This window comes from Leuresthes tenuis, unplaced genomic scaffold, assembly GCF_036924035.1.
Source record: "Leuresthes tenuis unplaced genomic scaffold, fLeuTen1.0.hap1 SCAF_11, whole genome shotgun sequence".
In the NCBI taxonomy this organism is placed as follows: domain Eukaryota; kingdom Metazoa; phylum Chordata; class Actinopteri; order Atheriniformes; family Atherinopsidae; genus Leuresthes; species Leuresthes tenuis.
The window spans coordinates 22,882,678-23,023,299 of record NW_027325365.1 but is presented as its reverse complement, the minus strand read 5'-3'; the positions used below and the strand labels follow the sequence as shown (position 1 = coordinate 23,023,299).

At 41.8% G+C, this 140,622-nt stretch overlaps 10 protein-coding genes across 19 annotated transcripts in view; 5 read left to right on the top strand and 5 right to left on the bottom strand.

The window, feature by feature from the left end:
* Window positions 1-9,818, top strand: part of LOC140318356 (calcium uptake protein 3, mitochondrial-like) — a 19,352-nt gene extending 9,534 nt beyond the window's left edge. The window contains exons 9-15 of the mRNA XM_072396146.1: window positions 1,804-1,899; window positions 2,486-2,574; window positions 2,778-2,949; window positions 4,926-5,034; window positions 6,816-6,973; window positions 7,502-7,570; window positions 8,618-9,818. Coding sequence (XP_072252247.1) covers window positions 1,804-1,899; window positions 2,486-2,574; window positions 2,778-2,949; window positions 4,926-5,034; window positions 6,816-6,973; window positions 7,502-7,570 — 693 coding nt within the window. The 3' untranslated portion in view covers window positions 8,618-9,818. The remainder of the gene's footprint in view (window positions 1-1,803; window positions 1,900-2,485; window positions 2,575-2,777; window positions 2,950-4,925; window positions 5,035-6,815; window positions 6,974-7,501; window positions 7,571-8,617) is intronic.
* Window positions 9,819-12,367: 2,549 nt separating this feature from the next.
* Window positions 12,368-26,375, top strand: zdhhc2 (zinc finger DHHC-type palmitoyltransferase 2). Of its 2 annotated transcripts, none has more exons than XM_072396148.1 (13): window positions 12,368-12,904; window positions 15,008-15,034; window positions 17,329-17,423; window positions 18,026-18,146; window positions 18,286-18,355; window positions 18,466-18,498; window positions 19,863-19,983; window positions 20,890-21,022; window positions 21,611-21,737; window positions 23,514-23,606; window positions 23,806-23,897; window positions 24,976-25,050; window positions 25,138-26,375. In XM_072396148.1, the coding sequence occupies exons 1-12, from the start codon at window positions 12,778-12,780 to the stop codon at window positions 25,014-25,016; spliced, it is 1,080 nt and encodes a 359-aa protein (XP_072252249.1). In that variant the 5' UTR covers window positions 12,368-12,777; the 3' UTR covers window positions 25,017-25,050; window positions 25,138-26,375. The 2 variants fall into 2 exon arrangements, with proteins under 2 accessions (XP_072252249.1, XP_072252248.1); XM_072396147.1 differs by having other exon boundaries at window positions 23,806-23,921.
* Window positions 26,376-26,434: 59 nt separating this feature from the next.
* cnot7 (CCR4-NOT transcription complex, subunit 7) lies at window positions 26,435-33,461 on the bottom strand. Of its 3 annotated transcripts, none has more exons than XM_072396143.1 (7): window positions 33,293-33,461; window positions 32,493-32,616; window positions 32,220-32,413; window positions 31,478-31,639; window positions 30,219-30,363; window positions 29,294-29,404; window positions 26,435-28,067 (listed from the first exon to the last, which is right to left on the bottom strand). In XM_072396143.1, exons 2-7 carry the CDS (start codon window positions 32,607-32,609, stop codon window positions 27,936-27,938), a joined length of 861 nt encoding a protein of 286 aa, XP_072252244.1. In that variant the 5' UTR covers window positions 32,610-32,616; window positions 33,293-33,461; the 3' UTR covers window positions 26,435-27,935. The 3 variants fall into 3 exon arrangements, with proteins under 3 accessions (XP_072252244.1, XP_072252245.1, XP_072252246.1); XM_072396144.1 differs by lacking the exon at window positions 33,293-33,461 and adding an exon at window positions 33,054-33,268; XM_072396145.1 differs by lacking the exons at window positions 32,220-32,413; window positions 33,293-33,461 and having other exon boundaries at window positions 32,493-32,562.
* A 725-nt stretch (window positions 33,462-34,186) lies between these two features.
* On the bottom strand, window positions 34,187-44,319 carry mtmr7a (myotubularin related protein 7a). Its single transcript, XM_072396142.1, has 14 exons — window positions 44,093-44,319; window positions 43,678-43,800; window positions 43,413-43,575; window positions 43,044-43,201; window positions 42,831-42,959; window positions 40,146-40,280; window positions 39,825-39,957; window positions 38,143-38,252; window positions 37,026-37,151; window positions 36,721-36,770; window positions 36,437-36,637; window positions 36,058-36,192; window positions 35,817-35,943; window positions 34,187-35,708 (listed from the first exon to the last, which is right to left on the bottom strand). Exons 1-14 carry the CDS (start codon window positions 44,114-44,116, stop codon window positions 35,379-35,381), a joined length of 1,944 nt encoding a protein of 647 aa, XP_072252243.1. The 5' UTR covers window positions 44,117-44,319; the 3' UTR covers window positions 34,187-35,378.
* Window positions 44,320-58,124: 13,805 nt separating this feature from the next.
* On the top strand, window positions 58,125-70,410 carry slc7a2 (solute carrier family 7 member 2). 3 transcript variants are annotated; one of them, XM_072396140.1, is made up of 12 exons: window positions 58,125-58,315; window positions 59,341-59,721; window positions 59,801-59,956; window positions 61,816-61,981; window positions 62,103-62,239; window positions 62,327-62,549; window positions 63,380-63,519; window positions 66,402-66,504; window positions 67,072-67,283; window positions 67,372-67,538; window positions 67,640-67,748; window positions 68,879-70,410. In XM_072396140.1, exons 2-12 carry the CDS (start codon window positions 59,352-59,354, stop codon window positions 69,064-69,066), a joined length of 1,971 nt encoding a protein of 656 aa, XP_072252241.1. In that variant the 5' UTR covers window positions 58,125-58,315; window positions 59,341-59,351; the 3' UTR covers window positions 69,067-70,410. The 3 variants fall into 3 exon arrangements, with proteins under 3 accessions (XP_072252241.1, XP_072252240.1, XP_072252242.1); XM_072396139.1 differs by having other exon boundaries at window positions 58,126-58,315; window positions 59,344-59,721; XM_072396141.1 differs by lacking the exon at window positions 63,380-63,519 and adding an exon at window positions 63,785-63,921 and having other exon boundaries at window positions 58,127-58,315; window positions 59,344-59,721.
* Window positions 70,411-73,022: 2,612 nt separating this feature from the next.
* On the top strand, window positions 73,023-77,864 carry pdgfrl (platelet-derived growth factor receptor-like). The gene is made up of 6 exons (XM_072396138.1): window positions 73,023-73,242; window positions 73,891-74,164; window positions 74,245-74,396; window positions 75,844-76,137; window positions 76,654-76,790; window positions 77,522-77,864. Exons 1-6 carry the CDS (start codon window positions 73,188-73,190, stop codon window positions 77,708-77,710), a joined length of 1,101 nt encoding a protein of 366 aa, XP_072252239.1. The 5' UTR covers window positions 73,023-73,187; the 3' UTR covers window positions 77,711-77,864.
* Window positions 77,865-78,464: 600 nt separating this feature from the next.
* mtus1a (microtubule associated tumor suppressor 1a) lies at window positions 78,465-101,191 on the bottom strand. Of its 5 annotated transcripts, none has more exons than XM_072396131.1 (15): window positions 100,710-101,191; window positions 97,364-99,364; window positions 96,968-97,196; window positions 95,676-95,879; window positions 94,460-94,540; window positions 93,941-94,060; window positions 88,994-89,181; window positions 83,723-83,789; window positions 81,775-81,989; window positions 81,455-81,560; window positions 81,207-81,280; window positions 81,000-81,095; window positions 80,217-80,333; window positions 80,024-80,121; window positions 78,465-79,526 (listed from the first exon to the last, which is right to left on the bottom strand). In XM_072396131.1, the coding sequence occupies exons 2-15, from the start codon at window positions 99,266-99,268 to the stop codon at window positions 79,301-79,303; spliced, it is 3,726 nt and encodes a 1,241-aa protein (XP_072252232.1). In that variant the 5' UTR covers window positions 99,269-99,364; window positions 100,710-101,191; the 3' UTR covers window positions 78,465-79,300. The 5 variants fall into 5 exon arrangements, with proteins under 5 accessions (XP_072252232.1, XP_072252233.1, XP_072252234.1 ...); XM_072396132.1 differs by having other exon boundaries at window positions 80,217-80,330; XM_072396133.1 differs by lacking the exons at window positions 93,941-94,060; window positions 94,460-94,540; window positions 95,676-95,879; ... (1 more) ...; window positions 97,364-99,364; window positions 100,710-101,191 and adding an exon at window positions 92,572-93,536.
* A 3,598-nt stretch (window positions 101,192-104,789) lies between these two features.
* Window positions 104,790-108,757, bottom strand: sybl1 (synaptobrevin-like 1). The gene is made up of 8 exons (XM_072396129.1): window positions 108,599-108,757; window positions 108,057-108,234; window positions 107,861-107,918; window positions 107,563-107,700; window positions 106,534-106,624; window positions 106,217-106,284; window positions 105,971-106,063; window positions 104,790-105,824 (listed from the first exon to the last, which is right to left on the bottom strand). The coding sequence occupies exons 2-8, from the start codon at window positions 108,200-108,202 to the stop codon at window positions 105,756-105,758; spliced, it is 663 nt and encodes a 220-aa protein (XP_072252230.1). The 5' UTR covers window positions 108,203-108,234; window positions 108,599-108,757; the 3' UTR covers window positions 104,790-105,755.
* Window positions 108,758-109,646: 889 nt separating this feature from the next.
* On the top strand, window positions 109,647-113,719 carry polr1d (RNA polymerase I and III subunit D). The gene is made up of 5 exons (XM_072396130.1): window positions 109,647-109,741; window positions 111,720-111,817; window positions 112,202-112,278; window positions 113,020-113,108; window positions 113,489-113,719. The coding sequence occupies exons 1-5, from the start codon at window positions 109,703-109,705 to the stop codon at window positions 113,534-113,536; spliced, it is 351 nt and encodes a 116-aa protein (XP_072252231.1). The 5' UTR covers window positions 109,647-109,702; the 3' UTR covers window positions 113,537-113,719.
* Window positions 113,720-117,164: 3,445 nt separating this feature from the next.
* Window positions 117,165-128,683, bottom strand: LOC140318344 (endothelin receptor type B-like). Its single transcript, XM_072396128.1, has 8 exons — window positions 128,328-128,683; window positions 124,175-124,705; window positions 123,062-123,174; window positions 122,748-122,952; window positions 119,906-120,055; window positions 119,679-119,812; window positions 119,454-119,562; window positions 117,165-119,365 (listed from the first exon to the last, which is right to left on the bottom strand). The coding sequence occupies exons 2-8, from the start codon at window positions 124,559-124,561 to the stop codon at window positions 119,225-119,227; spliced, it is 1,239 nt and encodes a 412-aa protein (XP_072252229.1). The 5' UTR covers window positions 124,562-124,705; window positions 128,328-128,683; the 3' UTR covers window positions 117,165-119,224.
* Window positions 128,684-140,622: the final 11,939 nt, after the last annotated feature.

Below are 140,622 nucleotides of genomic sequence, written 5' to 3'. Positions count from 1 at the left end.
ACATGAGTTAGCATATAAAACAGACTTGTATGTCAGGGGCTGACACCACCCGCATTTGTTACCGTTAGCACCAGATATCCTCCTTAATGTTCGCTGAAACTGAAATACATCACTTTGTACTTTGACATTATCACATTGTGTGTGTGTGTTGGGATGGGGGGTAATGCACATGGTACAATGCAGATGATTTATGTTCTCTCTTTTTGACAATGTTGGGCAAGAGATTCTACTTCAAAAAGCTCTTACCTGAAGACTGACAATGTTTTTGCCTGGACCCACATGTTTTATTTTTACAGTTTCTCTGGGAGTGGTATTTGGGCTCAAGTTACCTTTTCAGATGGGTTTGACCATGAAGATGCCAGTCAGACAGGAGAAGCAGCTCCATGAAAGCCACTCAACACACACACACACATATGGAAGAGCCTACGACCAACAGAGCGACTGGCCCATCGTCTCTGTATACCGTTTGAAGATTTTTACCTTTAGGTGCTTTTGTTTCGAGTCCCTCTATTTTAAATGTAGGCATCTTTCCAGCAGAAAGTTCAAAAGTCTAATCTTTTCAAGCACACATAATGTGGCAGGCATGCCTTGAGCGCTGTGGTTGGGCTTTCCCCAGAATATTCTAATTACAAGTGTATCAGGATCTTTTCATGGGAAAAGACGGGAGCAGCGAAAGGCATTGAAGAGTTGTTCCGTAATTAGCTGCGGGATTGTGCCGTAAATCTTACATTAGTAAAAAGTGATGAGGCGCAGTGAGGGGGGCAGTTTAATCAGCTGTCACACGTTGCTTCCCAGGCTTCAGACATGAGAATGTAAATCAGGTAAATAAATAGAATTAATTATAAAATTAAGCAAGCGATGAAGTGTCAGTGGCAACCGGCTGTTTCTGGTTTGCCCGTGTGCCCATGTTGCAAATGAATGCTGCGACGTCGAGCCTTGAGAGAAGCAGAAGCTGAAGAAATGATGAGGTTGAAAACAAAGAGGCACCAACACAGTTTGGTACATGGCTGGGTTTTAAAATCATAGCCTTCTTCACAGCTCAGTAGGCAGATTTCCTGTGATCTTCCTACTGAACATGACTCCTTTACAAGCAAACTGTTTTTGAATGTTGTGTTTCAGTGTGGCTGTTGTGCCTTTACAGCTGCTGGGTGAGTGAAAAGAGTAAACTGTAATAAACCTAATGACTGGTTAGTTTTCTATAAGGAGCGTGACTTCATTGAGAAAAATAGTGGCTTCCAGCTTCCAGACGGCATCAAGAAGCAGCTGTGTCACAGAGAAAAGGCCAGACGTGTTCCAGGAAATGTATTAAATAGAAATCGGAGGCTTTTTCTCAACAGAAATGTAGATGGACGGTGTTTGAGAGCCTGCATTTACTTTGCAGCTTAGCATCAAATGATGACATATAGCTGGATTCTGTTACAGAACTGACCTGACATGAATCCTCCTTCAGGTCTTACGCCCTGCATGCTTTGGACATGTGTTAACCATGTTAACACAATGTTGTGCCAAGAGTTTGCATGCATCGCTGCAGAGCAGGCTCATGTCAGGGCTACACTGGTGTCAGCCCCGTTCTGTTCCTGTCTCTGTGGGCACACAGCTAATCTCTCCTTGTCATTTCTGTCTTTCTGTACGCCTGTCTAATTCTCCAGCTCTTCCTTTTTTTTCTGCTCTGTGTGTCTGAGTCCTCCTGCCTGTCATCGTGTACTGTCAGAGTTAGTCCATCTGTCCTCCTTTCCCTATTAATGGTTACATGTACAAGGTGTTTTTTGTCATCTAACCAGTGTGCTTCAACTGCTGCCGCAGGTTCTTAAAAAAGACGGTCAGCATGTGGAGGCCCCAGGCATGTGGGACGTTCTCAGACGTGGCACAAGTCAAGTTCTGTTTTCTGATCTGACTGAGGTAGCGAGGCACCCTTTAAGATGCTCCATAAAATGATCTGACGACAGACTGCTGTATCATTTGAGTGCTGCTATGTTTCTGAAAAAAACAAAAATTCCCATGTAGGTTCTTAGCGAGCACTCTGGAACTTATTCTTGGTTTATGCATCTGTCTTGTTTATAGAGGTGAATATTCAACGTGTGCTAATGTCTCTTTGAACCGGATTTGTAGCATGTTTAATGATTGCGTTGCACGGCACGTGTGTTGGATCGTGCAGTAATCAAGAATGTCAGCCCTGTTATTGGTCTCTGAAGAATGAACCATGAACTCTGATTAATGATTAAGTGGCATCTTGAACTGGACTTAGCTGTTAACTAATAATTTTACTGCACTCCGTGGAAATAGATGTTATATATTCCTCAATGAGAGTCTTGTGTGTGACAGAATGCTGGATTGGAGATTTGGCCTAAACTTTAACAGGGTTTAGTTTTATCATTGCAGAGCGCTCACTATGTTTTTCTGCACTCATGAGAATCCATCACTTTTGTGCTGGATATTTAACGCTGTGAGAAGTCACGACTTACTCAGTTTTCGTTCCCCCTCACAGCACGTGGATGAGAAAACGGAGACGACACTGTTAGTGCATTTCTTTGGGAAAAGAGGCAAAGCCGAGTTGAAATTTGAAGATTTCTACAAGTAAGTTTGAATCTTTTTTTCGTCTGTTCTATGATTATTTACTGTCTGAGAAAATTCTGTTCTCCTTCGGCACGTGTAATATTTTTTTCCCTAACACACTGACCCTCCAAAACTACGACTTTTAATGGTTTTGTGAGTGACAACGTTAAGTGCGTGCAAGCTTCTAGTGGTGGCTCTTACTGCTGCCTGTCTCACTCCTCCAGGTTCATGGACAACCTGCAGACGGAGGTGCTTGAGATAGAGTTCCTCTCTTACTCCAAAGGCATGCCTACCATCAGCGAGGAGGACTTTGCTCGCATTCTTCTTCGCTACACAAATGTGGACGACGTCAATGCGTATTTGGAGAACGTGCGTCACGGCTTGCCGGATGAAAAGGTATCCCTATGAGATGTTATCTCTGATTGCTTCTATTTGTTGTGCTGAAGTTGAATTTTGTGTGAGCAGCTCATTGGAAAAGACACAACAAAAAACTGAAAATAAGTATTTAATCCTTGGAAAACCTCCTGGTGGAACATCTTAAAACCCACTGGATTAATTCAACATTTCTTCTTCTCTTTTTTTAAGTGGGACTTGTGAAGTACTTATTAGCAGTCAGTGTCTTACCAGCAGGAAACATTTGACTGTGCACTCTCAGGGAGGAACAGCTGCTTAGAATTGGGACAGGAGAGGAGGCAATTTTTAAAACAGCTTAACCTTAAAAACAAATGTACAGCAGTTCAAGCAAGCACTATATAGTGGATTTTTACACCTTTACGACCAACAGTTATTTTACTGTCACTGCATTTTTTCAATCGAACGACGTCTGTGTTGCTGCGTTTCAGAATCCTGACACTAATCCCATATCAAGTACAAAACAGGACACAAGTAATTAAGCAGGTGACAATGACGAGCCTGTGGTTGAAAAGACAAGGGAATAGAAAACAGAGAAGGACAACTATTGATAAGGATATATGTTGTGCAGCCATTGTGCAAAGATGCTTAGCAACACGAATGTTCTTCAGTTGAGAAAATACATTGAAAAAGTCAACAATTGTCCAATATAGAAATGGTTTGAAAAGCTCCAATATGGTGTTCATCGGAAGCACTCTGAAAATCTAGAGGTTTGAGTAGTTTTAGTTTTGAAAGACGACTCAGAAGCACGGCGCACACTCATACACACAAAAAAAGAATATCCCTTTTTGGGAATTGTTAGGATTTTATTTTCCAATTGTAGCTGTTTACCCCTTTTTCCCGACTTTATGCTAAGCTAATAGCTGCTGGGTTTGCTGCAGATTTAGGCTGCGGACATAGTACAGGATGAAGGTGTCTGATCCAAAATTTGGAAATACCACAGAACAAACAACACAGCCACAAAGCTCAGAACTGGAAAATTCCACCATTGTTGCGTTGACTGACAGCTGCTCAAACATCACAATCACAATACATACTGAAAATGTGGGGCAGCTCTCTCAAAATCAGGGGGTTTCCAAAGCATTTGACCTTTTGTTTGGATCTCCTGAAGAAGCTCAATGGCAACATAAAGTTCACATTCTGTCATTGCTACATGTGGTTTCAGTTGAAAATAGTCTGTGATGATTTTATGTTGGCGCATTTACTTTGGTGCCTTCTGATAACGTTCAGTGAATTAGCTGTTGAGTGAGGCAGCCTCATTTGGGCTTTAATTTGTTTGTCCTCTGGCACGCTGACCCGCATGAAAAGGTGCCAGCAGCTCCTCAGCCGCCTCGAGTAGCCTGTTGCTAGATCTCCATTGATAATCAAGTGGGTCTCATCATTGCGCTAAGCGATATTTTATGGCTCCCACATTGTTAAAACAGCAAAGCGTCACAGATTAGTCATTACTCCATTTGTTAGGCTGTGTGTGTTGTCTGTTCGGCTGGGCCCCCGGCAAGAGAAACAGCTAGTAGCCGCAGGATGGTTGAGTGGACTTCAATGGGCTCAGTGTTTGAGTCATCAGCCAAGCCTGAGATGTTTGGGGATTCATCACTTTTGTTTTTGTTTATTCAAGTATCAGGTTAATCTGCTTTAGAAAAGTCTGCAAGCGACCTGACCTCTCCCCAAAAGCTACAATCCTCCCCCCACTGCTGACAGCTCAGCATGTCCATACTGCACAGGGAAAATCCAGCAATGTATACTTTGTCTGTATGGGTGTGTTATCTATCTGATGGCTTCAAGCTCCCACACATACTAAAGGATTCCTTCCAAGATGAAAGGAGCCAGATTATGTATTGTGTGAATTTTAGCACCATCCTTTGCCGGAGTGTTGACTCATGCGGCGTGCGTGCTTTACATGGCTGTTGTATTATCCAGTTCATGAGTAAAAACATTGTTTTATTTCCGTTATTTCTTCTCAGGGAATCACCTTTGAGGAGTTCAGGTCCTTCTTTCAGTTCCTTAACAACCTGGAGGATTTTACCATCGCCATGCAAATGTACAACTTTGCAAACCGCTCCGTTGGTCAAGGTAAACCATTACAGTTTGGAACCACAATAAAATGGGACAACACTTTTGTGTGAGTTACAGGATACTTTAAATGGTTTTGCCATTTGTTTTTCCTGGTGACTTTGTGGTTTCTGTTGGGATTTAGCAAATTGCCTGCTCAGTTTAGTTAGGAACATGTACATTATATTGTATCTAAAATGCAGAAACCCAAGTTAGAAAAACACTTAAAAGACATTTAAAGAGCGTTTTAGGTGTTATTTTGTCAACAGACGATATCGTGATTTTTTACGAATGTAGCATCAATGAGAGGCTGTGACTTCGAGGAGCGAAGATGGGCAGAGGATCGCCTGTTTTTCAACAAAATAATTCAAATGTTTAGAGAGAAAATAAACAGTTTCCTAAAGAAACATTGATGAACTGATATAACCACACGGGCAAAGGATTACTTCAGGCTCTGTGATGGCGTGGGGCTGTATCAGTGCTCCCCAAAAGAGAATGTGTTGAGGCGTCGATGACGACCCTGCACTGTTACACACCTCACATAAGACGCGTGTGAGGGCAGAATGCGACAGAAATAACACCCCAAATGCTTCTTCGCTCGATATCCTCAATGCCGAACCATCTTTTAAGCGTTGTGAGTTTTACGCTTCCAATTCTTTTTGGGATGTGCTCCAGGTCTGGAATGCATGGATGGAAGTTGACAAGAGATGGCAAGATTTTAGTGGAGGGATAACTGTTTTACAAAAACCAAGGTGCAAAGTATCAACAAAAGGGAATTGTTGATGCTCATCGGGCAGGAGAAGGTTAAAAAAATCATCTCTAAAGAGTTTGGACTTCACCAATGAACAGTCAGACAGGTTGTGTCCAAGTGGAGGAAATTCAAGAGCAGTGTTGCCCTCCTCTAGAGTTATGAAGATCCCTCCATGAACAAGGTGTAGAATAGTCTGTGAGGTCACAAAGGAAGAAGATAATTCCAAAACAGCTCCGGGCCTCCTTCACATTGGCTGATTTTAATGTCCACTGTCTGGAAAACGCTGCGCAGCAGTGGGTGCAGGGAGAAGGCAACATCTCTCAGTAAAGAATGTTGCTGCCAGTCTGCAGATTGTGTAAGATCACAGGAACAAACCACGTAGTGGTTGGGAAAGACATTTGTAGACAGTCGAGATCAAAATGAAGCTTGCTTTTAATGAGAAGAGATCTGCTTTGAGAAAGAGAAACACACGGTGGCGGTAGTGTCATGATATGGTGTATAGATATTCTGTATAGACCAATCGGGTTGTTGTGTGTTAAACTTGGGAAGCTTTTTTTCTTTTTTTTAATCTTCACAGAAGATTTTACCCCCAATCATAAATTCTAGTGGGGACGCAATTGTCTGTAATACATTAATTTAATAACTGTGTAGTTTAAAGAAAAATCTCTTTACATCATGACCTTTGGAGGGCTCCTCGATACATTATACAGCTGTTTTCACAGTCTGACTAAACTAAGCTCCCTGATATCTTCTAATGATAATATTTGATAAAGTTCCTTTAACATCCAAGCAGCTGTGATTCAACCAGAAACGAACACCTTTTCCACCTGTGCTCACACCCCCTACCTCCCGTCAGTAACTCCTACTGTTTCCTGCTCCTGTTTCCTTGTTTTAAGTCCTTCTGTTGTTTATGGTGGTTTGAAAAAGGCAGAGTAGTTCATTCTGATTAAAATGTTGCTTTATTTTTTTAATTGAAATCCATGAAATAAGTAAAAGTTGGCTGCTCACTCGTGGTGTCGCTTTATTGTTCACTTTTCCCCTTCCTTCTCAGCTGAGTTTACGCGGGCGGTCTACGTGGCCACGGGAATCAAGCTGACCAACCACCTGGTCAACACTGTCTTCAAGATTTTCGATGAGGATCACGACGGCAAACTCAGTCACAAGGAGTTTGTTGGTGTCATGAAGGACCGGCTGCATCGTGGCGAGGGGGTGAGATGTCCTTTTACGTGCAACTAAACATAAGGGTGGAGACGTCACCACCTGGCCCGCTCTGGAGCGAAGCAGTGCAGATGTGTCGGTGTCAGAGGTCTGGCTCATGTGACAGATCCCAGCATTTTTTTTAGGGCTTTTCAGAACACATGGATGGAGAAATGAAAGGCTTCACTCTGAGCTCAGATGCACGCTCACCTTCAAAACAGTACTTTGAAACAATTTGGGTTGCTTAAGCAGCCGTTAGCAACAAAACATCATGTGTCTGGTTTAATTATGACTTCTACTGAGGACTTATTATGTATCCTTTTTATTTAGGAAGTAGTACACTGAAATAACTCCATATCATCATGTCTAAATTACACTCCTGGCACTTTTTGTCAGGGAGGCCCGGCTCACCGCTGAGGTGTTGATGTGGCGTTTAAGGTGCGACGTTGTACTGCCATCTAGTGGAACATAATGCCTTTGGTTTTCTTGTATGATTCATTTTCCTTTCTCTTCCTCTCTTACTGTCTCCCACATTGTCAGGGTGTCAGAGCGGAGGAGAAGTTCATCTCTTTCAAATTCTGCATGAAGAGGGAGCTTTCAGGCAAATAGGTAACAGTCTCTTCTTACACTGGCAGAATTTACTGAGAAATGTTTTAGAAAGTGAAATAGTTTTTAATAAAGAAATGTTTAGGTATGTCCCAAAAATGTCTCGGTGGCACTCGGCAGCACCACGTAGTCGGTCTTTTGAGATGTGTTTGAGGCCCTCACCCCGCTGCCCGAAGCATTAAGTTACACTGTAATATTAACGCCTGAGCAACTGCCACCGGATACCGGCTTAGATCTGCATACATGAGCAGAGACCAGGGCAGTTTAAAGCTGTATAAATGTTTCAAAGGAAATGCACCCTCTCAGAGGAGAGTTTGATAATAATCCCTGATTAAAAAAAGGGCGGGGGGGTAGAAAAAAATCTGGTGGGCAACTTGATTTGTGTGTCCTTGCAAAAAAAGGTTCTTCAAAATGGGAAGAAAATCATCTTGGGGACAAAAGGAAAAAAAACTCATTTAGCTTCTTCGTTGTTTGCTTTGATCAGGATTAAAGTGCAGAGAAGAGTTCAGATTTCACTGAGCTCCTGCTGTCGCATTAGCAGTGAAAAGAGTAATTGGAGTTTTTACGTGACACATTAGAGGAAGAAAACAAACAAAAAACCCACATCATGTGCTTATTTAATGTTTTGAGGTGATATGCAGTATTTTTTTAATTAAAAGTGTTACCGCTTGGTTTCAAAGGAAAATACCTCAAAGTTTACTATCCTTATCTTTTAATCCTGTTTTTAATCACATGCTTAAGTAGTAATCTCCACTTCAGTAGCACTTATACAAACAAAACCTTTTTCTATAGTATTCTGAGAGTTTTTCACAGTCTCTTTATATGATTATATGTTGTATTTTATTTCTAAAATTAAATGAAATACACACATGCAGACCTACTGCTGAGCTGTGGCACTTCACAGCAGGGAGCAACATAAGACCCAAGACACGAGGGACTGCCTTAAACTGGAATGCAGAAAAGATGGCGATCATTTTCATGATGACAGCGCAGCTTACACGGTGTCACGCCGGTTTCAATACGATCCTTTTCTCTTTGTCTCCCCACCAGATGAAGACCCCGACACCAGTGCACGTCTTACAGTCTGGACCAGCTGTGCCTTCTCTTGTCAGCACAGAGGGGTCAACGCATGCTGCAGCAACTTAGAACACCGCCTGAGGACACAAGAAAATCAGGACGTGGCTCAGACGGGAAGGAGTCGGCCTGATGAAAGGCAAATGGTCAAAGAAACACGAGTGACCCATCGTGAACCAACCAAGTCAACTTGCTCATTGTTACTAGACTCTAAATTGCGCTAATTAGCTTGTGTAAATGCTCTTAAGACAGATGTCTAATTATGTGTCGCTGTTAACTTTATTTATTTGTCTAAAAATACTTTTAACTTATTTAAGAAGATATGAAATCATTTATTGTTGACTCTCTTTCAGATTTTGTCTCATTCAGACATTGTGTCCTGATTCTGTCCAGTAGCAGAGCGCTCTCCTGCTTTCCTCTTGTTGTCAGCTCTGCAGCCCCCTGCACAACTTAGGCCTGAAGCTCCCCTCCTCCTCCCCTTTTTCAGTCCAAAGCGCTGCAGCTAAAATCCTCCTGAGCTAGCAGGAGCACACACACACGCACGCACACACACACACGCACACACTCAGTCTGTGGCTTTTTCACTGTTTAACCACAGGCAGCTAACGGTGTTAATCATTTCATGGCTGATGGAAAGAAGTGCCACTAAGCCACTAGCAGGGACGACCTCTGTAAAGATGGATATGCAGAATATTGAAGCCATACGTTTGTTTCCCTCCTGAGTCACTCAGCTTTGATGATGATTGGTTTTAAAGGAGCAATATGTCAGAACGACCTTTAAAACGTTGGAGGAAGAACTTAGACTTGCTGTGTGTTACTGAGGAAGTCTTGATGACTGATGACTACCTGGGATAATGTTTGCTTTGTCTAAAATGTTATAACTCTAAAGATACCAACATGCTATATGCGTTATCATATCAACCAGAATAATGAACTGTATCTCAGTCTACTTTTTGTTCATTTGTTAGATGTTTGGATTTGTTTGTCTACCTCTATCAGGCTTTGACTGTTACACTGAAATCAGAGTACAATGATACGGTGCAATAAATATTAAAGCATTTGGATTCTTGGTCATTTTGTGTGCTGTGGCTTCCTCTTCCACTTTCACACACACATCAGTAGTTTCTTGCTTTGTTGCAGTTCTCATCTCTGTTTTCACGCATGTCAGCTAATAAATTGTGAACCGCTGCCGTCTCTTCTCAACCAGCCACTGGTTCCTTATTTTTTTCCCTTCTTGTGTTTACACTGGATTGAAGGCAGAACCACAGCAGAATAAATGAGCTGTTCCAGCCTCAACCTGAAGGCAAATCATTAACGTTATTAATCATGAGGAACCTGCGGCTGCGTGGGTGTTCAAGACTGATCGGGGACTTTTTATCTTTAAATGATTAATTCAGCGGGGTAATAATTTGCTCACTCTCTAATCCTACACTTAGTTAAAGAACACAAAGAGGGTCCTTTAAGGATTCTGCAGCAGCTCCCTGACAGTGCTCATCCATTCTAAGCCCTTCATCTGTACCTGATGCTACAGATGGAGATTTCTCCAGTCCTGCTCAAAATCATTGGCATAGCTGAATTGTACACATAGTCTGTAATGTCTTTAGAATGCTCTGTGCCCACTTTGACCTGTAGATGGTTGAAGAGGGGTGGAGAATGCAAAGAGCGTTCACGTCATCACGCCACACAAGACAGCTAGACCTTGAAGCTGACCTAGAGCAATCCATGGGGGCGGTTCAGCCTGCTCCATTCACTGTACTCTGAGCCATGTCAGGCACAGATATATAAGAAATAACTAATCTGTTGGCAGAGGAAACCACAGAGGAGCTCTTTGGGAATGTGGTGCATCAGTTTGCAGGGAAAGAAATGGAAGCCATAAGGAAAAGAACATCCTCCCTGCAGTAAAACATGGTAGGGGTTGTATCATCCTGTGTATTTGCGTGACTCCACATACATCAAGTCCTGTCTCGCAACTTTAATCTTCTCGTAGGTCACAGCAAGAGGCTAAGAAAAAAACAAAAGGGGTAAAAAAGCCCAAACTTTCTTACCTATAATATCCGTTCAATATTGATCACATGGACGACAGATATGTGCGACTGGTTACACACAGTATTTCCCACTTCTTGTCTAATGTGAACTTTGGCGTCACTCTGCCTCTCATGTTCTCATAACTAACCTTCAAGCTCATTTGGACACAAAGTAGACACAGCTGTTAGGGTGCTCCAGCATTTTAGAGCTGCAGTTGCAGAAAGGTGGCGAAAGGAGACGTTAATAAAATTCTGTTTTAGCTAAGATTTCCGTAGGCTATTATTGGTTGAAGTTCAAACGTCACTCCATCCCACCAACCGTACACAGCCTCTGCGATTATACCCTCAGAGCCTTCTGATGCCTGAAAGTTTCAAACTCAAACCATCAGGTTTTCAAGTCACTCTTTTATTGAAATTTTAAAGCCTCCGTCTTTATCTGAAATAACTCTGATGAGTTATTTTCCCAGAAACTGAAAAGCTTTAACAGCTCCATCAGGGATGTTACAAGACTATTTCCACAGGCTGTGCAGCACTCCTCTTGTCAAGCGAATCTGTCTGTATGGTGTTCTGTGAAATCAGTGGCGATAAGTACGGATGTTTGGCGCTTGTGTTGAAGGAAAGCCACAATAAAAGCTTATATAATCTCACTGAGCTCCCAGCACTCTCCCCACGGTGCACTGAATTCAATTCCATCAAGACAGATTTTATATTGTGCCTCTCAGTGATAACCCAGATAGTGATACTGTGATACAGTGTGCCATGGTGTCAGACCTCTTTTCTTTCGCTGCATTCTCTGCTGGTTTTGATGACTCTGCGAACAATGTTGCTGGACATAACCTGTGTACTTTATGCATTTATTTGTGTATGCATACATTACTGTGCAAAGTCCTGAACCAACACTCATTTCTTTATATTTTGCCTCCAAGGATCCATTCTTTTGTGTTATTATTTGGACATTGGCTGCTTTCTCACGCTCTCCATCTAGTACTGACCAGTTTCAGAGGAATGTCTTTTGTTGTTTGTTAAGCAACTTAACGCGGAATCATTCAGGTCCATCTACGGTGTTATTTCAAGACTTTTCTCAGTACTGTATGCCATTCCCTCTCTCACACGGTTTTAGAAAAGCATCATAGCTAGTGGAGTTCGCATATGTTACAGTGATCTCAGCTTTTAATGAGACTAAGATGTGCAGATTGTGGTGCATATTTTCAGTTTGCTGCAGCCTGTCACCCACTCACAAAATTGGCAACGGGGGCCTAAGTGCCATGAAACAGCATTTAAAGGAGAAATAAATAAATAAAAACATATAGAGCTTTGCAACCTTATATTAGAAATGATTGTGGTTCACCGATGGAGAAGTGCAGTCAGGCCGAAACGGGTGGGGGTGGGGGACTTTCATGCAGGACCGCAAAATATTTTGCAAGTTCAGATACTGAGGATGTGCAGCAGGGGAATCATGGATATCTCCACCTACACAGCTTGGTAATTAGGTGCAAGGAATCGTGTAAAGGAATGTTAAACAGACAAATCGCTGAGCATGATGGGAGCTAACATCTCTCATAGTGAGAACACTGACCACTGCAGTGACCCCATATGTGTAGGCTTATGCTCATAACACACGCGTGTATGTGTGCGTGTGTGCGTATTCAGCATAAGCGAATTCGAACTTATTGAACCCATCTCCTGCGCGCGCAGACAAAAAACGTGCCAGGCTTGCAGCATCTCGCGGACGTCATGGCAACCTGTGGGGAGGCAGCAGGGGCGCCGCTGACTCTGGGTCTTATCTCTGAGCGTGTGTGCTTTCGTTTACGTGTGTGTACGTGTGCGCGAGCTGTCTGATAGTGTGTTGTGGTCTGTGCCAGCGGCGGAGCAGGACGATCAGAGGGGAGCGCGGTGCAGCAACAGCGACTGAAGAGGCAGCATCAGAGTCGGGGGTGGGAGGCTAGATGGGATGTTGCGTCTGAGCTCCCGACGAGGCTGATCAGACTCGGAGCTACGATGCAGTGACAGACTACTAGAAAACACGCGCGCACATACGTGAGCACACTCGGGGAGAGGAAGGGAGGAGGAACAGCACACGAATGCGCACGGGAAATGATCCGCTTCTAGACTATGGCACCGTCGGGCTCGCGTAGTGTTAAGTGGGGCTGTTGGAGAGTTTTGTACTGGATCCCGGTCCTGTTCATCGCTCTCATAGTGGCTTGGTCCTACTACGCCTATGTTTTCCAGCTTTGCATAGGTAAGAACCGGCTGCGTACTATATATTAGAAGAGGCGTGTGTGAGTGTGTGAGAGATAAGAAAGAGAGGGGGAAACGCAAGTGACCAGTCAGTGTGGAGATTTTTTTCATTACTGCTTACTGACCAGGCTGATTGTTTTTCTTTCTCTCTTGAATGCAGAGTAATGGCTTGTTGTTTACGCAATGTGTGGACAGTCACATGACAAAAACACAAGAGCAGTTTTTCATTATGTTGCTTAAAAGAAGTGACAGTTTTGCATTTATATAGCTGCAAAACCGTTGTCGGGTGTTTTCAAAGCATAACCCATCCAACAATGGAAGGGTTGGGAAGGCTGCGGTTATTATGGGGGAGCTTTAAGTGAATTTTCATGACATATGCAATATCAAAGGATGTAAGATAGGGATTAGACCATCTGATTCCACCACTGCCACTCAATCAGCAGTAGCTTAAAGTCTTACTGTAATAGCTCATGTGCTTGCCCAGATTCGATATTTGTGAATTCATATCCACTACCACCAAAACACAAACAGCATTATCTGTTGCTCCTGACTGCTCAGCATTGGATGGTGTCACAGCCAGCAGGCCCCCACTCAGTGAACAGAGTTGACCTGGATAGTAATGGTTTCTAGGATATCTCAGAGGAGTCTCGGCTGCCTGCTCTTGCGCTCCATTTGGCAGCATGTCAGACCACTTGAAAGGAAAGTCTCCTCTGACAAAAAAGGGGGCTGAAATGTAGAAGCTTTAATGGGACCAAACGGAGTCGAACGGGGGAGAGAGAGGTTTTGATGTTCTGGTGGTTTGCTCCCTAAATCCGATCTTCTACAAATATAGCCAGACGTGCAATCCAGCTCCACCTGAAAGTGCCTGCACTGGCACTGTGTGTGCTGATTGGGGAGGAATCAGAGTGTCATGTCATGTCACAGCGGGGCCAGCCAGCATCTGTCCCAGGGTGAACCCCTTCTAGAATTACAGGTCACCTGCCATCCATGAGATGTTATTGCAGAATAATGATAGTTGCAGGGTAACAGAAAATAGAAATCACTGTTTGTTTGCGGCTTGTTTTGCCCTACAGTGGGGTAGAACAAGAGGGAAATTGTGGTGCACTCAGGTCACATGGGACGGTTGGACAAAAGCAGCGGCGGCCGAGCAGGATGGCAGCAGCTTGGGCCCCCAGCAGAAGCAGACAGACACAGAGTCTGTGTGAAAGTATCATCAGCTGATACTTCTCAGCTCAGTTAATCCCATTGTCTGCCTTACATAATTCACCCCTAGCAATCTGAAGTTGACCCACTTCCTTTTAAAGCACCAAACAGCAGCCGCCCTTCAACAACTGGTCCTCTTTTCACAAGTGTTAAACGTGTTTGGTGTCAAAGAGTTGGTGGAAATAGCACGCTGAGGATGCAGAGAGGAAAAGGTAGTGCTGGTGTTCAATGCTTTTTGCAAACACATTAATATACATCCCTGCACATGCCCTTAATCTCTGTCTCTGTCACACACCAGACTCTGGGGCTTTTTATGCTGGCAAAGCAGCATGCACACGATTTTTGGCTGCATGCCTTGACTCAGCTCCTCGGCTCACCTTTTCTCATTTCCACGTGTGTTTGCTTCTTTTTTACAGGGTAATTGCTGAAGACGGATGATATGAGCATCTGATCATTGCTTAGATATTGGAACAAATATGAAAAGAGAGTCAGCCAATCTAAAAGCAGATCTCCACTAATCTTAGGGGAAGGCCCTTAGTGTATATTTAAACAGGTTTTTTTAACAGTACAAAGATTCAGCGTATCCCCCTCAAACACACACACGAATTTTGTCAATATACAGCAAAAGAACCAAACTGACTAGCAAACTGCATTGATTTTGTGAGTAGAGTGGTATTGGAATCAGGAATAAATGGTCTACCAAGTCAGTATTTTTCAGTTCTAAAGTCAGTCAAAACAAATTTAGTGTATTTGTATGTGACTTATGGCATTAAGTCACATACAAATACACTAAATTTGTTTTGTTGTCAAAGAAAGGATTTGGCGGGAAAATAAACTCTATGTGTGTTGCATTCTGTTATTGAACACATGCCTGACTGTTTTTTAATACTTCATTTTTCAGAGTCCATTGAAGACACCGGAGAAAAGGGTAAGTGTTTTATAATGCTGTTGAGCAACAAGAGGAATCGTTAGCATCTTTAACTGCTTTGTATCTGTTAGATGTTGAGTCTGTAGGCCAGAGGAGACTCAGCAGCTCAGCAGCCTTCAGCCCCCATCAACACACTCTAATCAGCTTGTATCAGCTAGAAGTGTGTCATGTGATTTTGACTTTAACTCTGAATTATGGGCAAGGTTTTTGCTCAGTGTGGAGACGAGTAGAAAATTAAGAGAAGCATCTTTCCCTTTTAGCCATGCTGGTTTTAAAGATGCTGATGAGATTTGTTGGCTCAAACCTACACAAATACTGGATGGATTACCATGAAATTTTGTATCTGCATTCATAATCCTCAGAGGCTAGATCCCTCTTGCTTTAACGATCTCTTAGCTTTTCCTATAAGAATCTACAAAGGGATCATATTCTTGCTAAACTAATGAAGGGCCGTTAGCCTGAGCTGTGTGTAACGCAAATAAGCAAACGTTAGTATGCTAACACTGAATGGATTACTGAGTAAGACTAAAAGGTACAAGCCCAAAGAGTAAAAACACCACAACGCTGTGGACTGTGTGAAATAGCATTCAAGATATTCTTCAGTTTTTAACTTTCTCTGTGGGAGATAAATGTACGACATTGTCTTAAAGTGACTTGAATGGTTATAGGGCTGCCTGATGACACTGTAGATATAATATCAGAATTTTAATAGAGCGGAGCGACACTCTTGACAATCTTTCAGCGACTGTGAGTTGACATGTAGTCTTAACAGTCACAATTTCTGACGCCTGTAGCTGTCTGACAAAAGAAAAATAGGAAATTTAGGAATTCGGCTGTATTAGAATGCAGTAACGCAAGTCTTTTTACAGAAAAAATGCAAAAAGATGGAAATTTGCAGTGTACCGAAGTGTATTAGCATATACACTCGGGAGTGATTCAGATCCCAGTTGAATTATCTTGGTGTCTTCGTCCAGTTTTGAGAGCTTCTATTTAGTATAATTTTCGATCACATTAACATGTCACTTAAACATGTCACTTAAACATGCTCAGTGTCTTACTTGCTTAAGACAGCGGGAGGATGTCCACACAACATTGCACAGCCATGTAATAATGTGCAGCAACATAGATGTTCTTCGGTGAAGAAAATAGTGAATATCCATCTGATGCATAAGCGTTTGCTTGAAACGCTATGAAAAGTTTGAGGTCTGAGTTGTTTTAGATGGAGAAGGTTTGCTGTTTTCTGGCCTCTAATCTTCCCTGATTCTTCTAACTGAGAGTACTCTGACCACTGTCTACTGCAGGTAAGACTCTGACTGAGGAGGTGCTTCATGTCACCCCACTTTAAAAAATTAGATGTCCCTTTAATATTTTTGCATTAGTTAATCAAATCACCAGAAGTAGGCTCAACACAATGCAAAATTACAGCTACAAAGTACAGACAACTACAGACAACTATAAAGAAACATAGAATGACACCAAACAGTAATTAGACTGAATATGATTTAAGGAGATTAAGAAAATGACCAGTGAAAGATGCAAACCAGCAAAAATTAGGTAAGAAAAAAAGAAAGAAGACAGAAATAAACAATAAACTGTCTAAAACAAACCTTACAAAATGCAGCATCTGTTACAGAGACATAAAACATGCAGCCACAAAAAGACTAGAGACACATCTGTTTTATTTGTACTTACTTGCCTTCTCTTTTCAGTCTGGGTGCCTTTTGTTTGATTAGGGGGCCCTTTTACAAGGTTGTACCTGGGGCTCCATTGGATTATAATCCGTCTATGGCAACAAAATCAAGATGTTAGCATTTTCATTGCGAGAGTGTCACTATTCTGGGGAAATACAGTTAACTAGAATCATTACTATATTGTTAGGCAAAGAATTACGAGAATTAGAATGAAAGATGTGAACTTCTTTGTCATGGTCAGAAACGTGTGCATTGACAAAAACTGTGTATGAATCCATAAAATGTTTCACTGTCGTACTACTAAAGTTTATTTACTGTAATAGATTAAAATCAACCTCAGCAGAAAACTTGAGGCCTTTTTAAAGTTTGAATATTCTGTAGTCATGTTTTATATCAATGCTGAATTTGTCCAGCTAGTGCATTTGGTTTGATTTGTTTTTTAGTGCTGATTTCAATCTATTATTAATTTTCTTTTGGAAAGAAAAGGAGTAACAATCAATCGCACTAACATTATTGATATTCAGTCAAGCTGCAAACTGTGAAGAAGCGCTCAGTCACTGCTGACAACTGACAACGATGCTGTGTGTGCTGTTTTGCTTGCAGCCGTGTACTTGCTGGTGTACCATGTCATTTTCATCATGTTTGTGTGGGCGTACTGGCAAACCATCTTCACCAAGCCTATGAACCCCCTGAAGGAGGTGAGTGTGTCTGACTCTGACCAGTGATGACCGACCGGGATGATGAAGCACAGCGGGAAGCAAAGATATAGGTTACAGCTTCCCCATGTGATTGAATGCTGCATTTAGACTAATAACACTCAAGTGGAAGTGCCTGAAGCTGCACTTTAATGGGCTTGATCCTGACCACAGCGCTTCCGCTCTGCAGGCCGAACACATGCATGCATCTTAGAGAGGATTCCTCTGCAGTTCAGTAACCTCTGAGATGAAGCCCACATGCGGGCACTGATAACCTCATATGAGAGGCCTCCTTTATGAGATGTTATCCATGGATCACTGGAGGTTTTGGTGATTGTAATAAATTCTGTTTGTGCTGTGCTGTTTGGTATCATCTCAGTTATTTGTTTTCAGCCTTCAATCATAAACTGCCTCACGGCTGAAAGTAATATCGCAGCTCTATGCTGCTTTGCAATGCTGAGCAATTGCTAGTAACAGGCTGCATCACTGACTCGCACGCAGCACTTAGCTTATCTAGCAGAATAATTGAATTTCTTCTGACAATTGCAAAGATACAGTCCTGCTAAATCACAGCTGTTGTTTGCCTTTGCCTCTGCCCTACTTAGTTTCATCTGTCCCACTCTGACAAAGAGCTGCTGGAGCGTGAAGATCGGGGAGAGTCCCAGCAGGAGATCCTGAGGAGGATAGCCAAGGATCTGCCCATCTACACCCGCACCAACTCTGGAGGTACAGCACAGCACTGTACATAATGCAGAGCAGCTGAAACAGTCTAGACCGGCTCATTTGAGCCTCCGTCTGGCTTGTTATTCTGTGGTCAAGAGTTAGGAGAGGCTGCTGTGTGATTGAAATGGCTGTGTCTCCTCAGCAATTCGTTTCTGTGACCGCTGCCAGCTGCTGAAGCCTGATCGATGTCACCATTGTTCAGCCTGCGATAAGTATGGCTCCTTGCTCCTGCACCCACAGAGAACAGACCACACAATATATTGCATACTGACAGACAAAATCAAATCTAATTACACTCATGTCTGACCCTGCTGTGTTCCAGGTGCATCCTGAAGATGGATCACCACTGCCCCTGGTATGTAGAGATGCTCTTTTGTTAAACACACTATACAATTCTTTTCCACCGGTGACGCTGTATCAGTGAGTCATTGCACTCACATAATGTCGGTATGTTTTTATGGTTATATGATCTGCTGTTCATAAACCTCAAACAGATTCAAGTTTATTGTTCTGTAATTCAACAAGCCCAAGATTGCACCACACTGCCCAGTTCCATTCAATTTAACAAGGTTCTGCCGTCACATAGATACACAGATGGCTTCTTCAGTGGGCAGAATCTGATACTCTAATCTGTCAGGGGACAGGTTTTGGCAGCAGAGGGAGACAAAACAAATCAGATTTTAAGTAAACATGATCTGTTTGTCGGCTCTCTTTGAACCATGAATTTTGTTCACAGGAGGAATACTCGATTTGAATCACTGATAATTTTTCATAGGATCATAAAGTAATATTATTCAGGACGCTGCTTTTGTATTTGTAGAGCCTTTCAACAACAATTAAACGCGGCCTTATCAGAGAACATGCTATAAGTTAGCCTGTCCACTTAATTAAGTTATAGAGTCAAAATCCATGGCGGTAAATTGTGAGATGGTAATATATCCCCAGGCTGCTGTTTGTGGACACATGACATGACACGAATTGGGGCCTAACAAGATTTCTGACTTTTTGGAAACTGTTTAGGCTGTTTTATAACATGGGGAGCTAACCATGCACATTAAACCTAACCCTAACCATGTACTTTTTATTCCTAATCTTAATTATTTGCTGATTTGCTGAGGATGTAGAAAAGTTTGATTACTGTGGCAAAACTTGAGGCTTTAATTGGCAATCTCTTGCACCAATGTGTTCAGAGGGTCATATGGGTCTGTTGATTAGAGTATGTCTCCTCTTTCCTTTTTATAGGTATTTGTGGCTAATTCATAACATGTTGTGGAGCTGTAGGACGTTAGCTGAATGAGAAATTTAAACTTAAGACGTTACTGTGTAGGAATAAGAAACAAACCTAAAGACTAAAGAGTCTGTAAATCTGTTCCATTGTATAGGAACAGTAACAATGGAACAGAAAAAGATGTATGTGAACACAGTGAGAAGTACCTGCAAAATCAAGTCCGGACAAAATTACACAAGGGAGGCAAGTGTTGGGTCACTTTCCTGATGACCATCAAAAAAATCAGAAGAATGAGCAGAAATATTGGCTGAGTGAAAAAAGTATGCTTCAATGACGACATGCTGATATAAAAGCTACCGACCAACTAATTTACTGTCCTTCTGTTTATCTGCTTCACTATGTTATCTAGAAAATCTGCATCTTTAGAACATGAAAACAAACGTTGAAGGGTCCATTTTCCACCGCCAACCTGCTTGTCATTGTTTTTGCAGGGTGAACAACTGTGTGGGATTCTCAAACTACAAGTTTTTCATGCTGTTCCTGACATACTCACTACTTTACTGCCTTTTTATAACTGCAACAGATCTCCAGTATTTCATTAAGTTTTGGACAGTAAGTACTGCTAATCAAGCATGTGGCAAAACATTTGGTTGTAATTGTGACATTGCAATTTTCACAACCCGCACAACTGAATAAGTCTGTTTTACAAATGTGGTGTTGTTTGATCTTTTCACAAGGCTGGAGGTAGAGCACATTTCCGACTGAGAGAATACCTGGTATGAGCCAACCAGATAGTTAGTGGCACTAAAGTAGACACTATTTACAGTGGCATGCAAAAGTCCGGGTACCCATTGCCACATAATGCTGTCGTTGTCATCTTAAAACTAGAAGGTTACCAGCTAGAATCTCGGGTTTCTGGGTGCTTTAGCTCCCACAGTCCAGAAACACACATGACATCCTAAATGGGGATTTACAACAGAGTTGTGAGCATGCAGGTGACAGACTGGTAACTTGTCCAGGGAGTATCCTGCTTTTAGCCTGGTCACAGGAGGGAGGATCTCCAGCCCCCCCACAGCCCTGTACAGGTTGAAATGGGTTTAGAAAATGGATAAATGGAATAAAAGTGTTTGATTTTTGTCTATGAATGCCCCCCAAGAAATTACATTTTTGTCTGTTGGACTGCAGAACAGTCATGGACTTCAAGAGATATACTGATTTTCAAGATGCTGTGCTTATACCCTATCAGAATACAGCTGGAGCAACAAAAAACACCTTTACGGTCTAAACTACTGCTTCAGCTCCTTTTCCCTTTTTGCTTTTTCGATACCGTGAAGCTGGAGAAACGTCACAGAAAAATCAGAAATCATACAGGGTGCCTGAATTTTTGCATTCCAATCTACTGAGCATCCCCTATGATCTAGTTAGTTGTTATAGATAGTTATAGATGATCGCGCCAAGCCCCCAGCAGCTTACATCTGTATCAGTGTAGCTGTGGTAATGCGCTGTTTTTCCCCTCAGAAAGGCCTCCCAGACACTCAGGCGAAGTTCCACATCCTGTTCCTCTTCTTCTCAGCCTCCATGTTTTCCGTTAGCCTGGCGGCACTGTTCATCTACCACTGCTGGCTCGTCTGCAAGAACCGATCCACTCTCGGTAGGAGTCTGTGTGCGTGTATGTGTAAGCTGTATGTGAACATCGAACGTCTCTGGTTGCTTCCAGTCTGCTCACAGTCGTCTCTGCACCAAAGACGAGTGATGTTTCAGTGCTTTTTTTTTCTTCTTTTCTTTTTCGCCCCACCGCCGGTCACCGTCCTCCTTGGCACAGAGATTTGATGAGCCTCTCTGGACCGCCATCAGTCCGAGCGGTTTCTCGTTATGAGCGCACAGTGGCACACTTTGTCTGTGTGCGTTGAGGAGAGTGGATTATCCAGAGGAGTATGTTACAGTGTAATGCAAAGACACAAAGCTCGGAGCAGTAAGCTGCTTAGAAACAGACACTGATATGCTGTTCAGAGGGAGAAGTCACACCTGGTGGAACAGTGTGAGATGCGCACAACAAAGACACTTTGATTCAGAGTTATTTCATTGATGCCATGGTGCAGAAGGAAGGGCTCTTGTCGGATCTGTTGTCTGAATGAGCTCCTGTTATCAGTTTGAGTAACAGATTATTTAATGTCTGAGCAGGGAGTGCCATGTTTATTCATCAGCAGACTGACTCCTCTCTCCGTGTCTGTTATTTCAGAGGCAGTGCGTGCTCCGGTGTTTCGTCACGGCCCAGACAAGAACGGTTTCAGTCTGGGCTTCAGTAAGAACTTCCGCCAGGTCTTCGGTGATGAAGTGAAATACTGGCCTCTTCCTGTTTTCTCTAGGTAAAATGAGCCATAAAAGATAACAGGTGTGAATGAGTAAATACAAGATTGTTATCATATAATCATTAGAAGCAGCATTTAACTCTTTTAGAGCCCTATAAAGTCTTTCTCTGCGGCGACCTGACTGTGTGATCTGTGACATCAACCCCTAAATATCAGATAAAACAAGACCACGTTTAAGAGTAGTACTGAAGATTCTGTTTTCAGCTTAAAATGAAGTTTGTGCTTTAGGTCTGCGAGGAGGCACGCAACAAGCCACCACAGCCACTGACACTTTGAATTCTTGCTGAAAATGACCTGCGCTGTCTTAAAATGACGTCAGGCTCATTTTTTCTGTCGTCTAAATATGAACTCGATGCATTTTATTTCACAAATCATCATCATCATATCGACAGTAATGTGATAAAGACAACAAAAGGTGAACAACAGTATGTTACACTGTGTCATTATCTATTCAACTAAAACCGAACCTAAAGTACGTCTTTACCGTTTAGAGAGGAATTAGGAGGGTGAATAGCAGCCAGGTGCTGTGTATTAAATGGACTTGATAGATTGCTCACCAACAAGTGTAAGCACTTCTATAAAAGCAGAAGTTTTGGCAGACAGTCAAAAACCTCAATCGGAATGAAATACTGTGGTGGAGATTTCCCGCAAACCTCAATTAACTGAAGTAACATAAAGAAAAGTTGTGGGCTTTTGTTGGTTCAAAAGTAACTTAAATTGCTGCTGCTAAAAGTGGTTCTACAAGCTGCTGAATCACGTGATCTACTTAGTTCTGGAAAGCACTTCACGGAGCCAAATGAAAATTCAGACAGAACAGACAATCATCAGGTAGGAACCTGGTGTTTTTATTTTTCTGATATGTAATATCCTAAAATTGAAAGAGGGGGTGATTTTTTTCTCTCTCACGTGATTCGCAGTCTCTTGCATCGATAGCAACATCTGTATACATAAAAACAATCAGTGTCTAAGAGGAAACGACACACTGTGTGCTGTTATTTGCTGCCCACAGGTTTTAAAGCACGTTAAGTAGTCACCCAAAATCAAGTGAGGCAGCATCGGAGTTAATCAATGTTCAAACAAAGCAATTTAGTCCTTTTCTAATATAATTGAGCTCAGCCTGCCAAAGCAGTTTTTTAGTGAATGGAGTCAGTGTTCGGCTCAGGGGATTAGTGAGCTCTGCCACTTACTTCGAAACAAAGTGGAATCAAAAGACCGAAAGTCTCAGAGGAGCACATGAGCGCTGCTGCTTAACAGCAGCATCACCACTGTGAACCAACGCAGAAGCTCCAGCTCTACATTATCACCGATTCCTGCTGACAGAATGAATAACATTATATAGAGAGGCTTTTTTTCAGTTAGAGCTAAGTAATTAAAGCAAAAACTCCACTTAATTTTTCGTTTGTACAGGTTTGATGGATAGGACAGCTGATGCCAATTCTGCTCCACTGTCTGAAAAGCAGCAGCCTACAGTGAAATGTTTGCTGAATGCAAGAGTTTCCTCTTTATGAAAGTGTCATTAAAGCAGGAGTAAATTACTTTTTGACGATGCAACATTTGTCATTTGTGTCATAAATGAAATATTAAATACAAATGTTAGGAATCACACTCTTCCACACTCAGGGGCTCCGCTGCTGACATAACCCGGAGCTTTCTGGTGATAAATGTTACTTAATACAAAGAGCATTTTGCTGACTTGATGACTTGTCTCTACCGCTGTGCTACTACATGTTGTTCATCTTCCTGCCTTTCCTTTCTTTCCTGCTGGCTCCTCAGTTTAGGTGATGGCTGCTCGTTCCCAACCTGCCTGGTGAATCTGGACCCCGAGCAGCCCTCCTCACCCACCGGCTCCAGCTCTGCCAGCAAGATGTGAGCAATGACAAGCACATGCGTGTTCATTAAAAAGAAATGCAAACATAAGCACTGCACAGAAAAATAAAGTGTTACGGGAAGTCACTTTACAGCAATGAAATCATGGGCTGACAGTTTTAGGCAACATTACTTGGGATGGTTTTATTTGAAAAGGAATGTGTGGGTAAAATCTCTGGTTATGTTTGTGTACTTCTAGTGCCGCAGAGAGCCGCCAGTTCCCCTCCAAACCGCTGAGAGAGAGTCAGAGTCGACTGCTGACCAGCACGCCCTCCTGGTCAGAGAATGAAGGTGCAACAGAAAAGGACAAGAAGGGCAAGATCCTTTAATGCCTCCCTGCTTAGGATGCATATACAGTGCTGTGAAAAAGTCTTGAGCCACCCCACTTTTCTTAATACATTTCCAGAAAAACAAGACGTAGGTGCATCAGTGGAAACATGTGACAACATAAATAGTTATAGATATATATAAATAGAGTATAGGTCAAAACTAGAGTTTGTGCAATTCTAACAAGCTTGAAAGTCAATGTTTGGTCTGAGCTCCTTTATTCTTCAACACAGTCTGAGCCCTCTTAAGACAAGCTTTGTGTCACTTTTTTAAGACAGGAATAGTTCTCCAGGCTTCTTGAAGGACATCCCAAAGCTCTTCTTTGGATGTCAGCTGCTTTTTGTTCCGTTCTCTGTCAGATGATCCCACACTGCTTCAATAATGTTGAGGTCCGGGCTCTGGGAAGGATTCATCCCTCCATAAGACCTGTTGCTACTGATTTTCAGTCCACTTCTTGTGTCATTTAGCATAGCTCAGCCTTTTCTCCCTGTTTCCCTTCCTTAAGAATGGCTTCTTGACAGCCACCCTTCCATGGAGACCATTTCTGATGAGGCCTCAGGGAACAGCATAAACTAATCTGTTGTTTTTTCCTCTTTCTTAAGGACATCACTTTCAGATACTGTTCATCTGCTGTAGATAGTTTTGCAGGCCTGTCACTTCCTCTTTTGTCCTCCACTTGTCCAGTTTCCTCCAATTTTAAGGACATACTGCACACCATGTTGACATATGTTTTCAGCTAATAGCTTTTTGGGAATGACCTTGTCAGTCTAAAAATACTATTTTGTGTTTGTCAAATTGTGTTAATTTTGGCATTTGCCGCTGATGGTTAACTCTCAGAATTAGACATATATATATATCTATATATCTATATATATATCTATATATATATAGATATATATCTATATATATATATATAGATATATATATAGATATATATATATAGATATATATATAGATATATATATATAGATATATATATATATGTGTGCGTGTGTTTCTGGTACTTAAATGGTGAATCTTATTCCATCTGTGGGTTTCTTAGGTGCCAATAACCCCGTGTTGACCATAGAGAATGAGGCGTAACCGTCGTTACATTTGACAACTTCAAACCAGAAAAGTAAGTTTACAGTCACAGGAACTATCCTCACAACCAAATTCTGAATCAGCAAATCAACATTCCTGTATTCTTGGTTCCATCCTGCAGGTCTGTGCTGCCCCCTCCTCTGTGTTTGTGCCTATCAGAACGTGATGTGGTGGTGACATCCTCGTCGTTTCCCATGATGCATCCTGGTACCGAGAGCTTTCCATGCCTCACATTACAAAGAGACCAGAGAGACCGAAATGATTGCTGGTGTCAGTTGTTACTGCTATTGTTATACGCTTTTGTCTGAAAGTCAAATGGACTGAAATGAAATGAAAATTGCATTCCAACGATCTGCTTTTTATTTGAATGTAAATAAGCACAGAGCTATAGCGGAGCAGTCGACCTTTTGGACATTTTCTAAATTGTTCTGAGCTGCTTTCATGTGTTACAGTTCACGTTTCAGTATCATTCAATCTGCAGGTTTTTTCTTCTTGGCTTGGAACATCAGTAAATGCTGTTGGCCAAGTGTGTGCACACTGAGTATGTATAGTTAGAGGTGTTCAATTGCTGTAACTGACATTCCTTTGGCCCTTTTTATTTCCTTTTTTTAATGGGGTGTGTGTGTGTGTGTGTTGGGGGAGGGGGGGGGGGGGCAGGTTTTCCCACTCATCGTGTTGAGTATTGTGGAAGTTTAAGTGATGCATGCTCTCGTCTCAGGATGTCATCACAAACGCACTTTGTTGTAATGAAAGAAAAAGACAACAAGTAGTTATTAGTAATTACATTTAACAAGGGCTCTTCTGACTCTTCATGGCACGAGTGAGGCTGTGACTGTCACACTCCCACACCTGGTGGTGCTGTGACAGCGTGCATCACCCTCCTGCCAAACATGTGAGCTGCTGTCTGGTGGCCTCCAGTCCACGTCACACTGCTGGCCAGAGGTTTACTGACTGTTTCTCCCCGGAGGGTCGGCACGCTGGCTGCCTGCGAAAACAAGCCTCAGTGTTGCTGCTACAGATCTGTCGGCCATCCAAAAAGGCAGATACTGTCGGATGTTTTCCTATCTCACAACTGGATGTTGTGGCTGTACCACTGAGGTTACAAATCAATGGAAAGGAAACAGAAGCGTCTGCCACTGCTGCTCTGTACAGCCTATTTTCTCCCTCCAAGGATTCTGTGTTGATCTGGAAATGATCCAACCATTACAGGACGTTACTTGTGTGCTCCTCTAAAGTAAGCTTCATGTCGACATATATTTTTCTATCCTGTCTCTGACTCAAGAGACGACATATTGTTGTGAGGCCACGTATCGTACAGCTGTGATGCCTTATGAGAATAAAATGAGTTCATCTTCCGTCTCATTCAATTCTGTCCTCACTGCTTTGGAGTCGTTACAAAGATGCCACGATCAAAAGCGTTTGATGGTAGAAAAATTTCAAGCCTTTATTTACAAAAGAAATCTAAAAACATTCCTCTTTTATATTGCATATTCTTTTTACTCCATTACAGCGTGGGAGATGAGCTGCAGAGAGAGGTGCTTCAGCTGTCAAGTTTATGACACAGAGGGAGGTTAATATAAGTTGCGAACCTACACTTCAACACACACTCATGTGAGTTCTGGCTACTACTCAACAACACAGTATTTATTTGGATGTTTTAGTACATGCGGCTGTTCTACGGAGCCCAAATCAAGAAAATGGGGCGGGGGGATCATGATGTCCATGGAAAGGGGGGGCGCAAAAAAAAAAAGATGTGTTGATGAGAATTGGTGTTGTTCCAATAAGTAAAATGTTCTTCATCTCTTATTACAACACTAAAACTTTACAAAACCTTGATTTCAATTAAAATGAAAATTACTCCCAACAGAGTAGCTCAGTTTTTAATGGTTTCCGACTGGTGCATCCGTTATTTTGCCACATAGAGAGCTGATGCATCTGCCCGTGTGTGCGCTTGTGTCAGTGAGGGTGTTTACACGCACAAACAATCCACTTTCCTCCCAATAGAACCAAAAAAAACCCCAAAACATCTGTATGCAGCTGGGTACATACTAGTAATAACCTTGCGTGCGACTTATCTGAGCAAAACAGCAACTTACAGTAAAGGAAAAAAAAACAACTTGTTTCTTCATCTGCATTTTAGAACATGAATGCAGGTCGGTGGTTCTCACAGAGAGATCAGCTTATTCAGGCCATTACAAACATTCTTGTCATAGGAACAAAAGAGCAAAACTTAAAGAGCCAAGTGCAGGTAAACACGCTCAGTGACAGCTCCCGTTCTCGAGATCCTTCTGGAAGCCTGGGGGGGGGGGGGTCTTAGTGTTGAATGGGGCAATTGCTCAATGTTACAACCGGCACAATAAATTAAAAGGTTAAAAGAGAAGGGTGCCGCTATTAAGGCTAAGCGTGGTGAGAGCTGCTGTCGTGATGGTAAAGATTCACATGTTCGCAATGTAAAAAAAAAATAAATATAGGAACACAGAAGGCAACGAAGAGGAGAAAGACACACACCGGAAACATGTTCAGCTTCCTTATAAAATCAGGTTAGAGCTTTAAAGTGCAAAAACATTTCTACAGAACACTTTAGGAAAACTAAAATCCCATCTTTTCAAGCGTGTTAAATTGAACTGAACCAACCGCACTGTCTACGCTGCCTCGTAGGAATAAAAGACTAAACTCACACACATGCAGCTGCGGCATGAGTGAGGACAGTTGGGATTCTTCTGACCGTCATGTTCACTGGTCTAAAGTGAGCAGAGCCTATAAGAAACAGCTTGCTAAATGATGCAAATGTAAGTCGGTTTTTTTGTTGTTTTTTTGTTGTTCTTCCATAATTTTTGTCATCCGGTTCGTGGAGCTTGGCCTCGGGCGCCGCGCTGATTGTGGATGCGAGCTGCAGGATGGGAAAGACGGGGAGCGGTGTCACGACTGCTGCTTGTTGGCCTCCTCTTCATAAGCATTTCCCGTTCCGTTCTGGACGTAGGCGGAGCCCGAGCCGAGCCCGTACAAGTGACCGCAGTACTTCGCATCGTCAATGTGATCCTCGAAGAACATCTGTGAGAAGAAATGCAGGAAAGACGCAGAGAACAGACACGTGCTCATGTAAAACACTTGTTCACGGCATCGCGTTCGAAACAGAGCAGAGCAGAGTTGTTCTGCTCAACAGGAAATTATTCTGAAACTACAGGAAAAAAAACAAAACAGTGACACTTTTTGTTTGTGACATAACGTCTACTCTTACAAAACCCAAGGGTTCTCAAGGGGGCTTATGGTCTGGACTGGCTAATGTCGGGTTTTCTTAAGCGGAAATGCTCTTACTTTCATTTCTCATCATGATCACTGCAGAGTCTCTTTCAAATGCATTTCTTCGATGATGATGGTTCACCTCTGTTCTTCCAGCTTGTAAGAACGCGTTGGGACCCAGTTGTATGAGTCTAAACAGTCTTGTCAGTTGTTTTTGTTTGCTTGATGCAGACATTTCCTCGACCACACGATGCAGTTTAATAATTGTCCCTCTCTTTCATAGCTGACTGTAAACTGGATATCTTTAGATTTGAGGATGCTGGCTGCATCAAACAAACGAGCTTATACTAAAAATAACTTTTGCTCTCCAAATGGAAGCGAAGCCTTTTCAAAGTGATCGGTTCATCTGTGCTCACAGACACCGGCATTTTGACAAATACAGATTTTTCGGCAAATTTGCACCAACAAACACATTTTTTGGCCCCTGAATCTGAACAAATTGAAAAACAGTACCATAAAATCTGGGTTTTCGGCAGGCGATGTCAGATTGCGTGCAGTTATCTTTTAAATCTCTAAAGTCTTTGCTAAGATGCGATAACCTGTCGGTGCTGTGAGAATGGCTGCACACTGAACAGTTCTGAAGGTGAGGGGGGACAATGTGACACCTTAGGATGGCCATTAGAAGTGGTTTGGACAATAACAAGGCGAGTATTACCACTTATTTTACCGTATTTTCCTTAAAAAGGGAACAGAGGAGGGAAAACTCACTTGAGTGCTTAGCCTTGGACTACAAATGGAAACCAGGAAGAAGTTCACACCTTACAAACACTAACCTTTACTACAGTTATAAATGAATTACCTTAAACTTACAAAGTGCCAACTTTAAAGCTAGCCACTAAATCAGCCATGGCATTCATTTCAGAGTTAAGTCACATTGACTAAAATGTGACTGGGTTCATGAAGGACTGTCATCAAGATCTTTATGCAAAAGTGACCAAGATCCTTATTCAACCTACTGTCTACCTTGAGGCTCCTACCTCTCTCATTTTGAAGAAAGCCATGCCTGTGAGTAAAGAGTCAGAGCCGGCCTGATGCTGTGGTCCAATCCTCTCCAGCTCCAGCTGCTCAGCTACTTCCTGGAGCCCGCCCTGAACACAAAACACTGTGAGGAACTCCAGATTTATGCTTGCAGTCAAAGTAAAACCTGAAGGCTGCACTTATTGAAAGTTCTCAATACATGAGAATGTCTCACAAACTAAGTGAGGACGTTCCCTGCAGTTTTCTGTTCAAACCAGCGCCTCAAAGAAGGAGAGTCTGCTTTGAAACACATTCTCAAACCTGGAAATACTCCAAAGTTGAGCCTGGGTAAAGCACACAGCAGGCCGGGCATGGTGCCAAAAGTCTGCAGCCTATCTGTAATGACGGCAGTTCTTTTTTTGTGTTGCTGTCAAAGATATTTGCATTTGGACACATTAGGTCAACACACGCAGACCAGCAGAAACTGCTATCAACACGTGCAACTTCATTTCCCCGAATTCCCTGCAGAATTTGTTGCACAGGGACGCCTAAAAGCAGTTTTCTGAGACTGTTGCCGTTATGGCCGGGTCCAGGATAGCAGGTAGAAACATGGACCACCAAAAACAAATCAGTCACCATTGTTTAAGTTTAAAATGCAACTGTGGGGTGTTAGTGGCTCAGCTGCGTGAGCAAACACCCCCGTAGCAGTGGGGCCTTGCTTTCTTATCGCATAGCTTCACTCAGTCAGGCTTGTTACTTTCTAGCTGGCTGGATAAATCTGGAAGACCAAATGTTGTGGACACCTGCATCGTGACGTGCAGCCCCTCGAGAAAGAAGCGTCTCGAACACTCAGGGCGGCAGTGAAAACAGCCAGAAATCAATGCGAGACCCTTTTAATAAAACAAGACGTACGCGTGCTTCCTGCTGCGATATTTATAAAAGTACCTTCAGGTTTTTACAGCTCTTCATGAGGTACTTGACATCGTAAATGACTGGGAAGTACAAGCGGAGAATCTCAAAGAAGTCCACCTCCTCCTCGGGCAGATTGGCGTTGGACAGAATCTTAATCAGGTATCCAAAGTCATAGCCACTGTAAGAAAGACATATGCACACAGTTGTGGAAGTTTTACAGCGTTTGCAGGGCAAAAAAATGGCTTTACCAGTCCACTAAGATCCAGAGTTTAAATATTAAGTATAAATAAATAATCAAAGACTTCTGTGGCTGCACCCTGGCCCGTCATGATCATGTGATCAGCCACTCGTAAAGCATTAAACATCCCAGCAGAGCAGTGAAGTTTGGTCTGTGCAGACATGAAAATACTGGATGTCAAATACAAAAGTCTCCACACTGCTCTCGCTCAGTGTCCTCATTCATTAATCAAACTAACATATGCAACCCCCATGGGCTTTCAACAAAGTGCTCACAGCACTTCAGGAAGACTTTCCAATACACCTGCAGCAGAAAAAAAAACCTCCATTAAAAAGTGTGTCACAGACCTAAAAACCCCCAACTCCAAAAAAAAAAAAAAAAAAAAAAAGCTCAGAGGCTGAGAACACAATGCAAAGATTTAAAGATTTAAAAGTGTTGAATTTAAAGCTGCGACATGTCTTTAAAAAGTTGGGGATGGGGGGCTGGAAAAGAAACAGCTGGAGGAACATGCTGCAACTAATCAGGTTAACTGGCAACTGAGTAGCACCTGAGAGCGGTAGAGTCTGTCAGAAGTAAAGATAAGCAGACGTTGTGAAGCAGTTTCAGAACAATGTTGCTCAATCTAAAATTGTGAAGACTTGATACTGAATATTTGATCATCTACAGTACGTAATATCAACAGATTCAGAGAATCTGTAGACATCTCTGAGTGCAGCTGAAAAACTATTCTGGATGTTCGTGATCCTCGGGCAGCACTGCATTAAAATAAACCCAAAGAAACAGACACGATTCTGTCATGAGGTCACTGCACGGGCTCAGGAACACTTCCAGACATCACTGCGCCATCCATAAATGCTGGTTAGAGTGCCATTGTGCAAAGAACGAGCCATTAGAGTCATTTATGTTGACAGTATTGAAACACTGCGTTTATCAAATCCTCGCACATTAACTGACATCAAAGCAAAGGTACAAATGGGGCAGTCATCTCTGCGAGTGTTGCAATGCGCAGATATTCAAGTAGAATTGACAGCACCTGATTAACAAAGCCGTATACCTGTGAAAAGAAAGCCACTTGACGCCGTCACAGAGTACCACTCCCGATGTCATCAGCAGCTCTGCAAAGTAAAGTGTCTCAATGCCTTCGTCCTCGTGTTTCTTGAACTGAATCCCTGAAGTGGTCAGGAGCTCAATGGAGTCCTGTGCATACATATCTTCTCTGATGTGGAAAACAAACACAAATCACACGATTACTATGGACCACACAGAGAAACCAAGCAGATAAGACAGCAGTAACTGACAGTAAAAAAAGATATATATATATATATATATAAAACTGTGTTATACATTATGTCGGTTATTCTTTAATTTCAACCTAAAATATGCAAACACAGAGAGCCAGTCGGCACATTGCTGGGAGAGTGACTGTTTCATAGAGCTTTTTTTTTTTTAAAAACAGAGGATGTATGAATTTCTCTGATAATTCAGCATTTCTGATGCTTTGACATTATTTCTATCTCACTCTCTACAATAAGGGGCCTTTAAAGCTCAAAACTGGCACTTAGATGTAGAAACAATAAATAAGTTTCAAAAAGAATTAGCTGAAAGAGTATGAAGGTAAAGAAAGAAAATAAAATCCCCAAACCTTCTAAATAATTACAGTCGGACTTGTACCGCCAATACAGTGCGTGTTCCATTAACGGCTGTATAGCTAAAACCATTGATTTAATGTTAGCTGTATAACTAATTATTTAGTTATGTAGATGTCACGTATGAAAATGACAGGACAGCCGTCTTACGTGAGGTTAAACTTAAAATTGAACTGCCATGTTGAAGTTCCTGGAGGGTATTCTCCTTGCTCATTCATAAATGTCAGGCCCAGCTGTATTATCTTCAGCAAATCCACATTGCAGCGCAGTAACTGGTACTGATAGTCAGCGTTGCTTCTGAACTCTCCGATCGGTCTGGCTACAACACCTGGAAACTCTGTGTCCTGCAAGAGGGCAAGTCATTGTGAAACCTGGAAACCTGCAGGTGTCCACATGTTCAGGGCGTCTCTGGACATCACTCACCATCGCAATGTAGTTGTATTTTCGGATGACCTGTCTGATCCTCTTCAGCTCTTCCTCCAGGTTGTTGGCCCACACCTCACATATTCTTTGGCTGTGATCCACAGTAGCTGCGGGCATAGTGCCACTTTGCCACCAAACCAGGAGACAAAAAGGAACACATAAAAAGAAGAAGGACAGTAGGGCAAATGTTTCAGAGAACATCTCCATCCCACTACAGAAATGAGTGGATAACTGTCCTGCCATTTAAATGGGGGGATTTGAAATCCTGACACCCAAGAATTTCTGAAAGAGCATTTAGCTGGCAACATAAAGCTCAGAAAGTGAATTCAACTTCCTTCCTCATCAAGTCACAGAAACACTGTGGAAAGCTAACCAATTCCCTGAGCAGTTTGTGCTTCCTTTCAGCTGGAGCAAATCACATTAACTGCTGAATAACAAGTTGCACAAGACGCAAGACACACTGGGAAAATAAGCCATCTAATCATGACATGCAGGACGTGTTTCACCGCCTGCTCTGAACATTAGCTCAGGTTTTCTGCAGCACTTTGCTAGCTAGGTTACCTGTTAACGGTTAGCAGGTGACAGTTGTAGCACTGGCTAACACGAGTAGGTGGAGTGGAGTGGAGGCTGTCTACAGGGCTCGTACACTTTTCCGATGAACAGCTAGCGCGACAAACTAACAGAAGTGTGTGCAGAACGTGGAACAGACGAGTAAGAAGCAGCAAATGCTGAGACACACACTCCCTCTCTCACACACACACTCTGGTATCGCAAAGGTGAATACTGCTTCGGTAACTTACCGTTCCCCTAACCGGGCGGGTGTGTGTTAAAGTGTGTGCTATCTGAAAACTGTTAGTGTGTTCTGTGTTATTGTGCCGGGGCTTTTCCGCTAACTTTTAAATAGTTTATATTCAGTATCGTTTTGATGTCAACCTACGGCTGCCATGATAGCAGAGCCTACGACACGACGTCATCACGTAAGGCGGATGCGTGCGTGCGTATGTACATTTAAACGTCCCATTCATTGAGCTGCAGTAACGTCAAAATGAAACACATTTCGTAGAATTAGACTGAAATTATTCTGTCTAGATACTATGGCACTATTTAAAAAACAACAACAACAAAGAAAATTACCTGCTAGGCTCCCGTTCAATTAAATCATCATGAATTTGAATTTATTATTTATTTTTTGATTAAGTGTCCAACTTTACACATTTTGGTAAAACTACAACGACAGAAAACACAGATAATAAAATAATGGGTCTTTGCTTGCCAATAGTGAAGGAGAACAGACAGCTGGATGTGTCCACAGAGCAGAGGTAACAGGACTGGCAGGGTTTTAAAGTCTGGCTCGTGGCCAGTGCAGCTGGGCAGATGTTCAGCTCCAACAGAGCCTGGAGATTTGATCCATTAAATGAGGGACAGTCTAAGGTTACTCTGATTGAAGCGGACTGATGGGGTAATAAAATTCATGTACATGGATAAAAGAATTACTAGTGTTTGCAGATTAAGGAGTTCTGAGTTTCTGGGAACATACACTGAAAACCGTCCCAACTCTTCTTCGATTTGGGGTTGTAGACTGGGTGAAGAAATGAAACATTAACAGTGCATTTTCAGTTGATGGTTCATTTTAATATCTCTTTGCTAGTTGAATTCACTTTTTTTTATTTGGAAATATGTAACATATCCATGAATGTCTGCATACAACCATGTTGGTAGTGTATTTGTAATCTGGACGAGAAAAACATTTAGGTCATGCATCCACACCATCAACAATTATGACAACAGGCTGACAGACAAATAATGTGTGTATCTATTTCACGAGAACGGGCCATTTTCATAACTTTACGTTTATATCAGTTTGACAAATGGGAATATCAGTCAATCATTACAAATCTGTAAACAAGGGCAACATTCATTCTGACATTTTAAAACCTCAGACAGAAATAAAAGCACACATTTAAAGCACAATTACTGGAGAAGGAAAGAAAAAATAGGTCATAGTACAAAAATATTTCACCATGCTTTGCTTGATAATCTCTGTGTTGTTCCCTTGCAGGTATGCATCGGTACACAATTAAAATGAGCAGCTTTAAAACGAATTCTACCTTAGCACAAGTATACGAAGAATAAAAAATTTAAAAAAAGTAAAAATAAATCAGCTGGGAATCTGATTCCCGAAGCAGCAACATCTTCGTATGTTCACATGCTCAAATCTACTGGCTCAGCAGTCTAATCATTTACCACATGCACTACAGCTGATCCACTCCTGAAATATTGTGGGCAACATGTACCGTGTAAAGTCCCCATGTCTCCAAGCTCCGATCCAGCAAAGATTAATGCCCTAAAAACTCAGCTCTTTTCCTCAAACGTGTACATTTCAGATTTTCTGCTAATCCCTTTTTTTCCCCATCATTTTACTGTTTTCAGGATCGATGTACTTCCAGTGATTTAATAACTCCCAAACTCAAGTACTTTTTTCTTCAGATCTTATGGAGCTAACGATAGCTTCAAGTTAGGATAAACCAGCTGTAATCCACCTGTGTGGCTACAAACTGCAGCTATAAAGCAAATTGGCCAATGAATGAATCAACTATGTGGAAGAGCACAATTCAATGGAGGCACACGCTATTATATGGCTTATTAAAAATGGCTACAAGTTGTTCCTAATTCTTATGTCCTAAAGGAATATTAGCTGCTGAATTTCTTTCACTGACATAAGAAGTAAAATGTGGTCAGCTAAACACCATAACACACAAAGGTGAAAGGTCAAACACGCAATCTGAATAAGTCTTTTGCAGAAAAAACAAACAAACAATAATCAGGATACCAGTGAGTGTGACGATAGTTTTTGTTCAGTGTTGTTAAGTGGACAGCTAAATCTGCTCAGGCAGCAGAGTAGGCAGCCTCATCGGAATCCGGATCTCTGGTGCTGTCCTCACTGAGAGGCGAACGGCAGCTCAGGTCTGCAATCCCAGACTCCTGGTCGCTGCTGTTGGAGAAGCTGGAGTCAGCCGCCTGCTTCGAGTCCTGCGGCAGGAGGATCAGGCCGCCGTCCGGTGCTTTGGGTGTGTGGGGGCTGCTGGCGATGAATCCGCTGGTGTAGTCCTGAGGAGTGTTGGCCAGAGCGAGGTCGTTACCGAGAGCCCACACCGTGGGGCTCTTGTCGAAGGTGGTACCATTCCATCTCTGCTCCTGCTCCAGCTGAGTAATTTTCTATCAGTCAGATAGCACACAAAGCTGTAGTCGTCTTCAGCAACCACAGGGTGAGGTCCCCCCCCATAAGAAATGACGTTCAGTATGAATGTGAGGGCCCCGTCGTACCTGTTTGTGTGAAGTCAGCTGCCCCTCCAGCTGCTGCGTCTCCTCTTGGATGGCCCTCAGGTAATCCTCCACAGATTGTCGAGGATGCATCCCACGGTCAAACCGATTGTACAGCCCTCTCCAAAACCTGTAGAAAGAATGAAAATTAATCAGTGAAGTAATACCCCTCTCAGCCTGTAAGAGACACTGAGGACAGAATTGAAATTTTACCACACTGCACATGCACCAACCGAAAACCTACTTAAAGCAGTAGGGGGCAGTAGATGGTCGGAGGAGCCCTTGAGTCTGGCTGTGGTCTGGCCTGTACAGAGGGTTTGTGTAGTCTGCACGGTTCGTCCAGAGATAACTCCACAAAGAGTGAGTCTTGTCACACACTCTGCAAGAAAGCCACATCGTGGTTAGTCAAATAAAAACAACGGAGGAAAGACAGTATTTGTTAATATTTCAATTTAAAAAAAGAACATGCTATTTTTGACTCTAGCAATGAGTCATCTCAATGAGCGCGTGCCCAGAGATGTAATATATAACAGGTCTGTCACCTCGGTTTATTTGTTCATCTTATTTAAGACCACACTGTGTGTGAAAAGGAAAAAAACGACAGCAGCAGGTTTAAATCTCACCCCTTCTCTATCCTCTCCCGCTGGCTGTTGCCAATAAAGTTGCCATACTGGCAGGAGTAGATGTGGCTGTGAATGGTGATGAGGAACCGCTCATTGTATTCGAAGGCACAGGGGAACTGCTCCATAAGCTGCCACAGACACTCCAGGAACTGATCGATGATGGGAGACACCTCTTTAGGGTCTCCGACCAAGTGGTTGCATCTGGAGAAGAGGTGGACACAATCAGATCCAAACGCTGCATCCGAATCATAGACGCTGTCAAAAGTAATGATTCACGGTCAAACCTGTGAGAGAACTTGTGTCCAAATAAGATCCAGTCTTTTTCAATAAGGACCTAAGTTTAGAAAAAAGAACACAAGGAGTATTCTGTATGTTGTGATTAAAAGTGATCCTCCTCACATTATCTTCTGAATTTAGGGCCGCACTTTAAAATCTTACAATGAGTGAAACATGTAGCAAAGAATGAAACTGGATACATTAACACCACCGAGAGTGTAGCAGAGGCTTATCTGGCATCAACAGTAGCACTTCTGAGAAATAAACCCACAAAGTAACTGACATTAAAAAGGAGAGGGTTCGGTGTATCTACCATGAGTCCTCTGAGGGTCCTGTAGTAGGGGTCCAGCAGCACAGAGGCCACTGAGCACACCTGGGCAGTCCGGTCCCAACCGTCTGAACAGTGAACCAGGACACTGACTCCTTCTTCTGCAATGGCCTGCTCCCACAAACACACCCACATGTTACAACATCTCCAAACTGGTAACATCTGAAGTTGAGCTATCCGTGACATATCTCCTGCCGACTTTTAGGGAATTCAACTCTATAACTGTATTGTGATTGTGTCATATCACTCTGAAACTGCAATCTGTATACATAACGGCAGAAAATGTGCATCAGCATTATTTTCGACAGATTCATAGGAGTGTGTAAGTATGCTCTACGTTAAAAATATCAGTCAAATTCTAAGTATGTCAACAAATCAGCAAATCTGATTTCCACTTGCAACTTTAGCCACGGGTGGCTGTCGACCCTCCCCTAATCAATCACATGTCGATTTCACAATCACATAAACAAGGAATGTCTGCACTCTAGTTAGGCATCTGTTTTCCACTTAGGTGGTGAAGAAATGCATGATTAAACTAACGTAAATCTTAATTACTTCCATCCCTCATAAAACGCTGCCGCTATCAATATCAAACTTTCTCTTGAAGCTCCCCACTAAAGGTTTTGGGCTGAAGAAGAGCATACAAGGAGCAGCGCGGCCGCACGTGCTCACGTGCACTGAGTGGTAGAGCTTAGGGACTCCTCCTGGCTCTGATTGGTTGTTTTGGTTGTTTTCATTCAGGTGGATTCTTACAAACTGGAACCAGAAGAACCTGATTTTTCCAAACACTTTCCATGTTGTGTATCAGTTTTCGGGTATGCAGACACTTCAGTAAAGACGCTTGTCAAAATGACTCGCTCTAAAGCATTTCTATAACATACACTGTCAAAACAGAAGCTGAAATTTGCATAACGGTACACTGACATTTCTAATATTGTGACAACCCTATTTAGAACTGAAGGACAGGACTGACTGCGGGGCTGCAGCTTCCAATATTGTCCCCGCATAGACACACATATGCACAAGTATAAAAGGCCGAACATCTGAAATAATATTGAGTGCAGTGGTGAGGCAGACAGTGGGGATTAGCCTCCAGACTGACCTTGGCGATGAAGATGCCTGCGTCCAAAACAGCTTTGATGTGCTTCAGCCAGCCTGAGTTCTCGAGACCCTCCAGGAAGTCGGACATGGAGGGCGAACGCAGCTCGCACACTGCAACCACAACACAGCTGTCTCACCGGCAGGAAACATGGAGCCTACCTGATCGCTGGACTTTATTAAACATCACATTCACTCTGGCGGCACCGGCATATGGCATCTGCGCACGGTGCTTTTATTTAGTTATTTCTTCAGAACAGATTTCTTTTAGCTTGATGTATGATGGTTCACTGTGTTCTCTATTCCACAAACTGGCTTTGAGTAAAGAAACCAGGTAGTTTAGTTGTGAACAAGCAGCTGTGTTGTATTACGAAGGAGACAAATGGCTGTAGAAAACAGCACAGAAACACACAGAACCAGTTATCCTGAATCATCAAAGAAATACAAAACCACATGCACCATAGGATAAAGAATTACTTTCCAATTGGAAACGTTAATATTCTTTCATGTTAGTGACTGCTAATAGCTGATTGCTCATGTGATAAGTAAATCCCCAGATTCTCCATGTTTTTTCCTCCTTCTCCTACGCACACCATCTCTCCTTCTCAAAAAAGGCCAAAATGACCTTGGTCACTGCTGATGTGATATTTTAAAATGCTTATAAACCCCCCCCCCCCCCGAGCAGCAGAATAAATCCTGCTGCTCCCTGTTTTTTGCCTAATTTGTCCTCCAGCAGAGAGATACACTTTTATTACATACCCATTTAAGATCAATTTAATCTTTCCATCCTCAGGGTTCAGTATAAATATTTGCTATTGAACTCAGTGGCAGAGTGACACGAACATATTTCATTGGCCATATCCCAAAAAAAACCTTCTTAGTTCACTTCAGGTGGATGAAAACATCAGCTCACTCCTCCCACATTAAGACTCAGACAGAGGTAACAGAGGTTGTTTCTCACCTGTAACAAAACTCTGCAGCCTCTGCCAGCAGAGGAGCAGGTGAACGGGTTCATTCAGCCTTCGGTTTTATAACACGTAGGTGAGCTGACCTCGGACTCGAGAAAAATGTTTGATTTAATGCTGCCAGGCAGGGGGTCCTCTAAATCTTATTAAGTGTGCAATTGGGTAGAGAGAAGCCAACAGACTCTGAAGGGCTGGCGCTGTCTCCTTGCATTTAAAGACTTCCCTTGTGCTGCCAGGGGGCAAAGGAGTTATCACAACTAAGAACAGCTATAACTTTTCAGACTTAAAATCACATCATTCTCACGCCCTCTGTCTCTCTTTGGGGGATAATGTCCGGGACCATCCGCTCCAGGAAACCAAAATAGCCCTGAAATAAAATCCAGATGGATACAAAGTCTTCCCGAGGAGCAGCCCGGCACAATACCCAGAAATTCTCCTGTGGGCTCATTTGAGGCCCGATTGCGGCACGGTTCAGTCTGCATGACTGCGTATGAGAAACCACAGGGGGAAGCAAAGGGTCCTGTTCTGTACTGTGAAGACCTGATTAAAGAAAAAAAAAAAAGGAACGCTGCCATATATTTCACGCTTTGTTCAGTGAGCACTGAGGTGATTAAGAATCTCTGACAGAAAAGAATGTGACGGCGTGGCCTCCAAACGGTTCCTGTGGTAAATTCATTAAAAATTTGTGAGAGAAATCATCAACAGGGGACAAGATAATTACCTTCTAGCATTTTTTGGTGGCTGTTTCTCATGACATGGATGTTCTCAATGCCCATAAACTGGAATTTTATGTTGGAGTAGTTGTCTTCGTTTTCATAGCCTTTCCCTGCAGCTCGGTTCGCGATCGCGTTCAGCTTGAAAGGTGTGAAACACAGTTAATTTGGTTAATCTCCTGGTGTAACAGATGCAGATTTTACGGCTAGCACAGAGTCAGAATGTTTTTAAAGCCGTTGCTGTGAGGACATGCAGCTGGCAAAACGCAGCATGGAAAATAAGGCCATCTGAACATACAGCACTGTACTCTGTTCCACAAAGGGCTCACCTTAGGCCTGGTGTCCACCACATACATGAAGTCGCTGCAGGGATTGGACCTCAGTATGGCCTCAAGCATCTGCTCATCCTCCAGGCAGCGAGCACTGAAACCTGACAGCGGCTGACTGCTGCGGCAGATGGCAGCCTGGAGGGAGGCAAGAGGGACTTGAGCTTCATACAGGCTGTTTGATCGTCAGCTGACTTAAAGCTACTTTTACATTTAGACAGAAAAAAAAAGAAAGAGAGAGAGCTAATATGTGAAAACTGGGGTGAACGCAAACTCACAGTTCTTTTCCCTTCCTGCACATTCTATTTGAATTAATCAACCAAACAGTTTCTCAAATATCCATTTAGTGGTCACAAGGGAGAGGGCCAGAAAACTTTTTGTGATTCCTCCTCTCTGGCATATGAGCCAGAGCGGAGCTCAAAAGCAGGACCCTCAACCCTGGGAAGCTGACCTCACACACATAAAGCTGTCCCGACTGTCGAACCGAGGCTCAAGACACGTTATGAATGTTCAGGTCTACACTAGCTTGGCTGAAGAGTATTATCCCAACAGCTATGATTGATGTCCCAGAGCACAGTTTGTTTCCGTCTGGATCAGAAAAAGGAGGGGAGAATCCTTATTTATGTCACACAAAGACTCGGGTGTGTTGAAATTAACTGAACATGCCAGGTTTAGAATGTTTAGTTTTAAATATGGTTTCATCAACGACGATGAATTTTAACATCATCATTCTGTATGATCCTCCATCATTTAACAAGTCTTTTTAATCATGACTTTTCGATGAATTGTTGCATCAGTTAACCAGTTCTCAAAAATGACTGAAAATTTAGTAGCAGTTTCAAAGCAATCAGCTTCTACATCCAAAACAGTTTGGATTCCGCCCAAGATATCCAACTGAAATGGCTCTTTGTTATCTCACTGAAAATCTCAAAAGGTCATTAACGACGGTAAGGTCGTGGGAGCAGTTTTCTTCGACCTGAAAAAGGCCTTGAATATTGTGAATGATGAAAACCCTTAATGTAAACTTTTAGCAAAATATGAATGATGAAAACCCTTAATGTAAACTTTCAGCAAAATATGAATGATGAAAACCCTTAATGTAAACTTTCAGCAAAATGTTAACATGTTTTGCAACATGTTCTTAAAAGGTTTAAGTTAGAATTTGAATTTTGGGAACAATGAGCTTAAGTTAAAGGTATGATGTCAACCTTTCAAAACTACAGAATGGGCACAAGGTTGTCTGCATCTGCACAAGGTTCCATCTTAGTACCACTGCTCTTTTGCTCATCTATCAAGACATTTGTGAAGACATTTAATTCCAAATGCTCAAGGTTGGTGCTATCATGAGTGTATTAACAAAGACTCCACAACAGGCAGCAGAGTTACTCAGCAGGAAAAATGTCTGGAGTCTCACAGTGGCTCAAGAATTGTTTTCTGTCTTTGAATCGTACCAAAACCGTTTCAAAGTGTTTTAGGGTCAGATGGAAGGTATGTGATGACTTTACAGTTCCATCTGATCAACGGGTACAGGATTCTCATTTCAAATGTGAAGCATATTCTGGGAAAGTGGCCAGAATGATTGAAACTACAGTAATCTCATTTGTTTCTGTCTGATCGGATCATGTTTGCCTGTAAAAGCTGTTCAGTTACACATGCACACTATTGCACTTTTTACTCTCTGTAACTGTTTCAGACCAAGCAACTCAATGAGCTCCGTCACTTCTTATGCCATTATGAAAACAAGCTTAGATAGATGTAGCCTTCTGAGCGCCTTTTGCCCATAGCATTATACCGCCACCTCCGTGCTTTGCTGTCAGGATTGTGCACTGGATAGGACGTCTGGAATGTCATCTGAACAAACTGAACAATTTTTTCCTTCGGCTAAACAGACAAAAAAATCTGCTATTAACATCCATGAAGTTTCTTTTTATGTTCGTTAGCCACGTTTGATCTTTCAGTTTTATGCGAAAGTTCACACAAAGGGTTTTTTTTCTTTTAAAATATGTGTTCTTCATACTGTCTGAAGTGTCAAGGCAACAGTGATTTCCATTAATAACCCCAGCCTGGAGTCGAGAGCGCTTGCTTACAACGTCTTTTAGAGCTAGACTGTAGACGCAGTGCATTAATAGCTTCATTTTTCAGCTCCTCTGGCAACTCTTCCACGCGAGTCCGTGATGCTGACATGCAGACAGATACAGCCCGGCGGTCCAAAACTGAAAAAGTTTGCACGGTTTTGTTTCAGTTATCACCTGCTCTCTAACTTTTTCCAATAATTGAAAGATATATTCACCTTTGCTGTACTGAGTTTCCATTTTGGTGCCAGCATGTCATCTGCAACCTTTTTAAAGCATGGCATTTTTTTGTGAAGTAAAGGCAAACTCTGGCTACTTGATGACGGAGGTTGCCACAAACCATGCAGTCTCATCACTCAACTCTGCTACAAAAACAAGCCAAGCTAAGCAATAAAAATGTTTATAAATCAATACATGAGTTCTTATCTACTTTATTTGTGGTATAAAAGGAACAAAAATGTCATGCTATTCCTGTGCTGGGAAGGAGTTGGAGAGATTAATTCTGTGATTGTTGTCGCAATCCCCTTTTCTGGCAGAGTCTGAGAGATACCACAGCTGCGTCAGGTCAATTAAACTGATGAAAATAAAACAGAGAGAAGACATGCAGTTGACTTACATGATTTTCTTTGGAGTAGTATGACAGGGCAGGAAATCTGCCTCTGCTTCGGAACTTGGAGCTGCCAACAATGACTGGAGGTGTGGCAGACTCGGGTACAAACAAGTCAGCGGGGTAAGTGTCGCTCACCTTTTATGAAAATGGTACAAGACTTTAAGAAACTTCAATGGCCATATTAGGATAAAACTGCTCAACTGAAGTCAGCTTACTGACCTTGTAATGTTGGTTGACAGAGGAGAGTTTCCACAGAGAGTTTGGAAGTCCCATCCTGCTATAATCAGCTCTGAGGTCCATGAAGGCCCATTCCTGTCGTCTCTCCTCCTCCTCAATGTTAGGCTTATAGGAAAAGCAGTACAGCTCCTCATATCTCTCTGGAGGGCACAGCATTGGTTGACAGCTTAATTTTGACATGAGAAACCTTGACTTCGTTTCAGTTTAAGAGGTCAAAGTGATGCAGAAGCAGAGGAGACTAAACTGGAATCATTCTGAATGTTAAGGCTGTCTCATAAGGCAAAACTACGGCCCTTTTTTTGCAACTGTGTCACCAAATCAAGCCTTTGTTGACATCATGTCACAACTGACCTGGCTGGGAGAGACGTTGCAGAGACAGGTGAACATCTTGGCATTCCGACTCTCGAGGAATGTTGAAATTAAGAAGTTGGAAGTTTTTACAGCGAATGAGCAGAGGGCATCCTGAGGTGGTGGCAGCCTGTTTCTCCACACTGCACACCAAACTGTGAAGCACCTGAGGAAAACACGTGTGTATACATATAATCTCTTATTTATGTTTCCTATTTGTCCAGATGAACTGACTTCTGGTCCCTTCGCTAGATGAGCTGACGCTTACCCAGGTTTCATTGCGTTCCCCTCCCTCATTTTCTACAAAGATGCTGTGTGTGGCGGTCAGGTACAGGGTGCCCACTCTGCTCCTTCTGGGAGAGACTCTGTCAAGCAGCCTGACATTTTCCACCTGGAGGGGGGAGAGGGAGAATGGCATCAGCCGGCCTCATCCTCAGCAGCACATCAACAACCACAGCTGTGCACATGTGTCAGCTGCTGCTCGGATAGTCAAACACACCCAGCAGGAAGCTTCCATTGCCTACGTGGCCGACACAGCACACGCCTTTTAAATGAACATGTATGTTTAATAATGTCGCTAAAACGAGTCTGTTATTGTTGGTGGACGGGGCATTTTTCTGCTCGTTTAAGTGGAGGCTCAATGCGGAAATGTAGCTTATCATTGCCGTCAAATCCTCGGTTACCTTTGGTAGTCGAATGTGCTCCATTAGCAGCTGAGCTTCCTACTACTGCTGAAGGTGTCACAACAAAATTACCGACGGTACAGCATGTATACAATAGTATTACAATATGCTACTGTTTAACTTAAATGGTTAACATTGTTCGCCAGTAGCTCCCCGGTGAAACCAGTCATAATATTGTCAGAGCTCTCTTCATTTGAACTGCTCCGCAGGGTCCTAAAGTCCGCACCCCGATGAGCTTTAATTTCTATATAGTGTCAGGACAAGAGGAACCATCTGCTGCCAACCTGCTGAATATCAAATTACACGCACTCCAGGCCACGCCCACTTCAGGTTGCGCCTTATCGATGTTTTCCACCTACAAGGAAAATCTTACTTGCATATAACAGTTTCAAAATAGGAGTTTAAACAGCCGAGCTTGGTTTGAAGATAATTTATTTCGTAAAATGTCACATATCGGCATTGCTAACAACAATGTAACTAATGCAAAATGTATAAAAGCAATATTTACAACAATTTCGTGACACATTAAATGTGCTGATGCTACATCTCTGTGAAGATCTCATTTCGCCAATCTGTTAAAAACAGAAGAAAAAAAGTTCTTGTATTGAGAGAAAAAGAAGTCAATGATTATCCTGCAATCTTTAAATCAGGCAATACATTTTTAAATCAGTGACTTATAGCTATCAAATTGTCCACACTCGTTTAAAGGAGAGGCTGGGTACACTCTGGGCACACATATGTCTCACTGTGATTTAGCAGAAATAAACCTCTACTACATTCAGTTTTATTCAGTTCAGTCCAATATCATATGATTGATTAAACCCCAAAGGGAAATTATATTGCTGCAATGTAAATATTTGTCACAGGTATGTCATTGTTATTGATTCAAGTGCGATGATTTTCTTTTGCCAGTGATCTCACATTTCTCATGATGATCAAGGGAAGAAATGGTTTAAACCTGAGAAGGACTGACAGAGGTGAATATACACTTAGACTCCTTGATTCAAATGGACGGGTGACAGGGAGGCGAACTCTAAAACTGTCTGTTGAATGTAAACGACTTTTTTCCACCCAGTAAATTTTCTCTGTAAGGTAAGGTTAAATTTGGCAATTTTGTAAGGTTAACAGCCACAATAAAACTATACTGTCTACGGACAAACCACAAAAGTGTTGCTGGCTATGCAACATGTCTTTGTTGAGTTAAAAAAATCCACAAAGGAGGATGTAGTACGGTATTGTTTGAGCTCACACAGCAATCTTTGATGATGTACAATAATATTGAAACTATACATTTTTTGTCTCTCTAAACTTCAAAGCAGATTGAACCTATACATATTTTACTCTGCATAGTGAGCCTGTAAGAAAAACTCATTATGTGGTTGAGACTGCAGATAGCGTGCATAAGCTGCTTAGCAACATTATTCAGTGATTACATTTGATCAACATGAGCAGCAAACCATCACATACAAACACTGTACAATATGTATATATTCTCTCAGAGCCTTATATTTACAGAAACATTGAAGACACAATGATTGCCTGGCATGGTGAGCTGTGCCAGCGTCCAACTTCTTTCTCCTTTCCCTATTCTATGTTTACTGGAACAATAAAGTCTTGGACATGGCTTCGTACATAACAAGATGGCTGACTTAGACGGTCCAGCTCCACCCACATGTTATTTACCAGGTTAATTTAGTAGTTTGATAGAATAGAATGGAAGAATAGAAAAATACTTTATTCATCCTCCAGTGGGAGATATTCAAATTAGTCAAGTAGCTAAAAATGTTTTAAATCTTTACAATGATTGTATATTAGAACAACAATAATAATAATAAATAACTAAATAAACATGAGTTTTTCTCATATTTTCCTCATGACAGCAGTCACTGTTAAAAAGCCTTATGGCTGTGGGGACAAAGGATCTCCTGAACCTCTCAGTCCTGCATCGCAGGGAGATGAGCCTCTCACTGTAGTTGCTCCTCTGTCCTGCCAGGATGCTGCAAAACAGAATATGATTTCCTCTTCATTCGTTGCTCCACCACAGCACTGAGATGGTCTAGCCTTCTGCTTACTACAGAACCAGCCTTTTTCACCAGTTTGTCCAGGCGCCTACAGTTTTTGTATGTAGTGCAACTCCCCCAGCAGACAACAGCATGGAACAGTGCACTCTCAATGATAGTGTGATAAAACATGTACATCATGTCACTGCAGACATTGAAGGACCTGAACTGTTTCAGGAAGAAGAGACGGCTCTGGACTCTCCCGTACACTATATCTATGTTGGCAGACCACTCCAGTTTATTATACAGCACCACCCCCAGGTATTTGCAGGTCTGAACAGTCTCTGTCTCCCCTCCATCAATGCAGACTGACTGGCATGGAGTTTTAGAACTCCTGAAGTCCACCACCAGCTCTTTGGTTTTGGTGGTGTTCAGGAGCAAACAGCTTCTTTTTGGTCTAGCCATTGAAGGACTCCACAAGGTACCTGTACTCCTTCTCCTGTCCACCGCACACACATGCCACAACAGCCATATCATCAGAATACTTCTGTTTGTGGCAAGACTCAGAGTACCTGAAGTCTCATGTGTACAGGGTGAAAAGAAAAGGAGCCAAAACAGTTCCCTGCAGAGCCCCAGTACTGGTTTCAGTGTTCCAGAAACACATCTCCCCATCAGGGTTGTACAAAATTCAGAATTGAATTGAGAATGACCCCTAAATTCCCATTCAATTCTTGAATTTGAATTTGAATTGAGATTGCAAACAGGAAGCGGAATTGCAATTCAAATTTGAACTGAAGGAAGAATTGAAATTCCATGAAATTCATGATACATCATTAAGGTGTATTTAACGGTGAAGCTTTACAGTATATATTGCATATGATTACAATATGAATTTCATACAGATATTATTGTATGGACTTCATGTACACAATACTTTATGATAGTAAATAGGCCTACAGAGGTCATGGAGGGAATGCACAAACTTCAACCTGCTAATGTCACCCGCTGGAATAACACACGAGCTCCCAGTTTACTTGAGCACACCATGTTTGACTGAGGATGCGATCCTTTATTGTTCTGGAAAAAAACCAAAACAGTTTCCCAAACCTAGCTGTACTTGCATGTAACTATCTGGCCATATCTGCTTCTTTTGTACCCATTGAGAGGATATTTAGTGTTGCAGGCAAGATATTCAGAACAGAACGATGCCGCCTCAGTGACAAAACATTTGTAACTGTTGACCATTAGATGCTACACCTTTACTCTGTAAAGAACTTTAATAAATTATATATATATTTTTTTACCAAAACATTGTTTCATTTGATTACTTGGAAATGAAGATATTGCCAATTATTCAATATTAAGGGAATGTATGCTATGTATGAATGTTAGCGTCTCTTCTTCACATCACATTCTCACTGATATGTGAGAAAAAGGAATTTCTCTGAATTACAATTAATTAAATTCCATCCATCCATTTTCTATACTAGCTTAATCCGTCGGTCAGGTTGCGGGGGGGCTGGAGCCTATCCCAGCGGTCATGGGGCGAGAGGCGGGGTACAACCTGGACAGTCGCCAGTCCATCACAGGGTCACATGGAGACAAACAAGACAAACAACCACACACGCTCACACTCACTCCCAAGGACAATTTTAGAGACACCACCTAACCGAACAATCATGTTTTTGGACGGTGAGAGGAAGCCGGAGTACTCGGAGACGAATTCAATTCCGCTTCCTGTAATTCCAAATCAACATCCTGTAGGGCGGAGTCAATTCAAATTCAAATTCAAATTATTTCCTTGAATTGAATTTAATTAAATGAAATTCTGAAACTCTGAATTTTGTACAACCCTGCTGACCCTCCTGACATACTGTGGTCTGACAGTCAGATAGTCTATAATCCATGATGTCAGGGAGGGGGCCACACCCATACCTAGAAGCTTGTCTTTCAGTATGGGAGGTTGCATGGTTTTGAAGGCACTGGAGAAGTCAAAGAACATGATTCTCACATATGAACCAGGCACATTCAAATAAGCATATGCCCGATGCAGCATGTACAGAATCGCATCTTCCACTCCTATGTGTTTCTGGTGGGCAAACTGGAGGGGGTGAAGAATCTCAGCAACCTGCAATCTCATGCGACGAACAAGGAGTCTCTCCAAGGTCTTCATGATATGAGATGTCAAAGTCACCGGTCTGTTGTCATTCAGCTCTACCGGTTGCCCTAATCTGGGCACCGGTAGGAGACAAGAAGTTTTCCACAGCACTGGGACTTTTTCCATCTGAAGGCTCATATTGAAGAGCCTCTGAAGAGGGACTGCTAGTTGAACAGCACAGAGGGAGCCGCCCAGGTTGTAGCAGAGGGATGGCGACAGGAGTGATGTTGCTATCAATCATAGAGATGGGGATGGGGGTGCAGCTTAACAGAGGAGACCTAGTGGTGGTAGCTGTCGCAGATGTGGAGGTGCAGCTGTACTCAGGATGCCTGGTGGTGGTAGCTGTCGCAGATGTGGAGGTGCAGCTGTACTCAGGATGCCTGGTGGTGAAAGTTGCAGCAGAGGTGGAGGTGCAGCTGTACTCAGGATGCCTGGTGGTGAAAGCTGTCACAGTGGCGGAGGTGCAGTTGGACTCAGTAGGTCTGGTGGTGGAAGTTGCAGCAGAGGTGGAGGTGTAGCTGGGCTCTGGAGGCCTGGTGGTGGTAGCTGTCGCAGATGTGGAGGTGCAGCTGTACTCAGGATGCCTGGTGGTGAAAGCTGTCACAGATGTGGAGGTGCAGCTGTACTCAGGATGCCTGGTGGTGAAAGTTGCAGCAGAGGTGGAGGTGCAGCTGTACTCAGGATGCCTGGTGGTGAAAGCTGTCACAGTGGCGGAGGTGCAGTTGGACTCAGTAGGTCTGGTGGTGGAAGTTGCAGCAGAGGTGGAGGTGTAGCTGGGCTCTGGAGGCCTGGTGGTGATAGCTGTCGCAGAGGCGGAGGTGCAGTTGGACTCAGTAGGTCTGGTAGTGGAAGTTGCAGCAGAGGTGGAGGTGCAGCTGGATGTAGGTGGAGTTGGGTGATCCAACTGCAGGTTGCAGCCTAAAATCTGTCTCTATTCAAGACAAATCCAAACAAGCAGTTGTCACACACAGCTGACAGGAATGTTCATGAGGTTTGTCAGCTCACTGAGGAGTGAGCACTGCTCAACTCATGACGGTTTCTTTTGCTCAGTGAAGAGAGACAAGCAACAACATTGATATTAACAACATGAATCATAATGATGCGATGAAGATATTTAAAATTTAGCTTTCATAGTTTTACAGACAGGACAGTGAAACCTTTTACAGCAGTAATGAATACGTCATGTCACAAAGAGAAATGTTCAGTTTTTTACTGTGTTACACGTAGGGAGAGTACTGCTGTCATCTGTGTTCATTCACTGTCATGTTTTACTGAGACTTTAAATGGAAGTATGCCATCATTATTAATTCCACCTGTGCTGCTCCTGCTGTGCAAAATATCTGCTGTGAATTAGAATTATATAGCATCCTGCACGTAAAGTCTGATTTATGACATGCAACTCAGAGCCTGCTTGGGTACATCTGGGAATAACAGCTTCACATGACTCTGCCACATGCTCCTGAACCTGAGCCCCCCCCAAAAAAAATGACACTCCATGGTGACAAACTCTATTGTTTTCCTCGCTGAAAGTATGGAGTATTTAAACCTTAAAATATGGACCTGCACAATAATGGTATCATCAGTATGAAAGAGCTATACAACAGTGCAATTTACTCATCCTTTGCGGAATTGTCATCTATACCACTTGCCAAACCACTAGCTTTTTTGTATCTTCCAAATTAGAGACTTTGTAAAGAACAATTCCCCCACTTTCCAAATGAACCACTGAAACTGATATCCTTTTAGCTCTACACCTAAACCAGAAGAAATGCATATACTTTTTTTCTATAACTGTTATAGTCAGCTACCTTTGCACCTCTCACTCAAATAAAGACGACATTGGGAGTATGAACTGAATGAGAAAATTACAGTTATTTGTTATTTTTGTTGAAAAAAAAACAACCAATTGAAAAACTGGGAATAAAAAAAATATTTCCATTGGCGATGTAATGTGAATCCAGGTGGTGGACCAAACTTGGCAGTTCCTGAGCCAATACATTGCTTAAAATGTATGTGTAAATTCACTCTACTGAGGTGTCCCAGCTCCACGAACAGGCACATACTTGTGACTTACAGGTGACACTTGACATATCCGAGCTATCGTAAATTAAAGTTGCTCTTCTGCATGGTTTTCCAGCAACAACATGTCAGACTGTTGCAAAGAAATTGTTCTATTACATTGGGTTATTGGAGTGCTCTAATATGAATGATAACATCAACAAACCCTATCAAAAGAGAAGAAGTAAGGAGAACATGTCCAAACAAGTAACACAAACACAGCTTTTCAGCAGGTCAGCCAACTTCTAGGTCTAAAATGAGTCTCTGTACTTTTTTATAACTTCTTGAACTGGAATCCTTTTTTCAAAACAAAAATCATTGCACAGAAAGCCAGCAGACATCCAAAATGTTATAAAAATGCTAAACGTACAGGATAAAGTACCTACCCTTTGGCTTCGAGTATAAACTATACAGAGTTTGCTCAGGTGATTGTCACAATGTTAAATAGAGCATTAAGCTACTCTGAGAGGTCTCCTTGTGCAAACACAGATGGGTCCCATGTGGATCAATCCTGATACATACCCATTCAATCTGTACACTTGTATTGAACTGCTTTTGTTGATCAATTTCTTCAGACAGCTTTGCAGTTTTTGTAAGCAATACTTAGACATTTCAATATGTGTTTTTGTGGATTTTATCTTGGTCATCTTCAACATTTTGCACATTACCAAGTGAAGCAGCCATAAGATGCAAGGCAGTAGGCAACAACAAAAAGTGGTCAGTTAAACTAAGCAGAAGTGATTTGCAACTCACTCGTTTATGAACAGTTTTATCACCGGTACACACCTAGTGAAGGTAATTGCCAAAAAGACACAAAGGCCGATATATTTGAAACCAAATATTTATTCAAGGCAGTAAACCTGTGAAATCCACTGTGAAACACCCTCCAGTTTTGCTGCAAACTGTGTGACCGTGGAATTAATTTTTGGAGATCAGAACATCCCGAGAAACATGGTATAAAGTCAACTTTAGGCTACAAGATACTTGAAGAGCACAGATCATATTTACAGGAATCTTTTGTCATTGCCAGATTTGTCAGACTTTCCATTTAATTTGGATTAGGGTGTGCTGATTTTAAATTTGCTGCACCACAACGTGCATCCAAAATGTGATCATTATATTTGATTTAAATTAGAGCAAATTATGTAATTTTTCGTTCTGTTTTTTTTTCTTTTTAGCTCAAGTATGACCCCCTACACAAACATTTCTAAGTAGCCTACTGTACATCTATTCCAGCCATTATTTCCGATCAGTATAGTTTCACATATGTACTTCTCAGACCATACATGGCCTTTCTGGTTACCTCCACATGTGACAACTGAGCCTAAGTCAACCTCGACCACACCATCTCTTCCTGCAACAAAATGTAGGTTCACTGGTTGTTTACTAAGTGACCTCCTATCTATGTGGTCAGCCTGTGTTGAGGGAGCAGGGGTGGTTCTCTGTCCTGCATCATCTTTCTTTATGGTAATCCATGCTTCATACCATAAAATTTGAATTACTATAATGAGAGTAATGATTAACAATACATAGCTGGTTCCTTTTAACCCACAAAATCCCAATAATCTAAATGGATGCCAACGGCCTTTGCCTGTAGCTAATCCATACAAATGTGTTGAAAAGGGTACTCTGGTTTAGGGAATTGTCTTTGTTTTGGTCTTAGATTTCCCTGTGGATTGTGTTTTGCACATATTTGACATGTTATAATTTTTTTAATAAGTAATGAAAAAAGCCACATGTTGTTGCTACCATCCCTCGTGTTGAGACATGACAGTCCATGGCTCAAGACTGCAGCATATTTAAACAAGCTTTTTGGCAATATGGGTTTTTCTTCAGGTCATTCATACAAGTCTGACTTTATTCTGCCGCATCTGCCATTCTGTTTGCGGAGCTACTTTTTGCATATCACGTAACACTTGATGGTCCATTTCTATTTGAGTCACTTATTTGGAAAGTAAGTTTTCTACTGGTAACTGAGCAGCTTTTTTTGCTTCTTCATCTGCTTTTCTATTTCCTTGTGAGACAGGATCAGTGTTTTTAGTATGTGCAGCACATGCAACAAAGTCAAGTCTTTATGGTTTATTGATTTGCCTGTGGATGTCACCATACCTCTGTTTTTCCACTGTTGTGCAAACACGTGTACAGTTGAGAAAGCATATTGACTGTCAGTGTAAATGTTAACAACCTTTTTATTCCTTAATTTACAAGCTTCAGTTAGAGCTACCAATTCAGCTACTTGAGCAGAGTCATTTTTTGGTTGTGGTCGTTTTAAGAGAACTTCAGTTTCTGTAACTACAGCAAATCCTGTATCATTTGTGCCATCAGGGTTTTTCCTGCTTGACCCGTCTACAAACATAGTTATTTCTGAGTTTCATAAGGTGTCTCAGTCAAGTCTGGTATGGGTAAAACACTGATAATTATTTCTGACATGCAATCATGAGGCTCTCCATCTTGTGGAGTAGGCATCAGTGTGGATGGATTCAGTGTTATACATCTTTCTATAGTGAGGTTTGGCTGAGAAAGGAGAACTGTCATGCAGGAGAGATGTCTGGAGGGAGACAGATAAGACATTTTGTTCTGTAACAATATCACAGACACTGCATGAGGTACCTTAAGTGTTAATGGTTGAATTAACACTATAGTTGCTGATGCCATAGATGCTGCTACTACTGCTTGAACACAAGGTGGCAGGGCTCTGGCCACTAATCTGGAGGAGAAGTAGGCTATTGGTCTGGACTTTCCTCCATGTGCTTGAGTTAACACTGATGTCATATATCCCCCTTTACAATCTACTGTTTCAAAGTGTCCACACTTAGGGATCTGTAGCAGCCAAAGGGGTGTCATAGACCAATGCAGACAAGGGGGCTGTAGGGAGAGCGTAGTTGGAGATCCAACTCCTGCAATAGTTGATCGTTCCCAGAAAAGACATCATCTGTCGCTCAGTTCTCGGTTTTGGTGCTTATGAGATTGCTGATCTTACAAGAATAACTTCACTAGATTTCTCAACTCCTGGAATGTTGTCAAGATGTATTACAGTACGTGATGCACCTGTGTCACACAGAAAAGTTACTTCTGCTCCATACATGTTCAATGTAATCTCTGGTCTGACCTCATACTGCAACATAAACTCAATTCCCTCGAAGTTCAACACTTCCTCTGCCTCTTCCTTTGCTATCCTGGTTCCATGCTTGGTTTCTGTTTTTCTCTCACTTAGTCATAACTGACTTGCCTTGTCTCCTTGAGATTGGCTGTCTTTTCTCTGCCTGCATTCCTTTGCCCAATGTCCCATCTTTCCACATAGAAAACAGGCACCGTCTCTTCCTGCTCCGCCTCTTTTTCTTCCTCTACCTTTCTTCCTCTGCTTCTGCTTCTGTCTGTGTCTATGCTCTCTTTCATCACATACACAGTTGTTTCTTCATCACCTTCCACCATAAAGTTTTGTCCCTTCTTGCTTTTCTTTTTGTTCTTAATATGCTGCTCTGCATGTCTAGACCAGTCCATTAAACTAGTTAACCTGGCAGTACGGTGACCTACCATGTGCTTGGTCACAAAGCTGCTTATCTGTGGTAAACAGACCATCTGTCTAAGTATTTAATATTATCTGGGTTCCGTTGAAACATGTATTTAACATCCCACTTAAATCCCTGCTCGCTTTAAAACGAGTATTCCCCATTTTCTATCCTGTCAGTAGCCAACCAGTTTGTATGGAGTACACCCGAGCAACTGGTCCGATCAGTGAAACGCTGCTTTTGTTGTCACCGTTAGGTTTGCACAGCCAGACGGTTTGTTATCACCGGGAGGTTGCCTCCATCTGTTGTTTCACTGAGACACTACTGAATAACCACCACACAGCACAGTTTATACACACACAACAGTCATATACATACAAACAAACAGAAACAAATTATTTATCGCAATTTCTCATCTCTGTTTTTAACGTGCACACTTCTCACACAGTCTATGGACTCATTAACATTTTAACTTCACCGTTTTGTAACAGTTCTTGGTTAAAAGTTACTCACATGCTTGTATTTAACTGCACTGGCTTTTTACAGGTTTTAGTCAAGTATTACACAATATTGAATTTCACTGGTTTTATAAGTCTTAGTTAAACATCATACTATTTTTCTCAATAATAGTAACTCAAAGTTTTTTCTTACAACAAATCCAGCGAGTCTTCTTCAGCATCCAAGGTTAAACTAGCAAAGATAGGAGGAGGCCTCCCCCAGCACACAGTCCCCCTTAATCTTCCAACATCGTAAAACATTCTTGCACACAGTACTTCTTTTCTTATAGTATAACCTCATGATATTTTTCTGACACAAGGCCTGTACACTGACCCAGATACGGACAGGAAATCACGACAGCAGAGCCTGGAGTGATTGTCGACTGTCGTGGTCTACATAAAAAAAAATGCTATATGATTCTACTTAATAAAAAGAGTATTAAGTCAAAATAACTAAGGGTTATATCTTCATGCTTTGGGGCCCAGACTGTTCTTTAAATGTAATATGAAGAGGTTTTGGGGCTGTACATAGAATTAAGCATTTAAACCAGAGGTAATGCAGGCCTCCCTAAACAACTTTCAACCTATAATTGTACTTTTTCATTGTCCCCATGGGCTGATCATGAAATTAGATCATGGAGTTGAAGTTGGTTTAGTTCTGATAGCATCTTAGCATGGAAATTGTTTCTATACAGGACTGATTAAATTCCATTTAGCTTATTTCTGAACTTTTTTAAAATTAGATTTAACTGATAAAGTTTTGTTCATAAAGGGGACTTTTTTCCTGACAGATATTTGAATAAACTTCTACTGATTACATACTTTAAGACAATTATGTTTGGTAGAATAAGTTTTATGAAATTTTATACACAAATATGCAAACTAATTATGATTAAATGTGAGTATTATACATATAAATAAGCTTACTTGCATAATTTTGCAGGGGGATAAAGACCATGTTCAAAATTTACACCAATCAGGCATAAAATTTCCAGCAGAACAGTGTAGAAAGCCTCACACCTTTCCCAAGGTAACTGACACACAAGATTACAACCATCCACCTGTTGTAAAAGAACACATTAGATCAGGATACCTTCATCCATTGCCCTGTTGTCCAGTTCTGATGTTCCCTTGTCCGGTCAACATGGACCCCTTGAACAGAGCACAGCCATGCAAACCCACATATCACAAATTCTGATGCACTGTGTGCTCTGACGCTTTTTGTTTGGAACCAGCTCATACTTTTTCAGCAAACTGAGCAACAGTAGCTCTTCTATTGGACCAGACAACTCAGGCCAGCCTTCACTTCCCTCATGCATCACTGTGCCTCAGATCCTGTAACCAGTTTCCCCTCCTTGGTAGATCCTGACAACTGCAGACTAGGACCATTTCTGCAGTTTTAGAAGTAAATGGTAAATGGACTTGTACAGCGCTTTTCTAGTCTAGCTGACCACTCAAAGCGCTTCACTACATGCCGCATTCACCCCACTCATACACATTCATACAGCACGTCTTAAGATTCATAACTACGTGCTTTCTAATCATTCATACACATTCAGAGTCGAACCACCAACCTTCCGATTGGTGGGTGACTGCTCTTCCTCCCGAGCTACAGCCGCCAAGTACTATCACACAAAGTCCATCACAATTTGTCTCTTGTCGAAGTCATTCAAATCTTTTGGCTTGAATGTTTTTAGTTTCCAAAGCATCAACTAAAAGACAGAATGTTAACTTACCGTATAATATATCTCACCCACCGATAGGTGCCATTTAAACAAGATGTGTTTTTATTTTGCTGCATCTGTCAGTACTGATAATGTTCTGGCTGATCAGTGTACATAAGATTAGAAGGTTTTCACAGAGAGAATATTAATTTATCTTTTCATCATCATCATCAAATTGCCGGAATGCATACATTTTTTACATTTTCGGGAATAGAGTGTCAATAAATTGGATTATAAACCATATATAAACAAACTGCTCAGCAGATTGCTCTTGCAAACTACTCTGAAGAATTCATAATGTACTGTAGCCAGGAATGACACTTTTAACTTTATTGCTCGAAGTTGATCATTCTCGTTCAAGTTGAATACTTTTTTATGGTCAATATCAACTTATGGGTCAAGTTTGGACCTAATGGTCATCACAATGAAAGCTCCAAAGCTCCATTTGTTTCTTTACAAATATTTGAAGTTACTATTGCATTTTCAGATGAGTTACAATTTGATTTGCAAACATTGCCCCACGAAAGTGTATTTAGGAAATATTCTTTCCACTAATCTGAAAATAAGTACACTTTATGTTGGCAATTTGCTTTACTTTTATGTCATGTTGTCACTTAATTTTGCCGCATAAAACTGTTGTATTTTGATCAAAATGAAACCTCAGCATCTTCCAGATGCAAAGACTGCTCATGTTCTAAATCTGGATGCCACTCTAACTATTATCTGCCTTATCAGTAATTGTTCACTCTAACATTTCCTGGTGACAACAGTGTTAACTGGAGCGAGCAGTCCCACTGTCTGCATGGCAAACACCAGTCAATCTGTTGTCCCTGTTTTTGAAGCTAGGTCACTCAGCCATCGGAGACCAAATGCATTCAATTGGCTTCACACTATTAGCGCATGTCAACAATGAAATACTGAAAGTCAGTTGACTCCTATCCATCCTTTCCATGGTTACAGTAAAGGCTGTGTGAGAGGAATGCTCACAAAAAGACAGGGTACTTTACTCCTCCTATTATAACCGAGAGACATTCTGTCAGATATGTTATTCAGACAACAACACCAAAAAATGATTAATGGTTGAAAATAGCTGCAACTTGCATTGGAGATAATTTAACTGATCACACAATCTCAAATACTGCTTGATCCCTGACTTAACTTAGCTGGATGGATCTTACAGTGTCTCCTGTCAGCCCTCCACCAAGGAAAGCATTTGCTTTCCCATCAGCATGCAGGTCAGATAATGAGCCCCAGCAGCCAAGGCTTGGTGGGCAATCGTCCATGATATTTGGCTGCTTGGCTGGATAGACAAACTGAGAAAAAGTTGGCTGTTGTCATGCCATTGAGTCTCTGGGTCTGTGGGGTGGATGGTGTTTCCTGGGGCCAGCTGCCACCTTCCCATTGAGGTCTTAAGCTGGTTTGAGCTGGTCTTAGCAAAAGTACTCTCAACTGTAAACTCAATCTTACATATGATTCTGCAGTTGTGTTTGATGGGGAGAAAAAATGGACTGTTTCTTTTTTTTTTTTCTCTTTTAAGCGCTCAAGCTTGTAGCTGAAGTTGCTGTGGAGATGCCAGGCTATTTGGTGGCATAGCACAGAGTGCTGTGTAATTGATTTTATTATGTTTACGGGTCCAATAGCTCAGGGTACATTGAGCAATACCTGTCTTCCATTAGGAGGACTTATCCCCCCAACCCACCACCCCAGCACTATCCACCCTTCATTGACCAATCACTACCCATGCTTTTAGCAGCGCTCCTGTACACTGCACTAGGTAAACAGTGTCTGCCTCACTGTTTGTCAGTGAAAGTTGCCTAACCATTTATCTGTAGTCAATAAGCATCTGGACAGCTGGGATCAGAGTATGCATTATGAATCATTTCTACCAAAAACATAAAAAAAAAAGAATCCTCCCCTTCTTTTTCTCTGTCTTGCTGTGCGACCCTGAGAGGAGAGCTTATAGACGTCACTCCCTTGGCTGTGGCGCACTGAAGACTGATTTTAGGGGCAAGGCAAGGGCAGATCCTATGAGGAAACACTAGGGATTGAGGGGAGGAGTAAAATTACTGCTCTGCACAGTTAACATGCTTGCATAGTGAATTAGTGTTCAGCACACTGGTGAAGTTTGAGGTTCATCAGATCGGTACATCTAGTCTGAACTGTACCTGCAGTTTATGTGCAGCTGATTTGCCTGAGGAGGGAAAGCGCTGAGACTTCTGACAGCCTTTTTTTGTGCCTGAACTTGGATCTGTCATTTTCAAACAGTGCCGTTCAAAGGTAGGTGCATCTCTAATTAAATAGAAATAGTGTAAAACATCCGCTGGTGTTGCTCTGCATACATTTAGAATGACTAATGCACACATTTTATTGTGAAAGTTGACAGTTTAACTGTGCAGATTTTTCCAAAGTCCAATTTCTGAAGATTATGTAATACAGCCAACATTATTATGTTAATGAGGTGTCACAATCAAAACTAATTTCCTTTGATGTAAAAATCCAGATCATCACAGTTTAGGTTAGAAAAGGAGCCTTATTCAGTGAGCAGTGGAGATATTCTATCCTCTTTTATCATATTGCATTAGTGCAAGTATTCTCAGCAGCCTCACCGTATATAATATGAATGCAAACAATGTACAAGACAATGACAACAAAGAAGCAGCTTCTTCTTTTTTTTTCTTTTTTGAGTCCTTTCTTTGTAATGAGTAGAAATAGCTACTGGAATGTTTTACTCTGTCATTTTGTTGAATTTGTGGCCTCCTCATTAATGCGGCCCTTTGACTACTTAGATCTGCACCATAACCCCAAACAATAGTTTTCAAGGAGACCTGTAGTTTATGAACTGCACCATGCCACAGCGCTTGGCAGCGCTCTTGAAATCCACATCATAGTTTGTAGAGTTAATATCCCTTTCTGCTTACATGTTATATAACTGACTTTTCAGCATTTTTCAATAGAATAAGCTGCAAGAGCTCAGAATGCAAAGCGGTGGAGCTAAATCAAGCTGCACCGAGAAAGCCAACCTTTGGTTTCACAATTCTAGCACCTTCTGCTGAGCAATTAATATTAATATGGATCCGCTGATGATTAAGAGCAATCTCCAGGCTCATTTTGTTTCCACTTGCTGTCACTGTGAATTTAGGAAGCATACACACACTATGTGTATATTTCTTCTTTCTGTATGTGGGTGTCCCTCGGAGCCTCACTGCTCACTGTAACTCATCCAGTCAAATTACCTATGGATACGCTGTAGCATGAGATCAGGTATTTTCATTTTTTTTTTCTTTTCTCTTTCTAACTGTCAGTAGGTGGCAACATGCTGGGGCAGGTTCTGTCATTCGCCCGCTCCTTGGTGCGCAGGAAAGTGGTTGACATGAACAGCCTGGAGGACTCCAAGCTGTGCCGCTGCCTGGGAACCGTTGACCTCATTGCCTTGGGAGTGGGCAGCACTCTAGGTGCTGGTGTCTATGTCTTGGCAGGAGAGGTGGCCAAGGGTGACTCTGGTCCCAGCATTGTCATCTCCTTCCTGATTGCCGCTCTGGCGTCTGTCATGGCCGGCCTGTGTTACGCTGAGTTTGGTGCCCGTGTCCCTAAGACTGGTTCTGCTTACCTGTACAGTTATGTGACCGTCGGGGAGATCTGGGCCTTCATTACCGGCTGGAATCTAATCCTCTCCTATGTAATTGGTGAGTTTTTGACAATCATTGGATTAGATTAATCAAAGAAGCTGGTTACCCATGGAGTCTGTTCTTTGTTTTCTGACAGGTACCTCCTCAGTTGCCAGAGCGTGGAGTGGCACATTTGATGAAATGATAGGAGGACACATAGAGAAGTTCTGCAAAACCTACTTCAGCATGAATTCTCCCGGTTTGGCTCAGTACCCCGACTTCTTTGCTGTTTGCTTGATTCTGCTGTTGTCTGGTAAGCCAGAAAATAAAAGCTGGAAAATTGTAAAATTATGTGATGACACAGAGACTACAGTGTATGAAGCAAATCTTTTAATCGATACAACTCAACTCATGATCCATAGCTGATATAATCCAATAACAAATTGGCAAGACATTACGCGACAAATGGTTAGAGGGCAAAGCACATGCACTCTGGAGGGCTGTGAGACTCCACTGGGTGCTCACATACACTCCTTATCTTTTGCAGACACAGCAGAGAAATGCCCATTGTATCATCTTCATGATGAATTCGGTCACCTGGGAGACAGCACTGAAGAGACTATTCCATCACTTATATCTAGCAGATTAATTAATGAAAGTGCAATCATCCAAACCAGACATGTTTTTCTTACATTCTGCCTTTGGTTGAAACTGAAAAAGTTATCATGGGTCTTATCCGTTGGTCTGCCAATGAGATGATTACATTAGGTCAGTGGTCCCAGAAACAATCTGTTAGTGTTTGGTTGTTTTCAAGAGGATGGCAGATGGCAGGACAAAAATTCACCAAAACAACATGATGATAATTGACAAGCTTACTGAAAAATATTCCAAAACGAGCATTTGTGACCTTTAGTTTACAGTTCTACAAAAGTGAAAAGTTCACCAGGTGCTGTTCTGACATGAGCGAGGATTGTTTGTGCTGATATAACTAAAAGAACAGCTGATGCAATATTACATCATCACCTACACATGTCAAGCTTATATGATGGAATGGATAAGGTGTATGGCTTTACACTGTTCAGATGACAATTACAGTTTGAAGACAGGGCACACTTTTTGAATCCCAGAATGTTTGTACCAGTTTAACCTGAGCCGGGGTTATGTCAACATTATGCTCACATATGCTTGCTAATGTGTTATCTGTAAAATTTTAGTTTGTCTCCAATTTTCTAAGTGCAACAACCTCAACTGTCAAATCTGCACTTTGCCTAACTGAGCAAACTGAAGCAAAATGTTAGCAAGGTGCAGTCTGGCAATGGCTCCATAATGAGGGCCAGGATTGGCCAGGTGCCGTGAGGACCAGGATTGGGAAACACTGGTTTAGGCTACATTTAGTTTACATCTGGCGTGATGGTAAAACCGTGCATGCTGACATGAATTTGGGCAAAAATAAAGTAAAATAATGAGTCTGGGCTGATTCTGCGTTTCTTTTGCATCAGAAGTCAGAGCTGGGAATGACGTCATGCTGGACTTGCCAATGTAGAATTTGCTCATTGTTAGTGCTATTTGACCAGGCTAGCTATCTTTAGCATTCTAAATTGAGAACAATGGATTACATTGTACTTAGCATACATAAAACCTTAGGGATGCGTCTCACAGATATACTTTGAACAGTACTATGTGTGCAACTTTTTTAAACCGATAGACTTGCAAATAAATGGGTCATCACTGCAGAGGTTGCTACTTTTTAAGTGCGCCGCAGCCACGTTCCATTCTGAGATTGGGGCTCGTGATGTTCCTCCGACTTTCTGAGATAGAAATCTGACTTTAAATTCATGCATGGAATTCACTAGTATTCTCTGGCCTGCTGGACTTGGGCCATTGTGGTTCCAAACCAATTTTGACCGGCTGGGCCAACTCCATGAAGTATTGGGTTTTAAGAGTGACCCAAATTGATTAAATTATTTTATAAAAAAATAATAATAACATTTACAGTAGCTGAACATCCTGAATACCCTGTGCTGCATGTTCTTTCCCCCTCTCTGCCCATTGTCCCGTCTCCATTATTTAATTAAAATCCACCAGAGTGACCCCTCAAAAAAATCAAAGATAAAAAAAAGAAACAATTATCACAGTTCTTTTCTGAGCTCTGCTGTGTTTGTTCTTAATCAGGACTCCTGTCTTTCGGAGTGAAGGAATCAGCCTGGATCAATAAAGTCTTCACTTCAATCAACGTGCTCGTACTCTTGTTTGTCATCATCTCTGGCTTCGTCAAAGGGGACACACACAACTGGAAAATTACTGAAGAATCCCTTATAAATGTCACCATAATCACAAGGTAATGGGTTAATTTGATAACAGCTCTACGGTATGTCTGCACAGTCACTGATCCATAACAACATACACAGGTCAGTATTACCCTCTGCCATCTTTATGAACTGGCTCTATGCGTGTTTCAGAAACTTGTCAGTGACAGCCAACGTAAGCAGTGATTACGGTGTTGGAGGATTCATGCCCTACGGCTTCAGTGGGACGTTAGCCGGAGCTGCCACCTGCTTCTATGCTTTTGTTGGATTTGACTGTATTGCAACAACAGGTTGGTTATTGATAAGCTGTGATTTAGTGTGGCTTACCTATCAACACTTAATATGATAATGTACGTTTGTGTGTCTGTGTGTGACAGGTGAGGAGGTAAAGAACCCTCAGAAAGCCATTCCCATTGGCATCGTAGTGTCGCTCACTGTGTGTTTCCTGGCGTACTTTGGCGTGTCAGCTGCACTCACCCTGATGATGCCCTACTACCTGCTGGATGAGAAGAGCCCTTTGCCAATGGCCTTTGAATATGTGGGTTGGGGTCCTGCCAAATATGTGGTCGCTGTGGGTTCACTGTGTGCTCTTTCAACCAGGTATTGTTTTTTTCCTTTTTTGAGAGAAACTTAGAGTTATAACAGCTACTGATAAACATTTTAGAAAATGAAGGCATTGAGACAGCGTATACATTTTAATTTCTGGTTGATATAGATGTTATAAACTGGTGAATGAGATTTGGTCAACAGTTTTGACCATTTATCTCTCTAAGTGTCTTGTAATTGGATTGATTCTTGTATCCTTAAAGCATGTGGTGGGTGCAATGTTTAATTCGCTGTGTTTTGAGACACCAACATGTTACAGCATGAGCTGAAATTTGCTGAGCAAGTTTGACAGTGTCTCAAAACAGTATATCAGTGTCAACTTAATCTGGTCTTTCTTCCTTGTCAGTATCAATTGCCCTTCAGTGTTCTATCAACAAACCCTAGTGGGTGTCATTCATCAACTCAGCTCATTATCTACGTTAATGTGACTGTTGTTGGAGTGGACTTCAAATAGTCAGATTTGGTACAAGTCAGTGCCTGCAATTGGATTTTATGCTGTCAATGTGAGGCCCGCCTGCCCTATTATGTAAGACAGTCACATGTGAAATTACTGTAACAAACATCTTTCAGGATACTCGTCCAAAACCTATTGGAAACATGCTCCTAAGACATCAATAATAATTTACTTTCCTCTAAGAGCACCTCCAGTATGTGTTCTAATGAATAAAAAGAGGATGACAAGGGTGGTATTACTGACCAGAAAGAAGACACCTATTGACTTTAATAATTCACTGAGGCTTTGACAATGTCGCTATCTGTGTGCGTCTGGGTTTGGGGCTCTTGACTAACGTGTTGGTCTTGCATGTCTCTGCTGTCTCATGCAGTCTGCTGGGCTCCATTTTCCCCATGCCTCGTGTAATCTATGCTATGGCAGAGGATGGGGTGCTTTTCAAAGCCTTAGCCCGAATCAATCCTAAGACGAAGACCCCAGTTATTGCCACAATGAGCTCCGGTGTAGTTGCAGGTGAGAGCCGGGGAGCATCCAAGTGAAATCACTCAGCTAATGTTTCTCCACCAATCAATTGTGAAAGACACAATGGAGTGAAAGTAGATGAATCAGCTGGTTCTCGTCTTGGTGAAATTGGCCAAATGCACTATCAGCTTTAAATTCTGTTGTCTATAGGAGTGCTTGCTTCTGTATATGCCTGTTGTTCTTTCACAGTTGTGCAGGTGTCATGTTTTCTTTCCCAGAATGCCCTCAACTTAACCATGAACCCTCTTCTCCCTAGCCTTTTGGGCTCCATGTTCCCTCTGCCGCGCATTCTCTTTGCCATGGCACGAGATGGTATTCTGTTCAAATTTATGTCCAAAGTGAGTAAGCGCCAGTCACCTGTGGCTGCCACCATGGCAGCAGGTACCACTGCGGGTAAGCTCCTGGACAAGGACTCGCCTAACATTGGGTTGTATTGTGGACTTGTTTGATTTTTTTTTTTTTTTGTATTTGTGATCAGGTGGAGGTGGTGACTGCATGAACTTTGTGATGGTGTTTCCAAAAGCATGTAAAAAAGAAAGAAAAATAATGCTCAGAGCTCTTATTAAAAAATGGTGTGTTCACCACACAGGTCCACAAGTCCAGCTGGCCTATTAATAATTCTTTTGAATGATAAAAAAGACCAGATACCGGAAAGTAGGCAATTACAAGTTATGAACTTCTACTGAAAAGTTTCATGTCAAAGTCAAATATCCTATCAAAATCTACACCATTAAAGATCCTCTCACATTTATTCAGGTCAATATTTAAAATCCTAGTCACACAGCACCTCATGTAACAGTTACGGGAAATTAATTTATAATTATGTTGTCATCATCAACTATGTTGTAATATTTATGTGGTTTATTTTATTTGCACTAAGATGCAAATCAGTGCTCTGTTTGCAGGCAGTTATGTCTGCTGTCAACCTATGAGCTAGCTTCTAAGTTATCTCTACACAATGGGGTGAATGAACTGTATTGATCTGGTACTCATTACATCACTAAAAGTAATAAACAGTTATTTAAAAGTTATATGTAATTTTGGTTGATGACAAAGATCAAATATTGCATGTGATTTATGCACCCCAATAATGCAGGTATATAAGATTTGTGTTGCTGCAAGCAAGTGTTTGGTTCTGTACTTTTGTGCCATCAATAATTGTACATTTTCATATAACATCTGCTGTTTGCTGAGCTTCACTAGCCTCAGCTATGTGTTTTGTGGTAATTAGCAAATGTCAAAATGTGCAACATGTTAAACTATAATGGCAACCATGATTAGCATCACACTAAACATTAGCATATTAGCATTGTCACAATGAGAACATTACATTAGAAAGCTGCTGCTAGCTCAAAGCACAGCTTTGTTAAAATACATGGCTTTTGACTCTCTTTGGCCGCATTTTAACCCCTTAAAACATGACAAAAAGAAAAACTTTTCCATAGTAGAATGCAGTTTGGAACTATTAACTTGTTTTGTAGACAATCATTTGTAGCATCTCCTTATGCTCTAAACTAATGCATTTAAAGCTTTTACAGCATACTGCACAACACATGCAGGACAAATCATAATGTACTTGTACAGATCATAATGATCTTGGGATTTTTGCTGGGACTTCGACACCAGGGAAGATTGGCATCTGTCTTTAATGTTCTCCACGTCTTTGATTAAGCGGGTATAGAAAATACATGGATGGACTTCTGAATGATCTTTCACACTTTAGAATGATGGACTTTTTGAAGTTTTGAATGACCTTTTATGCCTTCCCAGATTAATGGACAGATATAAATGCTTGATGATGTCTTTTCTCCTTTTTTTGAGGAGCATTTGACTAGCAGTACCTGCTTGCTACTTACCCTCTTAATTCCTATGGAAGCAGTCACAGTGTACTTAGTTTTTCAAGCACTCAGTTGTTCTGAGGTTATATGATTTTAAGACCTGGTAAGGACACAGTGATTTAAAAAAAATTATATCCTTTTATTATATTTAATTGATTTTTATGATAGTTCATGATGTCCTGATGCACAAAACTTTACAATTAAAATAAGGTGTACTTCATTAATTTGGCACACTCACACACATACTGGTATTCACCGGCTTATGTAACAATGAAGTAAAGTTCACTTCAAACAGTCTGGCCTTTGTGGATGGATGTGGTGCTCATGCTGTGTTAAGAATATCTACTTCTAAAGCTTTCCTGCTCGGTAGGCTCCAGTTGTTCAGTACATAGCGGCACCATGTGCTGTGACATTGTGTTTAAGACTTAAAGGGTAAATGACCTGGTGAAGTGGTTGGCAGATGTGAACACTAGGAGGGACCCAGCACACCACCACCGCAGGTCATGTACTGAGCACCTGACAGCTTCGAGCACAAAAGCATGATTTAGCTATTTTTGTTTTGATATAATGTTGTGAGGAGCAGCGGACATACCACTGCTTTGTGTTTGAACTGTGCCGCTGAGATCAGCTCCATATTGCAGCCGAGTGCTGAGATACAAGATGTAGAGCTGAGAGCAGCACGCAGTGTATCTCACATTAAATGGTACTTGGTATGGAGATGATAACAGCTGTCATGTTAGAGCAGGGAAATATTTAACTCCTTTGCTTTATCATGAAAACATGTTTGCATGATACTTAATTTAGCATCTGTTGAATTTCTTGTGTATTTGTTGGATGGTGCATCTGAAGCAAAGATCTTTTCTATTTTTGATTGCAAGAACATTAATGCTGTATGTGTAGTGTGTGTATGTGGGTGTAAACTAATGTGTTTTGGAGTTGTTATAATGACCCGTTATGCTCCTATTTCTGAAGATTTTTGTCTGAAGGTTGAAAGTGTATTTGTTCATCTTAGTTTGAATCTTTTGCTTCCCACAGCCATCATGGCTTTCCTGTTTGACCTTAAAGCCCTGGTGGACATGATGTCCATTGGAACTCTGCTGGCGTACTCGCTGGTTGCTGTGTGTGTACTGATCCTCAGGTGAGTACATTTATAAATATCTCTTAGAATATACCTTGAGAGAAATCATATTTGCACAACATTGTGAAAGAGCTTCCCCAATAGGTTTTCCAAATGCCCACAGGCATGATTACCCTGTTTTTGTATTGCAGCATGCTGGTGATGTAAGAGCTGTGAATGCCCCCATTGTATGAATGTTAAGTGGCTGCTTGAGTAAATTAAGGTGTTTACTGAAGTTTTTTTACTTGCTAAACTCTGGACCTGAACCCTTTTGGTAACACAGTGCAGATTGATCACCACAACCTCAGAAACACACACATGCACACGCACACTGTATGTTCATTCTCTGGTTTAAACTGGATTCAGGCCTCACTTGTTTTTGCAGAGTAGAACCAAATGTTTTGAGCTATTTCACAATTTAAGTTGTTGGGGGAAGGCTATAAGGCGTAATGAGGTGCATGAATACATTTTTTGTTCTATTGTACAACAGTATCTAAAAACACTGAACACTGCCTTAGGGAACAGCACTGTCGCTTTTGGGGCTTTAATCTTCATTAAAGCACATATTTAGATGACTTTGACGTTCAGGTACCAGCCAGATGGAGCTCTGCAGCCGCAGGCGAGAAAAGGGGAAAGAGACTATTTGCCATCTGAAGAAGGCGAGTCAGACTTGACAGAGTCAGAGTCCCACCTCAACATGCTGAAAGATGGTAACTCAACCCTGCAGGCTGTCCTGCAGCCTCCTGTCTCACCTTCTGAGCATTCATCCAGTGTGGTCAACATGTCCATCGGTGTGCTAGGTATGCATCATGCGTCTCATGAAATGTTATCCTGAATCACTCCAGACATTTCTTTAACCTCCCGTGTATGTGTGCTCTCACACCACAGTAATGGTAGTGTGTGTCATCAGCTATCTCACCACATACCACATCAGCTCCCTCTTTCATTTGGAAGTGTGGATTCTGGTTTTGCTGTCTGTGTGTCTCGTCGTCTTCAGCGCCTGCGTCCTCATGGTCTGCAGGCAGCCTCAGACTACCAAGAAGGTGTCCTTTATGGTATGTAGAGTCTCCGTTTTAACAGCAGGTCCTGAATTGTGAAGAGACATTTGTCCAGCACACTGAAACTGACAACTTCTATTTGATTATTATCATCACAGGTACCCCTTCTGCCTTTTCTGCCTATCCTGAGCATATTTGTCAATATTTACCTCATGGTTCAGTTGAGTGGAGACACCTGGATACGTTTCTCTATTTGGATGGCTGCAGGTGAGTCGATGGCTGATAAGTTGTTTGACCATTTGGGATATATTTTTTTGAGTTTTACATTAAAAAACAAACAAACAAACAACAACAACAAAAAAAACTAAAAAACTGAAGTTGCAGTCAGGTGAAGGACATTTTTGCTTAGCTTAACTTAGTTTAGCTTAGCATAAAGACTGGAGACAGAAGGATACAGATAAGTATCTCAGTGTTTGTGTGAGAGCAACTCAAGATGTTTTTTTTTCAGACTCTATACAAGGTTAATCGGCTTTTATGTTACCTGAACAGACAGATAGAAGAGGGAATTTATTGGGTTGAACTGCAGCAAGGACTTTTCCGATTAAAAATAGTTTGGACAATGTATAAAATGTAAATGAAAAGCTAAAAGCAAGGATTCACAAATAGTCTTTATCCTTTAACTGATTAAAAATGGTACATGGACAGGAAATTGGACAAGGTGCACCCCCCTCAAACACTGTTTAAAGAGTATACTATTTTTTGTCATTCAGACTGACAAATATTTTCCCGTTCTTGCTTAAAAAAGGATTTCAGCTGCTTAACAGTCCTGGACTTCCTCTGTGGCATTCTTTTTGGGTCTGGACAGGTCTGGACCGCAGGCAGACCAGTTTATCACCTGGACTCAACTGTCATGTTGTTCTGTAATATATTAAGAACGTGGTTTGGCATTGTACTGCTGAAATAATCAAGACCTTCTCTAAAAAAATGTTATCACATTAATGACAGCATATGTTGTTCCAAAACCTGTACATATCATTGAGGATAAGGATGCCTTCACAGACGTAAAGGTTAGCATGCCATGCGCACTAAGATGTACATGCTGATTTCTGAACTGTACGCTGATAGCCGGTTGGTTAGATGATTGGAAATATGTTGCTGGTATCAAATTTAATATAAGGCATATATTTACAAACAAAAATCAAAAAAATTCCAAGTACAACTTTGACAGTATGTCTTTGTGCTATTTTTAGTTAAAAATCTGTTTACTATTATTATAAAATCATTTTTATTTACATTTGACATTTCTAATATCCCTAAAAACAGAGTTGTGTTTCTTAATAGTGTAAAGCTGTTTTGTCAGATATCCCATATCTCCCCCAAAACCTTTATCTTCACAGGCTTTCTGATCTACTTTGGTTACGGCATGTGGCACAGTGTCGAGCGGCAGCGCCTACTTCAGGGCAAGCAGCAGAACAGCACCGACCAAGAAAACCTCAAGAACGGCCGGGGCAAGCAGGCTGACATAAATGCAGAGGGAAAGACGCAGGAGTGCTTAATTTGCCCAGAGAAGACCAGCCAGTGTTAAAGTTTACCAACTCCTTCACAGAGTCTGTGAGCCAACAGATGCATAAAAGCACTCAGCAGCGATGCCTTGATGCACCTGTTTTCACGGCTTCTCCATCTGTGCTTCTCTCACTAGCACGTTCAGTCTACAAAAGGCAGTGTCAGTATTCTGTATCAGCGGCCACATGATGGGGAGTCGCTCTATTACTGTGATTGGCCCACGTCCTGCAAGGTCCCTTTGTGCTTTACGGCCCACATGGGGAAGAATAGAACAGACAGGCAACACACTCGAGAGCAATGCTCATTTCTTATAACACTGAGGCAGACAGTTCGGGGCTGCAGCAAAGCTTTTCTATTTCATTTGGGACTTGAGATTTTAGTGCATGACACGCATTTTGTCTTATCTGTTAATTTTTTTTAGATTTGAAGCAGGTTTATGTAGGTGGATTTTTACATGTAAAATCTGTGCTAAGCATCAATGAATGGTGGCCAGCATCAGGATAGAAGATGTGTTGCCTGTAAACAAGTCCAATTATAGGTTTGGAATCATTTTGTGCATCATTGTTTAACATGCATACATGTGAAATAAAGAAATCATGAAGACATATAGACCAATTTACAATATTTTATTTAGATTTGTAGGCACACTTGACTAGACTCAGATGAATTGCTGGTTGAAATTTTCCACTTGCGTAGTATTCTGTAAGAAATCATTCAGATCTTTACTGTGTAGTTAGTAAAGTCTGTATTTGTAGTCTAATTTAGCACAGGTTTACTTTTTTATTGTTTCTGACTTTATGGTGAATATGAACTGTTACAGAACTCTTCTCAAAAAAGTATTTGTGGTTTCTTTTTTCACTTTTTCACATTATGACATGCTGTATTTTCTTGCCTTTTGCTGATATTTGGTGTTATTTTGATACAGTTGCTGTTAATGTAACCTTAGAACACTGTTCTCAATTACCAGAGTGCCTTGCGACCAGACAAGAGGCTCAACAGTTACTTACAAGGCAAAGTTTTGTATAAAGTGGGTTGGTCTTGCCACATATCTTGTAGAATATGGGCTTGATGCCTGATCGGTCACCTGCACTGTCAGTATTTTACGCCGCCTGATCTGATATGGAGATATCCTACTTTTTTTTTTTTATTGGGGTGAGACACACTGATGCTGTAGCTTGTTGGGTATTGATAAGGTTGAGCAATGTGTTCAGTGGTTTGAATAACTGTGGAATTGCCTGAACTTATACATCGACAGTTTAGTCTTCCAACGAGGGTCCGGTATAAAGTAAAGTAATCATGTTTTACCGATGTAGTGTTCCGTGTTGCCAGCTGCGCAAAGACAAAAAATAAAATGTATTTTCTTGTATTTAAAGTTTCTTTTCTTCCAATACTTCCTCTGAGAGGTCAGTTACTTGGTTATGTATATTTGTGCATCAGTACTGTTGACCTGAAAAACAAGCACCAAGCAAGATGAATTTACTAGATTTTTAAAGTAGACACTGCCACCATGAGGCTACTAAGAGAGAGAGTGACCTGGAACTCTTTCATGATACATTTAAAGAAAAAAGAAGGATTAGTACCCCGCCGATGAAAACAAAGTTTTGTAACCCCATTAACATGTTCATAAAATGTTTTTTGTTGTTAAAAGACATATTATGAACAAATTCAGCCATTGATGCTGTGACTGTGGATTTCTGGTTCAAATCTGCAGAACACCAGCTGCAGTTTTGGAAAGACAGGTCAGACAGCCCAGATGTTACTTGCTGAAGACCGGAGGAACTAATCCTCACTACCGGCTGAGTGAGGTCTGCTGCTAATTTGCATGCGCTGTGAGGAACAGATGAAATGAGAAACCAGTGCAAGCTACAAGGAGAAGCTGGCAGATGCTAGGTGGAGACGGCAGTAACAGTGACGAGGAGAAGCTACTTGGTGTGTTTTCTTATTGTTTTAGAGATGACAGACTTGACATGTTCTGTTTACTGTTGTGATAGCAAAAAGTGTGAGTCTGTAAACATTTGTGTCCCACCCAGAGATGGATTCAGAGATGGATTCAGTTTACTTGGAGACGTGACAGTGTCCGATCAAAACACCAGAGAGCAGTTCTGGGAAGCTGCTTTGTAAATTTGACCCAAAAACAGTCGGATTTTGCCACTAAACTAATTATAAAGTCTGATGCTACTCCATCAATGACTCAGGATGAAGTTTTTTTTAATGTTTTTTTTCTCTGTCTTGCCCTACTTTGCAATTCCTCTTCTCAAGCAGTGACCTGGAGCAGCGAGTCCTCAGATAATATTGTTGAAAGCAATAAAGAGGGAATACATTGCAATTCTGATATCTCCACTTGCATACTTTTCTTGAGAATCATTCTCTGGTTCAAGCAGGTATGGTCGAATTACAACCAGAATAAGTCCTGATCATCACAGAGCGTGATGGGATGAGACAGAACAGTCCTGTGCTATTTGCATGTGATCGGAGATGTCGGCAGGCTCAGATTCAGATATATTCCTATGCAACAAATGCACAAATGGATGTATATACCTAGGCATTTTTAAGAAAAAGAGATTTCTTTTTTTTGTGAGTAAAACTTTTAATTGCACAATTTCGAGGAATATAGATGAGCTTTTAGGAGATTAATAACTGCTGGAGTGGAGCCTTAAGACTGTGAACCTCAGAAAAGAACACTCTAACACATTTATAATTCAAGAAAACATTCAGCTCAACATGTAGTCTTGGTTATAGCGCTTTAAGAAAAGTTTAAAGCAGGCACTAGTTTAGTTTCAGGTCAGTGTGAGAGTCTCTACTGTTGTTTTGCTACCGTCAAACTGCTCAGTTTTACTTTTATACACTGTGTCTGTTCTGATGTGCTCATACAGTGTACGACTCCATATTGAGTCGATTAGAGAAGACACTAACAGCGATATAACAAAGGGGGGTAGGGGGAAGTAAAGTGAAGCCTGACAAAGCAACTCATCATATGCTTGGTAAAACACAAAGTTTGGCAGTGTTGACCAGGGCAGTCTCCTTCTTGTTGGAGCAGGAGAACTAGTGCGTGATCGTGAGTGGACTTCCTCATATCTGGTAATCCTCATATTTGGTAAGATCTATCTGCTGGAGAGGCAGGAAGGGCAAATTTGCTGCATAGCTCATAGAAATGACTCAAAGATACAAGTTTGTCACCATAACCTGAACTGCAACAACAAACAACGGCACAATATCATATGACACACCCTGAACCTTAACCTCACAACATGACACACACTTCACTACACAGAACAGCTCCATCCACAGATGATGTGCGGCTGCATCTTGATGTACATGTATTATTCATTACTTTCAACATTTATAGATGACCCCAAACAGTCATTTTCTGATATTTTTCCCTTTAAATCAATACTTAAATTCCCATACAGCAACAAAAAAATGTATTGGTGAGAAGCAACAATTATTGAAACTGACTTCACATCTGTTTTAAGGCCACATGAAAAAGATGGCTGTGTCGTCAGGGTCTGAGGTGCTGAAGTACTTCAGTTCTGTGTTGTTTCTAATGATCAGCAGAAGATGGCTCTCTTGATGCAAAGATAAAGTCCATTTAAACAGCAATACATTAGAAAATCACCCTTCTTCTCACCATGTATGGTTTTGTGGCTAGTTTAATGTCTTCATGAAGTTTATTTTGTAAAACTACTCTGAATTCCTCCACTCATGAGACTTTCCATTCATTTGTCACATGTGTAGTCACAAAAACCAAGACAGAAATGGCTCTAAAAAAATGATGAATTTAAGGCTTCTAAAGGATAGTCCACAAACCAGTGGCAGGATCCTTTTTTTTATTTATTTAGAGTCTACGATTTTCTTTTGGACTGTTGAAGAAAATGTGAACAAATCCTTTAAAATAGGAATTATTCACCCTAAATTCCAGCAGAGGGCTTCTCGCCACATATTTCCCTGCTGGAAGCCAGAGGAGAGAGAGGAAACACAAGAGCTCTGAAGTTATTTTCCCTCTTCATTCCAGTCTGTGAGGAGGATGGAGTTGGAAATGTAAAAAGGGCATCTGGAGCCTGCGCGGGTCCAGCAAAGCTCCTAGCCTACACTCCTTTTCCTCTGAACCCCTCAGCCCTCAGCACGGTTGGCATCTCTCTGACCATGAAACTCTGGGTTGTTCTTTGCCTGGCACTGCTCTGCATAGAGCTCCAAAATGGTGAGTAAAGTCGTCATTTTCACATCTGTTTCGTTGATTTGTGTGTGAAGCAGCGTTACTGTTAATATCATCAGGACTACTTGAGCTGTAACCTGGAGGCAGGGGTTGGATTTGATACCGTGAGGCTTTATATATACTAGGTTGGAGGAGAACCAGTGTGTGATGGGCGTAGAAAGGGAGGTCCCTTCACCCAAAAGTGAATCTCCTTCACAAACTGCAAATATAAACAGTGTGTTTATTTGAATTCTGTATCATTTCATGCTCTCTTTGACATATGCAGCTGCTGTTTTGCCGTGTTTGCATTTTACATTTGCAAGTGAACTTGAGTAAGTTTTTCCAAAGCGTTTCAGCAGACCTACTCGAACCAGCTTGATCTGAAGGAATGCAACATGCGTTTCTAATTACCTGCTCTTCTCTGCTGACCTTTCCTCTGAGTTCTTTTTTATGCTTCGCTGAAAGTTGAAAGAACAAATTGTGAGAAGCGACACTGTGCACTGATTAGTTTTGTATTCAGTGCCCACAGAGAGAAACAGAGAAGGAGAGGCAGGATTGTGGACATTTTATGCCAGGATTTCCCACTTCCTGTTCAACTGTTGTCACAGCTGGACGGCTTGCTCCCCTCCCTCCTCTGTGCCTCTCTGTATGCAGGTGCCTGCCAAGCAGTCAAGCAAAGAAAAGACATAGGAGAGAATCGAAACCGTCCAGGCGGGAAGCGGGTGAGGATTCGTCAGCCTAATCTACATGATAGAAAAGGCAAAGACCAGACCCTGCTGACACAGGTGTTGGATAAAGGTCGCTTCCTTCGCCTGGGCCAAAGCACAACTCTGACCCCTGGGAGGAACTTGGAGCTACGCTGCAAAGGAAACAGCATTGGATGGTCCTACCCGACCTACCTGGACACTTTCAACGACTCGCGACTCAGGTGCTTGCAAGGACAAATCTGCTGTGTCATGCAGACAGTTGGTGGATGTGAGCGACTGATCATTTGTTTCTTACCTGCAGTATCAAGCAAAGTGACAAGTACAGTCAGCTGATCCTGACGTCGCCGTCTGCTGCAGACACGGGGCCCTACAGCTGCTGGGTGATAGTGTGTGATGGAACAGAATGTCAGAAGGACCAAGATCGTACTTACGTCTCATACATCTATTTCACAGGTGATCTGTATAAAGAGTCCATTTTTAATTGGAAAATAAGTAGATTATGTATTAATGAATGCTTTAAAAGGTGACAATTTTATGTTACCAGGTTGTGAGACCTGACTAAACTCTGCACCGATCATTTCTTCATCAACAACTGCTCAGAATGAATCCCCAACTCACAAAGAATTATCACCACACTCAGCAGGACTGCTGCTCCTTGTTTTGGTTTTGCAGCCAGCTGTTTTGGTTCAGTCTCGCCTCCCTTCATCAGCGCTGTAGCCGATTCAGGCCTGACACTATCACTGTCTGCTCAGAACAAAACAACCGACAGGCAAAGTTAGGGACTAGCTTGCGAGCAAAGAATAGACCACACATTTAGGTCAGTAGCTGGTGCAGAGCAAAACAGAACTAAAAGAAAAACATTTACAACCATTGGCAGGCCATGTATTTTACTATGACACTTGGTGGTATAAGCTATTGCCATTTGATCTAGCCATCTCATTTGTAGAACACATCCGATTTCAATGTCCTGTATATACTGTTATAAAACATAAACAATGCAATCAGGAATGAACATGTTTCCCTGAGGAGTCCAGCCAGCCTGCTAGGCTTCAACGCACACATTCAAGGTAACAGCGAGGCCACCAAATCACAGTACGAAACAAACAACAGAGATAAGAAATATTCATTCATTCTCCCAATATAAAGTCTCTTTCTACACAGCAGATAAGTGATACAATGTATATTGAGCTATAAATTTGCTGCCTTTGCCATTTTTTAATTAATACATAATGCTTAAAACTTATTTGCCAAAAACAAAATCCAAAATCAAAGCACATTTAATACCTGTCTGGGTGGTTGGTGTAGCTAGAAAAGACACCGAATAATCCATTAAATTTAACTAAGCCGCTCCTCCATCTGAATGTTTGAAGGTTTCACTGATGCAGGAGCCATGCTACATATGTAGCTTGCGAGCTACTTTGTTAGCAGTTTCTTTCCATGACATAACCATGAACAGTGATGAGAGATCTAACCTCGTCCATCGGCTCAGCAGGAGATGAGTTCTCCTGTGGTTGGAGTCTTTAACTGTAATGAAACACCAAGTTAAAATGGTTTTCCGTAGCCTATAGTTGGCCAACTGTGTTGTGGAGTCCATTAATGACAGACAGCACACAGGCAGGGCTCAGGGCTTTTTGAAAATGGAATAAAGCATCAACTTTAAAAGCAATCAAAAATTTTAAGCCTTTAGTTTCCCAGTTCTGCAACCTACTTGTTTTAAGCAGAATTAATGTAATTCATTGAAACTTTAAAGCATTTTTACGGATGTCGTACTGAGAGGTGGTGCAATTCAAAACATACTGTGTAAGATAAGGTGGTGTCTTCTGAGGTTGTCTCACAAAGTAAGCAACTGATCCTGAAAACTGCAGATCTATGTCATGGCACACATCTTTTCTCCAAACAGACAAAGACAATCTCTTCGTCCCATCTGCCATCCACTTTGAGATCGTGTATCTGCGTCCAGACAAGCCTGCTGTTGTGCCCTGTCGTGTGACTGAGCCACGAGCCAAAGTGACCCTGCACAGAGAGGTCCCCCCAGAGGAAATGACAGCAAACGGGACTCTGGTGAGCTATGACCCCACCAGGGGATTTGTTCTGCAACACACCACCCCTGATCATCAAGGGGTCTTCTACTGCAAGGCTGTGTCCAAGGGCACCCCCCAGATCTCCACCAAGTACCAGCTACTTTATGTGCAGGGTGAGTATTGTCATAAATTCAGTGATTTGTGCAGCAATGCAAACCATTTCCCTCTGGCCATAACTGTCAACAATAACCTTTCCCTTTGCCGGCTCATTGACCGAGAGTGCTAAGGCCCGCTGTGAGAGGCGGTTCACAGAATCATGAATCAAGTGCTGGTCACTTTACTTTATCAGCTTCCAGGAATGGGTTGTTTCAAAGATGTCAAAAGCCTCCCCAATCGCTGAGTGTTCATGTGGACGCTTGCCAGGTGGAATGGAAATAAAAGACGGATTGATGAAATGGAATTTGTTTGTGTTTTGGTAAAGTTAAGCTCCAGTTGCATGTTTGGCTGGCAGATGGAGATGAATAAGGATTTGACTGAGTGCAGTTTTAGTGTTTTCATCTATAAATGGCATATATTCATGAAAGCATCACATTTTTAACAGAGTGTATCAGTAAAGTGAGTCCTAATGGAAAATAAGGTGGCAGACTGAGGATATTTGATGCCAATTCTTTTTCTCTCACTCTTGACAGTCCTCAGCGGGCCCCCGTTTGTGAGCCTCGAAGCGTCTCCACAGTCTGTGAGAGGTGGTGATGATCTCAACATAACCTGCAGTGTGCTCGGAGAACCAGAGGTGGACGTGAGCTTCACCTGGTCTTATCCCGGTCAGGTGAGCTTGGCCGTGGTGGATGGTGACAGTCAGACACATTGCTCATCCAATCACTTCTCAGATTTTTTTTTTCATAAAACACTTTTCCAAATCGGAAACTCTGTATTGTTCCGGTGTGTCATGTACCACCTTTCTGCAAAACTAATCACCACAAGTCACCACATTGTTCTGGTGTATTCGAATAGTGACAAAAACTATGCAAAAAAATCTGTAGCAGTGTGAAAAACTAAGTACGACCCACGATCCAGCGGCTCGTAGAATGATCTTAAGCAGCAGTAACTTGCAGCAGTTGTCTTCAGTGTGACGTTATCAGCCTGTCACATCAAAACTAGCCCAAATCATCAGCCCTCCACCACCGTGCTTGACAGTTGGTTTGAGGTGATTGTGCTGCAAACCAGTCCGTTTTTGGTAAGATCTACTTCTGTTTTACCAGCTGTCTCATCAAGGCGCAGTGTTGTTCGTAGGGAGCCTCGCAGCCGGTTGAGGTTCAAAGTGTTCGTACACAATCGTGTTTTCACTCTTAATGAGATGAATGTTGATTTAGTATCTGCCCATGTGGAATATCTGCCTCAAACATCCAAGTGAGACAGTAAATAAACACATCGTTAACAGATGGGGGAACTTCAGGATAAACTGATGAACTATTCCATAAACAACGTGAATAATGGATCAACCCTTTGCGTCCTGATTCCACAACACAACTCATGGGTATCTTTTTTTTATGTGTGTAGGATCACCGTCCTGTTCACATCCAATCCTCCTGGAGGCTGGTTAACAGAGGTATGGGCTACACTACGCGGGTCTCAAAGAGCATCATGACTGTGGTAGACATGGAGACCATCGACTTTGGAAACTACGCCTGTACTGCCAAAAATCAGCACGGCGGAACAATCGTGGCAACCAATATAATCTCCAGCTAGCGCCCTATGATATGGTTTTATTTGAGGTTGCAAAGTCGTTTTTAAACATGTTGCTGAACTTTTAACAGTAGCAAGGCCAGATCAAATCCACGTGTACATTTACATGGTGTATTTCTAAACTGCAGCTTCAGAACAATAAAAAATTTCTCTAGTCTTTGCTGAAACATTCATTTTGACATTTAAACACATCAAGCTGTAGCCGAACTGAAGGTTTTACAGCAGAAGAGCAAATCTGGAGGGATTTCCAACATGAGAAGTGATATGAATCAGAGTTTCAGGTACCTTTTGACTGGATGCACACGATGTGTAATACTACACAAAGCCAGGCAACTATAAACACATTGTTTGTCATTGTGATAAAAAAGCTAAATAAATGATCCGCCTTTGCCATTTTCTCAAACTGGGCCCACAGCAGCGGGCAGCTGTAAATTCCCAGCTCTATTGTGTTGGACACCTCGGCACACATTTGCCTTTCTGCTATATTTGTCTGAACGTGATTTACAGCCGAGCCGTTCGGCAGGCTGACGCACTAATGTGCTCCATATGTGGAATGTGATCAACAGGCCCAGAGCTAGCTTTGGTCCAATGAAACACTTGCTGCATTTTCAGATTTGCTAAATACTTGGTTTTTGGGCATCCATGTGCTTCAAATGAGGTTTCTGAGAAAACAAAACAAAACAAGACCACCACCCCCCCCCCCCCCCCCCCCCCCCTCCCCCTCCCCCCAGCTCCTCCTTTTCAGACCATCCCAAGATCCGGCTTAATACAAGACTTTATTAATTGCATATTTCAAACAGGGTCAACACATCAATTACGTCAATTCCACACAAAATACTCAGACATTTCAAAAATGCAGTGTCTCAGACATGAACAAGCAAAGCTGCTTCTTGTAAACTCTGCAAAGACCCTGAACTTTAAAGCTGCATCAGGAGGCTTCAGTAAGAGGTGACTGAAAAGACTCAAACATGTGGACAAAGAATAGGACTGGTCCCTTGGTCAAACAAAGAAACATGAAAACAGAGTTATTAAAGGGACACAAATGACCCCGACCTGTCATTTCAGACATAAAAGAACACCCTTTAAAATGAGCCGACCTTATGAACAATCGGAGCGTGGCTGCATAAGAAAATGGTGCAGAGATCCAAATTAAATAATCCCAGATTCCTTACATATCTGTAATAAAAACACACCCTGAACTATGCTGACTTCCCATGGCTGTGGACACCAAAGTCCTCTTTCACAATCAAAGCTAAATCTGCACGTGTTGAGCTTAAAAAAACCAAAAACAAAAAAAAACTGAGCCTCTGTCATATACAAATAACAAAAATGTTTCATCACATTGAAGTCCTGAGATTTCCTCCCCTTCTGTCGTATCCGATGTCGAAGGCAAAGGATGGTGGGCTTGCTTATGAAGTGCTTCTGTGCAACATTTGTCTTTTTCCTCTCTTTTCAACAGTATGTAGCATCTTTTTTTTGTTTTTCTGATCCTGCAGGAAATAAGTTTTGCTCAGAACCGGCAACAAACACGGCTCTTATTCCAGAGGGATAACGCAACACGAGGCTCTGCTTCCTGGAAGCAGAGGCCTGTTGTTATCTGGGTGAGATGGGAGGGCTGGAGAAGGGGTCGGAGCTGCGAGGTGAGTGGAGGCTGGTGGAGTGGGAAGGGGAGGTGGAGGTGGGAGACTTGCGGGGGCTACTTAAATCTCCGTTATGGAGTTTCCAATGCAGCTCCTCGTTCTCCATGGACAACCGCTTGTTGACCTTGGACTCCTTCTGAAGGGACTCCTGCAGCATGGCCTGCTCCGTGGACAGCTGCCTGTGGTGCATCAACACAACAGACGAGTTACAATAGAAATGAGTCACACTAGTGTTCAGTGTTAGCTTTCCTTACAGAGCACGACCCAAACAAAAGCTAAATCAGACGAGGGAAGGGAAATGGAAGCAGAGGGGGTTGTCTTTACAGATAGAACCAGAACATCTCCCCTTTAAATGGTAAAGGTGGACCTCTCAGAGACTGCACTGCCTTATTACACGTCTGAAAATAAATGTGCAGTTAATCACCAACTACGTCGAGGAACAGAGGTCTCAGAATACTTTATGGAGTACGATTCCTTCAGTGCAGGAAGGAATTGAATATCTGGTTCTTGGACTCTATCACAGAGCAGTGTACCTGGGATGTGGTCCGATGACAGTACAGTACCAGCTGTATCATAACGAAGGAACACGTCACCCAGTCTGTTGTGGCTCCATAATGGACAGTTTGGGTAGAATAATAGTAAACACTTTGCTGTGTGAGCTAACAGTGCCTCATACCTGGACAGAGCAGCATGTTTTTCCATTCGGGCTTTCAGATCTTCATTCTCCTGCTGGACCTTTTTAAGGCTTTCATCCAACTTCACATTTTTCTCTGTCTGTATCAAATAAAAAGTGATTTAAGGACTTGTTTTTTTCCCCTTTTCTCCTCTGTATCACAACAAGCCGTTTCCCCATCCGCCCTCATTCTCACCAGTTTGCCGATCTCCATCAGCTTCTTCTCCTGCTGGTGGAGCTGCTCGGTTTTGATCTCCAGCACCACCTGGAGACTCTCCAGCTCCTGTTCCAGATACAGTGTGTGAGGGTCCTTCTGCGGAGACGTTTAGTTTGCGTTAAGACCGCATGAATAAAGCAAGTTTGGCGACTATAATGTAACCAGAAAGTCAGACCACACAATAGAGGGCACCATTGATCCCTTACAAACATCAACTCTTAAGATGCAACAAAGTATGGACCCTCAAAACAGTGTTTTGAATTAATCTCACAGTCAATACAGAACATGGAGCTGGTGCTGAATCTGCTCTTCTAATCAGTCCATTAAGCATATATCATAGCAGGGTAATGTGAGGTAGTTACCTTAATTACTCCACCGTGCCAAAGCACAATGTTGAGTAACATGTGGCGGCTACTTCACACTGATGAGGAGCGACTGCTTCATCTTACAGCAGCACTCTGGCTAAATTAAAATCCCCACTCGGAGCAGAGAGGGAGGGCAGAATTGTTGCCAACACAAAAATGGCAGTTTAACTCATTCCAGCTCACATCCTTTTATATAGTGACGAAGAGTTAGTAGTTAAATGACCAAACAAAAGAATCTGGGTTTTAAAGAATCAAGTGTTTCAAGAAAACATCTTTCTATTTATCTTTCCAGCAATCACTGGTTTAAATGTTTTTTCCACCTTTCATGCTCAGGGGTAAACAACACACGAGTCATGGGGTGTTTTTAACGCCGAGCTCCTACAAAAATAAGAACTACCTGACTGTTTTCAGCCAGCTCTTTCCTCCTGTTCTCCTCTGCGGCGAGCTTCTCAATCAGGGCATTATTCTCCTCCGTCAGCTTTTGAATCTGTCCCTGTGGATGAGCACAGCAACATTTTCCACACCGGTTCATCACGCTGCAGGGCGTTCCGTCGTTAAATGCTCTTCTGGGGGAAATCTCTCAAAAAAAAGAAAAACAACTTACTGACAGAGCAGCTTCGGCATCTTTTAAGGTTCTGTCCAAAGACTGCAGCTCCTGACTGTGGACTTCTCCGAGCTCTGAAAAGTTGACAGGTTTTTAAATTCCGACTGTACGTTAAAGGTCAAAGTTGATCACAACTTCATGCCACGACACTGGTCAAACTACAGCTAGAACATATTTTTTGCCATTTCATGCATGAAGCCAACCAAAAGGAAAGGCAGATAGTAAAGTGACTGAGTAGTTTCACTCACCTTCCAGTTTTATTTCATACTGCTGTTTAACACACTGCAGCTGCTCTTCGTGGCTGCTCTCTAATTCCAGCTTCATGGCTTCATGATTGGCTTTCAGTTCTTCCATCTTAAAAGCCAGAAAATGTGACGGTTTATTTTCCAACGGGCAAGGCTGCCGATCTAAAGGCATTATCATCAAATATTGCACTACAGATTCGTCACGGAGAAGGAAAGTCAAATCTTCCTGAATTCCAAAATGATCATTTTAAAGAATGTCAGGAGAAGTGGAGCATATTTCATCTGTAAGGTTTTATGCTTTGTACAGTGTTGTCGGAGCAAACCTGCTGCTGCATGAGAGTCTTGCACTTGTCGACTTCCTCCTGGTAGGTGAGACGAACCTTGCCCCACTCATCCTGATAGAAGGCCTGCAGCCTCCGCTCCACCTCCGTCTGCTCCTTCTGGTGCTGTTCCTGCAGTTTCTGCAGTGCGTCCTCCAGGGCGACGTGCAGCTCCTCCTTCTCCTTCTGCAGGCGCTCAGATGAGTGGACGGAGCAAACTGGAAATAAAAACAGTGTGACAGTTTGCATCACGCTCAGTGAGAGCATGCAGCTGTGTGGATATCAGAGGGGAATTACATCAATAACCGCCTGTGTAAAAAGCCTCTCTTAATGTTAAAGTGCGACACCAACCAGTCTCCAAAAAGGAATAGAAAAACTGCCTTTCAAAGGGCAGGAGGTGCCTCTTTCACTTGACTGTATGAGCCAACTGCAGAACAGTGATTTATAGGCACAATGAGATATGGAAACACGTTGATTCTCTCACTGTATCCCACCACTGGTAACATAGGTAATGTACCTAATTAACAGTCTTATTTCCAGGTGCCGATTTTCATTCTGTAAACCGGTTTCACCATTTTTATTTTCCATCACAAAGAGATTAATCTGGTCTGGGGTGGATGACAGGAACCAACTCCGGAAACACTTGAACACTGATAGCATATACCAAGACAGACAGCTGCCAAGCAGAGGAGGAGATTTTCCCTCAAATGTTTGGTCTCAGAAACCTGACTCGACAGTGAACCACAGTCATTTAAAACATGAAAATAATATCATATCCAGATGTGGCTCATCTATTGCACAACATATGTGGCAGGTACACTTTCACATTCAGCGCTCCCAGGGCACACCGGACGCCCATTTCCTTCTAAAAAGTTTTCCTACCCTCAACCAAGAAGTAAAAGGCAAAGGAAGGAATTAAACTGCAAAGACCTGAGCTTAAGGATTCACCTTACCCAGGATGGAATAATGGCAGCAGGACCAGGAACAGAAGCCAGGTTAGCATAGGAAGCATCTACCAGGCTTTGGCATGTGCAGCCCCAACACACAGGAGCCAAACAGCCTGTAACCATGTGTCCCGCCAGCCCACAGAAAGTTCAAATGGTTCAGACAGTTAAGGGACAGACGACCCGATGAAGCAATAGTTTGGTTAACAGTTAGTGAGATAATGAGGTTTAAAATGGTTACAAAGCAGCTAAACACTATTTTGTAAAAGTTTGAAGAATGTTTGAAGATCAGGTTATATAATACAGAGAGAAGAAGTAAACTAATGAAGGAAAACACTACAAATACACTTCCAGACATTCATGGTTTTACTACACATGATATAAAAAAAAAATGGTCCATCTGAGGTCAGTGCTGACCTCACAGCCTCCCTTAGTGAAGAATGTGTTCGAGAGCAAATATAACCGCGCTCAGACTATAAGAGCAGTCATGTGGGAGTCCCGAGGCTGTGGCAGAGGGGAGGAGCCATAAAACTACAGCTGCTTTAAGAAAAAGAGATGAAAGCTGGTGTGAACATGTGCTGGAGTATGGATGAATGCGCAGGACTATTCAGACTGGACATTAAACATGGACCACTGTGGCCACGTCTTCTCAAGGTCTCAGGTGGCATTCCAACAGTGGGAGCTGCTTACGTGTGGGTCAGAGGTTGGACTGGAACTCTCTTGGGAATGGACTAACACCATCCTACTAATCATCTGTACAATGAAAAAAAAAAAAAAAAACCTACACACGACGAGTCAAACCGCAATTAACAAAAAGGGGAAGAACTGCAAGAGTTCTTATAGCTCTCCCATCACCAGCTCATTTACAAACAGATTTATTTCATTTTTATTATTTTTAATATGATCCAAAGCAAAAAGAGACAGAAGCCTAACAGGCAAACCAGGACCAGGAGTCTGACGATCACCTCTGTGAACACTTCGCATTACATCAAGGTGACCCGACTTACCCAGCTCTCCTCGAAGGTTGAGCAGCTCCTGGGACAGCTGCCTGCACTGCTTTGCGGCTTCATCGCGCTGCAGAGAGAAACACACTCCTGTCAAAATCTGTAATGTTTGTGGAGCTTCTCCCCAAACACATCAACAAGCTTAAACAGTCACATCAACATAACAAATGAGCAATACAAGTAAAGCTCCGATACACTTTTCCCAATAAAACCTGTTATATTTGACCACTGCCAAGAGAAAGGAACACATGATAATGGGTGGAGAAGAAAAGGGAAACTTCAACCCTCGTGTCAGCCCAACTTCCTTACCCTTTATGAGTCAGTTTTGCAGTCGGAGGCTTTGCTGCAGTGAAACACATCCAAAAAACTGTTCTGTCACCCACCTGATACGTCTCCCTTTCCTTTCTTATTCACAACCTGACACGGCACATGACACTACACAGCCTGCATCACTTCATTCTTTTCCATTTATCAATTTAACTATGCAGGCATGACCAAAGGAAACACACCAACAAGACAAACATCACCTGAGTGATGTGTTTACATTAGTTAAAAGGTTTCCACCCTGTCCTGCATCTATTCCTCGCTGCAGTAGAACAATGTAGAAGCCAGTTACCCTCTCTGCAGCGCAGGGAGCACCGAGGCAAGCTTTGCTGCCAGAACAGCCCATGGTCCAGCATCAGCCTGAGGTCTGGGTGCCGGAGTCCCCTCCAGGAGCTATGGAGAGCCGGTTGCTCCAGGACAAGCAGAGGTCCGTGTGGACGCACCCCCTCCACACGCACCTCCTCCCAGACTGCTCTGACTACATCTGAGGCAGGACTGGAAAAGCTGCTTCACTAGCTGTGACTGCAGAGTGCATTACCGTATTACCCGTAAAAAGGGGCAGGCTACACTGTGCATTACAACAGCCTCCACACCATGACGAAGAGGCCACTTTAAGATGGCACAAAAAGCAAGTCAGAGTGGCACAAGCAGATCTATTTCACAGAGCTGATGGAGGAGGACTTGTGCTGTGCAGTGACCCACCCAGGGGATACTCAGAGAGGCTTCATCATCCCCATCCCCCTCTACTCATCCAAGCCCACATTAAATCATCCCCTCACCCCTCTGTACCGCCACTGTACAATCTGCACTGCCTCTCCATTACAACATAATGCTCTGACAGATCACATTTCCAGCTCCTCTGTGAGAAGTATTTACAGTCAATGTACAATCAATGAAAAGTGAACGGTTCCATTATGGAGTCAGATGCTAATTAAGTGGGTAAACAGAAACATTTAGCATTTCTTTAGGAATGCTAAATGTTTGATCCATCTCTGCTTCTAACACAATTGAGTTTTTCTTTATTAAGTGACATTAAATTAATTTTCTCCATGAGGCAGGTTACATTGTAGGCAGCTCTTTCCCTTACAATGCATCTGTGCAGCAAAGACTTCTTTAAGTAACATTCAAATATTGTTGTAGGATTCAAGTCATCAAAAGTTAGGAATTTACACATTGCTGCGTTGGGCTGTGCATGTTCGTCACACTTCAATTTGATATCAGAGCTGTGAGAGAGAATCTAAGGTCAAAGGAGTCCCCAGTGTACATAAAGACAATACTGCAGGTATAGAGTGACACATGAAGGCTTATTGCTGCAGATCAAGGTCCAGTTTCACATAAATATTGAAAATAACAGCTCCCCCAAGCCGAGCAAATTAAAAGAAAACTAAAAAAAAACACAAGGTGTTTGCATTGCCACATTAAAATCAAACAGGTCACAACATTTTCTCTTTAAGAGAAAGAAGGACAAAGCGGGTCCAGAGCTTACACTCTTCATCCATCACACGATAAGGACTGTGATACGGAACAGTCCCTGCTTAGCTTTTGGCTGCTGCTCATAACCATATCAGGTCAACAGCTGGGGCATTCTCGCACCATGATGGCAAGGTCCAGCCTCCTATTCTTGGTACGAGTGACCACCACATACCATTCTGCACTACATGATAAAACACATGATACTCAACACTATAAGGCCCGTGTGTGAAACTGCTCTTATGAGGCTGATAGCAGCTTATGTAACCGTGTCTCATATACGGCAGGTATTGTCATCAACCAGACACACTGGCAGTTGAGGGGTTAAAAATAAAGCAGCACATGCAAAAGTTGAGATTGAGTAAGAGGGAGGAGGCTGTAACAGCTGCTTTTCTACCAGAGGAACAAGCGTGTTTTTAATATTTGGTGACTCGCTCTGTTTCACAACGCCGCTGTCCACACAGATGGATACGAGTCAAACGTCAGCGACTAAAGATCATACAAGTGCCTCCGATACCAGCTGCCACTTTACACGGATCGGTACGGTCATTAAGTCCAGAAGTCAGACGCCACGTGGGAAATCTCATATTTGGGATGTAAACCGGGAAATAAATTAAACGGCACGTTTGGAAATTTGAAATAAAAAGATTCTGTGCTCAAAGTTAAAGTACAAACAGTAAATGGCACAGACAGACTTAACTTCTTTCTAAAACATGGTAAGATCGACTTGTTCGGATGACTGTCGGGTGGATTTGATCCATTCGTTAGATGTCTGCTTCAGATTCCAGCAGATCAGTACTGAGTGCAGCAACACTGTTGTAGTGACACCAGAAGTGAAAGTATCAAACGTAACAACGGTTATTCTCAACAAGGAGGGATTGTCATGGCATCAAATCTTAGATCAAGTGTTTCTGAGAGGGTAGAAACTGGATCAGCTTCATCAGGCACACCAAAAAAAATAAATAAATAGTTGGAAATTCAGGTTCCTCTTTTTAAATGACTCAACTTTAACTCCGTTCTTTAGCTGACACATAACAAAACATGAGCTAATGTTGGAACATTTCTATCCGTAGGACTAAAGTAGGCTTCTAAAGACAGAAGCTAGTTGGATTTATACCAGAACAATATGAACTCTGTCACAACTGAGTGCTGCAAGAGATCCATCTGGTGTGAGACTCTGGGGCAACGGGAGCTGCTGACATGTGGGCCAAAGGAAGTGAAACACAAAGGTGAATCTCTTTCAGCTGCGAGGGACGTGCTTGAATGTCCTGAAACGGTTCTCTGCTGCAGAGAGTTAAAACTGCACAGCAGTAATTTATTCTTTACACTTTACAGGGATCACGTAACGCTCAAAGACACCAGAGCAGTGACACAGGTGCCTTTACCCAGGAGCAGCGACACTCACATGATCAGCCATCTTCAAACATTTTGTTTGATTTGACCTCCAACAGTCCAGGGATGTCACAGGGATAAAGATGCTCATTCTGACACCAACAGAGCCCAAACCAAAGGTGAACCCTAACTCAGGGACTGTGTAACAATCTGTAGTTGAAATTTGTAGAGAATGATATGAAAACTATGTACAAAATTCAAATATTACTCACAAAAAGCTGATAAATGTTAACTGGAGATGAGTAAATACATGTCTGATCATTTCAGATCTGAATAGTCCTCATTATGGTGACACCTACCGTGTTATATCACAGGCGAATGTTTCGTAAGTTAACCGGACAGGCAGAGCTCGTGACTTTCATGACTCAGACTCAACAAGCGCATCTGTTCCCCAAACCCAACGTCTAACAAAACAGATTCCTTCATAAAGTAAATTTGATTATGCATATTTAGACTCTTTGGATGTTCAGACACTAAAGCTTTCGCGTTCTATAAGTATTTTGCCAAAGCCAGCCTGATAGTTGGGGTGGGGAATAGCTGTTAAGCCTGTTTGTAAAGCACTTTGGAAAGAATCATCCCCGGGGGCGTGCAGTTCTGGAGGCCAAAAACGCACGAGTGGCAGGACAAGACGGACATGTTTCAGAAAAGAAAAGCACTTGGGATCATGTCATCACCAGGTATGGATATTACTGTATGTACCTTTTATTCGACGATGTTAGAGTTTCATTGTTTTCAACAGCACAGCATGATTAAGACGAAGCTGCACAGTCAGCAGAGCAGCTCTGACTTCTTTGTTTACAACACTTGGCACTCTCTCGTAGCACATGCAGCAGAGTCCCAGCTGAGCAGGTGGTGGCGACGCGTAAAGCCATATCTTTGCAATGAGCCGTTCATCAGTTTGTGAAACGCTTTTCTGGAAGGTTCAACACCTTCATAAATTTCCCTTTTCAGTACAGCTCCAACATATTGTACAAATTAGAAAGGATACTGGCAAATCCATCTATAGTGGAATTTTTTACTCCCTAAAACTGGCATCAAAGCCCAAAATTTGAGCATTACTTTTAAGGCATTTAGATACTGGCCACAATAAACTCCTTTAGATTTGTTTTAACATCAAATCATGATGGACGCAACACAAACGTTCACTGAAAAGCACAGAAATAACGAACAGGCAGTGTCACAAAGACCAATTCGTCTTTGATCCAGAGCTGCTACATTTGTTCCAACACCAGCAGGAATGTTTCAGGCTGGACGATGTCCAGACACGTCTGTCCATCCTCTCACAGTTCCATTTGCTCCTCATAAGCTGCTGGAAATAGAAATGCCATTGGCTCTCTGTTGCATCAACATGCAGGATTTGATGGTGCAACACTTGCAGTTGTAATCCAAGATGACAATTGTAGAGGTTCAATTTCTTCTTGAAATCTGGACAAATGAACACCTAAACTTTTGGAATAGACTGCTTTCACATAATGCTTTTGTAGTCTTGCTGATCGCTCAAAGCACTTTTACACCAGAACAGTCCCATTCACCCACTCATTCCTACAGCCTTTCTTTGTCAATACAATGTGTTTTCAGCGCCCCCCCCCCCCCACACACTTTATCATACACACAGTCACACAGCAATGACGGCATCAGGGACAATGTGAGGTTCAGTGTCTTGTCCCAGGAAACTGAAGCCTTAGCTGGAGAAAGCAGGTTTCTGTACTAAACTGAGAACTAGTATAGGGTTAGTTTCTCCTTTTGTTGGACAGATTCTGCAGCAACAGTTATAATGTAGTGCAAATGGTGTATGCGTGTTGCCTTTAGTGTCATCAGTACACAGAGTAGCTTTTTTAAATGACAAGATGTTAGTCTCACTGCGATTCAAATGTTATCAAACACCAAAAATGTCCAACTGAGCGAGAAGCGTTATCTCCATGTCACATAAGAGACCTCCAAAGCATAAAAGGCAGCAGGCCTTCAATGTTTAAAAGCTTTCCATATTTAAAAAGCTACAGTCGGCTTCCATATTTGCTCCATTTCTATTTATTAGATGATCTGCAAGAGTCAGGACTGTTCAGTTGTGAGTAAATAGAATTTTCTTACCTCAGCCAAAGTTTGCTGCAAGACGATGGCGACTGCCTGAAATCTACAGTTGCTGGCCGTCAGGAGCTGCTGGATGTTCTGGTCTTTCCTCTCGCCCGGCGGGACACTTGCTTGCACCACATTTTGCGGTCCAGTGCTCGGTTGGGACGATTGCTGGCGGGAGCTGGCCTTGGATTTGCTTTTGTCCACTGCGAAGGAACACGAGTTTAGTGTTGTGACAACATTGATCATGAGCATGCTCCCCTCCATAACTGCTGTCCTGTCAGCGATAACACCCAGTCCTGTCAGGTTCACATATGCAACAAACCCCAGCATCAAAGCCACAGATTTCTGCACTCCAATCAGTCTGATGGTTTCCGCCGCTGCTCCTCAAATGCAATTACTTTTCCATATCCTAATTCAATACAACGCTCCGCAGGCACCGGTCACCAAGGACAGCTAATTTTAGCGAGGCCGTGCTACTGTAGCTTTGATTTACATCAGCATTATAAATACATCAGTGACATACGATAGGTACCATCAATCCTACTAATGAAGAGCACATTGTTTACCAAGACTTTAGAGTACAGGAACATTTACTGAATAATCCAACTTCAACAAACTCTTGAGTGGAGAGAAGGCAGCGTTCACGGTCAACTGTTATTGACAGGGAACACGTTTGAGTGTTTCTCAGAGGAATTTTCACTCCTGAGAGTGAAATTTATGTAACAGAGCTGTAAAGACAGAGTGAAACATTACAGAAATACCAGCTTTAACGAGTGGAATATATTGTACCGCCAGGGGTCACGCATTAAGATCCGCCTGCTGTTTGACACGGACGAGTCCAATACACCAAATAGCTCTAATGAAAGTAGCTACAGCCCATAAAGTATTCATCATCATGACATTCATGAAGTGCAAAACCTGGACCACAGTCGAGTTAAATTTAGACGCACTAAGAGGGGTATCATGGGAGAACATAAAACCCAAGGACAGCAAGTAACATCATCTACCTCCATTTACTTTGATACTTCTCAATCAGAGACTGCTACTGACAATCAGGATGAGGTATTTAAGCCAACATGAGTGAGTGCATTCCTCAACATTTCTTAACCCACTAAGACCTGATGGAACATGTGGCTGTTGCAGTTCCCACGGCTAGAGGGAGCCCCAGGTCTAAATGGGACGACAGCGAGATCTGGAGCTGTTCTGAAGACAACACCGGCTTGGTTAGGAAAGATAATGATGATTTAAAAAATAAAGCTCATCATGAAGCTCGTTTCTCTCTGTGGTTTACAGCTTTACTTTTCACAAAACTCACTAAGAAAGACTTCTGAAAGGGGCTTTTCTAAAATAAACTGAAGAACCTAAAATCTAGTCTGTTTTGGTTAAATTACACCCCCCCCCCCCATTGTTACATAATATCATCTGACAAAACATCGTGTGATCCCAAAAGTGATAAAAACCAGTAAAAAACATTTCATTCATCAGCATGTTTATAAGTGAAGCAGGTTATATAATATATATAATAGAACCCGCAGGTACATGGAAGTGCTTTGTACCCGTTGGCACTACCCAGGCTCGGGTTAGGGTGTATTTGTCAACTTGTCAATAAGAGTATTTTCTGGTCTAATCTTGTGGCGTTTGGTTAAAAACACCCAAAACCATCAAGCTGCTATGTCTGGTGACTGCCAATGATTTTTGAATTCGCATCTAGAGGACTAAACAGCAGGATGGAAGACGGTGATGTCTTTTCATCCTCCTGAGCCGAGTCTGCTACCAGCAATGACGGGAGTTCCATATAATCTACATCTAAAACATCTAAAAATTGTTTGACGGCTGCGTCATGTATATAGATGGAAAAAAAGTACTGCTTTCAATTATTTTGAAGATGTTGCAGTTCATCAAATCTTTTTCAAAACTGATGGCGCCCTCTGCTGGTTACGCAAAGAGCAGCAACATGCAGCAGTTAACAGAATAACACGCCGCTCCCTCTACAGTGAGGGACTCGCAAAGTCAAATGGTACTCACTAGAATCAAAGATTAAACATTGTAATGATTATTAAAATGGAAAAAAAATAGTAAGTAATACAATCGATCATTTTTTTCCATTAATACAAATTGTGAAGTATCATTTGTTAAAGCTTGAAGCAAATCATGCCCATGACTGCTTTGGGTCTGTAGTGGACATTATGAAAGTGCTGAATATTAAACATTTATGTTGTCCCCCATTTAAATCATTCAAAAATTATCTAGAGGTTCCAAACTAAGATCGTGGTGGCAATTAACAAATTATAAAGTTTAATCAAATTAAATGGGAATTCGGTCTGATTGCATCTATAAAATCATTCTGTATTTATTTGTTTCAGATGTTTCTTCCAAGGTCAACCTGGTGTGATTACAATTTCTACTCAAAACAGAGTATTTGCATACTAGCAAACATATGGTCAGGGTTTTAGTAGACTTGACTTTAATCAGCTTGTGTTTACGCACAATGAGGCCTCTGATTTCAATAAACACACAAATCTGCACTTTCCAAATGAAATGACTTTATGTAACACCGTACCAACCCTTCCTCTGAATACTGCTCCATGGCAACAGAGGACCTACAGCTATTTTCATCAAAGGGTCCAGATGCAGTAGTGATGACACGTTTCTCTCCTTCCTTTCAGACATCTTCCCACACTCAGAATCATTTTCTACAACTCCGGCTTCCACACATGACATTGAATACCGAGTGACTTAGAGACTCAACGGCATTGTGCTCTTTTTCTCTACGGCGATATCACATCATAGCACAAAGCATGATTGGTGAGGAGCCCTCACAATCAGACGCTTGTTATAGTGCTTGGTTGAGCGTAAATCTCAGTGTAGAATGAGATCTGTCTAAAAGAAAGAAATACCGAAAGGACTTTTAACTACCTGATTCCTGGGACATCGGGATAAAAGATAAATGCATTTATCTGGTTTTTAATAGCAGAGGATGTCATTTAAATGATCAAAAAAACTGCATTACCATATTTGTCCAAACCTTTGGGAATGCTGCAAGTCTCATGGGAACTGCAGGAAGGTACCATATTCCCACAACACTGCTCAGCAGTCACAAAAAAGGTTCCCATGGATTCATTTAGAGACCAAGAACAAAAATAACCTTGTTGCATTTGAGTGAAACAGGAGTGCAGGATGTCCCAGTTCCCTAGCCAATAGCATTATGATAGTTGGATGAAAAGCAGCCTCAAAAATAACTCAAACCTACAAAGTCAATCTGACTTTCAAATGCATCAGTTCTGGTGTTTGTTTAAATGTTGCAAAATTTGTAATTACATCCCAAAATGCTGCAAAGAGTTAAATGTTTATCTGACCAAAGTAGGTAAATGAAAGCTGAACCTCCTGCTTTGCCATCTATTAAGAAGCCATACTAAAAATAGCTTTCAAAAACAGCCATCAACATAGATCTGCAGGAAGACCAACAGCAATGAGCTTGGCTTCGCTGTTGCAGCAAAAATATCAGCAAAAACAGCAATGTTGTGATGTTGTGTTAAAGGTTCTAACTATGAGAATGTCAGCAGCAGCATTTAACACTGAAATGAGTGACAGACCTGCTTGGAAAACCACAGTGTTCTTCCTGCATCCCGACAGCAGCTGAATGTTCCGGAGTAAACCTTTGGCTGTCAGACGCACATGGATGTTTGACAGGGAGAGCTTTGGAGACCATAACATCTCTCACAAAACAACGTTTTCTGCAAATAAGGAATAATAACAACAACAAAAAAGAAAAGAAAAAAAGGTGTCCTACTGCAGATATTTCATAACGACATCAGTCCATAAGCTGTGGAACTCAGTTGACCACAACTCCAGTAAGAACTGGGAAAAAACAAAGTAAAACAACTCAAAGCAGCAGTAACAGTTACTCCAAAGAGACCCCTGAAAAAAGTGAGGGCACCCAGTTTAGCATGGCAGGTCTCCCAATTCAAAATCTGATTCCCATCTGTGAGCATTAGAATATGCAGAGGGTCAAAGGCTGGCCAGAGAATTGTGGAAATGGTCCGATAGATGCGACAAAGGAGAAAACAACAGCAAGAGGGAGAGAGAAAGAAAAAGGAGAAATCCCTTAATCCTCTTGGTGAAGCCAAGCTTCAATTATGTGCCAAACACATGAGCACACTACAGCAGCATCTTCAAGCTTGATGATGGCGGTGCTGTAGCAGAGCCAGGATGCAGAGGGAAGGGGATGGGGGGGTAGAGTGGGAGGAGCAAACAGCATGGCTGCAGCCAATGGGATTTTAATCATGTCCCCTGACTCTCTCTGACATTCATTTCCTTGCCTTGTGTCACCAGCAGTTGGATGGCAACAGATACCAGACTGCTCAGGTCAAGGTTTGGTCTTGCAACTAAAATAAAAAGAGCACGGTTGGCAAAGGTTTCTGTGAACAAACTAATACTGAGACACTAATTTAATTGAAAAAATATAAGCCTTACTTAACAAAGCAATTTTTTTACAGCTTTGTTTCTGCTAAAACTATAAGTTCTCCCTGGCTGTAATGAACCTGAACCGACCCATAAACAAGCAGACAGACTAGCTTTAGTGGAATTTTACATGGTTTCAACTTTAAAGACACACTGACTTCCTGACAGATATGAACAGAGGAAAATAAAATGCTTTCACTGTTTAAAAGAAGCACAGATCAGGGTTCAAAAAGCACTGAATTCTATTCACGAATGTTGTTTTTGTTTTAAGAGTCAATGATTTTATAAGTAGACATCGGATTAATCAAAGCTTGGCAAAAGCACCCACTGCTCCTTAACACATATCAGGTCTCCATTATATAGGAGAAAAATAAAACTATTTCATAGTGTTGCAATTCTTTCTTATTTTCTGTTCTTTTATACTGTACGAAAAACAGATTTCTGGCAAATAACCAGATCAAGATGACACATCTACACTGGATTCACAATCAAAGTTCTTACCATGTCCACCTAAAGTTGGTCGAACAAATCTTGCACTGGTAGTCCTCTTCAGGGGAGTGACGGTAGAATTTGATGCTCCTTTACCTGCAGGAGCAGCAGGCTTGCATGCTGTGGTCAAAGCTGTGACAAGCAGAAGACCCAGATGAGAAAACAGGATGGAGTTAACCTGACCCATCATGAAGCAGGGACACTGACCACTGAGGAGCCCAGACAACTCATGTAGAACTACTTCACAGACTTGGTTAAAGTTCATTTGGGCAACAATGATAGAAGTAATATAATCAAATCAAGATCCAAAAGTCCTCGTCAAGTATCGTTACCACTCGACTTGAACATCAGGAGGTGACAGCTTAGTTTGTAACTGAGGCAATTGGAGGCTTTACACATTGATTAGGTTATGGTTCCATTTACTCTAACTAAAGATGTAGATTTAATCAAGGATACAAAAGCAATGTCTCATTCTTAGCAAGACTGAGAATGGACTGAGTCCTTACTGAACTGTAAGGAGGTGCATCTTACTTTTTCCTGGGGTTGAGATGATCCTTGCTTTCAGTACAACATGTTTAATCGGGGTTGGCTTCTGTGCTGCTCCTCCAGAAACTGTTGGACAAGTGGAAGCAAACATGTTAGGTGCTCCAAAATGTGCCACCAATCCCTGAAAACACTTTCTAACAGCACCCTAAATACACTGCATCCTCAGTCTTCAGTGCTGACCCCTCCTGATATGTCACTGCTGTGTTTTGGCAAAGCGAGTGCAACCTCACATGCAACAAGGTCAATAAAATCAGATTAAACATAAACAGTGTGAAAAAAAAAAAAGTTCTCCAAAATAAAATGAGTCAAGTCATTTTTCAGCCCCACTTATTCTCCAAAGCTTTCTACCTTTTCTGTTACACGCCGCTAACAAAGGGATGATACAAAAGCGATAAGATCCAATGAGCAGGCATGTCAACAGCGTGAGATCGCAAGTGGATGCTACACTGCCATGTGCAGGTAAAGAAGAGTTATTAAAAACATGAGCAGGGAATTCCGTCCAAGTGCAGCTGCGAGGTCCGGTGTAGCCAGCCATCAGTTTTTAATAAAAAAAAAAAAAAAGGAGGAGATTGCTCTTTTTATCCACCCCAGACGACATCAGCAGCGGTGTGTCTGCTCTGACTCCTCCAGGCAACACTGTGTGTTAACTAGAGTGGAACAAAACCCGTTGCCATGACAATGTGAGGATGGGTCCCCCAGTTTGGAGATCAGCCAATCACAAACCTGCAAGCTGTTGATGATTCTGGGAGAAGAGACCCGCTGTATGAAAGTGGTCCTTCAGGTTGAAAAGCACCAGTAGGGAGCAGGCTTTTAAACAGATGAGCTGTGAGCACTTTCAGCTCATTCAGTCAGATATTTGACTCATTTTACAAGGCTTTCCCTTCCTTTCAGGACACGCGTCAAAATGGGAAATCTGAAAAATACCACACGTTTTCACATGTGGGCAGTTGTGAAGGTGTTGTATTCATAGAAAAATTTGCCCCGGGGAAGCTTTACACCACAGAACAGACCTGAAGTGGGTCAGCACTTAGACATTAGCCCCTCCCCCCAGTCCAGATGTGTCCTCAAAAAAAAAAAAAAAAAAAAAATAGATGAAAATCTCAACCTTAGCATGAAAAACGGTACGCTTCGAGCTGATGTTACACCATGACGCAACAACCATGCATTTCTAAACACTATGCAAACTCATGCACAGGCTCACCTGGTGTAAACCTGGTGCCCTGACCCGACTCGCTGTTAACACTGCAGTCACTGAGGCCTCTGGATGGTCCCTGGGTCTTGCGTGGTTGTCTACAAGAAGGAGTAAGGGGAGGGCCCATAAGAGATGGGCGAGTAGGCCAGGATCCATTCAGCTGGGGTTTAATGCCAACGGAGGGCTCCGCTGTTGCCTGTGCACTCTGACTGCCTGGGGATGCACATGAGGACAATAAGTTCATTCAATTTCAAGACAAGATCACATACAATCAGGCATTTTAGATTGTTATAAAAGGATATCTCTGAGAGAAAGAGTAAAAAAGTAAAACATAAAAAGGTGACGTCACCATAAACATCAAAGAAACCTGTGTGACGCTCCATGAAAGTTTCACTTTTTTTTTTTTTTTTTTTAAATTCTGACTGAGATGTGACTCACAAAATATACAAATCTCCCTCAAAAAACATTTGAAAAGTTCTCAACCTTAAACACAAACGCAGCACAGGGTTAGGGGTTGGACTGTTGGAGTATGACAACGTTACAGGATTTTCTCCTGCTCAGCGCAGTTGCTTCAAACATTCGTTCACATGTTACAACCACCAGCAAGCTGAAAATATCCCTTTCCTTCCCCTGTTTTCTTCATCTGCGCAGATGGCTTCCCACAAGAGGAAGAGTGTCCCCCCCCTCTTCTCAAAACTCCCACTACTGTGAGCAGCAACAGGAGGAAAGTATTTGTTTATGCCAAAGACACGGACAAGAGGCCAGAAGTGACATCTGTATCCACTGTTCCTGTGGAACATGTGCCGTGTCCATCAGGTGTGACACAGTAGCCTGATCCAAGATCTGCTCAGTGTCACCCTCTGATGGGGAGACTGTGACACAACAACATACCGAAATCACAATTTACAGAAGTTTGAGATGCCATCATGCAAACGTAATGTTAAATACCAAACAAGTCAAATCTCTGTCAGCTATTTAAAATGTATCACAGTGGAAAATCTGAAAATGCTGTATCAGCTCGAGTACAAAGGTCAAAAAGCATGCCTCTCTGCTGCAGCCTTCAACCCAACATGACAGTTCCAGTACAAAGTCTGTCTCCTGCTGAGCACCTTCCCATTACAGCCTGAGTAAACTCAACCCCCTGTTTACACGTCAGGGGGGATGATTGGTAAATCATTGGATGTCGGTTTGCCAAAGGTAAGTCATACAGCTTATGCTGACTGTGACCTCAGTGTTCTCAGACAACACGGTCCGTTCCAGCTCCATGAAAACTCACATATTTAGTTGAAGATGAGCCCTACCTGCGTTGTTCTTCCTCTGAGGTGTCCCTGCGGTTCTGGAGACCCTGCAGTCGACCCTCCCCAGGTTTGCCTGTCTCTGCTGGGCAGGCAAAGGGGTGGGTCTGGGACTGGCAGGTGGAGGCTGTGAAAGTAATGTTCCTCTCCCTCGTTTGGGAGATGGTCGACCGTGAGATCTACTCTTACTTTCGTCACATGGCTCTCCTGCTGTTCTTGATTTGTTGGGCTCTGCCTAGAAACAGAGCAGTTTGATGCATTTGTCCTTGGTGGTTTGTAACATGCTGTGTCCTGTTCTATACATTGAATGCTTAGATTCATCATGACTGGGACATTATATTTTAGTATTAACAGCGTTTATTAACAAAAGTTGTCGTTTTTCAAGTCCAAGCATCTACTCACCACTAGGCTGATCTTCTTAACCTCTCTTGGGGAGTCGTCGGAAGGTCTCCTCGTTTCCTCAACCAGTTTATTTTGGGTGGAACAGTTCAGCTTTTCTGGTCTGTTTAGACCCTGGTTAGCATCCGCTTTACAAACACTGAAACTAGTTGCAACTCTGAGAGTTGTTCTCTTCTTGGGTGGCCTAGATGTCGACGAACTCTCAGAGGAGCAGCGAGGCCGTGTTCTGCAGATGAGAGGCTTGTCCTGACCTAAAGCTGAGCCAGACCTGACCTCAATTTGGGCTGACACATCCTTCCGTGGAGTTGGTTTGGGATCCATTTGGCCACTCCTAGGGGACTTTTCTAAAGATGAAGCGCAGGTCTGGCTGCCTTGGTGTGACCCTGCTTGCATAGTTTCAGCTGATGCATGTTCATTTGCAGCTGACTGGTGGTCAGGTGGAGATGCTCTGGTCTTGCTTTGTCCATGTACAACATTACGCCCAAATGATTGTCTATTTGTTACACTCAAATTCGCACCTCCTGCACCGACATGTCCAGGAGCATCATATAAAATCTTAGAGGTGGCAGAGACAGCTGCAGTGCCACTTGTTACTTTGGTGGGACTAATCCTGACATTTGTCCTTCTGCTCACCTCTTTAGGTTTATTAGATCCATTAACTTGCATTTGTTTCCGTTGTAAAGCCTGGTCGTGGCCTGGCACTGCCACGTGATGTGAAGCCATAGTCGGGACTTTAGATTTAACTCTGCCGAGTGCTGATTTGGGATTCTTCTGGATTTCTATTTTCTTGACTTTGCTCAGTGAAGATGGAAGTCTGGCAACAGGATGCTGTTTAGGTGTGAGAGAGGTTTGCTGCCTTTTTACCAGCTGGAGTCCAGGGCTGCTTGCATTTGAAACGCATGGGGACAAAGAAGGAAGACTAGGTGTCTTGTTCCCCGTGTTTTGTACTGGGGTGGAAGTGTGGATATCATCTTCATGTCCTTGCATAGGTGACATTGTGGACACAAAGGTCTTGCCTTGTTCTGGTGTAATTGGACCTAAAAAATTGACCAACAGCTCAGTTTCAGAGCTGCCAGACTTGGCCTCTTTTATGAGGTCTGTAGAAGATTCACAGATAAAGGTCATCAAAAGACCCGCTCCACTCTCATTTGGCAGAGCCACAATAGAGCTGGATGGTGCTTTATCATTTTCCTCAGTGAGAAGCTCCAAGTTGTCTGCCTGAGTGAAAGTGACACCTAAACAAGGATGGGCTGTGTTCTCTTCCATCACTCTTTTTGGGGATATTTCCCATGTATCTGGCAGTGTGGTTGACAGAAGGTTAGAGTCAGTAGGGAACTGTAAGCGACTTGCAGCTGAAGACATGGACGATTCCTCCAGGGAAGAGATAGCTATGAGCGACTGTTCTTCCAGACAGAAACTGTTGCTCCTTACCACCATTTCCCCCGAGCTCAGGGAGCAGCAGTCATTCTCACTGGATCCCCTACAGGAAGTCTCACATGAACTCAGCTGGCGGTCCCTCCTGACAGAGTCTGGACACATCACTTCACCGTCAGACTTGCCATTACTAATATGGCTCAAGCTTTCATTCCAGAAATTAATGCTGCCATTCACAGGAGTGGCAATAAAGGTTTGATTCATGTTTGAGCTTACAACACTCAGAAGATCATCCTGAGCTAAGGTGGCATTTTGAAAGTTACCCACAGAGGCACACTCATCGACGCAGCACTCCATGTTGATGTCAGGGGAGACGCTGGCTTCTCTTTCACTCAGGTTAGAAATACTACTGCCGGAGTCAGGTGACACCGACATGCAAAGACTGTCAGGAGAGAGGAGAAACACCCCGCCTTTGTGGGGCAGAAGACCTGTGCTCTCAAACCGGTCAGTGGACATATGAGATGTCTCAGACATTTTAGAGCTCAGTGGGATTTTGCCTGCTTGTGTGGATCGAGTTCCAAATCTGCTGGCTTCTGTTGAGCTGCAAATTTATTGACCAGGCTGCAACATCTATAAAAGGAGAAGAAAGGTCATTATTTTGCTAATACAAGCAGTTGCACAAACCATAGCTTTGTAAGTTTACAAAATGACAGAATAACAGTTTTCTATTTTGTCAAAGAAGGCCAGAAAACTCCAGACGGATGGAAACAGCTGTGATTAGTGACAGGTTACCTTTTAATTCTTTTTATGAAATGTACATCATATTCCAGCTGAGTAGAAAAAAAGTACTGTCTTCCTTATTGTTGCCCTCTCTGCTGAATCAGTTTCATTAAGCATAAATGCAAGAATCGACAGTTATGAGCTAAAGAATTGCCGTTGTGTTTATGTAAGCACACTAGACTGTTAAGCTTAGCAGCACCACTGCAACAAAGGCCCTACTGTGGTCCAAACCATAAAAGATCTCCATATCAGGTCACCAACAGCAAGAAAATGTTCCAGTAAACAGACCAAAGATACAGCTAAGATTATTGATGCCGTCTCTTAGTCATCAGAACTTTCACATTAAAGTCACGAGAGGGTTAATATACGGTACGATGATCTCGTATTTCCACGCCTGCACGGCAGCCTTTAATGCCAAGACCTATTGCAAAAGGCTTTATGAAAAACAATCCGGTAGTTGTATTGTCTGGGTGTCAAAATAATAATAAGTGCCACACAAAGCTCGACTGAAAGTAAGACACAGCATGAGCTCAAGACCCACAGACACAGGCAGTCAGTTGGGTGCAAAGTTAGGACTGCAAGGCTGAACTATAATGACACCGTTTGTTTTTTTCTCAACCACCTTTACCCTGAAGCTAAATATATTGTTAACTAAAAAAAAAACTAAAAAAAAAAAAACCCTGAAAAGATCTGAGACCGTTCCAAAGATAAATTCGTGCTACTTTGATTATTTTTGTGTCAATATCTAAAAATCTCCCTTCCACCATAAGATTATTGGAACAGCTTTCCCCACCTTAGTTAACAGTCCAGGTCGGAATGAATAATTAAAACCTCACCTTACTGCACATTACAATCTCTACAAGCAAGTGAACACATAACTTGTCAAACTGCTGTTTGTACATTGACCTTTGGCTAGACCTGCACCTGTAACGCCCCTGCAATATATTCACAGGCAGAACACTGATAAACAACAGTGATTTTGCTGGTTGGAAATGTGACTGAGCATTGTTGTGTTGTGTAAGGTCCAGCTGCACCTGAGGCGCACCATGACCCGGCAGCGTTTACTGGAAAACAGATCTATGGAGATTCAACCTATAAGATGTTGCAACAACAAACAGACATAATGTAGGGGGGTGGGGGGGACAGATCTGTAACACTTTTCAATACGAAGTGTTAAACTACAGTATCGACTAACCTTCAACACCTCCGTTTGTCCTCTCTCCATTCTGTTATTTGCACTGAGGGAGAAAATACCTCCGCAGTCATCTGTGTTTCATGTCATTCTAGCTTTTAAGAGTCGGTCCCATCACTGCTTTCCTTCCAAAGCACCAAATCCAGCCAACTGGGCAGACGGTGGTGTGGCTACCAGCACTGCTCCCTCCTCGTGTTCAGAGTCAGCCGTGCATCAATAACAACAGCGTCTGAATGAACGTGGCCCCCTGTGCAGTCCTTAGCTTAGTTTTGTCCCCTCCCTGAAGTAACGGGACTTTGTCCATACAGGCCCGCTGCAGCAGTGGGTCAGCAGGCTCTCCACCCAGCTCTGTGATTATGTTGCTCAGTGTGCTGCCTGTACAAGCGTGTCAAGGTCCAGCCTGGAATTATCCTCACAGTGAAGTTGCATTACCAAGTTTACAAAAGGAGCAAGCAAAGGGGAACGACATGTCACCTTATCCGAGCGCAGTGACGGCGGGGGAGTGGCCCTGGACAGCAGGACTGAGTTGGCATTCACTGTTGCTTGGCAGCCACAGTCCTCTGTTATGAGAGAATGAGTTGGGCGGCTTTTTAGTGTTAGCGAAAAGAAAAGGAAGGCCAAGGTGCAGAAGAAAGATGTGCACCGTGACCATTTTCAACAGTGCACCCCACACTGCTGAATTAAAAAAAACAAAAAAAAAAAACTTGTATACTTGGAAAATAACTATATACATCTTTGCATAAATGTATGTGAGAGTACATCCCTGACGTTGCCTTCACTCAGTCTGTTTGTCAACATAAAAACAACTGCATGCCAGCTTATATGAGCAGCAGTGAGAATGGACTACATCCTCCCAGCCAGGAAAGGTTCTTTAGGTTGGTTTACATTTTTCTCTCAAGTCTACACATCTACTCATTATTCTATGTGCTGTAATTATTTTGTCATTTAGTTTAGTTTTACACCAATTGATATTCTAGTTTAAGGCTGACCACCCCGTGATTACCACCTTTCCTTTGTTTTCCTCCTCGAGCCCTCTGCACGCTCACATAAAGTGCACGTTTTACACAGCATATGATGCTTCTTCCACACAAAACACGCCAATCATCTGACACATACAGAATCTAATCGCTTTCACTGACTGAATGCAAGGTTACCGCGGTAACGCCATGCACAGCCTACGTGTTGTTTTACTAGAACTGCAAAGCTTCTCTGGTGGGTCAAGAGGTTGAGATATTAATCTGAGGATCTACAATTTTGGCCAAAAATATTTTTAGTTAAGATTCAAATCCATGGCGTTTCAAATATTTTTGACAGCATACTAAAAAGACATCACATAAGTTACCATGGTGATCCAGCCAGGTTAAATAAGAGATACCCTTTCGTCACTGAAAACTCAGACTTTCAGCTCAACAGAACTTGCTAAACCACTAATCTCGCTTTGTCTACACCCCTCAGGCCTCATGTTGTGTGTAAACAGCTCGTCATCTGATCCCGACACCAGAGCCTCGGACCCCTCAGACCGGTGCTATTTCTGCTCAATGTATACAAGGCCAATGACCCTGTGAACTGCAGTCCAGTCGGGACGAGAGAGGAGACATAAATCATTATAAACAATATCATGATCTTAGGATCTCAAGTGTGAGTCTTTAATCCTGTGAAACCTTATCAACGGCTCTTATTAAGCAACTGAAGCAGGTCAAAAGCCATTGGAAGCGATTCAACAAGAATGCAGAAGTGATGTCCATTTCTACAAGAAAATAAAAAAAGCTTCAAGATTTCCCGTCGGTGAGTCTTAAATGGATGGCTGGTGAGCGTAACTCTGATACGGGACACTCACCAACATGTTATACCATCTACTGCAAAACCTGTCAGCCTTGTTAAGACAACAAAATGTTTACTTCACAACTGTCGTAGATTAAATGAAAATAACTTGTTATCGCCTTTCAGTACAACTCAGTTCGTCTTAAAAGGGAGCAAATGCAAGTGGCCGTTTTCAAACTGAATTTAGAAATCGGAATGAGAGCAACAGAACAAGGCTTCTCTATCTATAAAGCCCCTCAGGCGTCACAGAGAAAGTTTAAAATGGCCTTTCTCTGGCTTTGTATGGATGACCGGACATATTAGTATCACACAGTGAGCAGTTATGAATTGCAGAGATAGTCATCAAAGGCCCACAATACAAAGGGGCAGGAGGTCAAAGTGGGGGATTTCAGTCAGAGCGCGATGCACGGACAAAGCTGCCCTCGAGAAAGCACAGGGGACCAAAGTCACACCAGCGAAAAATGCCACAGAACTGTCTTTCAGTCAGAACATCTGTTAGTCTGTTCCAGCAAGAAGAAATATATTTTCCAAGGCTCCCAGGCTATTCCATTTGACAGAAAATAGCACAACATACAATGAATGCTAAACACTGAAGCTCATCAACCTGAACAAACTATTTTCACTTAGGACTGACACAGCACATAGTCGAAAGTGTTAAAAACAGCAAGCTTCCCATTGTGCTCATTACAAGTGCAAGAATAAACCCAAGCTCAGCCCGTCATGCTGCAGTGCCGAAATACTGCACAGGAAAGACAGAACGGGTTAATGCACAGAAATTAAACGCAAAAGACTCCAAACTAAAGTATAAATGACCAAAATAAGAACTGAATGTGGCAAAAATCCAGCAGAGAAGTAAAAACCCAACAACAGGACTACAGAACAGACTTAAAGAGATATAAAATTATTAAAGAAAAGGGGCTGAAAGGCAAAGTATTCATTAAACAACTTAAACGTTTTTAAATTGAACAGTTGGAGACACAAAAATGAAAAAAAAAAGAAAATTGTCCGATTGGTTTTATGGTTGTTTTGCTTAGTTTCAGGGTCTTGTTCCTCTACCAGACAAAACTTAAATCTTTTATACTTTGATCCATTGTTCCATATTTGTCAAAGCTCAGGTTGGTTGTCTAACGGCACAGAGATGATTGCACTCTTGTGGACATTGCAGTGCATCTGAAAAGCATAAAATAACATGAATAAATCCTGTAGGGTCCGTTTGTGGTACCTCATCTAGCCCTGATTCTCTCTTGAGGTCAACGTCTGATCAAAACTTCGCCCCTTGCACCTGAGAGACAGATAATCCCTATGAGAGGCCTCTTCCACAAGGCAGTGAGGTCCTTTAAAGTCCTTACACAGTTTAACCTCTGAGATGCCTCATATCTTGATTTGCTGCGAAAGCTGCCAACGAAATGTGAATTTCAACAGTAGAGAAAAAAAAAAAGAAAAAGAAAAATGGCGCCGGTTGAAAGTGGACTCGTAACTATTTGCTGAATTTCTTGTAGCTATCAAGCATTGTCATTTGTCTATTGCCTGATTTGTTTATACCCCAAGTACGTACATTTGAGAAAATATAAGAAATAAAAAATAAATTGCCTTACCTATCTGTCCAACATTTAAGTGTTGTAGTAGGCAATTTGGTTTATTGAATCCCCCAAAATTAAGCACGGAAATGATCACGACAAACTTGTCAACTGCCCGTCACACCCGAGCAGCGACGAGGTTTCAGTGAATAATTAGTTTCACCTGGTCATTTTTCCCCTTTTCACAGCGCCCCGTCGAACCAACTGTCATTAAAAATAACATTATCCACGAGAATCATGAAAAAGATTAATTGAAGTTTTACTACTGGAAGACACAAAGGCGTAATACGTGTCCATATTCAGTAAGCAGTTATCTCCGTGGAAACATATATGAACACGAATTTTAACAATTGCAAACGTTTTTAAACCACATTTTTCCCGTCAATTTAAAAACCTATATGTGAAACGCCTTGACTACCATTGTGACGTAATATTGAAAAAAAAACGGTTGTACAGCTTTTTTTCAGGTAAACTTCTGTAAAATTGTCGGAAAGTGCTAATTTGGGACAACCATTTTGGCTAACAGCTATCAAAATCTGCAACAATTCGCAAATTTTTTTGAAACGCCTATCACAATGAAATCAAAGTATTCCAAAAGTTTTAAGTAATATAATTTACCCTAAAATTTCAACAGCATTTTGGTCACAAAATTTGCTTCAACTTGAAAATAACATGCCGTAGCACCTTTTCTTGTGTTCCTGATCAGACACGCGACGCCATCAGATTTTATTCATTTAAACCTGGATGTACATTAATTAAATAATTACATGATAATAAGCGATTAGATGCTAGGAAGCAAATCTATGTACAATAAAAAAGTGCATTGTGTCAACGAAAAGAAAATATGGGCACACTGAACAGCCTAAGAGAGGTAAAAAGTAAAAAGGAAGCCTTCAATCAAGTTCACAGGCAGGAAGAGGGGATATCCTCTCACAAATCAGACCTATTTTAAAAGAACCATTAAATATTAGTACTATCGGTCAAATGTACACTATTCATGTATATGATCTTATCTGGGACTTTAAAACATCCATTTGAAAAGATACCATTGTGCTCTGTGGTAAAACTAGCTCAAAATATGTATACTGCATGGGTTTAGTCAAAATAAAATGATCTTTCAGTTGTATACATGAGGGCCAAACAACATTGTACGAGTCCTTCCTGACGGACCTGCAGCCCAACATGGCAGACACATTCCACATGTTTCTGCCAACACCAAAAATAAAGCGAAAAAATTGAACTTTGCCATCTTTGTGGTTCATCAGTATAAATGGATCGATTACACAGACAGGTGCAGGGAGGTATCGCAGACATCAGGCCAACAAGTGCATATTACAGGATGAAAGTACCAGACAGACAAAATTTATTGTTCCACATCAGTGTTAGGCCACGTAGAGGCTGTCCATTAGAGTGGGCTTGAGGTGGGACTCCCGGTCCAGAAGGCAAATAAATGTGCAGACTTTTGAAGTGAGGGTGAGTAAGGAAGCAGGAGGAGGAGAATAAGCCGGTGTCTTCCTGCAATGTTGAAGGTACGGGAGTAAAGCAAGGGTTAAGCTGCATTTCCTTTAGTCCATTGGCAAGCAAAGTTGAACAGGCACTTCTCCCCCTCATCCCTCTTCCTTCATCTCCCTCTTTAATCTCCACACGCCTCTCATTTCTTGACACACGAGGGCCAGCTGAGGCCTCCACAGGCAGCGGAGACGATGATGTAAAGGACCACCTGAAAAGAGCACGCAGAGTTCACTGACTGTAGGAGTTTTCCACACACTGAGCACAAATTCCTTCAAAAAATTTAAAAAATAAATAAAAACTATTGGGTTACAGTCAATTTCTACTTGAACCATAATCATTGCTGTCTGTACGTACCAGACACACCAGCACAATAACAATCGTGAGCTTCAGGTTCTTCATACACATGGCCCGAGCAAGGTTACGACTTGTGGTCTTAAACGTGACCGACTGGTGGGGCAAGGAGCGAAAAAGAACATCAGTCGCAATATTCTGTGGATATGTAGCTCACCAAACGGCTGTCAAAACACACATTTCTTTAAATATCATGCATCAGGAAATACACAGGGTGAACACAGTACAATAAATGCTTTTCAAACTCACTGAATCAACAAGATTTTCAGTCTTATCAATCAGAAGCTCCAACTTCTCTCCTCTCTGAGCTACCAGGTCTGTGAAAACAACAGAGAGAGAGGCGAGGTTAACTTAAAGGCAGAAAGTTCTGTGTAATGACATGACTATCAAAGGGCTTTGAGCTCCACAAGCCAAGTGTAGCCCAGTGTGTTTATCTTTAAGAGAGGACAGACATCTAAGCAGCTACACATCTGAAACTAACCCCTAAGCAGTCTCTGTGAATGAAAACTAATACAGATGAGGAAAAGTATGTCATTTTCCAATGAGGAAACTGGAGAGAAGTTCACCTATGTTGCGGACCATGATGCCTTTAAGGTCATCCACTTGCATCTGAGTCTCAGTGACGCGATCTGATCCCCGTGGGTCTGCGTGGTGTTTCTACAAAGGAAAATAAGACAGAGAAAACCATCTCAAAGTGTAGTTGGTGATGACTGAATCTGGAAATGAAAATGGTACAAAAGCTAACGTTTGGCAGCAAAACCACTGGCGGCTAAAAATGTGTAGATTGTTTTTCGCTGAAAAAATAACTTTGCCTCATTGATTATGTGGCAGTCTCCAAAGTTTTTTTCCAGGTGTCTGCAAACAGAAACGACCCCTTTAATGCACGTTAAATCAAACTGACCTCTACGAGTGACACTAAAAGCTGACCGTGTGATAATCGAGACACCGAGGCGGATACAAGACACTGAAAGTGTTCAATCGGATCAAAAATGTTCAGGGCTGCAGGCCCCTCCCTGAAAGATCCGGGTACTTTTAAAAGTACCACTTCCCGACATCGGCTGTTAGTTCCTAAAGGATTTTCTGTGGTGGAAATGAGGCTTAGAGTGCCTCAATAGCCTTCTGATAATAATTCTGATCAATCGAATCCTTGAATCCTAGTTTTTACAACAGTAGACCAAATTCATTGTTTAAAACTACTCCTTTTTAACGGTGTAGCACTACATGCCTGCCAAAGAGGCTTCTGTGCTCTACAGCCTTACAGTTAAACCAGTGAAGTGGGTGATCTTTGCAAGAGGTACATAGTTGTTTATTTCCAATAATCCTGTCGCACAGAGAGGAGGGATTATCAGATTTCAGAGTCACAGCTGTGCAGAGTCACCTGACCACACATAAGGGCAGCGACAAAAACACATCTCTGAGAACTGGTATGGCCTTTGTTAATCTCAATAACGTTAATCAGTAAGAAAAGGTCCTCATCTTTGTGCATCTAGTGTTAAAAAGATAAGAGCCAAACTCAATACACGATCAGAAACACCTTTCTGACCACGCAGGACTCAAACTTTGCTTTCACACTGGCATTTATTTCTGGTACTCACCATCTGAGCTGCCAGCGTAGAGGAGAACTCACTGTTCATGGCGTAAGGCAGAGCTGTTTGGGCTCGGGACCCGTACGTTGTCTGGAAGCGCTTCCGGACTTCCCCAAGGAAGCTGAATGCACGTGACCTCTCAAAGTCCTTCCACAGACAAGAGTTAAACACGAAAAAGGTTTAATAGCCTCAACCTGTCATGCATGATCAATGCACCTCACACCTTTATGCATCCACCTAAATGGATATCAATCCTAGTCAATGGCAACAAATGCATTTCTCATGTCTAATCAAAGAGTGTACTTACATCATCAGTGATGCACAGGTATATGATTCTGTCATGGCAGACGTAATGAAAGAGATAGCTAAAAAGAAAAAGAAGAGGGTTTGTCATAAGATGAGAGGTGTGTCACAAAGAAGGATATTTCCTTTATCAATTGCTTATCGCACCGGTACACAAAAGTACGTATAGCTGACGTCGTGTATCACCCAGAAACTCCTACCTGCCGTGGCTGTAGGTCAGTTTGTTGTTCTCTGAAGGAATTTTGGCCAAAATCTGCTCAGTGACTTCGAGGAAGTTCCCGCCGCACCATGCATGTTTGGCCAGAATAGTGGTTCCACGAGCCACCACAGCAAACAGGATCGCCATGGCAACAGCTGGGCTTTCAGCTCTATTACTTGCTGTTGACAAATTAATAGAATACGTTGTTACTGAGGGAGCTAATGCAAGAGGAAGGAGCTCGAAAAAGAGGAGCTATTGCGCAAAAGAGGAGCTATTGCCAAACAGTGTCGCGTCGTAGTTACTGGCCTTATAAGCCAATAAACTTATTACTGTCACCTATTTTTGTACGGAGAGGATAATCACGTGGAACAAAAACGAAAGTAAGACAATGGGTGGCTGGGAGACAACGAGCTTTTTAGTAATGTTGACCAAGATGGATAGAAGCGTTGGGCAGGCAGTTAGTTGTTTAACAAAATACCGGTTGCCATTCTTGCAGAGACCGAGCTAATGAACTTAACAGATACACAAGCACAAATGTGTCACCTCGATGTGTCAGCGATGTTCCAAGTAGCTCATTTAAGCTCAAATTCCCACATCTAAAAATCTTCTAGCTGCTAGCAAGCTAGCTAATCCCTTTCGAGTGACTTCTGCTTTGCAAATCCTTCAAACCGGAAACAAAGTCAGACTATCTCTGGGTAATGTAGTTTTTACTACCTTCCTCGCCTTGGGTTGTAATGCGATTGATTAATTCAGAACTACAGTTTCCCAGCGTACCTGTGACGTAGCTTCATATGTACGCCCATATGACGGGATCTAAGCTACATTTATGTTACTCCCATTGAAGTCTTACAGGCAAGGATTTTTGTTTTCCAGTTAACTACGTGGTAAAGATTATGGATCTTGTACTACATTTAGAGGTACGGTAATCAGTGAATTCATCTTAATATGGTTGTAAGAACATCTAACCTTACACAGCAGTTTATCATACAGTTTGAAATACTACAGATACAGTAATCAGCTGTACATTACTGTTGCACATAAAAGGTTGCTTACATAGCGAACTTCTATGGTAAAAGAATGTGCAGTCAATATGTCAGTAACTGATTACATTGCTTAAATGTGTACTTCTGTAAAAACAGTTTAATCAGCATTATCCACGCTTCTATTGTAGTCATTTGTGTTATAAACATAATATCAATCATAATGTGTTTGGCTGCTGTTTTTATAGTAACAATATGCCGCTGCTTTATAATGATGCTTAACTTAATTGACAAAATACAATTAACAAATACAACTAAATACAACTGTAGAGTTAAATGCAGTATCATTCACAGACAATCAGTGGCTGTCAGAACAGACTGTCAAATAGATGAAGTAGACTCACAGTCTCTGTGCTAGACTGTGCTAGTTATTTTTTTTTTCATTTCAACAAAGTAATTCTTCAACTTCTATTCCATAAAGCAGCTTTTGAAAATAACAACTACAAAAATTGTACACGTTTTCCAAAATCATTCCAAAATATATTTATATACAAGAAAGTTTTCGGTGGATCTCTTCGCATGATTAACAGAAATGCCTGCCTGTCAGACAGAGCTAAGGGTAAAATCGTATACACCCATATTGACAAACGTAACAGGAACGTGAAGCATGGCCGGAGAAAGCGAAAAGAAACCACTACTAGAAATGGTAAGAAGCTAAAATTGCTTATGTTTTGATAGCCTATGTACCTACAGGACTCTGAGATATTTAAACTGCGTTGGGAAGCTCATTTTCAAAATAATAAGCTAATGGGAGCATTTCGACTGCCTCACGTGGGTAGCTACAGCAGCTAGCAAAGATTAAACTGTTATTCCACTTAAACACAAACTGCACTAAAAACATTTTTGATTGCTGCAGTTTTATAGCGGGGCACATTTTAATGTTAGTGTGTAGTTAGGCCGTCAGTATGTGTGTTTAGTGTCCCGCTTCTTTCCTGGTCTTTGGCTAGCCCAGAGTTTCTCCACGAGGGGTCAATATTTGAAAGGAAACTTAATGTTCCTCCACTTCATCGTCATGTTCGTCATTGAGTTGCATAGACATGTAATGTGTAATGCATAATAACTGCCTCTGAGTTCTTCATCTTATACATTTAAGAGGAAATCTGGAAATATTTGGGACAAAGCATTTCAAGCCAAAGAGGGTTTGTTTCATATTCATGATGTAATGCAGAAATCGGAGGGTATTAGAACCACTGGGATATTATTTTAGCCCCTTGTAGAATAACACTCTAGTTTAAACCGGTGACTGAAAAATGGAGAAAAACACAACACATCCATCCCTGAGTATAAAGGTGGCTTTATAATAAAAATGTCACTGTTATAGGCTAGTTTCTGTGAGACTGAACCACATGTGGCCTTAAAACTGTCATGTTGATTCAGAACTTTATGTTTGAAATGTGCAAAAATCCCTAGTTCTAATGTTTTCTTTGGTGTTCCTCTTCCTTCCTTTTTTTCCCCCTTTCTGAAGTTTTGGGTGCCTGTATCTGTTAAATGTTCCACACTGTCCTAATTCTTCTTGACCCTGTGCATATGTACACTGATCAGCCACAACATTAAAACCACCAACGGGACACGCGAACAACAATCACTTTGTTTAGTTTTATGGTTCATTGAGTTGGAGACGGCAAGCCTCTTGCCCCATTTGTGTGATTTGCTGGATTTCTATGTAGCCTTTTTGAACCCTTAAACTTTCTCCGTTATTTAGATAAAACAACTGAAGTTCTCTGACAATTTAATAACCTTATTAGTATTTACTTGCACATCGATCTATGCTGTGCTGGTTTGCCTGCTGAGCATCAACACTGTCACTGATGTCAGCTGGATGGAGACAAAGCTTAGCTGGCTGCTCTGCTTGCTCGAAAGCAGCTTGATACTTTCTTGCACGTTAAAGATTACAATTATTCAACTTAAGATATTTTCTTTTTTACAAATCCTTATGCTGAAGCTGCCACCATAATGACAGAAACTGCAGCACTCCGGTTTTACAGCAGTGTGGATGAAACCGTTTTTCTTTTTTTGAATAAAACATTACTTTGCCTTCGTCATTTTCAACTCGATGATCATCATCCGACTGACAAGCACAGAAATGAGGTGATCTGTCATATTTATATTCAAACTTACACATCGATTTCCTTCAGGAACGCTTAGAAGTGATGCGTTTTGTCGTTCTTCTGGTCATACCTGACTCAGGGAAACATTCCTGTCTGACTTTGCTTCATAGTCACACCGTACTGCTTTTCTGTTGCCCCCCCCCCACCCGGCATGATAACAACAGGCTCAGATTGGTCCAGAAAATGCAAACACATTCTGCAGCTGTCAGAAAAACTCGGCACAAAGCATCACGGGTGGCTACAAAAACAGCCCAATTTCCAAATGAATAATAATAATGAAGCCAGTTGTTTTCTCATCGCTCCATCGGACAGCTGCACAAGACTTTCCACTTGCCCAGAAAACACAGGGTTTACTCAACCTGGGTAAGCGATAATGGGTGCGAGGCCTGCAGATGATAAAGGGGACGTAAAAGTGTGTGTGTGTGTGGGGGGGGGGGGGGGGGGGGGGGGGGGCATTTCTGTGTACATTTGTAAGGGATTTTGTTTTCTTAAGGAAGTGTTTCTTTTGTGTTAAAGGTCCAAGCGGATGGGGCTGATGAGGGCTGTGTGACATTCGTGCTGCATAATGAAGACCATACACTGGGCAACTCCCTCAGATACATGATCATGAAGAAGTCAGTGTTTTTTTTCACACTATCTTTAAACTCGGCATGTAGAGGTCACAGGTTTGAGCTGTTTTCCTTTTTGCATATGACACCCACCCCATCCTCCCCTCTTTAACCAAACACGCTCACACAAGAGGGGCACATTTGTGCTAAGAGTATGACTGAATGTGCATGTGTCAGGGGACATTGCCCTCTCACAGTGCGTGGGGATGATTATGTCGGTTCACGATCCCAACTCTGTGTACGTGAGTTCTCCTTGTTCCCTGTGTTTTGGTCCAGCCTGCCAGAACGAGGTGAAAGAATGATTAACATTTTTCCACTGACACGCCTTTCAAAAAAAACATTGATGATAATCACACATCTCACTTTGACTTTCCTGTTTTCTTTTGTCAGCACGGATGTGGATTTCTGTGGCTACACCATCACCCATCCGTCTGAGAGCAAGATCAACTTTCGCATTCAGACACGAGGTGAGAGACGAGCCTTTGCCACTCTTCGCGCCATCCTACTTGTCAAACTCTCATGTTCAAAGCTTGCTTGTTTGCACACGTGTAGGAGGGCCAGAGAACGAACATTTCCAGGCTGCGTTGCAAAGTAAACACACTGATTGGAGTCTGGTGCATTCACTTAGGTCACTCGGTTGCACAAGTAGGACCAGTGTCGGACTCCCAAGTTGCTTACATGCTCTTACACGCCCTCTCGTTAAGAGCCATAATCGCTTGTTCCAGAGAAAGGAGGGGAAAAAAAGATTATTTGTCAGGCACTTTGCCATTGAACAGCAACCCCATCACATGAAAGGACTCTCCAAGAGAGAGAAAACAGCTTCTTGTTGTTGTTTCAGAGTTTCTGGATGGACAGAAACAAAGGCTGAGCCTGCGCCCGTGTTGTCCCACAGCTTCTTGTCAAGTTAGGAATGCTCGGCTTTGTCTTTCTTCAAGTGACCCCCTATATGTTGAGTGGGGTTAAGGTCAGGTGACTCTGGAGGAAAGTCCTTGACTGTCAGCACTTCTTTGTCTTCTTTGTTCATTATTCTCCCAGAGCAGGAACCCCTCTCTGTCAAACCAGAAGACATAGCATGTCACTGGGGAGTGGAGGGCCACTTTTTGTCAGTTAAGGTTAATTTTTGTCTGTGAATGTGCGAGATTAAGTCCTGCTTTGACGAAAATGGGCTTAGGAAGCGGCTGTAACTTCATTCTCTTGTCCACCGTCAGTTTCAGGGGGACTTCCAGCTGTAGAGCCGCTGCGGAGGGGCCTGAATGATCTCAACGAAGTTTGTCAACATGTTCTCAACACCTTTCAGGTACCGTGTTAATGTGCTCAGGGGAAACCTTTTTGAGTATATGTTGCAAGCTGCCTTTCTTGGGAATGATGTGAAAAACAGAAGTTAACTGATCTTATCCAAAATCCAGCCTTTTCCCGATGAGAAGTCAGGAATTCTGAATTCCCAATTATTTTTGGATACAAATCTAGGGCATGTGTAAAGCTATTGGCACCCTCCATGTTCTCTGCAAAATGCTGAGAATATTCCACTCAGTTTGATGACTGCCCAGTCTGGTTGTGACCTTGTTAACACTGTTTACTGCTTCTTACTCAGACCGAGGTCCTGCTCAGGTTCATGTTAGCGTGGCCATGTCTGAACTCCTAATTCTGACTTTTTTTTTTTTTTTTATTATCTTCCAGGCAAGAGTTAATGAGTTCAACGAGAGACAGGAGCAGCCCATGGAATGATGGCCATCAGACACACAACTACCTGCGAAAATCCATTTGATTTTAAAGCGTTTTGCATTCTTGAGGAGTGACGATTCTCCCCCCCGCCCAGAATAATCTGATAAAGTCACATTTAAACATTTGTACAGTGCTGTATTTGTATGATGTTCAGATTGATGTATGATGTATAATAAATATGTAGAAATATGAATGTTTATCCTTCCTGTGCCGCTGGATTGATGAGTGAACCAGATCTGAAACGGGACACTTGTTTTTGGGGGATTTCGTGCAGATCTTGAGACTGTTTTCACGGCGATATTTATTTTCGCAACCACTCCTATAACAGCGTTTTGAAGGACGTCCAAACCCTAAATGATTAGTCTGTCAAACGGGAGACTGCGCTCATTTGTCCTTTGAAGCCGAGTTTGATGAGCGAAGAAGAAATGGAAGCTGGAATGTTCTTATTAGCGGAGGAATGTGGGGCGAGAGGCTCCATACAGTGCCAGGAAGACGGAGGGGAAATTGGGGGTAAGAGCTGTGAGGAATAGGGTTTAAGTAGTGTGAGGCCAATCATGTCCCACTGTCGAGTCACATGACCACATGGTGCGGTTTGTGAGAACAGAGCCAAACTCATTGAACTAAATAAGTGAGCAGTCTGATAGAAAAGGTTGACTTTAGCTTGAAATGGGGAATAAACTTTTCTTTCTTTCAAAGAATTATGTGAAAGAGATCAACTGTCTACTGCTTAATGAAGACAAAGCCAGCAAGTATTTAGAGTAGCTCTGCATAAATATTGGAAATATTGGAAGGAAAATGCTTGCACAGGAAAAAGATGTTTCTACAAGCACCCGCGAGGTTCACCATTTCATGTTACATATCGCTGGTTTAACAGCCTTTGGGAGAGATTGAAGTCGGCTGCATTTTCCTCCTTTTATTCGGCTTAATGGGCCAAGATGAAAATGAAGTCCGGCAAATAACAGAGCATCAGCGTATGCAGTGTTATGTCTTTGGGTCCCGTACTTCACTCAATCACTGCAAAGGTTTTTCTACCAAGAACTAAAAGCAATCTGTGTAATTATATCTGTCTAAGTTGCGTTTGAGCATGTGAAAACAGGTGCTGGAATTAGAATGTCATTTCTAAAGGGTTAAAGCTGTGTTTTTGTGAAACCCCTTGAATTAAAACAGAAAATCAGTGCATCCTGTTAGCTTGACTTCAAATCTGTTGCTGTTGCTGACCACATGTGTGGAAGTAACCTACTGTAGCTGCAGTTGATCTATTTACAAAAAAAAGAGTGAAAACTTTTACAGAATTTACAGAGTAAACCTGTTTAAATTAGGCTGGGCAGAACGGGTTTAGATGGAGGCTTCAGATGTGATTGTTGGGGTATTCTTAAAAGCTGCTGCAACACAGGTAGAGAGGAGTCATGTCACCAGGGGCGGTTATAGAAACTTTTTGATGGTGGGGCCCAGGCAGAGGACACAGACTGGGAAAGGGTGGCACAGGTAAATGACACGTAAAACCTTTGATAGAAATATGTAAATACATAGGAAAATGGAAGTTTTTCGTAATCAACGCGGCTAATTTATGTAAAAAGTGAAGAAAGCGCAATTTGTCAAAGCACATGGCCAGTGACATGAATATATATATATACTGTCTATATATATTTTTAAGCTTTATCAGTATTTATTCAGCAGTTTATGCCAGTTAGCTTTGAACATCCTGTTTATCAATCATAAAGTCTTGACAGATGTTAATAAGACTCTGCCGTATAACTGCTAAACGTGGCAGTACCGATGTAGAACTATCACAGAACATTTGAGATAAAAAATGTACTGGCATGGTGACACACGGTGTGATCACATGCAGCCAAATCTGCAGCCATTTAGAGACTTTGACTCACGATCACCCCAAGCATTTTCAAACTTTAGCCTCCTGATGCCAGCTACCGCAGTTTCCCGGGGTTTTTAATGAATTTGATTGGATGGGATTATGATTGTATCACAGTGAGGTGGGTCATAATCGGCTTGAATTGGACTATGTTGGAAGTCCCGTGAGATGACATTTGTTGAGATTTAGAACTACACAAACAAAACCAAACTGAATTTAATTTAAATTGATTCAATCGAAGTGAGATTAATTAAATTGCAATGACTTGCATTTGGGTATGTGAGGTCCAGGTAAACATCAATTCACTCTAGATATTTGTTTAAATTTGACTTCTAAAATTGTGGTGACACTTCTTTTTTTGGGGGGTCCCTTTAGTTTCCAAAGTACCATAAATTGCATAATTAAGTTAAGCTATAGCTATTTAAAATACATTTGAGTGAATCAGCTGATGAACTCAACTTTCTTTATGAAGAGTAGGAATCCCTTTCTTTCGCAGAACTATTTTCTTTTCAATGAGGCGGATAACCTCGAATAATTAAGAGAGCCAGCACACCCCAAAAATCTTTTTCTCGAAATGATTTCCCAGAGGGACGTTTCATTTAAATGCATCGGACGTGCACAGGAAGAAGATTCTCACAACCTGTCCTACGTCCAAAACCACATCAAGCATTAGACTTAGGCAAGACTTATAATACTGTTTGTTCATGAAATTGTTTTTCTTTCCTTTCTTTTTTTCTTTAACAGCCGGCGTGGGACGCTGAAACACTGCTGTGAATTTATTCTTCTCTTTGTGAATTGTGTTTCGTCATATTTGATGTGGTGCTGTAACTGTCATGAAGCTCAGGATTTATTGCATGCAGAATGAACTTCCAGCTCGCTCCAAGTTTTATTTGAAACACATTGTGACGATGAGACAAGCCACAGTGTTTGCTGCAGCAATAGGAATAATGGTCTCTCTAAACTGAATTGACAATAAAACATTGCAGCCCTTGAGTTATTGTTGTAAACATTCGATTATTATGGATAATTTGCTGTTCCACGTTACGGTTTATTAATGCGTGTGTCTTTGACCCTGGGATATTTATAGTCAACTGTCAGTTCTGTTTTATTTTTCCTACGTCATTAAAACCCAACAACATCCTCTTCTCTGACATTTCTAAAGCGGTTTCTCCTTGAAACTCAGACGTTGAGCCTCAAAAGCCAACGTGTAGGAATTAGTCTGAGAAAAAACAAAGCTACAGCTGATAAATTGAATCATTTTCCAAGAAACAGCTGAATAGAGAAAAAAAAAACTGAACCTCTTGAAATCTGTAACCTGAGCTGAAAATAAATAAAATGCAATAATTTAATCAGGCGTTTTTACATCACGAACCTGCTTTTTGGAAACATGTCAGAAACGATCATTTTAGACCGTGCAAAGTAAAATATTTGATTTTTTTTCTTTTCTTTGATGGCTTATGTAATCAGATGAAAACCAAATGTTACCTTTCTACAATAAAAACCTCCCAAAACATGGAGCTCATTAAGTCATATGTGACCTTCAACAGGCTGTTTATGATAAAGGTGACTGTTATTTGTTCAGTCTTTACGAGAGTTCACTGATCCTCCATACCTCTGGAGAAGATGAGGAGCTTTTGAACGCTTGTGATAATCTTCTCTATTACTCATCAAACAGCCTTCTTAATGTACTGTACGATAGTGATGTTGTGTAGCATGTCATCCAACTGTGAAACTGTCAATAAATAACTCAAACACCATACATGCTATAAAATAGTATTTATTACTGAATACTCTGAACAAATAAGTACTGTATAAATGTATTCAAATCACCAGGTACAGTATTTACACATTTTGATCCTCAACCCCACATTATCTCAACATGTTTTCACTCACAGCTGCAACACACGGTCACATTTAAACGTAGCTATAAAAAAAGCAGGGTGGAGAATGCGTGGATGAGCACGGTGAGTGTCATGAGTGTCACAGTGCATGCTCAGCTGATGGGAGCGCTATGGCAACGTGGCGAAGGTGACGGAGGTGAATCAGCTCTATGCTGAAAAAACTTAAGTGTAAATAAAACACGACGAGGTCTTTCACAAGCCAGCACATTTTCTGTTGTCAAGTTAAAAATGGGAAAAAGACCAACAAATTGTTTTAAGCGTCATTAATATTTGTCAAAAGTCAAACATGTGCTCAACAATTAGGCCGACGCCGATGGTCACCCGTCCTGAGTCTGGTTCCGATGGAGGTTTCTTCCTGTTGTTTCCTCTCCACTGTCCAGACTCGGGACGGGGAGATTGAATCACTGTGAGGATTTGATACAATCCATCGGCCCATCGGTTTTCTTCACTAGGCTGCTTGTACAGAACCAGCATTATTCGAGCAGAATTACAATGAGTTGGTTTGAATCAGCAAATTACCCTTAAATTTTCCAGGAATTAAATGGGCCCTACGTTACTGAAAGTAATTCTTATGTATTATCAACATCCACCAACACATTCATACACTTACTTTGTCCTGTATGAGGTCATAGGGAAGCTAAAACCTATCCCTGCTGACATGACCTAAGGGAGGCATTCACCCTGGATGTGTCCGACATCAACTACAGAGCTGATGAGACAGGCAACCATTTACAGTCAGCCTTTAGCTTATTTACCATGCATGTGTTTAGTAGGAACCCTCTTGCTGAGAGGCAACAGTGCTACGCGATCACAAAGGCTTGTCTAAAAACATTCATCCAGCTGTACACAGTTTCTCTTTACTTTAAATGGCTCAATTAAAAAAAGATACTAAGTATTCCTCGAGCAGCTTTCAGAAGTAACTTCCAGTAATAGGAGCATCTTTGCAACATTACCTCCGTTCGACGGAGGAAAGATGTTTGGCGATGATAAGTGGACACCTCGAGTTAGAGGGCTACAAAAGCTCTTCATGTGCTCTCTGCTATTTTTCTGTTTTTTTTTTTTTACATAGAAGCTACTTTGTAAGAGACAATTTAGGACTTTATAGATGATACATGATGAGGATCATCTGGTGTTGGCCTGTGCTCTTGCACAACATGTGCCCCCACATGACTTAAAAAGGCAGTGATAAAAGATTTCCAATGTGCAACTCTCCACATGACTGTAAGGTACACAGTAGGGCCCATTTTACTCGGGTACGAAGTTACCAATGCATATGGGCATTGAGTACAAACTACATGTACTTCACTGTCATATAATCAGCTACTGATCTTGGATATTTCATAAAAAGACTGGTGCCTCTGAGGCGCTGGGTCTCAAAGGTGCCAGTCCTTTGAGTATCTAAGGACTCAGCGTCACAGTTTCCCTCAAGCTTTCTCAGTGAGGTATTAAAGCTTCAACAGGCAGTGCTGATCAGTGCTTACTCATACATGAAGCACTATGGCTGGATATAAGCAAAAGTCTGCAGTTTACGTGTAAATAATACTGTACATAAATTTACATGTGGCTTAACATTCTTTACAAATGCATTTGACTTTCTGGTCCACTGAGAGCCTTAAAGTCCTAAAAACAAGCCTCAGTGTCAGAGTATAAACACATTTATGAATCTTTGGTTTCATCATAGCTTTTGCGTTAGTATTACAGCCTGAACTGCTACGGTCCTGTTATTTTCATTCATCGGTTTGGGTTGATCTCTGAGTCTTTCAGTCTGCGGCGAGGAAGAGACTTCCACCCCTCTCCATTTCACCCCCCTGACTCAGACCTGATCGTCGGTATGTTGGCAGTGACACCGCTGTTTTCCCATGATGGGAGCTGATGGGCACATTGATCTGGTAGTTCTGGCTGTGCAGTAAGTGGGTGTGCTTATGAGGAGCTTGTGTATTTCTGACTGGAGCGGGAGCTGGAGCGGTCTAATCCGTTCCCGTGGCAAGAGCCCTTCCATCGTCCCCCTGAGCCCCGCTCATCCAGAGGAGACGTTCTGTAGCACCAGCAACACAGGCACGACTACAAGACAGTAAGACAATGTAAGACAACTGTTGAATGTCTTTTTCTAGTAATGCCATTAGTGAAGTGCCAAAGGGTTACTTCTTACCTGGAAACAGTTTTTAAACTTCTGGCTGACAAAGTAGAGGGCAATCGGGTTAATGCAGGAGTTTAGAGAGGCCATGTTGATTCCGATGTAATCCATCACTAAGAGGAAACTGGCAGGGGGAAAAGGGCAGAGTTAGCGGTAAAGACTACAGGAAGTCAGAAAAACAAGAACAATGGGTTCTCATGAAGCTTTTGCTGTGATTGTGTTGGATATCTGCGTGTCTACCTGAGCAGCTCGCAGCGATTGGGGTCATTTTGGTCATAGACTGTTTTCTTCAGAATACGGCTGAGATGAAGGGGCAGCCAGCAGAAAGCAAAAATCAACACCAGGCAGAACACCGTCTTCGCCACTTCCCTCCGCTACACCAGACACACACAAAAGAAAATCATAGACTCCCCAAAATGTCTCCGTCAGACTGTCGTATGAGCTCCACTGCCATGCTGCACCTATACCTGTTTCATGTGGTCGTTGAGCGCGATGCGCATGCCTTTTTTGCGACTGAGCATCTCACAGGACATGAGCGTGTAAAATATTCCTGTGCAGGCCAGTGGGAAGCAGAAATAGAAGCCAAACAGCCACCAGTCTTTGACTTCTTGGTAGAACTGTAAAAAGAAAAAGACAATGAAATTGAAATAGCACAAATCTTTGCATAAAAGCTCAGCGCGCTCTACACCGAGAGAAAAGGAACAAAAATAGCACAAATAGGGGAAATATATCAAATACAGTGGTGCAGTGCTTTTTATGCAAAGACCTTTCAAGGAACGATCCCGTCGAACTCAAACCTGTGCAGAAGGATTTTTATTGCTCATCCATGGCTTGAAAAGTGGTGTAATAAAGATCTTGAAATTGGTTTTGACTTTTATAACAGTTCATTGCTAAATCTTCCCTTTGTACTTATTTTCCATTTAGAGAATTTTGCTTTGGCAGACTTGAGGACATTTCCTCAGTTATATCAGTACCCCACTGGCTCAGTCTGAATGATGCCTCTTTCGTGATGACATTATACGAAAATTACAGTTAACTGTGTTATGCCTAAATTTTAGCTCTGTATCTTTGCTTCTGTCTCGAAAAGGTCAAATGTCTGAAATTTTTTTGTAATTTCCGTCTTCCTGTGCTGCTTTATAAGTGTAGAATGAATATCAAGAGAAAAGGTCACATTAAGATGATTAACACGCAGTGTACTGGTTTGTGTTTTCTTTTTTATTTGATGATTGCTTTTTGGCAGGAAAAATAAGAGATCTTGTTTAAACAAATCAAGATCTCGTACACGCTGAAAACAATCCAAAGTTTTTTTTCCTCTTAGATCTAAATGGAAATGGGTAATTTTCGCCATATGTCTGTCGGACATTGATACATACTAAGTACTCTCTGCCAAGCAATAGTTGTTCTGGTCTTATTTCTAAGAAAGAGGCAATCTTGCAGATGTTTGGAGTATATCATGTTGCTGAAATATTCATTTAGTTGTTATCCTCACACATATTTCATGTGCATTTTGTCATCCTTATCTCACTTTTGATAAACAAGCCCTTTTTCACAGACGCTGGTGTCAGGCATTTTTTCGTCTTAGGCCAGCTTATCGCTTTTGGACCAGACGGAAATATTTCAACAACCACAGAGCAGAATGCCATGAAACTTTTTACTGGCTTTCATGATGCACAGGGACTGAAACCTCTGACTTTGGGGATACTTGCTAATCACATTCCCCAACTGTCTCTGCTGTACTTTATGTTTGCCGCTAACTGTCTGGTAGTAGCCTCCAAATGTGTGCACTGCCCTTTGCTGCACGTTTACTTCTAACTGAAAGATATTTAAAGCTCACATGATAAACTACAGCTAGGAACCCAGCAAACATGTTAGAATGTTAGATGTTAGAATGCTGAAATTAGCAAAGAGATGCTAGCCGCTGTGGCCTCTTGTTTTTACACTCGTGTGCATAAAGAAGCATTAAACAGGACATGTTAGGCTTGTAGATCATTTTTGTGCATGTAAAAGTCAACACAGCTCAGGCCTAACTAAACAGAGTTATTCACTCCTATTGAAAAAACTGCTCCTGGACTGCATAAAATGCCTCATTAACAATCCAGACTCTTCCAATAGGTATTACTTATCCACACCAACAGGGAACATATTTGCGTAAAGCCAGACAAGTGGTTTGTATGACATGCCTTTAATACAGTGTTGCCAACTATTTCTAATGTAATGTAATGAAGTCTAATTAAAAGAATTGCTAAATGTTGCTAGATAGTGTCATGCGCTAATTAGCATAACGATGACATCATTGAGTCCAGCTTTTTACACCTGTTTGCTTTTCATCTACTCGCTGTGTTTACATATACTGTGTATTTATAGAGTTTAATTTCCAACAAAGCTGCTCTCATTCACAGATTTGTCTGCTTTTGGTGTCAGGCAGCAAAATAAGTCAGAAATTTTGACCTCAGCAAGAGTTCAGGCTTCGTCCATTGGAGAGCGTGGTGATGCTACTTGGACCGAGGCTGAAAAAAAAAGTTTTAAACAACCTCTGTGCAGACGTTTGGTTATATTTACATTTCCAATGATGCAGAATGTCTTAAGAATAAGAATTTCTTTATTCGTCCCACAGTGGGGAAATTTTAAATAAAAAGTGTTGAGTGTTTTTTCTAAGCGATGAAAGTGCTGAATGCACTGCAGCTCAGAGAGCGTGACCTGGTGAGGCTGCCTGCGACTCACCCACTTGAATGCACAGCTCACATACAGCAGAATTCCTGTCCCAATATCGGCGACTGTCTTCGCTATTAAATAGCCAGAGTTAGTCTTAAAATTCACAGGATTTGTTGCTAGTAGCTTTTTGAATAAGACAGTGCTGAAAAAGGCAGGGTCCGAAAAGCAGCTAAATCTTGCAACACATCTGTTTGCAAAAACTACTTTAAAGAATCATTTTTGCCTTTTTGAACCAGTCAAAGTGGAATGGCCCTTTCAGAGGGGGCTTTAAAGGTACAGCAGCTATAGCAGAGCATTTCACACAGAAAGATAATAAGAACCAATTCTAGTAGTTCCCCAAAAAGAAAATGAGAAACCTCGAAATTAGTAAAACATGTGCTCCTTTATAACATATTGAATGTAACACTTTGTCTATTTGTTTGTACAATTGATTCATTTGACACCAGAAATTCAGAAACACAATAATTCTTAAGGCTGAGCTATTTTATCTATTTTTTTCTTAATTGCTCACTTGCATTTTACACTACTATCTATACATTAACTGTTTCCTTCATACACTTCAGCCAGGTCACACGTTAAGTGTAATAAAGTGCCTACCTTCATAAAGCTGGTGGTCTGCTCTGGATGCAGCAGACAGATGCGGAGCTTGATGCCTCTGTATGGCATCTCCATCATGTCAAACGCCAGTGCCTCGGGGACTGCCAGCACCACAGCAACCAGCCAGATGAGTGTCACTTCCACTGCTTTCCACAGAGGGATCCCCATCCCCTTCACCCTGCTCCATGATGTCACTGCATGGTAGCTTTGGTAACAAGATGCAAACAGAAACAGAGGCAAAAGCTGCATTCATTACAAATTTTCCACTTCAACTGTATTTATGTGTGTGCGTGTCTGTGCGTGTGTGTGCTCACCGGTCAATGCTAAGGGCACACAGGCTGAGGACTGTGATTCCAACTGAGGCTTTTTGGATGAATGGCATCAGCTTACAGACATACACGCCAAAAGGCCAGTCCTCAGCTATTAGCTGCAGTAAAAGGATAACAGAGCGAGATACGATGAGAGAAATTTGAGTGTCCCCTTTGCAAACACAAAGCCAGAGCTCTTTGAGGTTCATTTAGAAGTCTTTCCTTCTACATGTCGTCCAAAATTAATGTAGCCTATGCCAAAACCTACAGCAGAGGGTTCCTCCTCACTGCTGTCCTTCTCCCGAGGGGAAGAAATTCTGTTCAGGGTCAGGGCAGAGCATGTAATAAAGTATAAGGCTATACGTTTTATTACTCAGGGGTAGTTTATAGTTCATAGCTGCTTAAATCAATTTGAAATACATCCTGATGCTATCTTTATGTTTAACATTACAGTTAGAGTTACCACATTAGCAGATAAAACAAGATTCAGCGTGACTGTTCTTTAGATTTTTTTCGGACGAAGGAAAAATTCCAGCTTCATTAGATCAAAGAAAATTGTATCTGATCTGGAAATTAAACCCAGTTCAGAAATTGCATTCTGCACAACTGTAGTTACATTAGAAGAGGCAGAGGAACATTTCCACTCTAAACAGTGTGCTCAAATCTGCTTTTACAAACGTTTTGTATGTTTGTCTGAATGATCCCTTGTTGTTTATGTGGAAGTCTGTACAGTGTATTTCTAGGACCACATATAAAGACAAACCACAGCAATAAAGTTAGAAAGGAACAACAGCTAACCACGAGATGTGCCAAAAAAAAAAAATTCTTTCAGATGGCTGTCCTATAATTGTGAGGGGAAATTTCTTTGGGCTGGAGTCATGTTTAAATCAACATAGACTCAGGCCTGTTTAGTGAATGTAAATACCTCAAAGTGCAAAATGCCTTAATTATCAAATCAAGAATGTTTGTCATGAGCTGAACCTCTGTCTTGTCATTAAAAGTCAAACAAACAAGCACCTTAATTTGAACTAATGTTCATCGTGAGTTCCAAAAAGTGGAATTTTATTTTTTTAACAACAGACCTGACAGACATTAACCACAATAAAGAGATATGGTTACCTTGTACACATTGATGGGGATGGCAATGATAATATAGAGCAGGTCCCCCAGTGCCAGGCTGCCAATCAAGACATTGGGTCCATTTCTCATGCACTTGTTCCTGTATATGATCCTGAGCAGCGTTGAGTTGCCAATGATCCCCACCACAAAAATCAGGCAGGAAATGATGGTGTTCACATATTTGAAGGCGTGCTTGATCTCCGTGGGCTTTATGCACATGGGAGGGAAGGAGCTCCGCGGTCGGCCCGGTTGTGGGGGTGGAATCTGGACCGAGGTGTTGTTTCTGGAGGGTTCCAAAGGCTCAGGTGCACCCTGGGAATCACGAACTAACCTGGAGGCTCCGACCTCCGTGACCACGAAGAGGCACAGCAGCACGATGGCCCTCATCCTCACACGAGCCTCGTACTCACACAACAAGTCGGCCGCTCGCTCAAAGGCCCACACCAGTCTGAATACTCACAATCAAAGAAGCACACACACTGGGCCTGTCTCTGGGGCCTGGAAGCGAGGGTTTGTCCAAACTTGCGTGTCCTGTAGAGACAATAAATAGCAAAATAATGCAGAATAAAGATATGAGCTTTCTGAGGTGGATGCTGACATGAAAACCACCAGCAGTGTGGCTCCGTGGAGAGCTGTGATAGTCTAATAGCTGGTTTTATCTTATTCTATAAGCACTGGAGAGGTTTCCACAGAAAGGAAATTCATTGACAACAAATGATTCTTCTTAGTAATCACAGTTGAGCCGGTCACTTGAAACTGCTCCCACACTCTGCTCCTGCTGACACCTGGCTGTTTAACATGTGTCTCAGCTGATCCGATCACAAGGGGACAGTTTGAAGTAGGTCATTTCCCACCTGGCATCAGAATGCATCTCCACATGAGTCTTTGGAGCACTTGTGATCCCCTTTCACTCCCCCGCCCCGCACGCAAATAAACAACAGCACATCATTTCCTTTTGGCAAAGACCAAAGCCTTTGATCTTTTTAACTGGTTGGAAGCAGCAATATACTTCCAAGGCTTTATTTATTTTACAAAAAAAAAATTTTAAAAATGAAATACTATCATTTATTTTTTAATTGTTAATAATCTCATTTATCTGATCATTGGTCTGAAATCTGAAAGCAACGCTTTCTTAGCAGCAAAAGTTTCCTTATTGTTAGAATAATGTCCAGAAACTGCAACTGTTACTCTTAATGTGGGAGCAGACATTAACTTCATATAAAAAGGGAGCAGGCGTGACTCTGTGTAGTAGACATTTTGCAGCTGGTCGATCCCCTTTGCCTTTGCCTCTTTTAAATGATTTGAATGTTGTTCGTAGCACGTTAATCTGACAATTTAATGAGCGGGCTGAGCAGGGCTTCTAAAAATGGCAAATGATCCACACTTATGTAGCACCTTTTAACCTTATCTAAGTTCTACAAAGTGCTGCACATGTGTTTCTCATTCACACAGACACACAGGGCATACAGGGTTTCCTCTTGCACATATGCAGTATATACAGTATGCCATGCAAATCACGGCCAAAGGTGTCTTGAAATGTGGACGCACTCAGGATCCAAGCTGCCTGTACAGGAATCCCTGCGTGACAAAGGCCTTCTTCAGGCAACTAACACGTAGACGCTCCATAACTGGAAACAGTTTATGTATACTGTTAAAATCAACAAGTGAATTCAAACAGAGTCTTTAGGTTCATTTCGACCAATGGCACCCAGAACTTAAACAGCCCGAGGTATTTGTTCCAGAACTAAAAGATGATTTCATCTCTGGGTCGCTTGCATTTCCTCCGAGGTGTGAGATTACAGAGAAGATTATAGCAAATTAAGTCTGCTAACATGTGCTGCTCCTCACCGGAGCGTTGGCACTGCTGCTCTGATCAAAGCTGCCTGCAGACAGTTCAAACCTTTTTTTCTGTGTGTGTCTGAGAGCATAACTGCTATGAATCAATGCAAGATTCATTGTGTTTCCGCTGCAAAGCTCATAATGAACTAATTTCACGAGCTGTGGTGGAGAACTGAGAACCTGAGATGAGGTTGTGGGTAATCTCAAAAGTACTGCCTCTCTTCTTGGGGTGTCTCTTGGGTCCCCTGAACTCTGCAGTTAAAACAGAGAGCCAAGGAAGAAGCCTGAAAGACTGTGCTTCTCAGAGAAGGTTCCAGCGATCCGAATGCAGCTTTTGATTCTTCAGGAGCAAATTTCTCTCGAATCAACAGGTTTTTTTCAGACAAATTTCGCTTTAAGAGAGAAAACATTAAAAAACTAAGAAACAGATCAGCGTGTGCCCTGCAAACGCGTGAGAACATTTTTCAAAAATGAAACGAAGCCTCGCAATAAAGGAAAGGGGGGTTGTGAGGCCAAAACCAAGCAGGACAAATGGACCAGTGATAACTGAGGTTAGATGAAGAACAGTGTTTCTGTGTGTCCGCTGTGTGTGTGTGTGTGTGACAGAGATTCTTTCTCAGTTGGACAGAGCCGGTCTCAGAGCCTCTCAAGTATCATGTGTATCTCCAAAAAAGGCCTGGAGCGTCTCGAGATAAATGGGCTGATTGACGATGATGGCAACATCTCTAGGGCAGAAACACACAATCAGAGGGCACGTTCACCCCCACACACACACACCCACACACAGATGCCATCTCTGAGTGGATGTACAAACCTTTTGATATGAAGGCAAAGGTTTGTGGACAAATGCTTGGACTTACTTGTTATGGTCCTGTCAAAGAGTATACTGACATTTACACATTCCATGTAGAAACGCATGCAGCTAACATAGGCTGCATGTTCACACAAAGACATCTGCTTCTCATTGCTGCATTCAGTTCAAAATCTCTGGATCTTCCATCTCACACACACACATACACAAATACAGAAAATCACATGGATGAGCTCACACACACATCACAAGAAATCAGTTTTGAAAAATTTGGCTATCATCCATCCATATCATGTGAATGATGCCCTTGTGTTGTATAACATGACATCTCATTAAGTTCTGTTAGAGCAGGATTGTCTGATCTAATAGGAAAGCTGAATTTTAATAGGGCCAATCCCCTTAATCTAATAGATTTTACTCTCGGAGCCATTTCTGACCTTCAGCTCTGCCTCTTAGAAAGAAGGAGGAGGAAAGCTGGCAGGCCGCAGAGGGAGAAAGCGAGAGAGGTGTGTGTTGAAAATGTGTGGAACAAAAAAAAAAAAAAACACCCACAGAAAGGACGAAGCAAGAGGCCAAGATTGAGAAAACTGACCTGCTGCTCTGTTTAGAAGAACAATAAGAGTTGAAGGAATGCACAGGAAAGGCAGAGTCAAGAGGAAAGGGTGAGAGCTGAGGTTCAACGCCTGAGAGGGAAGGAGTCACGAGGGTGACCTGAAGGCAGGGGACGGTGGGAGGGAAGATCCTCACCAACAGACGACTGTTCTGAGCTATCAGATGAAATGTCAGACAAATTTCCGATTTCTAAAGATCTGAAAAAATGGAAATTGTTTGACAATTTACATCTTTTCAGAGCTTTAGATTCAGAATTGTCTGAAGTGCGACAGTTGAGCAGTTTAAGCTTCTTAAAGGTGCCGCCTTCATTCAAATACTAATTTTGCAGAGCTGTTCTGATCATTTGTTTTCATTAAAAGTGCAAACTCCCATAAACTGCAAGACTTTATCATTGCAACGATCCCCAGCAGAGGTTCACACACACAGACCTAATGTAGGTGTTAGTGTGTGTGTAGACCGTGAATAAAGAAAATACAGGAAAATAACATTATACCACAAAGAAAAGTTCAATCCAACGAGATGTTGAACAGCCCTGCAACAAATCCACCTCAACAGAAGCTCATGGAGCCACTTTTTGTGTGTGTGTGTGTGTGTTTGTGTGTGTGTGTGTGTGTGGGGGGGGGGGTGTCCTGTTTTTACATGTTTGGAACTAATTACAATCTAAATAAATGTACAACCCCACCTTACAGCCTTCATCAGTGTGTGAAATACAGTTTTTCAGCAAGTTCCCCAAAGTTAAAGGAAAAAAATCCAACTTGTCTTTATCTATCTGAACACAGGCAGATAGTTAAATAAGTCTAATAAACAATTAAGCTGGGGTTACGTCCGCGCTGCTATATTGAATTAAGGTGAATGACGTTATCTACATAAAACCACCTCAATGGGACCTACCGGATCGCGGTGCTGTGTGAGAGTCAGCGGCCAAAGTTTTCTGATCAATATTCCAGCAGCGGTCTCCTGGTCACACCGGTGTTTAGAGATCAGTTCTAAGTCTTTTTCGTCTTTGTTCCGCGTTTCTGGAGTTAAAGTTCACGGTGCGTCCAGCGGCGCCTGGGGACCCTCCGTTCTCTGCTGCGACTGAGCTTGGAGAGCACAGCTGGACGAAGGTTTTATAGCCGCAAGCCGGGAGGCTGCAGAAACAGCCAATCACATCCCAGACACAACAATCATCCCCTCTGCGTTTACGTGATCCGGCACTCGTTTTCTTTCTTTCTTCCTCTGCAACTATCTCATCCAGCGTTTCAAACTAGATTAAACTAATAAATACCTCTCTGTTTATCGCGGATGATGACGTAGCCCATCAACAACATCTACCACAGCCCCCCCCCCCCCCCCCCCCCCCCCTCCAAATCAAGCAACCGCTCACTCATACACAGTTTTAAAGCATCACATTTTCACCAGACTGAAGGAGGACTTCGTCCTACTTGTTGAACCTTAATTGAACCAGGAAATTAAAATATATCGAGATTTAGAATCCCTTTTTTTCAACATAGTTCTGGCCAAGATAGACAAAGCAAAGCAATAAGTCCCAGCACAAAAAACCCCACACATTTTGATATGTGTGTTTTTTTTGTTGAGTAATCTTGCAGATGCAGAAGCAAAAGCAGGACCATGTGACACACTGACCCAACAACATGTAGCTAAGTAAATTAAGCTATAGACAAAAAGAAGAGTTTTCTCCACAACAAAAAATAGAAGCATAGAAAATTTGCACCACGTAGCACAATGAAAATGAGCTGAATATCCACAAAAAAACAATAAAGATACATGCACACATACTCCTTTATGACGTCCTCCTCTCGTCTTTTTCCCGCTCTATTGAAAAACACAATCACTAAAACAACACATTGCCGGCGTTGATAACCGCATACTGTGGAGATACAAAATATCCAACATGTGTCTTTGGGTTATGGCGCAGAGCGTGAAGCTGACAGCAGTTATTGCACATGTGATTTAACCAGACGGTCTGGTCTGATAATGCAGAGGTGACTCATGGTGACTTCGTGTTTATAAATTGATTTTTGTTGGCTAATGTTGCAGCTCTGGAAGATTCTTTGTACGGAGCATGCAAACATCTCCGTGTGTCTGATGTCACATGCGTTTGCACAGACAGCATATAACAGACGTCAGAAATCCTGAGATCTGATCTTGAAAACACGATAATTGTACAGTCAATTTCCCCTCTATGCGACACACGTGTGCACACAAATCTACTTGCACCAGCACTTTTGCATGCCAGACACACCAGGAAAACTGGGAATATGTCCATCCTTTACACCACCATCGAACCAGTGGTGTGAGAAGACACACACACACACACACACACACACACACAAAAACATGCGCACACCAAACAAAGGACCTTTCTGTGGTGTCTCTTTAACGACACCCATCCCCTGCTCTATTTCGGGAAGTGACTATTCCTGGTGCACCATTATTGTCATTAGCACAGTCTCATATTATTATGCCATTAACAGACATTATCACCATTATACATGGCACTCCACCCTGCGCTGCTCTGCACCTGTGTGCAAGTGACAGAAGAGAGGACATGCTCTGCAGTGTGTGGCCTTGGCCGACAGATATTTATTGTGTAATGGACATTTACTATTGGACATTGACTGTATTTCTTTTCCTTTTTCCTCCTCGTCTTCCCCAGGAAGCAACCAGACTTTGATGAAAGGGGCTAAAATGGCTATTTCTTCAGCCTCAAACATCAACAGAGACTAAGAAAACAGACTGAAGAGACACCGACTACGTCAATGTCTTTTAAACTGAGATAACAACTGAAGAGCATGGCATGGCTCTAGCAGGCCGGAGTCCAGTGGGAGCAACCTCACAAACACTTTTTTGGATGGGATTGTTCCTTTCTGCACTTGTGAAGACTTTTTGTTTTCCACACCCTCCAGTGTTGTCGACATTTTTTAGCCACGGTTTTACATAAAGACAGAAAAGAAAGAAAGAAAAAGGCTTCTTTCTATCACTTCATCTCAGCCACAGATAATTACTCCTCGGGGCTATTTTTGCTGAAGCCACACAGGCACACAATTCTTGCTCATTCCTAGTTGTAATGTGACAAATCAAATTTTCAACGTACGATGTGCCGCTTTCAAGCAAGGCCTAAAAATAATCCTCCTTGTTTCTTCTGCTTACATTGGCCTGACCTCTTGAATACTTGAGGTTGTTTAAATTTAGAAAAAAAGAAAAAAAAAAACATATTCTATGCTATACGATTTCACAGCGCTACAATAGCTGCTCTCTTGTAACAAATGGACAATGAAGAGATTAACTTTACAGGCATTTTTCCCCTTAAAATCGTTTTAAAAATTTTTTTTTATCATCGTTAACTTAAATTGACAATAAATATCTGTGGATTGTAGCGATGCTCAGTCACACTGTATCTGTTTACGACAGCTGGGTTATTTTCAGAATGCTAAACTGAATTTCACAAATATGACAAAACATAGTGAGTCTGGTTCATTACAAACAAAAGAGCAATTTGCCGACTCCTCAAATAGCATCAAGTTCTGTTTTGGTGTCCATTTTGATAATAACAATATGTAACCACAGTCATGTGAGAACCCTGTGATTCCTGGATTTTCCTGACTGTCATCATCACATCTGATGACTGTTTTCCTTTTGTAGCACACTGAAAAATAGTTGATGAGAACAAAAAGTACATCCAGAAAGTACATCCTCCTTTAGTTGAAAGATTTTATATATCAGGACATAATTTTAAAAAAAACACCTGGTCCACATCAGGTCTTAAAACTTTGTTGCAAATCTTCCCAGGAGTTGACGCCTCAGACAAACCCAAGAGCTACATCTCAGACTCTACAGGCCTCAGTTAACATGTTAGATGTTAAAGTTCATGACAGCACAGTTAAAAAAAGACTGAACAAGTATGGCTTGTTTGGAAGGGTTACAGGAGAAAGACTCTTCTCTCTAAAAAGAACATAGCAGAGAAGTTAAGGCTATCAAAGTTTTATCTAAACAAACCACAAGGCTTCTGGAACAATGTTCTTTGGATAGACAACATCAAAGTGGAGATGTTTGATAATAATGCACAGAACCATGTTTGGAGAAAACCAAACACCTCATACCAACTGTCAAGCACGGTGGTGGAGGGCTGATGATTAGGACTAGCCACAGGAGCTGGGCACCTTTCAGTCATTGAGTCCACCACAAACTCCTCTGTATACCAAACTTCTAGAGTCAAATGGGGCAAACTGGGTGACACAACAGGACAATGGTCCCAAACACAGTAGGAAATCTACTACAGAATGAACTGAAAAAGAAAAGATTCAAGGTATGCAGTCAAAGTCCAGACCTCAACCTCGCTGAAATGCTGTGGAGAGCGTACTTTTAAGGAAGAGTGGATCAAAACTCAACCACAACAATCTGAGAGACTGATAACATGATACATGCAACTGAAGGTGCTTCTACAAGCTGTTGAATCACAGAGTGTATTTTTTACACATTCTTAGCATTTTAGCTTTGTTTTGTGAAATTAATAATGATGTGGTCAGCGCTGTGTATAAACACGCTCATTTGAATGCATTCATTGATCCTGCTTATATTACCCATGAATTTTGTACTGCAACGTTATTTATTGCAATTATAAATGATGTTTTCCAGAGAATAAATGGGATGATTCAAAGTTAAAATAATGAGACCACTTGTAATAATGGGTCATTGTAATTACTAATGTTTAACATCAACAACATTCCCATAGTACTACAAAAACAAACTAACTAAAAGAAAGACTAAAAATAACTGAGGGAGCTTTCAGAGGAGACCTATAAAAAGACATAAAGAAGAGAGGGAAAAGGGCCTGCCAGGTGAGTCTGAAGTCTGAAGGAAAACCAGGGGAAGCCCCTTGCAATGTAAACTGAAGTTTTGTTTGGTTTTATTGACACAAATGTGATTCTGTACTGGTACAGAGTGTTGTCTTAATCTCTGTCCTAATCTGTGTCATGCACTGCCACTAAGTATGATTTCATCTATGGTGGTGCTCCCACACCAGATACAGTTATACACACAGTTACTGGTCTGTCCTCTTACTATGTTTTCTTTGGAGTTTTCTTTGAGGTTCCTGATGTGAAGGGCATGTCGCTGTGGTTGGCTGAAGCTGCATTCTTCCACCCGCTGCTGAAGTTACCTCACGTTAGTCTGTTGTTAAATGTGAGACTGAAGTGTTACTCGTTGGGCCTCTGCTGGCTAGCATCCTTTAATCACTGGGTGATGATTTGTAATTGCAGCTGGAAAGATAAAAGGAGGGAGAAAAAGAGAGTCTGGTTTGTCCGCTGCACTGGTGCCAGAAGCTGACTTGTTACTCCACTGGCTCCCGAATACCGCACTAAAACGATTTTATTTTATTTGGCATTTGATAAATGTAAACCAAGTTGAGCTCTACAGTTTGTAATCATTTAGAGTCATTGATGGTTACATGGCAAAGTAAAATTTCCATGATGATAATAGTATCGTAAATCTGACTTCTGAGAAACTCACAAAGATGATGGTCTGACCTTAAAGTCACTCTGTTAAACTCATTAAGTAGGCTATGCAATAAAAGCATCACACGTCTTTTGGAATTACAGCTTGATAACGAGTGTATGGATGGTAATTGTTACGGAAGTTTTTTCATGCTTCCTTCCTCATACCTCTGATGAGCAATGAAATAGAGAACTATTCTTTTTCTGCCGGCCGGCTAAGTTTTATTTTTCGTTGCAAGGAAAAGATCAGTCCACAGCATTCAGCGGTTATGGTATGGAAAATAGAGCATTTATACCTGAGGGGGGCCCTGTTCTTTGGGACAAGGTGTGAGACATTCCCCCGGGGGGGGGATCTTGCTCCAAGACATTGGAGGATGTGGTCTTGTTGATAATTAAGAGACAGGTAGTTAAAACAATTATCTTTTCTGGGTGTTAATCAAGAGACAAATGATTTAAAACCATAGTGTGTCTGGGTGAGACAAATGGTTAATGTGTATTGGAGAGTTAGTTAGTTCCGATACATAAAATTTAGCATCACAAAAGCAATAAAAAAACATAAATGCAGAGATGTGGATGCATGTGTTCAGATGGTTACAGTGTCATGTACTCTGTCGCAGTCTGTAACACGGCGTGGCATTTAAGAAGGGGACGTCAGGGGAACTCATGAAAAAAATGTGCCAAATGATGAAAAAAAAACATTTTGAGACACTTTGTTGATATTTTCAAATATCATTGACCCATGAACATTAACTAGTTCATTTCTAACTGGTGTGAACTGAACTTTGATTTTTGTAATATTTTCAGTGTTGTTGTTCCAAATTTTAAGACCAAGAATTTTTTTTCTTTTTCCTAACATGTCCTGATATGTAAAACCTTAAAGAGAGCGTTTCATTTTCAGATGACCATATATCATAAAGAATCTAAACAAAGAATTCATAAGTCCTTTCAAAGGAGTGGCTGATGATAAAGATTATGGGAGAAAACTCACAAAATCATTGACAGTCAGACAGTCCAGATCGAGCGTATCTGCTGATGAAGGCCACAGATAAAATTTTAAACATAAATCAGCTGAAGCCGCACAGCTGTGAGTGTTTCCTCCCCACTCAGAAGACAAGTGTAAGAATGTGTTTCCTCTGGCTGAAAATCTAAAACTTATGTGTTTGTGCAGATCCTTCAAAACTGGATCGTGCAAAAGGAAGTTTATTCAGTGGTTCCAAGAAGCGGCTTACACACACACACACACGAGAGTCTTGTACATTTGCAGCTGTCTGTGTTTTCTCTGCACCTCTGGTGTCCCATTGGACCAGAAATCTTGAGCTCATTATGTTGGTTTATGTTTGTGTGATTCTGTGCCTCCGGCTCTAAATGTCAAACATGGCTATTCTTTTTTTCCTGGGCCTAATATATCGTTCACAAGGAGGGGCTCTACAGTTTTAAAAATTGTGCTTACATGTTCAAGCACTACAAATATGGAAAATAATGTGGTCGACATTTCAAAACAAACCAAATCCAACCCTCTTTCTTACAGTTGGCTTGATTACGTCTCAACATGTTCCTCAAGCCTCAGACAGAGGGTAGACTCTTAAGACTGCACTTAGTTCTGCTGTTCCCGCTTCGGTTCAGTCGCTACCACCAGTTTTCTCTGCCAGTAAAGACATAAGGTACTGCCACCTTTCTGAAATGGATTTTCTCAACTGCTGCTTTGCTGTAAGGAAGAGCATAGCATCACTCCAAGTTATCCCTCAGGACATCAACGTCACTTGACAGAGGGTGCAATACAGCATTCGACCAGAGTGACAGGTGGATATGGTTGGTAAGTAAGGAGGAATTTAACACTGTAATTCCACCACCAATCATATTGAAGGAGAAAGTAGCTTGTTGTTCTTGCTAGCTACTTGAAGACAGGGAATGAGGGAAGAAGAGTTGCAGGGTGATGCCCCAGAATTTGTTGTGAGACTTGCTAAAGCTGCCACTCAGAAGGCTTGATGTATTTCTCCTCCTTTAATGTATTCGTGTTTGTTAGGACTATACCTAGGTTTACAGGTTATTTTGAGACAGCTGATTGTATAAGAGAAACTGTGAGGCATCATACTCTGGGGTTACTTTGGGTTAGTCTGTCAGTGGCACGGATGATGACCAGCCAAGGCTCAGAGGTTGCCTTGAGGTTCTCTCAACTGACTCATTTTATAAGAATGAATGCTGTCACTTGGTAAAACATACAAAGGAGGGTTCAAGCATCTGAATTGAGGAATAAAGCATATATTTTCTCTTTACAAAGCAATTTCTGCTGTGAAACCTTCAGTTGTTTTTTTTTAAATTGAGGATTTGACATTAAAACATGCCACCCATCAACATTGCTGCACCCTCCCCAGCTCTTTGCAGGACTTTACACGCAACACTGCAAAACTATTGAGAATCAGCATCCACACTCCAGGAAAAACTGTATCCACCATGAGTGCTCTGCCCTGCTACTAAACAGCTGCCAAAGGATCTGTTGGCAAAATCCTAATGTCAGACAGCAGGTGACACCCCTAAATGTTCTGTGTCTAAGTTCAGCTTTGTAACAGATTTGTAGATAACTGGGACCCAAGAGCAAAGGAAGCCACAAGAAACAAAAATCCAGTGTGCAATAATAATTCTTTTACTGTCCAGTCCAGAGTCATACACATGCAAGTAAGTACAGAGGGCAAACAAATTCAATCAGTGAAAAGGCAAAAACATGGTCCTATGGTACAGGCAAAGTCAGAAACCAGGCAAACAATTGGCAAAAAGCTGGAACGATGTACATCCGTAGAGACAATGGCCGCTTTTCCCAGATTCGCTAAGAAGCGCTTAGCGCTAGATCTTCTCTTAGCTCAAAGAGCAGGAAGTAATTGATCCAAAATGCACAAAGACCATGAGTGGCAAAATAAAACAGGAAGTAAACAGAAGACACAAAGACAAGGCAAGTTCTCACAAGTTGGCTACCCAAGGTGGACCTCCACAATAGTGGATTATTGTTATTATTGTGGCTGAATGGCAATGTTCAAGGTTTAAAGCTGCCGAATCAGATAGATCTCTTCAGGGGTGTCATAAGAAAGCCGATGATCATTTTTGAGAAATTTTTATAAATGCCCCCAAAAAATTAAAAACTGAATTTCTCAGAGATTAATTAACACACTGATGGAGTGTCTGTGAGTCAAATGACTTCTGTATGCATACAGTTAATTGGGCCTAAACTGGCCTGGGTGCATTGCACATGCTCTACAGTTCCCATCACAGACCTTGACCTGGAGGTACCAAAAAAAAAAAAGAAGATGAAGGCTGTAATGGAAAATAATCAAAAGAGCATTCTTGCATGCATTCATCTCATTTGACAAAGTACCAGTGTACTGCCATTTTTAGACTGTTAATTGTATTGGTCTGTGAAAAATCGGAAAAAAGCATAATACTAGCATGCAAAAAGGGGGCAGATCTTGATATACTGCCCTCCCATGCTTGTCCAGTCAAATGGCCTCGACCAGCTGCAACTGTAGCTCAACTTAACTGAGCATGTAAAGGCATAGTGACAGACAGTAGAGACAGAAAATGGAGAGAAGATAATACCTTAAGGTATCTTAAGAAAATGAAACTGATGACATCCCAATCACAACATAATACACTAGATCCTCACTGAGCTGCAAGTGTGTCAGGTGTCCAAAGGGTGATACCATATATCTCCTGGATCTGTTCCCAAAACATGTACAAACTGACTACAAACCTTCTTTCCCCCGTTAAGTACACTGTGAGAGCACAATAAATTAGACTCATTTCAATCTTACAGTTACTGAGACTCTCATTCCAAACAGTAGCATAGTGACATGGATGTCATAATAACCAAATGTTGATTTGGACCTTAAACCTTGGACTGAATTGGCTTTTGTTCAGGCAGCAGGGCTCTGTTAAGCTTCCACTGGCCAGACAGACCCCCAACTCTGAAGAGGATATTGAAGCTTGATTGAATTGGAACAATATCTACATGATGAAATCAGAAAGATGGAGTCTGTACTTCGCAGAAATATTACTACATCAGGAAAGTGGAAATGAAAGCAGCATGTTCAGTCCTGCTGGATTTAATCTCTCAGAGCTGTGTGAATACTGGCCCTTCACTGCATGTGGGCTGATATGACAAGTCTGCACATAATCTTTACGCCAGTCATGTGCGGTCAAACACCAGAAGTTATCTTAACTACACGGTAATGCTTACCTGACCATGAATACAGGGAGGCACTGCTCCGAGAAGACGGCATGATGGGCATGCAGCTCAGTATAAACCAGGCTCTGAGAGTTAATCTCCTAAAAGACACATCTGGGATCATTTCTTAATCCTGTTTATACTGAGGATTAAAATAAAAAATACCTGTGTTTCTAAAAGCTGAGGAAGAAAAGATGGACTGCTCAGCATACAAACTTCATCTTTCTTATTTTTTCACAGAAACTGTATTTATTCATTATTTGTGCCGTGTTTTTACCGGCCTTATACCAAAACTTCTACAAAGAATTTTTTTTCATAATTTATAACCATCAACTTTCTTTATTTCATTTTTAGCCCATATCTTTCCTAAACCTATTCACTCTATAGGTGACAATCTATAACATGTATATATATGTGGTTTTTTTTCCTCTGGGAGATGTTAACCACATTAGCCAGTGAGAAAACATGTATGGACTTTTTACCTCAGGGAGGGAGCACAGATGCTCCCACTTTGTAACGCTTATCACAAAAGCAGAGCATAGATATGTTATCCTCAGCTGCCACGTGAATCTTCAGTTAACAATTTTTATAAAACAACATGTGAACTCTTTTACATAGTGTTTTTGTATTTATTATAGCAAAGACAGCCACAAAAGAGAACTCCCCCTGTCATCACAGAACTGGAACTCAAGCCAGCTTGATTTTATGTGAAAAGCACCAGATTGTGACATACAGTATATCCCCTCAGGACAGTTTAAAGTCAAACCCGTGGAGTATTAAAGAAAGAAACCCATATATTCCATCATGAGAAAGCACTTAATAACAAAGAAAATGGGCGAATTTTGTGAGAGAGCCAACACAGACTTTATTAGACGCAACAGTGGGATTTAAATGTGTGAACTATAAACATAAATTGAGTGAAAAAAAGGAGTAGAGGGGAGAAGAGATGCTTATTGCATCAAAGGATGTCCTTTTTGCCTTTAGTGGCTTAACAAGGGAAAAGTTCATGTTATGGCCCAATAAAATGATGAGAAGAAATGAAAAAAGAAATACTTCTAAGAAATGAATATACCAATACATGTTAGATTTTATGGTGAACCTCGGAACAGAGAGAAGGCTTAAAAGAAATACAGAGGGTCATTTATCTTAAGACCTGCCAAAGTCAGCACCATAACATATTCCCCCATGCATGCCTGCAATTTCTGTCGTATAACACAGCTTGGCATCAGGGAAAGGAATCATGGAGAATACTGCAGAGAAAATAGTCTGCACAGAGCCTGGAATTTATATGTTGATGTGAATGTCCAGTTGTGTGACTGAGGGGGTCTCAGTGCTTTGATTCCCCTGCTGCTCTTAGAAGGATTGCTCAATAATTCAGGGCTTCTTGTACTGTAGTTCTTTTTCCTATTGCACCAAATGTTTTTAGCGGGGGATACATCAGATCCTGTTAAGCAGTCAGACTCTTTACAGGCAGAGACATGTGGCTGTAATGCAGGCAGAATGTGTTTTTTTGGCATTGTCTTGCTAAAATAAGGCTTTATCTGAAAATGGCAGAATATTTTACTTGAAAGTCTGTTTACATAATTCCATTTAATCATTATGGTGGTGTTACACTTACTTTTGTGAACGTATGCCAATTACTAGCTTTATTGTTCCTTTCCTCTTCAGCTTGGAGGACAACCACTAGGTATATATTTTTTAAGATATTTAAAAAAAAATTATACAATTAATCATGAAAGATTACTTTCCGAAATAATTACCCATATTCACCCTGCTGCAGTAAGTTGGGCAAGTACTTTGCTGGCAAATCTTAATGAATTATTTTGCTTCAGAGGCAATTTATTGCATTACCCAGCAGGCGGGCGGGCAGGAGGGAAGACAGAATGAACTAACTGACAGATCCAAAAGCAGAAGGCATCAATGAACTGGATAAAGAACAAAGGAAAACCAGGAGAATCTATACTGATGGAATGATGTGGGGATGAGTAACAGGTGCGGCAAAGTAACAGGTGAGGCAAGACTGCAGTGAAGCCAAAAGGAATTAACCAAAGGACAACATCTTACCAAAATAAAACAGGAAACATCATAACATAACAAAAGGAAACCAGGACATTGGAAAATCAACACAAAAAAACCCACCATGGATCATGACATCTGAGCGCTTCAAAGAATCTTCTTAGTGTTCTTGATGTATAATGTTGCTTTTTTTTTTTTAACGTCAGAATGATGATAATAATTTTTTTTTTAAAAACTTAAGAAGTGTGCTCACCTTTAAATTAAGTGCTTCTGACGCATATTGAAGCACAATGACATTCATTATGCACATACCCTGGCCTGGCACTGCCCTGAGCACCCGGGAACTTCCCAGGGACTTCCAGTTAGGCAAGATTCCATTTTAATTTATGATATCACATCACGCTCAGACCAAGAACTAGATAACCTTAAAATTATGAGTAAATAAAGTTTCATTTAAAGGGAAAAAATAATCAGCAAATGCAGCAAAGAGACTCGAGACAAAATGATCAGAGGAAGTTTGTAAAAAGTGATACGGGGCAAGAATAAACAGTGAAATGGCTTTTAGTTGTGGAGAGAGCTCAGAATCAGAACCAGTTGCAACTGAGCTGATAAACAAAACCAAGTAGCTCGCCCATTATGTGTTGCATTTACTTTTCTCTAAAATGAGCTTTTCTTTACATGGTAAAATTTTAAATTGCGATTTAGAATTGAGTTCACTGACGATGGTTTTAAGAAGTGTTGCTGAGCTCTACAGTGACTTCCATTGCAGAATCATGTCTATATTTAATGCATTTCTGCCAAAGGTGAAGGTCATTAAGTACTGGGTTCTTGGCCTTGTCGTTGGTGTACAGAGCAGAGATAGATAAATATGTGTGTGATAATGTCGCTTATTTCAAAATTAGGGAAAACAGTGGGTTATATTCCATGCTAATGTAATTATCTTGTCTAATTGTCTATTATCTAATTTTTCTTTCTGATAAAAAAATACATTAAAAGGAGACACACAACTGTCAAACTTCAGATCACGTTCAAGATTATTGTGCGTGCCTTTTGTCTGTTTGCTTGAGTAAATAGATCAATTCAACATGTATTCATAAAATTAATGTCCAATGATAATCAAAACACAGATTGTTTGTTAGCAGCCAGTTCCCTTTAACAACTTGCCAAAGCAACTGTCTCAAAATGACAAACAATAACAAGACTTCTCCAGTGATTGCCTTCGTCTGAACTTGTTCCGGGCTTCAAGTACATTAATAAAACTCATTCTGATTTTTTAGGCAGAATTCCTGCATTTTTTTTTTATGGAAATTTTTGTTGGTGGGGAATGGATCCAGATCAGTGCACTGATGCAGGGGAGAGTGACCTCACATTGTGTGGAGGATTTCTTTTTTGAGGAAATTAGACATATTTTTCTCTTTGTGGCACATGGATAACCTCAAGGACGCACCAAACATGGTACACG

Bases quoted from the DNA above. Each gene is read 5' to 3' on its own strand.
- zdhhc2 (XM_072396147.1), top strand. From the start codon at position 12,778: ATGGCACCGTCGGGCTCGCGTAGTGTTAAGTGGGGCTGTTGGAGAGTT. The intron at 12,905-15,007 runs GTAAGAACCGGC...TTCATTTTTCAG, and splicing joins TGTTTTCCAGCTTTGCATAG to AGTCCATTGAAGACACCGGA. The intron at 18,499-19,862 runs GTATGTAGAGAT...TTGTTTTTGCAG, and splicing joins ATGGATCACCACTGCCCCTG to GGTGAACAACTGTGTGGGAT.
- cnot7 (XM_072396143.1), bottom strand. From the start codon at position 32,609: ATGCCCGCAGCTACTGTGGATCACAGCCAAAGAATATGTGAGGTGTGG. The intron at 31,640-32,219 runs GTAAGACGGCTG...TTTCCACATCAG, and splicing joins AATTTTAAGTTTAACCTCAC to AGAAGATATGTATGCACAGG. The intron at 28,068-29,293 runs GTAGGAGCCTCA...TTCTTCTCACAG, and splicing joins CTTTCTTCAAAATGAGAGAG to ATGTTCTTCGAGGATCACAT.
- mtmr7a (XM_072396142.1), bottom strand. From the start codon at position 44,116: ATGGAGCACATTCGACTACCAAAG. The intron at 38,253-39,824 runs GTAATTATCTTG...TTGTGGTTGCAG, and splicing joins CCACCAAAAAATGCTAGAAG to TGTGCGAGCTGCGTTCGCCC. The intron at 35,709-35,816 runs GTACGACGGGGC...TCTGACTGATAG, and splicing joins AGCTGACTTCACACAAACAG to AAAATTACTCAGCTGGAGCA.
- slc7a2 (XM_072396140.1), top strand. From the start codon at position 59,352: ATGCTGGGGCAGGTTCTGTCATTCGCCCGCTCCTTGGTGCGCAGGAAA. The intron at 59,722-59,800 runs GTGAGTTTTTGA...GTTTTCTGACAG, and splicing joins AATCCTCTCCTATGTAATTG to GTACCTCCTCAGTTGCCAGA. The intron at 61,982-62,102 runs GTAATGGGTTAA...TGCGTGTTTCAG, and splicing joins AATGTCACCATAATCACAAG to AAACTTGTCAGTGACAGCCA.
- pdgfrl (XM_072396138.1), top strand. From the start codon at position 73,188: ATGAAACTCTGGGTTGTTCTTTGCCTGGCACTGCTCTGCATAGAGCTC. The intron at 73,243-73,890 runs GTGAGTAAAGTC...CTCTGTATGCAG, and splicing joins CTGCATAGAGCTCCAAAATG to GTGCCTGCCAAGCAGTCAAG. The intron at 74,165-74,244 runs GTGCTTGCAAGG...TCTTACCTGCAG, and splicing joins TTCAACGACTCGCGACTCAG to TATCAAGCAAAGTGACAAGT.
- mtus1a (XM_072396131.1), bottom strand. From the start codon at position 99,268: ATGTCTGAGACATCTCATATGTCCACTGACCGGTTTGAGAGCACAGGT. The intron at 81,990-83,722 runs GTAAGTCGGGTC...TTTTATTTCCAG, and splicing joins CAACCTTCGAGGAGAGCTGG to TTTGCTCCGTCCACTCATCT. The intron at 81,561-81,774 runs GTTTGCTCCGAC...CTGGCTTTTAAG, and splicing joins AGACTCTCATGCAGCAGCAG to ATGGAAGAACTGAAAGCCAA.
- sybl1 (XM_072396129.1), bottom strand. From the start codon at position 108,202: ATGGCGATCCTGTTTGCTGTGGTGGCTCGTGGAACCACTATTCTGGCC. The intron at 106,625-107,562 runs GTGAGTACCAGA...TTTCCTTTGTAG, and splicing joins CTACGCTGGCAGCTCAGATG to AAACACCACGCAGACCCACG. The intron at 106,285-106,533 runs GTGAACTTCTCT...TTGTTTTCACAG, and splicing joins CATCATGGTCCGCAACATAG to ACCTGGTAGCTCAGAGAGGA.
- polr1d (XM_072396130.1), top strand. From the start codon at position 109,703: ATGGCCGGAGAAAGCGAAAAGAAACCACTACTAGAAATG. The intron at 111,818-112,201 runs GTCAGTGTTTTT...TTCTTTTGTCAG, and splicing joins AGATACATGATCATGAAGAA to CACGGATGTGGATTTCTGTG. The intron at 113,109-113,488 runs GTACCGTGTTAA...ATTATCTTCCAG, and splicing joins ATGTTCTCAACACCTTTCAG to GCAAGAGTTAATGAGTTCAA.
- LOC140318344 (XM_072396128.1), bottom strand. From the start codon at position 124,561: ATGAGGGCCATCGTGCTGCTGTGCCTCTTCGTGGTCACGGAGGTCGGA. The intron at 122,953-123,061 runs GTGAGCACACAC...TTGTTACCAAAG, and splicing joins TGTGCCCTTAGCATTGACCG to CTACCATGCAGTGACATCAT. The intron at 119,563-119,678 runs GTAGACACGCAG...TCCCCCTGCCAG, and splicing joins AATCGCTGCGAGCTGCTCAG to TTTCCTCTTAGTGATGGATT.